The 114549-nt window shown below is 51.7% G+C and overlaps 10 protein-coding genes and 1 long non-coding RNA gene across 45 annotated transcripts; 4 read left to right on the forward strand and 7 right to left on the reverse strand.

Moving 5' to 3' along the window:
* Window positions 1–4738: 4738 nt before the first annotated feature.
* Window positions 4739–17977, reverse strand: ATF6B (activating transcription factor 6 beta). Of its 10 annotated transcripts, none has more exons than XM_063724640.1 (18): window positions 17788–17977; window positions 17126–17205; window positions 16897–16975; window positions 16558–16649; window positions 15573–15708; window positions 10749–10834; window positions 10475–10610; window positions 10257–10388; window positions 9308–9441; window positions 8441–8626; window positions 8260–8351; window positions 7346–7525; window positions 7073–7180; window positions 6808–6889; window positions 6522–6589; window positions 6189–6300; window positions 5965–6049; window positions 4739–5451 (listed from the first exon to the last, which is right to left on the reverse strand). In XM_063724640.1, exons 1-18 carry the CDS (start codon window positions 17960–17962, stop codon window positions 5222–5224), a joined length of 2193 nt encoding a protein of 730 aa, XP_063580710.1. In that variant the 5' UTR covers window positions 17963–17977; the 3' UTR covers window positions 4739–5221.
* Window positions 17978–18163: 186 nt separating this feature from the next.
* On the reverse strand, window positions 18164–19836 carry FKBPL (FKBP prolyl isomerase like). Of its 2 annotated transcripts, none has more exons than XM_009241709.3 (2): window positions 19745–19836; window positions 18164–19311 (listed from the first exon to the last, which is right to left on the reverse strand). In XM_009241709.3, the coding sequence occupies exon 2, from the start codon at window positions 19235–19237 to the stop codon at window positions 18188–18190; it is 1050 nt and encodes a 349-aa protein (XP_009239984.1). In that variant the 5' UTR covers window positions 19238–19311; window positions 19745–19836; the 3' UTR covers window positions 18164–18187. The 2 variants fall into 2 exon arrangements, with proteins under 2 accessions (XP_009239984.1, XP_002816727.1); XM_002816681.5 differs by having other exon boundaries at window positions 19552–19784.
* Window positions 19837–38021: 18185 nt separating this feature from the next.
* Window positions 38022–43747, reverse strand: PRRT1 (proline rich transmembrane protein 1). Of its 7 annotated transcripts, none has more exons than XM_054557345.2 (7): window positions 43402–43740; window positions 42636–42836; window positions 41469–41832; window positions 40027–40242; window positions 39195–39380; window positions 38375–39056; window positions 38022–38261 (listed from the first exon to the last, which is right to left on the reverse strand). In XM_054557345.2, the coding sequence occupies exons 3-7, from the start codon at window positions 41485–41487 to the stop codon at window positions 38237–38239; spliced, it is 1128 nt and encodes a 375-aa protein (XP_054413320.1). In that variant the 5' UTR covers window positions 41488–41832; window positions 42636–42836; window positions 43402–43740; the 3' UTR covers window positions 38022–38236. The 7 variants fall into 7 exon arrangements, with proteins under 7 accessions (XP_054413320.1, XP_054413322.1, XP_054413321.1 ...); XM_054557347.2 differs by lacking the exon at window positions 43402–43740 and adding an exon at window positions 43098–43201; XM_054557346.2 differs by lacking the exon at window positions 43402–43740 and having other exon boundaries at window positions 41469–41559; window positions 41752–41832; window positions 42636–43051.
* On the forward strand, window positions 43180–53777 carry PPT2 (palmitoyl-protein thioesterase 2). Of its 4 annotated transcripts, none has more exons than XM_002816689.6 (9): window positions 43180–43300; window positions 44250–44440; window positions 44693–44846; window positions 45330–45425; window positions 45513–45620; window positions 47284–47367; window positions 47487–47571; window positions 52670–52724; window positions 52909–53777. In XM_002816689.6, the coding sequence occupies exons 1-9, from the start codon at window positions 43291–43293 to the stop codon at window positions 53050–53052; spliced, it is 927 nt and encodes a 308-aa protein (XP_002816735.1). In that variant the 5' UTR covers window positions 43180–43290; the 3' UTR covers window positions 53053–53777. The 4 variants fall into 4 exon arrangements, with proteins under 4 accessions (XP_002816735.1, XP_054413326.1, XP_009239988.1 ...); XM_009241713.3 differs by lacking the exon at window positions 43180–43300 and adding an exon at window positions 43766–43909; XM_009241711.3 differs by lacking the exon at window positions 43180–43300 and adding an exon at window positions 43933–44067.
* Window positions 53778–53879: 102 nt separating this feature from the next.
* On the forward strand, window positions 53880–58339 carry EGFL8 (EGF like domain multiple 8). 2 transcript variants are annotated; one of them, XM_054557353.2, is made up of 9 exons: window positions 53880–54788; window positions 56174–56302; window positions 56532–56654; window positions 56735–56844; window positions 56944–57039; window positions 57121–57291; window positions 57385–57464; window positions 57538–57691; window positions 57945–58339. In XM_054557353.2, exons 2-9 carry the CDS (start codon window positions 56202–56204, stop codon window positions 57986–57988), a joined length of 879 nt encoding a protein of 292 aa, XP_054413328.1. In that variant the 5' UTR covers window positions 53880–54788; window positions 56174–56201; the 3' UTR covers window positions 57989–58339. The 2 variants fall into 2 exon arrangements, with proteins under 2 accessions (XP_054413328.1, XP_054413327.1); XM_054557352.2 differs by having other exon boundaries at window positions 53880–54760.
* Window positions 58248–67636, reverse strand: AGPAT1 (1-acylglycerol-3-phosphate O-acyltransferase 1). 4 transcript variants are annotated; one of them, XM_054557356.2, is made up of 7 exons: window positions 67618–67636; window positions 61331–61539; window positions 60971–61104; window positions 60457–60632; window positions 60197–60292; window positions 59998–60070; window positions 58248–59480 (listed from the first exon to the last, which is right to left on the reverse strand). In XM_054557356.2, the coding sequence occupies exons 2-7, from the start codon at window positions 61528–61530 to the stop codon at window positions 59308–59310; spliced, it is 852 nt and encodes a 283-aa protein (XP_054413331.1). In that variant the 5' UTR covers window positions 61531–61539; window positions 67618–67636; the 3' UTR covers window positions 58248–59307. The 4 variants fall into 4 exon arrangements, with proteins under 4 accessions (XP_054413331.1, XP_054413330.1, XP_054413329.1 ...); XM_054557355.2 differs by lacking the exon at window positions 67618–67636 and adding an exon at window positions 67308–67395; XM_054557354.2 differs by lacking the exon at window positions 67618–67636 and adding an exon at window positions 66584–67282.
* Window positions 67637–68143: 507 nt separating this feature from the next.
* On the forward strand, window positions 68144–70852 carry RNF5 (ring finger protein 5). 2 transcript variants are annotated; one of them, XM_002816693.5, is made up of 6 exons: window positions 68144–68724; window positions 69601–69619; window positions 69711–69823; window positions 69937–69991; window positions 70069–70186; window positions 70289–70852. In XM_002816693.5, exons 1-6 carry the CDS (start codon window positions 68585–68587, stop codon window positions 70384–70386), a joined length of 543 nt encoding a protein of 180 aa, XP_002816739.1. In that variant the 5' UTR covers window positions 68144–68584; the 3' UTR covers window positions 70387–70852. The 2 variants fall into 2 exon arrangements, with proteins under 2 accessions (XP_002816739.1, XP_054413332.1); XM_054557357.2 differs by lacking the exon at window positions 69601–69619 and having other exon boundaries at window positions 68278–68724.
* Window positions 70853–71046: 194 nt separating this feature from the next.
* On the reverse strand, window positions 71047–74650 carry AGER (advanced glycosylation end-product specific receptor). 6 transcript variants are annotated; one of them, XM_024248755.3, is made up of 11 exons: window positions 74244–74650; window positions 73954–74060; window positions 73628–73706; window positions 73397–73461; window positions 73190–73277; window positions 72917–73099; window positions 72644–72774; window positions 72323–72464; window positions 71683–71709; window positions 71428–71554; window positions 71047–71316 (listed from the first exon to the last, which is right to left on the reverse strand). In XM_024248755.3, exons 1-11 carry the CDS (start codon window positions 74395–74397, stop codon window positions 71220–71222), a joined length of 1200 nt encoding a protein of 399 aa, XP_024104523.2. In that variant the 5' UTR covers window positions 74398–74650; the 3' UTR covers window positions 71047–71219. The 6 variants fall into 6 exon arrangements, 5 of the variants coding, with proteins under 5 accessions (XP_024104523.2, XP_024104522.2, XP_024104525.1 ...); XM_024248754.3 differs by having other exon boundaries at window positions 73628–73823; XR_008526102.2 differs by having other exon boundaries at window positions 71202–71316; window positions 72323–72412; window positions 73628–73823.
* A 154-nt stretch (window positions 74651–74804) lies between these two features.
* Window positions 74805–80272, reverse strand: PBX2 (PBX homeobox 2). 2 transcript variants are annotated; one of them, XM_009241714.4, is made up of 9 exons: window positions 79759–80272; window positions 78792–78865; window positions 78323–78570; window positions 78032–78222; window positions 77715–77850; window positions 77314–77467; window positions 76871–76959; window positions 76664–76750; window positions 74805–76534 (listed from the first exon to the last, which is right to left on the reverse strand). In XM_009241714.4, exons 1-9 carry the CDS (start codon window positions 79977–79979, stop codon window positions 76442–76444), a joined length of 1293 nt encoding a protein of 430 aa, XP_009239989.2. In that variant the 5' UTR covers window positions 79980–80272; the 3' UTR covers window positions 74805–76441. The 2 variants fall into 2 exon arrangements, with proteins under 2 accessions (XP_009239989.2, XP_054413318.1); XM_054557343.2 differs by lacking the exon at window positions 76871–76959 and having other exon boundaries at window positions 76298–76534; window positions 79759–80006.
* A 565-nt stretch (window positions 80273–80837) lies between these two features.
* LOC100436768 (notch receptor 4) lies at window positions 80838–113861 on the reverse strand. 5 transcript variants are annotated; one of them, XM_024248758.3, is made up of 30 exons: window positions 113666–113861; window positions 112814–112895; window positions 112320–112615; window positions 110789–111136; window positions 110566–110688; window positions 110215–110451; window positions 109939–110094; window positions 109402–109596; window positions 107804–107917; window positions 106961–107074; window positions 106753–106875; window positions 104984–105143; window positions 103907–104052; window positions 103485–103637; window positions 102936–103053; window positions 102624–102711; window positions 102274–102427; window positions 100578–100762; window positions 94209–94461; window positions 93842–93954; window positions 92151–92674; window positions 91192–91575; window positions 90906–91081; window positions 88992–89211; window positions 88715–88796; window positions 88487–88625; window positions 87373–87668; window positions 87005–87152; window positions 86405–86502; window positions 84922–86230 (listed from the first exon to the last, which is right to left on the reverse strand). In XM_024248758.3, exons 1-30 carry the CDS (start codon window positions 113736–113738, stop codon window positions 85520–85522), a joined length of 6009 nt encoding a protein of 2002 aa, XP_024104526.2. In that variant the 5' UTR covers window positions 113739–113861; the 3' UTR covers window positions 84922–85519. The 5 variants fall into 5 exon arrangements, with proteins under 5 accessions (XP_054413314.1, XP_054413315.1, XP_002816743.2 ...); XM_054557339.2 differs by lacking the exons at window positions 84922–86230; window positions 86405–86502; window positions 87005–87152; ... (25 more) ...; window positions 112814–112895; window positions 113666–113861 and adding exons at window positions 80838–81576; window positions 81782–81981; window positions 82221–82323; window positions 82545–82589; window positions 84814–84894; XM_054557340.2 differs by lacking the exons at window positions 84922–86230; window positions 86405–86502; window positions 87005–87152; ... (25 more) ...; window positions 112814–112895; window positions 113666–113861 and adding exons at window positions 80838–81576; window positions 81782–81981; window positions 82221–82323; window positions 82545–82589; window positions 84387–84729.
* On the forward strand, window positions 87526–99803 carry LOC129059913 (uncharacterized). The gene is made up of 5 exons (XR_008526103.1): window positions 87526–87674; window positions 88474–88631; window positions 88949–89247; window positions 95132–95292; window positions 99465–99803. It is a non-coding gene; the product is annotated as an uncharacterized LOC129059913 (long non-coding RNA).
* Window positions 113862–114549: the final 688 nt, after the last annotated feature.

The raw sequence follows: 114549 nt of genomic DNA on the forward strand, positions 1-114549 counted from the left end.
ACCCCAGCTTCACAGTGACGACTGAGTCTCTCTATCCCGCTACAGACCTCACCACTGAGATGTAACCTGGCCAAGTCACAGGTGAAAGGGATGTGAAGGAGCCCGTATGTGCTTGATTCTGCCACATGGGTGGCGGCCCAGGTGTCTGCACACCAGGTCAGATCCCCATGGTGGCAGGTGTGTGGTGTTCCCGGGTCAGGACGTGCCTGCACTGCATGTGGCTGTGGCCAGATGCCTAGTAAGCTCCATGTGGCCGAGGGCAAAGGCACACATGGGCTTTCGCGTGGGCGTCCCCGTGTGTGTCCGTGTGTCTGGGTGTGTGTGGCTGTTTTTTTCCTGGCTTTGATGGGGAGGATGAAGTCAGCATCTTGGACAGAGCCAGGCTCAGCTTCCTTCCTCTGCCTTGGCCTGAAGCCCCCAGAGCCAGCAGTAGGTAGCAGCTTCCCAAGGATCTCCTGGCAGGAGGTGGGGAGCACTGCAGTGATAGGATGAGGGAGGGTCTGGAGACAGCATCACACACAGAGGGCAGAACACAGGGTATGAATTTCCTCTGACACCTTCAGATTTCTGTTCCATGGTCATATCCTTTAGTGTGTGTGCACGCGCATGTGCCTATGCCCTACGTCCTGGCTTTATTATTTAGGAAGAATGGTCAACACAAGTACATTTGGCACAGAGAGTGGCCAGGGACCCCAGAGAAGACAGCAAGGATGGTCCTGGGATGTTCTGGAAGCCCACTGTTGGGGTCTCAGACAGAAATGTGGGATTCCAGATGTACACAAGCTTATAAAGCATTTGGGGAAGCCACTAGAAGCTTAGCAGATATAGTTTCAGGTTCTGAAATTATCTTTGTTTACCATTTGATTCACCCTTTAGTTTCCAGGCTCATGGAGAAGCTCATGTCTTATATGTTCACATCTTGTAAGAAAAGCACCAAACCTTGCATAGTGTAGGTGACCAATAAATGCCAGTCAACACTGAAATGTGAAAGGACTGGGAGAGAGGACGGGGAAAGGGTAAGGAGCCCAGGCGTGAAGGCAGGGAAGCCCAGTGGTCAGAGCTGGGGTTGGCTTCACTGAGGTGTCCTGGGTGGTGGGTAGAAAGGTCAGTGTTGCCCAGAACTGTCCACAAGCTCCGGCTGTTCTCTGTAACCTCAGTCCCTGTGTCTTCAGCTCTGAGCCTCCCTCCTTGAATGATCCTCCAAGTTCCTGTCCTGACCTCAGGAGGAAAAGGGATGAAAGATAGAGAAAAGGAAAGGAAAGATAGGGAGGAGAGAAGGCAGACACAGAAGAGTAAGGGCAATTGAGGGCAAGGACCTGAAGGATGAAGACAGGGGAACAAGAGATGCCAGGGGCTGCGGTCCAAGAAAGCAGTCCCAGAGAGGGGAAAGATAGAAAACACTTGTGCCGGGCTTCCGTTTACAAAACAGTTTCCTACACAGTGCGGGCATTAATCCCACTTTGTGGCTGAGGAAATGGAGGCTCATAGACATTAAGGGTCTTGTTCAAGGGGCTAAGCCAGTAGTGGTGAAGGTGGGTCTCACCCAGGTGTTCTGATTCCTAAGCCTGTATTCGCTCTCCTCCCCAAACAACTCCAGGAAAGGAAAGGATTGAAGACTTAGGGAACAAACTAACGAAGTGGCTTCTTTGAAGCACTTGTACAAAGAAGGGTGGAGAATCCAGATTTTTGAAACTTTTCTGCATCCAGTTATTGTGTAGATTCACTTAGAAGAAACGGCATCAGATGGGGAAGGGGGTGGTCAACATTCCATTATTGAGAACTGGGGGTGGGGTGAGGATGGGGAACACAGAATGTAAAGACAGAGCCCAGGATGAAAGATGGGAGAGAACTAAGAGGCTACAGCTGAAAAGGGGGCAAGGGAGCCTCAGAAAGAAGGGTTTGGACCCTTAAAACTTCCTTTGCCTAGAGACATGGGTGTGGGGAGAAGGGAGGAGGAAGGACATTTCTATCTCGTGACAAAAGAAAGTCACACAATTGTTTTGTTCTCTGCTCTGAGGCGGGTGGGCGCCTGTATTTACCAGAGGGACCCAGGTCGCTGTGGCAACCACACATCTGGGCCCCGGAATCCAGATGTGCTGTATCCAGAAGCCATAGCAGAACGATGAGGCAAACATCAGGCTCCCCAGTGCTGGCCCCCACAGCTGGGAAGAGGACGGAGAACTGGTGTGGGAAGTAAAGGGAGTGGGGGAAGGAAGGAGGAGGAGAGGACCAAAGTGGGGGAAAAGAGAGGAAATAATGGAAAGGGGCAAGAAATGTGGACGAGGGAGCAGAATGGGAAATAGAAAGGGGGCGGCATGAAAAAGGGAGGAGACAAGCACAGGGTCAGTGGCAGCAGCAGATGCGAAGACCAAGAAAAACAAAGGAAAAAGACAGTGAATTTAAAAAAAAAAAATTTTTTTTAAATAAGGCCAGCACGGTGGCTCATGCCTGTAATCCTAGCACTTTGGGAGGCCAACATGGGAGGACTGCTTGAGGCCAGGAGTTCAAGACCAGCCTGGGCAACATAGTGAGACCCCACTTCTATTTTTAAATTAAAAAAAAAAATTTAAGACAGTGAAGCAGTGGATGGGGTGGGGAAGATACAAAAGAAAAAAACAGCGATGAATAATGAGTCAAAAAGAGGTCGTGATAACTGCTAATGAGGTAGAGAGCAAAGAAAGGCAGGAAAGAAGTCTAGAAAGAGGAAGGGAGGGATGATGAGGTCAGGGATGACAGAGAACAAAAGGTGGGATCCTGAGGAAGAAATGCAGGAGATGGTGGCACAAAGAAAGCGGAACAGAAAGACAAAGTGGGCATAGGGCAGGAGGGGCCAATGAGGTGCAGGAGTGACAGCGACCTGGCATGCTGAGTGGCCTTGGGGGTGTGGCCAGAGGAATGGAGATCCACATGGGCCTAGAAGGCAGCAACCCAGAGCCTGCCCGGCTTTCACCCTGAGTCAGGTACCCACTCCCCACTCACCGTCCTTCTCAATCCCTCCTGCCACCACAATCCCTCAGCCAAGAGAGGTCTGATGTCTCATCCACACCAAAGTGCCAGCTGTCCCTTGCCAATCAGCAGAGGAGCAGGATGTTCCACCTCAGGGCGCCCCGTGAGATGCCAGCACTTCAAGTACTTTCCCGAACTGGGGGCAGGAAGGAGGAAGATAATGGGACAACGAAACAGTGATGAACTCAAATGGGATGAAAGTGGAAGAGAGAAGGACAACAGAGATGGGGACAGAAAGCGGCAAGGGATGAGGAAAAGGTGTATCTATTATGGACCAGACACTGAGGACGTCATCTTTCATCCTGTCACCAACCCTGATTAGGAGGTAGGAACATCCCATCTTACAGATAAGCAAACTAAGACTCAGAATGTTTAAGGACAACTACTAATGAAAGGCAGGGTAGGGAATCCAGCTCAGGTGATGTGCTTCCAAAATCCTTGTTCTCACTGCACCCCCTCCAGAGATAGGGTGGATAAGGCTCAAGGACTCTGGGATAGAAAGCACAGCTGAGAAGCTGGGCTGCCCTCTGGAGGGAGGAAAGGTCTAGTTCCTAGGAGCCCTGGTTCCAGGTTGCCATAGTTACTTGGTCTGTTTTCACCCCAAACACAGTAATGGGTGAGGGCAGCGGGAGGGGTGTGGGGGTTGCCTGGCTGGACACATGAGGTTCTTCCTCCCTCCTTCAGGCCTGGGCTTATGGCCCAGGCAGCCCCTGTCCAGTCATCTGGGCATTGAGCCCAGGCCCAGCTCACACCCTCCAGCTGACCCAGGACACTCCTGCAGGGTCAGGCCTGAGGCACTGCTGGACAGGAGCAGCTGGAGGGGGATTCTTCCAGGTTGGCCTCAGACTCAACCCCTCACTTTGTCCTGCTCCCCTTCCTCCTAATTAGAATTCACAGCCTAGCCAGGCATGGTGGCTCACACCTGTAATCCCAGCACTTTGGGAGGCCGAAGTGGGCAGGTCACGAGGTCAGCCTGGCCAATATGGTGAAACCTTATCTCTACTAAAAATACAAAAATTAGCCAGGTGTGGTGGCGTGCACCTGTAGTCCCAGCTACTTGAGAGGCTGAGGCAGAAGAATCACTTGAACCCAAGAGGCAGAGGTTGCAGTGAGCCAAGATCGCGCCACTGCACTCCAGCCTGGGTGAGAGAGCGAGACTCTGTCTCAAAAAAAAAAAAAAAAAAATTAAAAACATAAGAATGTACAGTTTTTCTGCCTGCCCCACTCTTTGTCTTTCATCTGGACTCTCAAGTCTCAGTCCCCTCCAGTTTAGGGCTTAGAGGATATCCTGCCACATCCCCCTTCCCTTCCAAATATCACCCCTTCTTCACAGAGGCCCCCACTTCCTGGGCTCTAAGCCTCTGGCCCCAGCTCTCGTTGTTTGTTTGAGCTGCTCATCCTGGACAGCAAGAAGACGAGGAGAACCTGCTCGAGAGCAGGAGACCCAGAGGCTGCTCACCCTGAAGGGCGTGGGGCCTCATCTTTCCTGTTGACTCACATTCCAGGGATGCGTATCCTCTAGTCTGTCACACCATGAGACATCGTTGCTAGACACAGATATACCCCAGAGTTGCAGGGGTGGGGGCAAGGGGATGACATGCGGTCTGTGATCCCGCACCCACCCCACCTCAGAGCCAGCTATGTCTTCAGTGCTTGATTCTTTGATGCTGGCTCTGGAGAAGCCACTTTCCCCAAACTCCCCATCACGAGCCAGGAAGGCAGCCACCATTCCTTCAACTCCCTCCAAGTTGTTTATTCAATAATAATAAAAAAGAAATGCACACATATAAACCTGAACTCCCCTCCACCCCACCCTCCCTTACTCCCAGTAACTAGCTCCAAAATGCAAAAACTTCCCTTGTCCCACCTGGGGACTAAATTCCCACCTCCACTGCCATAACATTAGAGAAACAAAATAAAGAATATGCAGCAGCTCACCACCCACCTCACAACTGAACCTCATACAATCCCCTCAAACAAAGAAGCCGGGACTGGGGGTTCACAGAAATGAGAGGAGCCCTATATTCTGAAAAGGGATGAGAAGAGAGGTGAACACCCCCACCTCAAATAAGTGCTTAACCCCCACACCTGGTCTTTCCTTTACCAATTGCCCCAAGCCTGGGGATCAGGGAAATTTGAAACAGTCCCACCTGGCCACCTGGTACCCCCTCCCCCACGCCCCCCCCCGGTTCTAAGTCAGTGTGAATGGCAGAGGTCAGGGATGATTGAGGTAGAGGGGCTGGTGGGAGGCCTGGTGGGCCTGGCTGGCTGCAGAGGCTGGCAAGGGGCCACCTGTGGCATTGCCTGGTGGTGGGGATGGCTGTTTTCGGAGCGAGGGGGGCACTGTGGAGGTCTTGATGTGAATCACCCTGGTGTCCATGACCTCACACTCGATCTGCATCATCTCCTCATAGTCCCCCGGGGCCCCACGGCCTGAAAGGGTCTCTGTGAGAAGGGGAGAGTTAAGGAAGAGGAGATGGGGAGGCAAACAGGGATTGCAGGGAGAAGGGGAGGAGGTCAGAAAAGTAGAGGTGAGCAGAGAAGAAAAGAAAGGGCAATAGTGAGGAGGCAGATCCATAGCGGGAGTTAAACAGGACGGCAGGGACAGAGTTTGGTGCAGGGACAAGGAGAGGGTAGGAAAAGAAAAGGGCATTGATGAATGTGGGGTCACACAGGAGAGGACATCAAGAGAAAAAAGTAAGTGAGAGTCTAGCAAGTTCCTGGCCCCCCGCCTCTGCCCAGTCATCTACCCAAGCACCTTCACCAGGGAAGGACCCTCACCCTCGTCTCCCTCCCAAGTCTCCTGCATGGTGCTCTTCCCTCCACCCACTTCCTGCTGCTTCTCACCTGTGGGTCCAGCAGCTCTCTGATGCCCTGCTCCTCTCCCCCTTCCCCCACAGCTCCCAGGCTGGATCTCCCTGTTGGAACTGCCCCCATACCCAGCAGGGAAAGAGTTACCATTGGGGGCCATGGCAGGCATCACCAGGGACATCTTGGGCCGGGAGGTCTTGTTGTGGCTGATGGCTGGGAGCAGCAGGTGGTCCTGGGGAACAGATGGGCCAGGCCAGAAGAGTGGAGGCAAAGATGCCAACAAACTCCCCAGCCCTACTCTACATTCCCCCACTGAAGACAGACTGCTGGGAACCTGGGGTGACAGAGATGGAAGGGCAGGAGAAACTCACCCTTCGGAAAGAGACAACATAAAACGTGTCTTCCCGTCGGTCAATTGCATCCAAGAACGCTGGCTGCGAACGGTCTGGGTGGCGATACAGTTGCAGCTGGCCCACAGAATCCCTAGGCAGATAGGGAAACAGGATTTGAGGGGAACTAAGCCCAATGCTCAGTTTCTACCAGAGAAGGGGGTAGGATGAGAGAAAAAGACAGGAGACCCCCAGTGGAGGAGGGAGGTATAATCCCACTGGTGACAGTAATGACAGGCACAGGACAGCTACTGGGGGTACAGCTCTTGAGAGTGGAATTTCACTTAATAAGTAAGCACCCCACCCCACACTCACCTTTCCGGGGGTCCAGGGGGTTGGATGGGGACTGCCTTAACTGGAGGTGACTTCTTCCGTGGCTGAGACTTCTGGAAGGAGAAGTATCTAAGGACTTGGAGAGGGTGACGGGAAAAGGGAAAGAGACAAACAGCCCCTGGAAGCTGATGCCACCTCCCACTCAACCCTCCGCTTCCTTCAAATGATCCCTCCAACTTCCACAGCGAGATGCCCACTAGAAATCCCCAGACGAGGCCTTTAGCTCTTGTCTTCAAGTGACCTTCCTTGAACCAGCCACCCGCCCTACCTGTCTCTCCTGGGCCCTCTGAGGGATCTTCCGCCGGCCTCTCTGGTGGCGCTGGACCCAGCCGCTCAACTCGTCAGCAAGCCTGGGGAAGTGGAGGAGGCTCAGGACCTCCATGCCAGGCCAAGATTCCCACCCTCCTTGCCCACCCACAGGAGTGAGGAGAGGGCAGGGAGCGCTGGCACTTTAGTACACAGGCCAGCCAGGCTGACTGCAGAAGGCCTTGGGAGGCCAGGGGGGCTGGATGCCCCAGCAATGAATCCCACACCTCAGGGACTCGGTGCGGTTGAAGTGCCGGCAATCAGAGGAGAGGAAGAGCTGGTCTAGGTCTCTTAGTAGTAGCTCCTTGGTGCCCCCAGGGAAGGCTGTCAGGTTGCTGGAGTGAAGCAGGAAGGAGACAACACTTGGGGACTGCCCAGCACTCCCACAACAAAGAAGGCGATGATGGCAAGAGAAAGCTTTGGGTCCCCCTCACTGAAAGCGGGGAGAAGACCAACTCATACCCTCAAACGAGAGGGGGGCCCTCTTTCTCTCTCCTCACCTGAAACTGGGCTGGTCTGTGGGGCTGGGCTGGGGCTCCTTAGGGCCCTGGGAGGACCCCTGGAGAGGTTCAACTCCATGAACTGGCTCTTGCTCTGAGAACCCCAGCAAGTGTCTCCGGGGTTGAGGCTCCCCCTTGTTCATCCAAGGAGAGATGGGAGCTGAAGGAGGCTCACTGATGCTGTGGATAAAGGACTGAGCACAATGAAGAATTTCAGCTGTATCAAGTGTCTAGTTAAGAATAAAGACTCTGCAGATGGACTGCTTGAGTTGCAATCTGTTATACAAGCCTGAGTCTGCCTCTGTAAGATGGGAATAAGGATGGTCCCTACATACGAAAAAGAGAGTACATCACCTAGAGCCTAGAACTCAGTAAGCACTTAACAGTCACTATTTCTACCAGCATCATCACCATCATCTGCTCTCCACTGGAAAAATAATGGAGCAGGAGGCCAGGCAAGGTGGCTCAAGCCTGTAATCCTAGCACTTTGGGAGGCTGAGGTGGGTGGATTGCCTGAGCTCAGGAGTTCGAGACCAGCCTGGGCAACAACAGTGAAACCCTGTCTCTACTAAAAAAATACAAAAAATTAGCCGGGCATGGTGGCATGCGCCTGTAGTCCCAGCTACTCGGGAGGTTGAGGCAGGAGAATCACTTGAACCCAGGAAGCGGAGGTTGCAGTGAGCCGAGATCGTGCCACTGCACTCCAGCCTGGGCAACAGAACAAGGCTCCGTCTCCAAAAAAAAAAGACAAATAATGGAGCAGGAAGGGGCTGGCCAGACACATCATCGGTGCCAAGGACACCAGAACCATTTGTGTATAAGCAGAAGGAAATGGCCTGGGCCAAAGCAGGCAGCTAGGAGGCTGTAACGTGGGCTCCACCTGGAAGGTTCTAGTGAAGCAAGGAAGGTCTCACCTGACAGGTCCAAAGTTGAAGGCAATGAAGAGAAGGAAGACCATGATGCAGACCACCTTCCTGTTTCCAGATCCTAACTTGAGCTCGCTGTTCTAAGGTACAAAGAAAGAGAGAAGAAAAAGGGGAATCATTCCAAGGAGGCTGTATTCCCGTTGGTCTCCCAGGCACAGACTGGTCTTACTTCAGCCAGCAGGGCCTCCAGCCGCCGCCGGAGGGCAGCATTCTCCCGGCGGAGCTGCTGGTTGTCAGCCAGTACTGCCTGCAGCCGAGCCTCCAGTCCCTGCAGATACTCTTTCTTCTTTCTCCGGGACTGGCAGGCTGACTCCCGGTTCTTGATCATTCGCTGCTGCCGCTTCAGCAGCTTTGCCTAGGCACCCGGAAGGTCAAAAAAGAATGACAGATGAGTTGGCAGAAGGGGACTATGCTCCCAAACCCCAGGGAATGATTTACCCAAAGCTCACATGGCCACTCCCCCGCCTTCCTGACCCACCTACACAGCCAGAGAGGTTTTTCCTCTCTACTCAAACACGCTAGGGAAGGGGTCCTTCTCTCAAACATTCCCTGCTACCGCTCCTCAGAGGTGGGAGAGGTTAGAGTGCGGGAAGAACTTTCTCCATGCTGGTGGAAACTCTTTCCTTCGTAACTCTTTCTTCCTGTCAACCCACATTTGTAGGGTTCAAAGTTTAACCTTGTTATACTGCTTACACAGTTTACCTGATTTTCCCCTAGGAGGCAGCCTCCCTCCCCAGCTATGGCCACGACCGTAGTCGTATAGTACAGTATGACTTCCTTGCCTTTAACTTATGGAGATCAAACCCATTTCTCCATCTGCAGTGACAGCAAACCTAAACGACCCTCAAACTACCTGGAGTTGATATTCATATAGAAACAGGAGTCCATTCTGACCCCCAGAATGATCTAATGGGTCCGCTTCCTCACTTTTTGCTCCTAGGTCTCGACTCCCTCCTCATCCCACAGTTCTCTCCATGACAGACTTCCCTCTTCCCTTCCCATCACTCGCCCTACTTCTCTCCTCCCCAACACTTACATCCACTTCAGGCGGGCAGGAGTTTCCAGGCATAGGAGCAGGAACGATGCTCTTCCTCTCAGGCCGTGGTAGAGAGGGAGCCGGCCCTTCAGGCTGGACTCGAATAGCACCCTGGATGAGGACAACTGGGGACACTGGGGCAAGTGAGCAGAGGAGGTCAGAGGGCTGTGCGCTGGGTAGGGTCCTTGTGTCCACACCCACACCAGAGCACCCAAGGATTGGCAGCCTCAATGGCTGCGAGCTCCCTGACAGGGTCAATGCAGCCCGCCTCCTTTTCTCCTACTTTTTCTTTTTTGAGATGGAGTCTTGCTCTGTTGCCCAGGCTGGAGTGCAGTGGCGCGATCTCGGCTCACTGCAAGCTCCGCCTCCCGGGTTCACGCCATTCTCCTGCCTCAGCCTCCTCAGCAGCTGGAACTACAGACGTACACCACCACGCCTGCCTAATTTTTTTGTATTTTTAGTAGAGACGGGGTTTCACTGTGTTAGTCAGGATGGTCTCGATCTCCTGACCTTGTGATCTCCCGCCTCGGCCTCCCAAAGTGCTGGAATTACAGGTGTGAGCCACCGTGCCTGGCCTTTTTTTTTAAAATTAATTAATTTATTTTTATTTTAATTTTTTGGTTTTTCTTTTTTCTTTTTTTTTTTTTGAGACAAAGTCTCTCTTTGTCACCCAGGCTGGAGTGCAGTGGCATGATCTTGGCTCACTGCAACCTCCGCCTCCTGGGTTCAAGTGATTCTCCTGCCTCAGCCTCCCGAGGAGCTGGGATTACAGGTGCCTGCCACCACTCCGCACTAATTTTTGTATTTTTAGTAGAGACAAGGTTTCACCACGTTGGCCAGGCTGGTCTTAAACTTCTGACCTCAGGTGATCTGCCCGCCTCAGCCTCCCAAAGTGCTGGGATTACCGGCGTGAGCCACCACGCCCGGCCCTTTTCTCCTTCTTCAGTACCTGGAGGTGGCTGGACGAGGGGCTGCAGAAGGACGGTGGTACTGGGAGGCACAGCTCTGGGTGGCACTGGGACAGTGGTTAGCACCACAGGTTTGGGCTGCAGTGGCGGCTTCCGGGTGGGCAGGGCTTTCCCTGAAGGAAGGTGAGAGAAAAGAACAGGAAATGTCAGGACCACAGGCCTCTCACTAGGGATTCCAAGTGTCAGGAGACCCCATTACCTGAGGAGCCATCAGGGGATGGGCCCATGCTGATCTGGACAGCTCCAAGTGAGGGGGCTGGGACATCCCACAGGAGGCATCCTGAAGGGGACAGGGATTCTGTCTTCACTTCCAGGACCTCCTCTCCTATAAAAGCCTATGTGGGGCATTCCAGAGATACGTTAGTAAGGAGGAGTGTCGAGGAGAAGGAGCTGAAGAAGAGAAAGCTCTCATACCTCTAGGTCAGGAGGAACTCACTGGAAAACCTGCAGGAAGTAAGGAAGTTCGTGCTCACCTGGCTGGAGGAGTCGGCTGAGAGCAGGGAGGCCTCAGAGTTGATGGAAGAACATGGAGAGACAGGTTCTATCTTGGTCTGGACATCTGTGGGAGGCAGGATGAGGCAAAAGTTGGATATCATGTAAACACTGAAGGGTTAAGAGGGTTAAGATGGGAGGCTGGGCGTGGTGGCTCACGCCTGTAATCTCAGCACTTTGGGAGGCCAAGGTGGGCAGATCACCTGAGGTCAGGAGTTCAAGACCAGCCTGACCAACATGGAGAAACCCCGTCTCTACTAAAAATACAAAATTAGTCGGGCATGGTGGTGCATCCCTGTGTCCCAGAGACTCAGGAGGCTGAGGCAGGAGAATCACTTGAACCTGGGAGGCAAAGGTTGCAGTGAGCTGAGATTGCGCCATTGCACTCCAGCCTGGGCAAGAAGAGCAAAACTCTGTCTCAAAAAAATAAAAAAGAGGATTAAGATGGGGAAATGGGTCCTTTCTCTTTGAACCTGTAAATAAAACTCTTCTGGCCCTAGATTACAGGCCATCCAGGAGGGGCAGTCACAGAGCTGCTCACCTGCTGGCTCTCCGCCCCGCTTTTCGCCTAGTGCTTCCCTTTCTCCTTTAGTGGCTTGTCTAATTTTTCTCATCCCTGCTCCATGTTCCTCAAAGCTGTCTTTGCCCTTCTGCTTTTCCCTCTTTCTTGTTCACAGAACTTGTCTATTCACATAGAGTAGGCCTGAGCAGGGGAAGGGGCGGGGGGGTCTCCAGCATTCACGTGGCCAAAATTCCTATCTTGCTGGATTTCCACCTTATCCTGGCCCAATGCATCTCCATGCTGACAACCGCCAAGTGTGCATCTCCCCCTGGCTGCTCACCTGCACCAGATTCTGACTTCCAAGCTGCCTACTGGTCCCTTCCATTCTCATGCCTCACCAGTCACCCAAATCTAACTGGCCATAAATGAGGCTTCCTGATTGCCCCGTCACACAAGTTTTCCTCCCAGGCACCAAACAGCAAAGCCTCAGTCACCTCCGAGCCTTCATGGCCTCCATTAAATCTGCCTTTATGACTTGTTGATCACTCCATGAAAGAAAATGCTAGGCCCCATGTCGGTGAAATAAAACCCTTCTGAGGGCCAGATTCAGCCCACAGGTCAACAGTCCACCACTACCTCTGGTCCATACCGTCCACTTTGGTACTTAATTATATGATCACTAAGATTGCTTTTTAAAACTTCAATTTATATTTTTTAATAAATAATACAGTCATGATACAAATCCAAAGGAACAAAGGAAAATTAAGTGAAAAAAAAAAATCTTGGCGGGACGCGGTGGCTCACGCCTGTAACCCCAGCACTTTGGGAGGCCGAGGCAGGCGGATCACGAGGTCAGGAGATCAAGACCATCCTGGCTAACGTGGTGAAACCCCATCTCTACTAAAAAAATACAAAAAATTAGCTGGGTGTGGTGGCGGGTGCCTGTAGTCCCAGCAACTTGGGAGGCTGAGGGAGGAGAATGGCATGAACCCGGGAGGTGGAGCTTGCAGTGAGCCGAGATTGCGCCACTGCACTCCAGCCTGGGCAGAGCGAGACTCTGTCTCAAAAAAAAAACAAAAAACAAAAAACTTCCCTTCCCTGTCCTCCAGCCACTCAGATTCCCTACACAGAGATAACCACTATCAGAACTATTTAACCATGGTTGGGCACGGTGGCTCAAGCCTGTAATCCCAGCACTTTGGGAGGCCGACACCCAATGCAGGTGGATTGCTTGAAGCCAGGAGTTCGACACCAGCCTCAACAACATGGCAAAACCCTGTCTCTACCAAAAATACAAAAAAATAGCCAGGCATGGTGGCACGTGCCTGCAGTCCTAGCTATTAGGGGGGCTGAGGAAGGACAATAGCTTAAACCCAGGAAACGGAGGTTCAGTGAGTGGAGATCACGCCAATGCACTCTAGCCTGGGTGACAGGGCAAACTCTGTCTCCAAAAAAAAAAGGGAACTATTTAACCATGATGTATTATAACCCTCACAAAACTCTTCAAAAGCAAGAACTATGTCTCATGTCCATTAAGGGTAAAGTACAGGCCCTCAAAAAATACCTAAGTATGGAGGAGAATCTGACTCCAATAACACTATGCAATGCAAAGCCACCAATAATCCTTTTGCTGCTAATGGCAGTGGGCAATCTCGGCTCACTGCAAGCTCCGCCTCCTGGGTTCACCCCATTCTCCCGCCTCAGCCTCCCGAGTAGCTGAGACTACAGGTGCCTGCCACCACGCCTGGCTAATTTTTTGTATTTTTAGTAGAGATGGGGCTTCACTGTGTTAGCCCAAATGATCTCGATCTCCTGACCTCGTGATTCGCCTGCCTTGGCCTCCCAAAGTGCTGGGATTACAGGTGTGAGCCACTGCGCCTGGCCTGCTAATGGTATTTCAATCCTTATTTTGTGTGTCTTCTTTATAACATTTATTAATCTGCTGGATATAATCTGTTTGTCCCTCCAAATCCACTCTCCATCCCTCCCTGCTGTGCTCTGAGATCCAGGAAGCATCTGAATGGACTGCATCAGTGGACTCCCTGGTTGGAATTCAGCCAGTGAGAGATGGTGCCAGGAGATCCAGAAGGTACTTTGAAATCAACAATCAACATGTCAACTGGGGATGGTGGCTTACGCCTGTAATCCCAGCACTTTGGGAGGCCAAAGTGGGTGGATCACCTGAGGTCGGGAATTCAAGACCAGCCTAACATGGAGGAAACTCTGTCTCTACTAAAAATACAAAATTAGCCAGGCGTGGTGGAGCATGCCTGTAATCCCAGCTACTCAGGAGGCTGAGGCAGGAGAATCACTTGAACCCAGGAGGCGGAGGTTACAGTGAGCCGAGATCACACCACTATTGCACTCCAGCCTGGGCAACAAGAGTGAAGCTCCATAACAACAACAACAAAAAAATCAACATGTCCAATGCTGAATTCATCAACTTCCCTGACCAGAAAGCCCCTGCTTTTGCAGTCTCCATCCAGCGAACAGGAACATCATCCACCCACAGCCATCCTAGCCACAAACCTCTTTGACTCCTACCTCTCTCCAATGTCCAGGAGGTCACAACTCATCTATTCCACTTCATTCTTTCTCAAGTCTGCTTTCTTCACGACATCCGAATATCTTACTTGATCAACTGCATAAGCTTCTTCCTTGGTTCTCTTGCCTCCGGCCCTGCCCCTCTGCAACCCATTCTCTACTTTGCCACTAGAATCATCTTCCTAATCATATTGCTTCCCTGCTTAATTCTTCAAAGGCCCCCACCTATCCACAGGATAAAAGCTAAGAGCCCCTTAGCAGGGGCCCCACCTGGCCCTGTAGCCTCTGCAGTTCCACATCACTCCCCAAATCCTTCTTACACCCACTCTGAAGAAATGCAGGGTCCTTACACACAAGTCAATCCCCACACTGTCCTCCTGGCTAATTTCTATGTGTCCTTTAAAACTCTCAGGAAACCCTTCTTCCAGGAGCATGTCCCAGATTCAGCCCCATTGTGGATGAAATGTCCCCTCTTATGAGCTTTCATGGTGCCCTCTAGTGATTTTTTTTTTTTTCGAGACGGAGTCTTGCTCTTCTGCCCAGGATGGAGTGCAGTGGCGTGATCTCGGCTCACTGCAAGCTCCGCCTCCCGGGTTCATGCCATTCTCCTGCCTCAGCCTTCCGAGCAGCTGGGACTACAGGCTAATTTTTTGTATTTTTAGTAGACACGGGGTTTCACCGCGTTAGCCAGGATGGTCTCAATCTCCTGACCTCATGATCTGCCCGCCTCAGCTTCCCAAAGTGCTGGGATTACAGGCGTGAGCCACCACACCCGGCCCCACCTCTAGTGATTTCTATCCTAGAATGACCACACCTGTATTGACTGGTACTTGTCTTTCTCCCATTGCTAAATCACAGGGTTTGAAAGTCAGCATGTGGTCAGGTCTTGTCATCTTTGCATTCCCAGCACTCTGCTCAGTATCTGGCATGGAGTAAGTGCTTAATAAATATTTCTTTTTAAAAATTATTATACCTCAGATATGATCACATCAACAAACATTTACTAAATACACAGCTACGAGTAAATAAACTTGGGAACACTTTAAAAATAGAACAAATAATGTTAATTGTAGAATCTAGTTTAGTAGATGGTGTTCTAGCCTTTCTGTATGTTTAAAGATGTTTATGGGCTGGGCACGATGGCTCACACCTGTAATCCCAGCACTTTGGGAGGCCGAGGTAGGCGAATCATGAGGTCAGGAGTTCAAGACCAGCCTGGCCAACATGGTGAAACCCCATCTGTACTAAAAATACAAAAAATTAGCTGGGCGTGGTGGTGGGTGCCTGTAATCCCAGCTACTTGGGAGGCTGAGACAGGAGAATCGCTTGAACCTGGGAGGTGGAGGTTGCAGTGAGTGGAGATTGCATCACTGCACTTCAGCCCGGGCGACAGTGTGAGACTCTGTCTCAACAACAACAAAAATGTTTATAATAAAATGTTGGGTGGAGGGGAATCACACAGATAGGTATGCCCTAAACTGCTCACAAGTTTTTAAAAAGTTGAATGGCATGACAGAATACTAGTAACAAGAAAAAAAGAGAAAAATAATATCCATCTCCTCAGCACTGCCCTTGCTGTGATTCCCTGAAATGTTTCCTTTCCTTCCTGCCTTCCCTCCTGGTTTTTTGCCATTTCCGCTCCCCACCTTTTTCTCCCTGTCCTGCTGCATGCACTTCCCCTCCATCTACACACATACACACACACACACAACACATTCTCCCGCAGTAAAGCCAAGGACTGGGGGCAGGCTGTTATTACCTGAGGAATCATCAGAGGTGGGGACTACGTTGATCTGGACGGTTTCAAATGAGGATGTTGGGTCATCTCCCAGGAGACACAGTGGGGGTGCCAAGGACTCTGTCTTCACATGGAGCACCTCCCCTACCCCAAGAGCCTGGGTGAGAGTTGGTGTGGAGCAGGGGGGCAGAAAGAAGGGCAAAAAACAAGGGAGATGTTGACAGTAAGAGCAAGAACAAAAGCTTTAGAAGTTTAGGGCTTACAAGCCATCAATTATTTGACATTCTGGTCTGAATGGTACTGACCATCTTTCTAACCTGTTCATTCTTTCTACTTTACTTCTGGGAGAACTGATGAAGTCTCATGACTTCAAATATGGCCTTACAGTGGACAACTTGGGCAAGAACAGTTCCAGAATTCTCAGCAGTAACTCTCTTCTTCCCAGCCCCACATAACTCTTTATATTAAACAGACCCCAGATCAGGCGTGGTGGCTTATACCTGTAATCCAAGCACTTTGGGATGCCAAGGTGGGAGGATCACTTGAGCCCGTGAGTTTAAGACCACTCTGGGCAACATAGGAAGACCCCATTTTTACAAACAATAAAAAAAAATTAGCCAGACATGGTGGCATGTGTCTGTGGTCCCAGCTACTCAGGAGGCTGAGGCAGGAGGATCAACTGAGTTCAGGAGGTCAAGGCTACAGTGAGCTGTGACCCCGTCACTACACTGTAGTTTGGGTGACAGAGGGAGGCCCCATCTCAAAAAAAAAACACAAAAAACAAAAAACAAACCAAACAAAGTCTTCACTGCTAGATAACCAAAGGGGATGTGGAAAATGAGGATATTAAGGAAATGGCAAAGGTAGTGGGGAAGGCCCCCCACACCTCACACACCTCATGACTCATAGCATACAAATCATTTAAATCATTTATTTGTCACCCACGGGTGAAGGGAATGAAGCAGAGTCCCTGCCACAGAGAGGAGGAGGGATATGGCTCTCTCACCTCACTGGATGGCTCTGTGGAGAGACGTGATGACTCGGAGCTGAGGGAGGAGGAAGAGCAGGGGGAAGATGGCTCAGACTTCACCTGAAGATCTGGAGGAAAGGGAGTTAGAAATTATCAGGAAGCAGAGCTTAAGAAGAGTCCAAAAAGTACCTAAGGACATGTCAGTGGGGATTCCTGTACCACTGCAAGGGAGAAGAAACAAATATAGGTGATTGAAAGAGAGAGGATAGGCACTTATGTAGAGGCATGAGGATATAGGAAGCTGCGTAGTTTCTGGGAAACAGTGGGAAGATGAGGGTTTCTGGAAATCTGAGGGAACCACAAAGACTACCTTACCTGGGAAGATCGGCAGGAGTTCCCATGGGGGCTCAGGGGGGCTGACATCCATCCCCACGTCCAGGGAGCTGCCGTCAAACTAAGTAAGGGAGGATACAAGAGGGCAGGAGTGTGAGAAAGGGTGAGAAAGTAGGGGTGACTCCAGATGAGCTCTGGCCTGTGAATGAGTCCAGGTTCTGGACTCACTTTCCACCCACCAAGGGTTAGAGAAAGGCTGGGGACACAATACCGGGACATCCTGCTCCGGGCAACGGAAGAGCTGCGTCTGCTCCTCGGCCACTTCATCTAGGCCAGAATACAAGGTGCTGTCTGCAAGAAATGCTGAGTGTCGGGGGGTCTTTCGGTGGGCCCAGCCTACAGATCGCACACAAGCCCCCGCCCCAACCCTCATTGGCTCTGCTCGGCCAGACCCACCGCCCGCCCACTTGAAAAGTGATACAACCAGAGTGCTTCAGCCCCTCCTTCCCCGACCCCGGAACAACTCGACGTTCCAGCAAGGAGCAGAGTTCTTCCCCGACTTTTGTATCCCCTTAATACACAACGAGCCCCCGGGGCTCCGCTCTCCTTCAGATGGCGGATTCCGTATTTGCCCAGACTTCCTTTTTAGGCCCCCGCTTCTTTCCCGCGTGCCTCAGGGACACAATTTGCCACAGCCCTCTCCCCTCCTCGGTGCCTCACTCTGCAGACCCCAGTCCTCCGGGCTAAGCAGGTTGTCGGTGAAGAAACGCGTCGGGTCAGCAATCTCGCTGAGGAGCATCAGCTCCGCCATCTTTCCCCCCACCCCCCAACCATGAGACGGTTCCCAAGGCCCGCCTCTCCCCATCACCAACTAATCAGTTGACTCTTTTAAAAAAGGGGGCGTCCCGGAAGATCTACCGACCAGTAACAGACCTGGGTGCTGAGCACGTGAATCAACAGATGCGGATGACTGTGTAGGCGGGCCCAATGGGAGCACAGCAGCAGGAAGTAACTTCCAGACAGTGCCAGACCGCCAAGCGCATGCGCCAAACAGGTTCCAGTGATAAAGGGCCTGGGAGATGTAGTACCCAGTATTAAGGTCCACCATCTCCCCCAGCCACTACTAAATTTAGTTTAGACAGCTTCTATGTGTCTTCGGAGATAGATAAGCCCCTCAAAAGGGGCGCACTGGGACCACTGCTACCTCCCCTAGGAAGCCAAAAGCTGAGAATGGGATATGGGCTGAAACCTTCCCTCTGGCCCCCCACCCCCAAATCTCATAGCACAGACCACAATTCACAAGTTCCTGTCTCTTTTAAGGTTCAACTTTTAATCAACCAAACATCTTGCGCAAACCCTGAGCCAGCCCTGCGTCCTGCTTCTTCCCCTGAATGACCACCTTCCCCAGTTCCTCCTGGGCTGCCCGGTTTTTGGGATCTATCGCCAGCACCTTCTTGAGGTCAGCAGTTGCTTTTTCCAGGTTCCCAAGGGCAGCTTGGGCAACCCCCCTTCGGTATAAGGCCTTTAAATGGCCAGGCTCCCGCTCCAACACCCGGTCACAGCTCTGGGCTGCCAACTGAGGCTGCCCTAGCAACAACTGACAGGCAGCCAGATTGGCATGAAGGACAGTTCGTTCTGGAGGGCCAGGTGGGGGTAAAGTCAGGAGCAGCCGAAGAGCCCGTCCATAGCATCGGGCAGCTCCTTCAGGGTTCCCAGCTCGAAATAGTTCTGTGCCCCTTGCACGTTCTTCCCTGGCCAGGGCTTCCTTCTCGCTAGTCTCCAGCTCCCAGGAGTCCCGGCCTTGAGTGAAGGACGCCAGTGTGAGCCTGACAGGAGGTCCAGAGTGCCCAGGCAGCTGAAGCTCTGCTTCCTCACCTTGACACATGGACTCCAAGCATTTCTCTATGAGCTCCCCCCAAGTTTCCTCCCTCCATGGCCCTACGCCCATAGTTAGCTCTGTCCAGCCCTCTGGCGGCCCTGATCCGAAAGGAAACCCCAAAGCCAGTACCCGGCAGCAGGAGCCTAGTTTGGGTTTGTCCAAGCCATGGCCACGGATTATGATCTTCTTGACAAAGCTCCCATCGGGGCAGTACCAGAGATCAGAAGCTTGAAGGGCCTCTGGCATCTGACTGGTTGATCCATGAGACTTATGAGAGTCTCCTTCAAGTTCAGCAACCAGTTTTTCAGTTCCATGAGTATTCTCTAGAATTTGGCTGGCTGGATCTGGGCTTACTCCCAGCTCAAGCGTTTCGGTAGGAGGGTCTCGGGGCTGCTGCCTAATCTGAGTAACTGAATCAAGGTTCTCCCGAAGGTTCTTTTCCCACTCTTGTTGCGGCTGAGAGGTGTCCTTTTCTCCAATTGTATTGATTGGTGGCGTCTCCATATGGATGCTTAGTCCCTTCCACGGTGAGTGAACAGTTTTGGTCAGAAAGGGATGAACCAGGTTCAGGTCAGCACCTGAAAAGAAAACCAAACAATGCTAATAGCAGGGTTCTTATTTAGACTCTTTTCTCGTCCTTTCCCATTCTTCTGAGACCCATGCCCCTAGTCCTGAAAGTCCCCAGTTTTGCTTTCCTCCAAAAATCTGCTCGAGCTTCCTCGTTCCACCCACATATAATTTAGAACTATAAATTCCACAATTCCCTGCGGTTAAGGTAGCCGCGCCAACTACGGACACCCGGTCGGGTCAATAAGTACCTGCGCGGCCAAAGTGCCTCCCATGGTGGCAGGAGGAGCCAGGCCATTCGAATCACCTCTCCTTCCAAAGCTAAATGGTTACTGAATACTGCCCTCGGAGCCTTGCCCCACGCGGAGAGGGCAGCCGGAGAGGGGCGCGGGGCGGGGGGCGGAGGTGGGGGCGGAACAACTGGGAAAGATACTGACAACTAACCCTGAAGCCCGCGAGACTCCGAATCTAGTCAAATTCCTGGCAGCCAATCGGGAGAAGGGAGGAATCTGGTTAGCCCGCCTATTGAGCGTGACATCATTTCCTCCGCAACCATGAAGCTCCAGGCCTTAGCAACTGAACTAGGCCAGAGCAACCGAACTAGGCAGAATCGAACAGAATTTGGCGAGGTCGGGCTGGCCAGGCTGCTCAAGAATCAAAGTGGGCCAACATGGTGATACCCTGTCTCTACTAAAAATACAAAAATTAGTAGGTCATGGTGGCGCGCGCCTGTAATCCCAACTACTCGGAAGACTAAAACAGGAGAATCGCTTGAACCCGGGAGACAGACGTTGCAGTGAGCCGAGATCACACCATTGCACTCCAGCCTGGGCGACAGAGCGAGACTCGAGACTCCGTCTCAAAAAAAAAAAAAAAAAAAAAAAAGTAAAAGTGGGCCGGGCGCGGTGGCTCACGCCTGTAATCCCAGCACTTTGGGAGGTTGAGGTCAGGAGTTCAAGACCAGCCTGGCCAACATGATGAAACCCCGTCTCTACTAAAAATGCAAAATTAGCCGGGCGTGGTGGCGGGCGTCTATATCCCAGCTACCCAGGAGGCTGAGGCAGGAGAATGGCTTACCTGGGAGGCGGAGGTTGCAGTGAGCCGAGATCGCGCCATTGCACTCCAGCCTTGGCAACTGAGAATCTAGGAGGCTGAGGTGGGCGGATCACAAGGTCAGGTGATCGAGACCATCCTGGCAACATGGTGAAATCTCGTCTCTACTGAAAATACAAAAAATTAGCTGGGCATGGTGGCGTGTGCCTGTAATCCCAGCTACTCGGGAGGCTGAGGTGGGAGAATCCCTTGAACCAAGGAGTAGGAGGTTGCAGTGAGCCAAGATGGTGCCACTGCAATCCAGCCTGGCGACAGAGCAAGACTCCCGCCTCAAAAAAAAAAAAAAAAAAAAGGCCGGGCATCGCGCACGCCTGTAATCCCAGCAATTTGGGAGGCCGAGGGGGCGGGGCGGCGGGGGGATCACTTGAGGTCAGGGGTTCAAGACCAGCCTGGACAACATGGTGAAATCCCGTCTCTACTAAAATTGCAATATATATATATATATTAGCCGGGCGTAGCGGACGCCTGTAATCCCAGCTACTCGGAGGCTGAGGCAGGAGAATCGCTTGAACCCAGGAAGCAGAGGTTGTGGTGAGCCGAGATCGCACCACTGCACTCCAGCCTGGGCGACAGAGCGAGACTCCGTCTCAAAAAAAAAAAAAAAAGGCCCGGCGTGGTGGCTCACGCCTGTAATCCCAGCACTTTGGGAGGCCAAGGTGGGCAGATCACGAGGTCAGGAGATCCAGACCATCCTGGTTAACATGGTGAAACCCCGTCTCTACTAAAAATACAAAAAATTAGCTGGGCATGGTGGCAGGCGCCTATAATAGTCCCAGCTACCCAGGAGGCTGAGGCAGGAGAATGGCGTGAACCCGGAAGGCGGAGCTTGCAGTGAGCCAAGATCGTGCCACTGCACTCCAGCCTGGGCGACAGCGCAAGACTCCGTCTCAAACAAACAAACAAACAAAAAGTCAAAGTGTAGAGAAGTCCTGGAATGGAGACTGGGGGCCGGTGACGATAGAGTGGAGAATGGCAGAGGTCGTGGTAAATGATAGTGGCAGCAGCCTTTTATCTGGAGACTTCAGGCCCTCCTATGCTAACTATCTTTATGTTCAGAGCTCATTCAGTACAGGGTGTTCTCCAAGATAAAACCTCGGGACTCTCTCTCCAACCGGCCCTGTCCACCTGAGGCTTCTCTTTACCTTTCCTTTCACATCCATCATTGCCTTTCAAGCCCTCCTTCATCAAGAAATCTTAGTGCTTTTCAAACATAAGTGTGCATACATATCACCTAGGGAACTTGTTAAGTTGCAGATTATGATTTAGGAAGTCTGTTTTGGGGCCTGTGATTCTGCATTTCAATAAGCTGGTTAATGCAGATGCTGCTGGTTCATGAACCACATGTTTTTCTTTGTTTTTTGTTTTTTTTTAGAGAGATGGGGTTTGCTGTGTTTACCAGGCTGGTCTCAAACTCCTGGCCTCAAGCCATCATCCCATCTCAGCCTCCCAAAGCGCTGGGATTATAGGTGTGAGCCACCACACCCAGCAATGAACCAATGGGATGAGATTCTAGAATAGTCTCATCCCATTGTCTTCTCCCCTGGCTCTGTGCCCCTTTAGTTTATCCTACATTTTACATGTATAACTGGTGTGACCTGCTCCACTGGATGTTGCAGGTCCTCCTCCTAATAGAAGATGTAGAGACCTATTGTGATTCAGTCTTGCTTGTCCAGCTACCTACACAGCCTGGGCTACCACAGTTCTCCAGGAAAGAAGGATCCCACTCTGAGTACCTCACTTTGGCTCCCTCTTCAGTTTGCTCTCATCATTGTGCCTCAGACTATAAAAACCATGCCAGGACAGCCAGGAAGGGAGACAGTTTCATCATTAGCCAAAGACTTGTGTCAAAACAATTCCCTCCCTGGTTTTGTTTGTTTGTTTTTGTTTTTTGTTTTTTTTGAGACGGAGTATCACTCTGTCACCCATTCTGGAGTGCAATGGCGAGATCTCGGCTCACTACAACCTCCGCCTCCCAAGTTCAAGCGATTCTCCTGCCTCAGCCTCCCAAGTAGCGGGGATGACAGGCACCTGCCACCATGCCTGGCCAATTTTTGTATTTTTAGTGAAGATGGGGTTTCACCATGTCGGCCAGGCTGGTCTCAAACTCCCGACCAGAAGTGAGCTGCCCACCTCGGCTTCCCAAAGTGTTGGGATTACAGGCGTGAGCCACGGTGCCAAGGCAGGCGGATCACTTTAGGTCAGGAGTTTGAGACCAGCCTGGCCAACATGGTGAAACCCTGTCTCTACTAAAAATACAAAAATTAGCTGGTGTGGCGCATGCCTGTAGTCCCAGCTACTCAGGAGACTGAGGCAGGAGAATCGCTTGAACCTGGGAGGCGGAGGTTGCAGTGAGCTGAGATCGTGCCACTGCACGGAGGCCGAGGTGAGCGGATCACAAGGTCAATATGGTGAAACTCCGTCCCTATTAAAAATTCAAAAATTGGCCTGGCGTGGTGGCGCATGCCTATAGTCCCAGCTACTTGGGAGGCTGAGACAGACGAATCGCTTGAACCCAGGAGGCGGAGGTTGCAGTGAGCCAAGATCGCACCACTGCACTCCAGCCTGGGCGACAGAGCAAGACTCTGTCTCAAAAAAAAAATAAATAAATACACACAAATACAAATATAGGCATTGAAACCCCTAAAAAAAACCTAATCCAAACATCATATATGAAAATGTTTCTGTTTTTAAAAATATGGTCCATCGAGATGTAAGCACAAACTTTTAAAGTTTTAGAAGAGGTCCCCAGAGAAGATAGCCATAGACCTGTAGATTCCCCCTAGTCTTAACTTGAGAAACACAGGACTAGGAAGGGGCCAACAACCTGTGAAGATTCAGAAATAGGAAATAGTGGCCAGGCGCAGTGGCTCACGCCTGTAATCCCAGCACTTTGGGAGGCCGAGGTGGATGGATCACTCGAGGTCAGGAGTTTGAGGCCAGTCGGGTCAACATGGTGAAACCCCATCTTTACTAAAAATACAAAAATTAGCCTGGTGTGGAGGTGTGTGCCTGTAGTCTCAGCTACTTGGGAGGCTGAGGCAGGAGAATCGCTTGAACCCGGGAGGCAGAGGTTGCAGTGAGCCGAGATCACACCACTGCACTTCAGCCAGACGACAAAGTGAAAATCTGTCTCAAAATAATAATTTGTAAAAAAAGAAATAAGAAAGAGTATAGGCTCTCCCCGAAAGTGTAGATACTACATGCATGTTGACTGACTCACATTATCTCCCTTAAGTCTAATTGTGCCAGAGCTCAGCTCTTTGGAGGTAGTCATCAAGGAATCAAGATGAAAGAGAGCCACAAACCGGGAAGATTATATCCTTAAGCCTGGCTAGAGAACAAGACATTTGAGAAAGACACATAAAGAGGATGACAAGTGAAATTTGCGTATCTGTTGGGATAGATGCTTGGACTGGAAAGTGGGGAAACAGCAATGTCTCTCTCCTCTCCCTTTCCCCTAAAGATTTGAGAATGAAATGGAAGATGAGCAGGCATGAGGGGAAGAGATGAAAAGGAATCTTCTTCCCCAAGGGACTGGATCCAGTCTCTTCCTGTCACTACTAATTGTCCTCTGCTCCCTCTCTTCCTTTGGTGTTGCAGGGACCAACATCACCAATACCTCCAGAAATCGTGTGAATGCAAATGGGACATACTTACCCTGTCTTGCTACACAGAAACCTCTCGAAAAGTGAGACTCTGGGCTAAGAAGGTCAAAGAGGGCCAGGCGCAGTGGCTCACGCCTGTAATCCCAGCACTTTGGGAGGCCAAGGCGGGCAGATCACATGAGGTCAGGAGTTCGAGACCAGCCTGGCCAACATTGTAAAACCCCATCTCTACTAATAAAATATAAAAATTAGCCAGGTGTGGTAGTGGGCGCCTGTAATCCCAGCTACTTGGGAGGCTGAGGCAGGAGAATCACTTGAACCTGGGAGGCAGAAGTTGCAGTGAGCCAGGATCACGCCATTGTACTCCAACCTGGGCAATAGTGTGAAACTCCGTCTCAAAAAAAAAAAAAAAAAAAAAAGTCAAAGAGACATCTGGGAGAAAGGAAGAACTTGGGAGGAGGGCAATAATTCTGCTCTCTATGATTGCAGAATGTTAACTCCATTTTGGAACAATTCTCCACTCCTTTAAGTGAAGAAAATTGGACTGAGGGAAACCATATTTGACAAGTTTCTGGGGATTTACCTGCAAATATATTTACATCTTACCTGGAGTCACTTCCCTCCTTCCTTTTTTCTGGGTCCTCCCCTTCTAAGATGGCTCAGAGAAACTGGCCATATTCTGTTATTCTCCTTGTTCTATCCCAGAAGGGCATTGTTTGCCTTCATTCAAGATCTAACCTGAAGCCTGGGCAACATAGAGACCCTGCCTCTACAAAATAAAAATTAGCTAGGCATGGTGGTGCACCTGTAGTCCTAGCTATTCAGGAGGCTAAGGCGGAAGGATTACTTGAGCCCAGGAGTTGAGACTGCAGTGAGCTAGGATCACACCACTGTACCCCAGCCTGGGCAACAGAGTGAGACCCTGTCTTTTTTTTTTTTTTTTTTTTAAAAAAAAAAAAAGGGTTAACCTGAGGCAGAACCCAAGGAGAGGTTCAGGAGCTGGCTCGAGGTAGTTTGCCAGCTAGTGGTTGTTTCATCTTGTTCCTGCACACAGAGCATATGATGCTCGCTCTCTAAATGGATGAAGTAGAATTTTTTTCTTATTCATTCAGTAGTCCTTATTGAATACCCAGAATTTGCCAGTGAAATATGGAGACAAATACGGAGAATCCCCACCAGTAATCTAATGAGAGTGAAAAGTCAGATTAGCCAACGCTCCAGATGCAAGGGAAAAAGTGATAAGTGGCAGGGGAGTTATTTTCAACTGGGGGTGATCTGAAAATACCTCATGGACGGCTTCAGAGAGTTGAGACTTGAAAGAGGGCTGCAAATTTGATACGCAGAAATGGAAGAGACTGCCGGGCACGGTGGCTCATGCCTGTAATCCCAGCACTTTGGGAGGCTGAGGCACGTGGATCACAAGGTCAAGAGATCGAGACTATCCTGGCTAACATGGTGAAACCCCATTTCTAGTAAAAATACAAAAATTATCTGGGCGTGGTGGCATGCGCCTGTAGTCCCAGCTACTTGGGAGGTTGAGGCAGGAGAATCGCTTGAACACAGGAGGCGGAGGTTGCAGTGAGCCATGATGGCGCCGCTGCACTCCAGCATGGTGCCAGAGCGAGACTCCACCTCAAAAAAAAAAACAGAAAAAGAAAAAAAAGAAAAAGAAATGGAAAATGGAAGAGATTTATTACAGGTGGAGGAAGCAGCACAAGGCAGGAGAAGTAAGGAAAGCCACTTAACACCCAGGATTATTCCTCTCCAGTCTGTGAGTCTCAGTTTTCCCAGGCTATTCCAATACTCCTTTGTGCTGCCCTGTCACCAGGCGTTGAGCCGGTTGGAAGTTTTTACACTCTCACATCCCCCTGCGTTCTATACTCACCACATGGAACCATATGCTGCACTTACTCTCTTCCATTTATTATCTGCATGAGAGACAAAAATTCTAGCTTTCCAAAAGCTAAATAAATTTCCCCTTCTGTTTAGCTTTGGTGGTTTCTGTGGCTTTTAGTTTTGCTGGGATTTGTGTCAAAATCATTCCTCCCTCCTTTTTGGTCCCAAAGCATTTTGCTGTGCTTCCCTTATAGGCAGGGTTTTCAAGCAGGACGGAGGCAGCCTTTTTGGCAGTGAAGTGTTTAATGGTAACAGCTTCACCTTACGAAACGCTGGCCATGTATTATGACCGTAATACTCAGCATTGTTCTAAATGTCTTGTATATATTAGCTCTTTTTCTCTCACACAACTGTATGAACTACTTATTCATTCAGTCATTCAAAGAATTTTGTTTGTTTGGTTGGTTGGTTTTTGTTCTTGTTGCTGTTTTGAGATGGTGTCTCGCTCTGTCACCCAGGCTGGAGGGCAGTAGCGTGATCTTGGCTCACTGCAACCTACGCCTCCCAGGTTCAAGTGATTCTCCTGCCTCAGCCTCCTGAGTAGCTGGGACTACAGGTGTGCACCACCATGCCCGGCTAACTTTTGTATTTTTTTTAGTAGAGACGGGGTTTCACCATGTTGGTCAGGCTGGTCTCGAATTTGTGACCTCGGGATCCGCCCACCTCGGCCTCCCAAAGTGCTGGGATTACAGGCGTGAGCCACTGCGCCCAGCCAAGAAATCTTTACTGAGGGCCTCCTTTGTACCAAGCACTGTGCTACATGCTGGGAATAAGGCAGTGGAAAAAGCCTTGGATCTCTGGTAACTTACATTGAATTGAAGATGACAGACGATAAAAAAATCAATAAAATATAATACAATGTCAGGCACTAACAAGTGCTATGAACACCATGAAGCAGGGTAAGGGGTAAGGGAATGGGATAGAAAGTGCTCCCAGGTGTGCATGGTGCTATATTTATTGATTATTATTATTATTTATAGAGTCTTGCTCTGTTGCCCAAGCTGGAGTGCAGTAGTGTGATCATGGCTCACCGCAGCCTTGACCTCCTGCTCCTGGGCTTAAGTGATCCTCCCACCGCAGCCTAGTGAGTAGCTGGGACTGCAGGTTCATGCCACCATGTCTAGCTAATTTTTTTTTTTTTTTTTTAAGAGAGGAGGTTTCACGGTTTCACTATGTTGCCTGGGCTGGTCTTAATCTCCAGGCCTCAAGCAATCCTCCTGCCTCTGCCTCCCAAAGTGCTGAGATTATAGGCAAGAGCCATTGTTCCTGGCCATGGTACTATATTTAATCAAGTGATGAGGGAAAGCCCCCTTGTGGAGGTGATGTTTGTGCAGATATAAATGATATAAAGGAGCAGTCATGCAAGTATCTGAAGGGAGAGTATCCAGGAAAAGAAAAAGAGAGTGCAAAGGCCCTGAGGTAGAAAGGAATTGGATTTTTATGTTAAATTCAGAAAGGAGGTCAGAGTGAGTGGAGCAGAGTGAGCAAGGGAAAGAGTGGTAAGGGATGAAGACAGAGAGGCGGGGAGAAACAAGGCCAGGTAAGCTTCATGGGCCATGGGAACGACTTTGTATTTTGTTCCATATGTGATCAGGAGGCATCAGAGGGTTTTGAGCAGGTAAATGATATCGTCTGGTAATTTTAAAGATCACTCTGGGTTCTTCATTGAGGGTAGACCACATCAGTAAAAAATAGAAGCAGAAAATCCAATTAAGGGACAAATGAAGGGACAACGGAATCATGGGAGCTTGGATTAGGGTAGAGGAGAGGGCCAAGAATAGAGTCCAGACACTCTCTAATATTTAAGCGTCTGGAAAAGGAATAGGAGCTGTCAGTGAAGACTGAGAAGGAGCAGTAAATAAGGAACTAGGGAATGCTTGCTTTCTTTTTTGTTTTTGAGACAGCCTGTTGCCTAGGCTGGAGTGCAGTGGGGTTATCATGGCTCACTGCAGCCTGGACTTCCCAGGTTCAAGTGATCCTCCTACCTCATCCTCCCAAATAGCTGGGACCACAGGTGTGTGCCATTATGCCCAGATAATTTTTTAATTTTTTGTAGAGACAGGGACTCCTTATGTTGCCCAGGCTGGTCTCAAACTCCTGAACTCAAGTGATCCATCTGCCTCAGCCTCCCAAAGTGCTGGGATTACAGAGGTGAACCACTGCACCTGGCAGGATAATTTTTTTCTTCTTCTTTCTTTTCTTTTTTTCCCCCCACAATTTTAAATCCAAGCAGTACACCTGGTTGGTTGTTACATGATTACATTGCATCCTGGTGGGGATTGGGCTTCTAGTGGTGTACCTGTTACCCAAATAGTGAACATTGTACCTAATAGGTAAATTTTTTTTTTTTGAGACAGAGCCTTGCTCTGTTGCCCAGGCTGGAGTGCAGTGGCGCTATCTCTGCTCACTGCAACTGCCTCCTCACCCCAGGTTCAAGTGATTCTCCTGCCTCAGCCTCCTGAGTAGCTGTGATCACAGGCTCACGCCTCCACGTCAGGCTAATTTTCGTGTTTTTAGTAGAGATGGGGTTTTGCCATGTTGGCCAGGCTGGTCTCAAACTCCTGACCTCAGGTGATCTGTCTGCCTCTGCCTCCCAAAGTGCTGGGATTACAGGCATGAGCCACTGTGCCCAACTTTTTTTTTTTTTTTCCCCGTGATGGGGTCTCACTCTGTAACCCGGGCTGGAGTGCAGTGGTGTGACTCCAGCTTACTGCAACCTCTGCCTCCCTGGTTCAAGTGATCTTCCCACTTCAGATTCCCAAGTAGCTGGGACCACAGGCACATACCACCATGCGCAGCTAATTTTTTGTGTTTTTGGTAGAGACTTGTCTCGAACTGCTGAGCTCAAGTGATCCGCCTGCCTCGGCCTCCCAAAGTGCTGAGATTATAGGCATGAGCCGTCACACCCAGCCAAGTATTTGGTTTTCTATGCTTGAGTTAGTTCACTTAGAATAATGGCCTCCAGCTTCATCCACGTTGGTGCAAAGGACATGATTTCTTTTTTTTTTTTGAGATGGAGTTTTGCTCTTGTCGCTCAGGCTGGAATGCAATGGCATGATCTTGGCTCACTGCAACCTCCGCCTCCCAGGTTCAAGTGATTCTCCTACCTCAGCCTCCCGAGTAGCTGGGATTACAGGCACGTGCCACCACGCCTGGCTAATTTTTGTATTTTTAGTAGAGACGGGGTTTCACCACATTGACCAGGCTGGTCTCGAACTCCTGACCTCAGGTGATCTGCCCACCTCGGCCTCCCAAAGTGGTGGGATAACAGGCGTAAGCCACCACAACCGGCCAATTTCATTCTTTTCTATGGCTATGAAATAATTCTTTATTGTGTCCTCCAATTGCAAGGAGTTTAACAGCACGCCTGGCCACTACTCACTAGATGCTAGGAGCACCTCCTCAGTTGTGATAACTGAAACAACTCTAGACATTGCCAAATGTTCCTGGGTGTGGGATGAGAGGATGACCCACTCTTGAAAACCACTGGTCAAGATGTCCCACAGGAGATACTTGGCAAGACAATGCACAGGTCAGACCCCCATGACAAAGAACTATCTGATCCAAAATGTCAATAATCCCCGAAACTGAGAAACCCTAGTTTATACTCTAATTGAGAACTTGTTCCTGGAACCAAGCCAGGTTTGGCTGTGTTTTCTCGTGGCCCAATAACGAGAAGCAGACAAACTAGGAAAGAAGGGAATTTATTGCTGTCACCGGATACAGGGAAAGGGTCAGAGATAATTCCACCAGACCAACTCAAAGTGTTACAATTTTCTTTTTTTCTTTTTTTTGAAACGGAGTCTCGCTCTGTCGCCAGGCTAGAGTGTAGTGGCGCGATCTTGGCTCACCACAACCTCCGACTCCCGGGTTTAAATGATTCTCCTGCCTCAGGCTCCCGAGTAGCTGGGACTACAGACGCGTGCCACCACGCTCAGCTAATTTTTGTATTTTTAGTAGAGACAGGGTTTCACCATGTTGGCCAGGATGGTCTCAATCTCTTGACCTTGTGATCCACCCACCTCGGCCTCCCAAAGTGCTGGAATTACAGGTGTGAGCCACCACACCCGGCCAGTGTTACTATTTTCTTAGTGTTTATATAGGTTTAGGTTATGTGCCTACATGCAGTATGGCATTCACCAAAGTCTATCAGTAACTAATTTTGTTTCAACTAGAAGGTCAGAGGCAAAAAAATTCTTGCTAAGTCTGATTAAGCTGTGAGGGCCCCAGTACCTTCAAGGCCTGTTTACTGTGGTACCAGAGTGATTATTTCTATCTTATCTCCTTTACAGCTTGATGCGGAGAGCTGCCTTAGATTCTCCAATGAATCTATTCAAACAGCTGCCTCTGTTACCTTGACTTGTCTCAGATATCGTTGACCCGAGATGGGTCCTGGCACTAGGAATGTAAGGCTGTCTCTATTATTTTGACTTGCTCCAGCAAGGGAGAAGCCCATGCAAGGCTCTTACTGACCATGTGTTTCATTTCTAGCTTTGATGTCTGGGCACCAATTTCCCTAGGTTTAACTATTTGCTCAACGTTAAGGCAATGCTGTGGAAATCCATCTGTGTACCTGGGGTGCTATGCAGGCCTGTCTGTGTGACTGTCAGGGAGAACTGGCCTGCCACAAACTGACCCTTGACCATTGGGTTTAGAAACTTGGAGGTCATTTGTGGCTCTGACATGTGGTTTAAGTAAAGTGGTGGGGATGAGAGCCTGATTGAGGGAAATTCAAGAGTGAATGAGAGGAGAGAAAGTAGAGGCAGTGAGAAGTTTTGTTAAGTGGAGGGAGAAGTGGAACACTGAGGGAGTGAGCTGGGTCAGGGGACAGTTTTTAAATTTAAAAATAAATGCATTATTTTATACATATAAAATTATAATTTATATGCATAAATATATATGTATTACAAAGAATAATTATGTGAACATCAGGCAGCTTATGAAGTAAAATCTTCCCATCAGGGCGAGGTGGCTCACACGTGTAATCCCAGCACTTTGGGAGGCCGAGGTGGGCGGATCACCTGAGGTCAGGAGTTGGAGACCAGCCTGGCTAACATGGCGAAATCCTGTCTCTACTAAAACATTAGCCAGGTGTGGTGGTGCGTGCCTATAATCTCAGCTACTTGGGAGGCTGAGGCAGGAGAATCACTTGAACCCGGGAGGCGGAGGTTGCAGTGATCTGAGATCGTGCCATTGCACTCCAGCCTGGGTGACAGAGGGAGACTCCATCTCAAAAAAAAAAAAAAAAAAAAGAAAAGAAAAAGAAAGCAAAAACAAGAAGTAAAATCTTCCCCAGTATAGTTGAGGCTCCCTGAATTTCCCTTTACAGATTGCTTTTCTGCCAAAGGGTAAGCACCATTCTCTGAATGTTGTGCTTTTACTACCTAGGTGAGTAGCGAAAGAGTTTTTTTCCTTCTTTTCAGAGATGAAGTATAATTTTATAGCATGTTTGCTTAATGATGGGAGTGTTGCAGTACAGAGGGGTAAACTGATTAACCGAGAGAGAGAGAGATAGGGGATAATTTCAGGAGTAACATCTCTGAGCAGGTGAGAGGGAACAGGATCCCGGGGTACAGATGAGGTGGCAGGTGGGTGCAGGTCAGCTTCTCTGCGGTAGAGTTGCAGGTAGACTGGTGAATTTGGGGTGGGACCATGAGGAAGTTCCCTTCTGAAAGTTTCTGTTTTCTCACTGAAATAGGAAGAAAAGTCATCATCTTGTGAAGTTGTGGTCTCAGATTTGGGGAATGTGAACTGAGTAGGGAAAGGTGAGTTGGCATGCCACACTGAGTGCTCGCAGGAAGCAAGACCAGTCAGTATGACTGTGTTTCTCCCCAGCTGTTGAATGCAGGTGTGGAGCAGGCAGAGTGGGATTTGACTAGGGATAAAATGTGCCGGAGGAAGGGGGGCCAAGAGTACAGCGTGAGGGCTGAGAGGCGATTACCATGTTGAACCTTGGAATCTAAACTGGGTAATGAGGAAAGTGAAGAATTGAGATCAAACAATGAAAAGTAAGTTAGTGGATGGGAGGCCCAGATGAGGTTGAAGAATTTTTGGGATAGGGGTACTGGGGAGCAACATGAAAAGACTGAGGATGAGATTTTAGAAGGGCAGCAGGTATTGGTGGCAACCAAGTTGAAGATATGACATAGGGAGAGAGGGAAGCAGGGAGAAATAAATCACTGCAAGAGAAGGGCAGGGTACTAGAGAATCTGCATGAACATTGAAAACAAAAATAATAAAATGGGGCCAGGCACTGTAGCTCACGCCTATAATCCTGGCACTTTGGGAGGCTGAGGCAGGCAGATTGTGTGAATTCAAGAGTTCGAGACCGGCCTGGGCAACATAGTGTGACCTCATCTCTATTAAATATCAAAGGCCAGAGGCCAGGCGCAGTGGCTCATGCCTGTAATCCCAGCACTTTAGGAGGCCGAGGCGGGTGGATCATGAGGTCAAGAGTTTGAGACCAGCCTGACCAATATGATGAAACCCCATTTCTACTAAAAATACAAAAAATTAGCCGGGCATGGTGGCACATGCCTGTAATCCCAGCTACTCAGGAGGCTGAGGCAGGAGAATCGCTTGAACACGGGAGGCGGAGGTTGCAGTGAGCTGAGATGGCACCATTGCACTCCAGCTTGGGCAACAAGAGCAAAATTCCGTCTCAAAAAAAAACAAAAACAAACAAACAAAAAAACAGGCCAGGGGCCGTGGCTCATGCCTGTAATCCCAGCACTTTGGGAGGGTGAGGAGGGCGGATCACCAGGTCAGGAGATTGAGACCATCCTGGCTAACACGTTGAAACCCCATCTCTACTAAAAATACAAAAACAAAATTAGCTGGGCATGGTGGCGGGCACCTGTAGGTCCCAGCTACTTGGGAGGCTGAGGTGGGAGGCGGGAGAATGTCATGAACCCAGGAGGCAGAGCTTGCAGTGAGCCGAGATCGCACCACTGCACTCCAGGCTAGGCAACAGAGTGAGACTGTCTCAAAAAAAAAAACAACCAAAATTTATCCGGGTGTGGTGGCAGGCGCCTGTAATCCTAGCTACTCGGAGGCTGAGGCAGAGAATTGCTTGAATCCAGGAGGCAGAGGTTGCAGTGAGCTGAGATTGTGCCACTGCACTCCATTCTGGGCGACAGAGCCAGACTCCATCTCAAAAAAAATAAATAAATAAATAAAAATCAAAAAAATTAGCTGGGAGGATCACTTGAGCCCAGGAGATCAAAGCTCAGTGAACTATGATCCTGCTGCTGCACTTCAGCCTGGGCGACAGAGCGAGACCCTGCCTCAGAAAAAAAAGAAAAAAGAAAAAGAGGCTGGGCTCGGTGGCTCATGCATGTAATCCCAGCACTTTGGGAGGCCGAGGTAGGCAGATCACCTAAGATCAGGAGTTCAAGACCAGCCTGGCCAACATGGTGAAACCCTGTCTCTACTAAAAATACAAAAATTAGCTGGGCGTGGTGACAGGTGCCTGTAATCACACCTACTAAAGCTGAGGCAGGAGAATCTATTGAACCCAGGAGGCAGAGGTTGCAGTGAGCCGAGATTGCGCCACTGCACTCCAGCCTGGGCGACAAGAGCAAAACTCTGTCTCAAAAATAAATAAATAAATAAATAATAAAAAGAAAATGAAATGAGAGGTGGAAGTAGAGTGATCAGGTGCTGAATCTTCCATTGTTGAGGGGAAATGATTACCCAGAATCTAACCATGGGGGAATGAGAGCACCCATACAGATGTTATGGGAGGGCAGAGCCTCTCCTAGAGGGTGGAGTCTCCGTCAATAGAAGTACCAGAGCCAAGGGTGTCACCCGGGAGGTGAGTCAGATAGGAAGAGGATCACATTGTCACTTTTTTTTTTTTTTTCTGAGACAGAGTCTCACCCTGTTGCCCAGGCTGGAGTGCGGTGGCACAATCTCGGCTCACTGCAAGCTCTGCCTCCTGGATTCACGCCATTCTCTTGCCTCAGCCTCCCAAGTAGCTGGGACTACAGGCGCCCGCCACCACGCCCGGCTAATTTTTTGTATTTTTAGTGGAAATGGGGTTTCACCGTGTTAGCCAGGATGGTCTCAATCTCCTGACCTCATGATCCGCCCATCTCGGCCTCCCAAAGTGCTGGGATTACAGAAATGAGCCACCGCGCCCAGCCACACATTGTAACATTTTATTTCCTCTTGAGGGAGGAGTCTGGGTGAGGTTAAGAGATCTGAGATTAAGAAACAAACATTCCTAAGGAAAAGCAAAAGAAAGCTAAGTCATTTTTTATTCATCTCTCCCTTTGCCTAATTCCTTTCAATTCAATTGAGTTCAAAGATTGGTAGAGGAGGTTTTATCTGATGAGGATCTGAAAAACACAGATAAGCCAGATTTGACTCCTGCCTTCAAGTAGCTCACAAGGTAAACTGTGTACGTCAAGATATCAGGTGGGAAAAGATGAGAAAATATGCAGATAACATGAATCTTAGATCTAGATACTTTTCTCCTAAAGAAAATTGCCCGAGTTGAAGTCATTTTTTGGCCTCTCCATTCTCCCTGGGTGGTCCTTAAAGTGTCTGTAAACCTGTGATTCCCAACCTTGGCTGCCCTTTGGAATCACCTGGTCATGTCTTAAATACTGACGCCCGAGTTCCACCCCCAGAGATTCTTGTTTGTTTTGAGATAGGGTCTCACTCTGTTGCCCAGGCTGGAGCACGGTGTTCTGATCACTGCAGCCTCTGCCCCACAGGCCCAAGCAATCCTCCCACCTCACCCTCCCAAGTAGCTAAGACTACAGGTGACCCATTGGGCTCGCCTAATTTTTTTTTTTTTTTTTTTTTTTTTGAGACTGAGTGCCTCTCTGTTGCCCAGGCTGGAGTGCAGTGGTGCGATCTGGGCTCACTGCAAACTCTGCCTCCTAGGTTCAAGCGATTCTCCTGCCTCAGCCTCCTGAGTAGCTGGGATTACAGGCATGTGCCACCATACCCGGCTGATTTTTGCAGTTTTAGTGGAGACGGGGTTTCACCATGTTGGCCAGGCTGGTCTTGAACGCCTGACCTCAGGTGATCCACCCACCTCGGCCTCCCACAGTGCTGAGATTATATGTGTGAGCCACCGCGCTCGGCCTAGGCTAATTTTTTTTTTTTTTTTTTTTTTGAGATGGAGTCTCGCTCTGTTGCCCAGGCTGGAGTGTGTGGCACAATCTCGGCTCACTGCAAGCTCCGCCTCCCGGGTTCACGCCATTCTCTTGCCTCAGCCTCCTGAGTAGCTGGGACTACAGGCGCCCGCCACCACGCCCAGCTAGTTTTTTTGTATTTTTAGTAGAGACGGGATTTCACCATGTTAGCCAGGATGGTCTCGATCTGGCCTAGGCTAATTTTTAAACTTTTTTGTAGAGATAGGGTCTCACCATATTGCCCAGGCTAGTCTCGAACTCCTGGGCTTAAACGATCCTCCTGCCTCACTTCCCAGAGTGCTGGGATTACAGGTGTGAGCCACTGGCACTGGGCCCAGAGATTCTGATTTAATTGTTTTAGGATGCGACCTGGGCCTTCAGATTTTTCAGTGCTCCCCAGTGGATTCTAATGTGTGACCTGGGGTAAGAACCGTTGCTCCAGGGAATGCCTGAAGCTCTGTTTGGAAACCCACTGCTTTAATCTAACCCAGAGGAAAGAGAGACACCTTTTTGCTACAGTGAGGGATGAACTGATCCGAACCTTGAAAGATATTATAGATAAAATTTGACCAAGTAGAGAGGCAGATGTGAAAAGGGGGAGAACATCATGAGCAAGAGCCTAGATGTGGTCTAAAGCCTCTGAAACTTGTGACAAGCTGCAAACAATTTGGTTTATAATAGGCAGAGATTTGGGAAGGAGGTCTAAGATTTGGGAACAGCTGGGCAAATACCTGGAGGTGGGAATGATGAGCAATTCAGTATGGTTAGAAATTAGAATGAACAGAGAAGCTGGATGATTTTAAATTATGGAAGGTGTTAAAGGCCAGATTAAAATTTTGTAAATAATTGAGTAGGCAATAGGGAACCTTGAAGGGCTTTTGAGCAGTGGAGTTATGAAAGTGTGTTTAGGGAGGCTGATCTGACAATAGTGTGGAGGGAGACTTGAGGTAGGGAGAGGTAGGAAGTAGGGAGACCTGTTGGGAAAGCTGATGCAATAATCCTAATGAGGTAATTTTTCCAGCAAGGGCTGGGGAAAAATTACAGATTCAAAAGACATTGTGGTGGCAGAACTGACTAGGCTTGAGAGCACACCAAAAATAAGGCAGGAGGAAGAGGGAGGAGGCAGCAAATTTCCAGATAAGGAAGAGTGATTGGGAAAACGGTCTATTAACAGAGACAGGGAAGCAGGTTTTCTGTGGCATTTCATCAGTTTGTTTTGGAATGTGTTGATTTTAGAGGACCAGCAAGCATCTTCCACGTGGCTATGATCTGCAGGCACTGGAAAAAACGTCTGCATGTAAAATACAGGTTGGAAAAGCATTTGATTAGCTGAGTTGAGTGAATGAGCTTTTCAAAGGAAAGTCTCAGAGAAGGAAAAAAAATCAGAGACGGACACTTAGGGGAAGGGAGGAGAAAAAGCAAGGAGGGAAGGCAGAGGTGGAATGGTTAGAGGTCTGTGTGGAGGTGGTGGGGGGGTGGTGGAAGGGAGGTAGTATGTTCCTGAACCTGGGTATGTGGGGAATTCAGGGTCAAGGGACAAACATGGAAGGGTTTAGAGAGGCAGAATACTGTGAAAATGCCATTGATTTGGGATCTGGGTAATTGGTTGCCATTTGAGAGAGAGGTTTCAGGAGAATAGGGTGTGGATGCATATTTCAATAAGTCAAGAAATAGTGGGTATGAAAAAAAGACAGATACAGACATATCTCTGATAGCAATATTCTGGCCGCCCCCCCCCCCGCCCCTTTTTTTTTGAGACAGAGTTTCGCTCTTGTTGCCCAGGCTGGAGTGCAATGACTTGATCTTGGCTCACTGCAACCTCCACCTCCCAAGTTCAAGCGATTCTCCTGCCTCAGCCTTCCAAGTAGCTGGGACTGCAGGCGCCTGTCACCACGCCCGGCTAATTTTTTTATTTTTAGTACAGATGGGGTTTCACCATGTTGGCCAGGCAGGCTGGTCCCGAACTCCTGACCTCAAGTGATCCGCCTGCCTTGGCCTCCCAAACTGCTGGGATTACAGGTGTTAGCCACCGCGCCCAGCCGTGAATTCTGTTTTTCAAGAAGTTTGGTACGGTAGGCACATTAAATGCGAAACATCCAAGGGAGAACCCATGATATTCACACCTCACCCCACCCTCCTCCCACATCTCCTATCACATTTCCTATCTCAGTGCATGGCTTCCCCTCTAGACTGTAAGCTCCATGAGGTCAGGGGTCACACCTGCTGTCTGGGTGGATGTCTCACCAGCATCCAGCATGGAGTCTGCATGTTGCATAAATGCATAAATTAGGTTAGGACCCTGTCCTGTGGGTGTACAACCAAAGACCCAAGCCCACTGCTGGCACCATCCCCTAATCTCCACTCCCCTCACAAAAGAGGCCTATTGGTTGACCTCAGGATAGGAAAGGGCAACTAGTCCCAGGGAGACTTGAGAGGCCATTGACCTCCTCCCTGGGCTCCCACAGCAATCTGCTCTCTTTGCCTTTCCTATACCCCCTACAGTCCAGCATGTGGGGCTCTAATCCAAGTTGTCTGCCACCCTCCAGCCCACAGTCAGGAACAGCTATGGGCAGCTGGCATCTCTTCTTGGCCCCCATCACTCTATCCTTGACCAGCTTCTTCACCATGGTCTGCCCTCTCTGTCCTCCTGTCTTCCTGGAGTTCTGGGGATAGTAGGGAATGGAAAAGGGGTACTGGGGAAATAAAGCCTCACTGAGAAAATAAAGCCTCACTGAGAATGGACCCCAAGGTCTTCCTTGGTGGATTCCCAGGGAACTCCCCTCCCTCCCCCATATTCATGTGTCTCTCTGGCGATCTGGGAATCTGTCTCCCTCACGTTAGTCTCTGTCGGGTTTTCTTTTTTTTCCTTGGGAGAGGAGATGAAGGGAAGTGAAAGGGGGAACCAAAACGGGGGAGGGTCTTTGCGGGGCCGCAGTCTTTGGAATTGCGGGCGATAAATCAACTAAGTCTCTTTAATATTGTCTTTCAGAAGTTCACACACACTCACACACAGATCAGAACAAGGCGGGGCCGCCGAGGGGAGCGGGGAGCGGGGACTTGGGAGGTCCATAGCCTGGATTCCCTTCTGCCCGGCTGCCCAGGGGCTGGGGTGGGTGGAAGGGAGTATTTACAGAGCGTTTACAGGCAGGTTTCTTATCCCAGGGAGAAGGGTCCTACACCAGGAACTTCCCAAATGTCCTTAAAAAAACAAAAGGAAAGGTTCTGGGATTAGCAAGAAAATAGGCAGAGACCTGGGTGGAGGAGGGACAAAAATGTACTTGCAAAAAACAGGAGTGTGGGGGCCTTACTACCCTAGGGCTCTGTCCTTTTGCCGGAAGAAAGGGAGGGGTCTGTCCGTCTGTGGGTGAAGCCTGGAGCCACAAACCCAATCACTGGACTGAATCACCCCGCGGAGAAGAAAAGAAGGCGGAGCCTGCCGACCTGGAGGCGGGGTTTTGTCAGAGCTGGGGCGGAGCTTATAGAGGAGGCGGGGTTTTAGGGACCAAACCGAGGTTGCTCGGTTGGGGGCGCTACACTTTGAGGGTGAGGGGGCCTGGAGCGACTGAGGGTCCCGCGTTTGGCTGGGATCCCGGAAAGCGGCGTCCCTGGGGGTGTGGGTTTTGGAGGGGTTCCTGAGGAACTGGATTCGGAGCTTGCTCGCAAGGCGAGACGTTCCGTGGAGGCGGAGTTTACGATGTAGCCAAGTCTGACGGCCCCAGAAACGGGTGTGCAGGGCGCCCATTGGGTCCGCGGTATGACTGCAGAAAGAGCCTGGGAGATCGAGGGGCGCAGAGTGGGGCCGGACCGGGGGTGTTTTTAGGGATCCCAGTAGTTCTCGTGGTGCTGCGCGGCGATGATGATGACTACAGTGAGGATGGTACAGAGCACCATGGCCGCGATGCCCACGGCCAGGGAGATGAAGGAGAAGTTCCGGGCCTCGCGTGAAGCGATCTCGGCCGACACCATGTCTCCGCGGGCCAAGGCCGTGCGCACCTACGGAGGAGGGGTGGGGGAAGGAGGTCAAAGAACTGCGGCCTCGTTCGAACGCCTCAGCCTTTCTCTAAGATGGTCCCCAGAACGCCCAGAACTCCCTGTCCCCGCCCCCAAACCGAGTATGCCCCTGCCCCCTACCTGCACGGCCTTGAAGATAGCAATGATGCCAGTAGGCCAGAAGCAACAGATGGTGGTCAGCACCGCGATGGGCATGTAGTCGTGTGGCGGGCGCCTCGGCTCCAGTAGGGCCAGCCCTGGGCCCTGGGGCGGCGGGGGGAGAGTGGAGGTCACTCCTGTCCCCCCCGGGGTCCCGCCTGCATATGGCTGTGGAAGGAAATTTGGGGGGAAGGGGCATCACTCCGACCCTCTCCAAGCCTACCAGCGTTGGGCGGCTGGCAGAGTGGCTTTAAAAGCACAATTTTTACCTATGGCTTCTCAAAATGAAGCACCCATTACCCTTCCAGGACACCCATAAATTCCACCTAAGCCCCTCTCCTCCCTTCCTTGCTTCATTAACCACCATATTCTTGGGCTTTCTACATTCTCTCCTGCAAGGTATGGTCCCACTGGGGCTGTCCTGGCCTCACGTCAGACCTTGTTTCTTCCCTCCAGACACCTACCAGGCCTCCCCTACCCACTTAGTCCCAGGCTTCTCCCACATCCCTCTTGGTTCCCAGCTTCCATTCCCTCCCCTCCCTCGCCAGGCGGTTTCCTACTTTCAGACCTCCTCTGAACCTCTAGGCTCCGATCCCCCTCCCAGGCCCTGACTTTGGGCACCAGTAGACTCCTACTCCTGGGTCTCTCCCTAGTCCTTCCTGTCTCAGGCTCCCTTCTTTCTAGGGCTTGTCCCGGGAACACTACCTGTTCCCTGCCCTTGTTCCTCTATCCTACCAGCCCCCAGCGTATCCCCAATTTCAAGTCCTGTATCGCGCCCCACTCTTTCCCATGCCCCTGTCTGCCCGGCACTCACCGTGCCCACCGGGTAGACCGGCACGTAAGCAGTGCAGGGCTGCAGCTGCAGGGGGTATCCGGGCGCTACGTAGCCCCCCAGCGGCAGCGTGCCCACAGTCCCCGCGTGCGTGGGCACCACGAAGCCGGGGGCCTGAGCAGTCTGGGCTGGCGCTGGCGGGGGCGGGGCGGCGGCAGCGGGCGGAGGCGGGGGAAGTGGGCCCTCGAAGCGAGTCTCCTGCAGGTAAGGGTCGGGTGGCATGCGGGGCAAGGTAGCGCAGCCGGGTGGGGGTGCCCCGGCAGCAGGGCCGGGAGGGGCGTGGTGGGGGGGCCTCGGCAGCGTGGCGGAGGAGGAGGGACCGCGCTGAGCGGTGGCCGCGGAAGAGGCCAGGCCCCCTGCCCCTAAGCGCGGGAGGGTGGCGGTGCCAGACTGATGGTAGTGGTGGTGGTGGTGATGGTGTGAGGAAGGGGCTGCCTGTGGCGGTGGGGCTGGGGGTTCGGCTGGAGGCTGAGGGGCATTGTAGGGCGGTGGAGAAGTGTGAGGGACTGAGTCTGGGAGTCCTGGGGGAGGTGAGTGGAGGAGAGTATAAGACGAAAGATGACACAGTGATGAGTTGAGGAGGGGGTAAGGGGAAACACAGCCGGTCAGGGATGGAGAAAGATAATGGGAGAGACACACAGAGAGAGACGGGTGAGAAACCATCTCTAATTTGAGGGGGCAAGAGAGGGGCTGTATCTAGGCCATCTGCCCCCCTCCTTCTTCCTTCCAATCTAGTTTTGAGGTCACAACTCTGGTCTGCTTCTTTTCTGTCTTTTTCATCACCATGCACCCAGCTCTCACCTGCAGACCCAATCCCCTCTCCTTTGCTATAGCTGCCTTTGGGCTGGCCTATCGGAGCTAGTCCTGTGTGTGCGTATGCATAGACATGCAACCCTGTGTTAATATGTGCTCAATTCAACAGTTGTATAAACACATGTGGGATGACATGTGTTCCACTCTGCTGTTCCTTCAGTGGGGGGAGGAGTGCCCCAGCCTCTGTGAGAATCTCGGGACCTCTTTTAGGGCAGATTAAGAAGAGCCCTCTGGATTTTGCTCCCTTGACAACCCCCATCTGGTCATGTCTCCATATTTCCCCACAGGATGTCTCCATGCCAGCCAGTGATTGTCCATCTGTCACTCCCAATGATGCCATCCCTGCAGAACCTGGCTGTAGCTCCTTCACCTTCTCAACCTACCCCCCTGCCCATGTTGTTGGCAAGGGGCAGAGGCTGCGACTGGAAAGAGGAAAGGAAGAGAAAGGGGGAGACAGAAAGAAGAGGAGGACTGGGGGAGTGTTGAGAGCTGGAGAGAAGGGAAATGAAATAGAACCACAGCTGAGGACGGGTAAGGGAGGGGGTTGGGGCAAGGGGGACGGAGAGTCTGGAGACAGTGGAGGGAGTGGGAGGTTTTGTTATTGTTTTTACCTGACTTTTCGGATGACATGCCTGCGGTCTCGCTGGGACAGGGTCTCTGCAGCCGGAGTAGGGGTCCTTGGCCGGTGCTGGAGTCTGGGTGCTGGATGGCGCAGCCGGCAGCAGCGCAGAGATGGAGAGATGAAGGCAGCGGCGGGGGGGCGGGGGGGGGGCGGGCGGAGGGAGAGCGGGGAGGGGGGGAGCTTAAAGGGACCGAGGCGAGGGAGGGGGAGCGCTTCAGACGTTTCCCACTCGGTCTCTCTCTGCTCTCGGACCACCTCTCTCCTCCTCTCACCCCGGCATTCAAGCCCCCAGTTTGGGCTCCTTTGGAGTTGTCATGGAAACACGGAGGCTAGACCAGGCGAGGCGGGTGGGACTAAGGAAAGGAAGGAGGGAGAGAGAACTCTCTGGAGTCTCCCCCTCCAAGACTCACTTAGTGATTGTATTGTGGGAGGAAGTGAACAGGTTCTCAGTGGAGTTAATAACCCAGGTGCCTCCAGAGGCAGGTCGTCTCCCCCTCTTAGCTCCCTGCAAGTTGCCAGGGTCTTCTCCCAAATCCTTGGCCCCAGTTTCCTCCTCTTTAGAAGAGATAAATACTTGTGTGTGAGAGAGAATTGTGCAGAGTTCAGAACTGCGATGGTCTGAAAAGTTCCCAGGGTATGGTGAACCTGCCAACCTAGCAGTAAAGAGGGAGGCCCAGGTCTGTAATTCAGGGGGAGCTGGGCCTTGGAGGGAAAGGGAGAGAGAGTTTGGGCGGTGTGCATACATACCTTCTTCCTCCAGGACTAAGGAGCTGAAGCTCTTTTGGAGGGGGTAGGGGGTATGACTTAACTGCTCATTTCTGGCAGCTCTGTTGGTAATGTGTGCTTGTTCCCCCACTTTCCCTTTGCTTTTGAGGCTGCTTAGAGTCTCTGGGCCGGTCAATGTTCAGATCCATTCCCTAAACCCCCCTACTCCCACCCACCACCTCCCACCAAGACGCATCTCCACCTCCTGAGTCGACCTGCGGTACAGCGTTATTAGTCTTTTTATTTGCTTATTGCATCTTGGGAGCGCGTGGGTGGGTGAAGGGAGCGAGGATAGGAAGTCTATGGAGATTTACACCAGTTTTTTTTTTTTTTAAAACAAAAACATAGCCAGATAATCATTATTCTTCCCTTACGTCCCCCCAGCCCCCACCTGGGGCAGTCGCTCTCCCGGCTGCGTCCCTTTTCGTCCATGTCCTAGCGGAGACTACAGAGCAGTACAGAGGCTCTCGCTGAAACCAGTCCCAGGCTCCAGAGAGTCAGATCACGGTTTCACACCAGTCGTTCTGGTCACTTAGGCGTTCGCGTGAGCCCTCAACCCCTTACCGCCACGCCATCGTCACTCTGCACCATTCTGAGCGCAAAAATGGTTTGACTGAGACAAATTTAGACCAAGCAATGACCTTGTAAACAGAGAGAGGGGCTCAGACATGCTGATAAATCCTTATCTCTAGAGAAACGTTTTTAAATGCTAAGTAAAAGCCCTAACAAGTAAAAGCCCTGAGGCACTAGGGTGTCGGGTAGGGGTCACAGGCGGAGAGATGGGGCGCCTGGGGGTCTCGGTAGGGAGCCACCCACAGATAACTCAGAGAGCCAGATTCTAGGGGTCGCTCACGTTGAAAGACTGGTCGAAATTACGCGGGCATGAGTCAGCGCATCCCTACGCGCCCTCCGCCCCTTGAGGGTGGGTCGCTTATAGGGAGGGGAGTAGAGTAGGGCAGGAGAAACTGGGCCAGGCTGCACTTAGCTCAAGGGGCCTCGAGGACTCTCCGCGTCTCTGGAGACAAGGGCACTACACGCACTTCAGAATGAAGAGTTGTAAGTCGCTGACCTGGGGCGGACTGGAGGGTGGGGTGGGGGTGGGTGTTGAGGGTCACGCCTGGACTGGCATCAGCCCTCCAGGCCACCCTGCCACTCACCCAGCACACGGCAGAATGCAGAGGACTACCTTTCCCTAGTTCGCCCCCTGGCCGCCCCTTGGGGAATGAAAACTTCGTGTTCTGCTGCGGAGCCAGACGCCTGTATGGGGAAGTGGGGAGAATCAAGGCGGGGAAATCGGACCTTTGGGTCGCTGGGGGCAACGAAGCCTGGAGAGGCCTTCTTCCCATTCCCAGAATATGTTTGCTGCTTTTTCCTCTCCCCACTGGCCTAAATGGATCGCTCCGCCTATTTCCTCCCCAGCACCTAGGGCGCAATGGAATATTCCATTGCCCCTCCTGTCCTGGGTCTGTGTTGCGGGGAACGCTCGCGCGGTTGCCAGAGAAAGCCCCGGACGTGACGGATTTGTGCGACCCCAAGCAGCCCGCCCTTCCCCCTCCCATCCGTCATTCCCCTGCGCTCTCTTTCGTCACCCTTCCCCCACCCCGTGGGTTCCAGACTTGGGATAAGCAAACAGCGGGTTGAGCGAGGCCTACGGACCCAGGCCAGGTGGGAGTTTGCACTCTTCAAGGGTCCTGGGCTGCTGCTCAGGGGTATTACAGAACTCCGCGTTGTTCATGGCTGGGGCGATGCATTAGGAAGATCCTGGACCTAGGGAACAAGTCCCCCGAACGCTGAGTTGGGGGCGGGACTTCGGGTGCGCGTTGGTGCGTCAACGTGGTGGGGGGGTGTGTTTGTAGGGAGAGGGCTGGAGTAAGTTAAAAGTAGGCTGTTTTGTGACACGGACCTGGTGTGGAAGCGAGAGGAGGTGGCTTGATTGCCGGGCGTCTGTTCCGAGGGAGGAGGGTGTTGCCATCTCCCTCACAGGCCCTTATCACCCCTTTCTCAGGCGGGAGCATGCTGGGGCTCTGGAGGCAGCGGCTCCCCGCGGCGTGGGTCCTGCCCTTGTTGCCTTTCCTGCCGCTGCTGTTGCTTGCAGCCCCCGCGCCCCACCGCGCGTCCTACAAGCCGGTCATCGTGGTGCATGGGCTCTTCGACAGCTCGTACAGCTTCCGCCACCTGCTGGAATACATCAATGAGGTCTGGCAGGGGACACCTGGGTGCAGGGCGTTAGAGGCGTCTACTGTGGCAGGGGAGGGAGAGCGGGGAACTGAAAGCCACCCCTCTGGGCCTGCCCAGTTCCTCAGGGAGCTGGTGCTGGCGTGGGGGAGAGTTGGGGGACGGGATCCCTGGTTCTAGCAGGGTACAATAGACCTGTGGACGCGGGCCAGGGGGTGGCGTGTGGGAGCTTCTTAGCCTATCCCCGGTGGCTGCATTGCCCCCTTCCCACAGACACACCCCGGGACTGTGGTGACAGTGCTCGATCTCTTCGATGGGAGAGAGAGCTTGCGACCCCTGTGGGAACAGGTGCAAGGGTTCCGAGAGGCTGTGGTCCCCATCATGGCAAAGGCCCCTCAAGGGGTGCATCTCATCTGCTACTCGCAGGGTAGGCGACTCCCCTGCCCCTAACTCCTAAGCCCTATCTGAGGCTTGATCCTTATCTGAGGGACACTTCCTAATGTCCCTTTTTCTGAACCACATTGCTCCAGACACAACCCTGGTACCTGAGCCCCTCCTTTCTGACTTCCCTCAGCACCTGGGTCTCATCTCTGTCTTGAATGGGAGGGAGGCTCCCTACACTGCTGCCCCTTTGTTTCCTATTACCCATGGTTCTTGGACATAAGGGCTAATGGGGCAGGTAAAAACATCCTAGAATTAGAGGCAGGAGGCCCAGCATCTAATTTGGGCTCAGTCACTTATATGATGTGTGACCTTTTGGCACAGGGTGTGCCTTCCGTAAGCCTCAGTCTCCTTTATGTACAGTGTGTGTCTGTGTGTGTCTGTGTATGTGTGTGTGGTGGTGGGGGTAGGGGGTGCTGCTGGCTTTGCTGTCCTTAAGTGCTTGCCCAGTGTGGTGTTCTGCCTACAGGGGGCCTTGTGTGCCGGGCTCTGCTTTCTGTCATGGATGATCACAATGTGGATTCTTTCATCTCCCTCTCCTCTCCACAGATGGGACAGTATGGAGGTGAGTGGGCACTAGACTCCATAGAATGCCCTGAGTTTTGGGGGAACAGAGGTTTATGGTCACTTAGCACTGCCATTCTCTTGCCAGACACGGACTACTTGAAGTGGCTCTTCCCCACCTCCATGCGGTCTAACCTCTATCGGATCTGCTACAGCCCCTGGGGCCAGGAATTCTCCATCTGCAACTACTGGCATGGTGAGTGGGGATGCTGAACTGTGGTTTCCATGGATCAGGTCAGTTGCTTCCACCTCTGCTACAACCAATAGCAGTGATGACAATAAAGATAACTTACATTTATTGAGTTATTTGAACAGGCTCTGTTCAGAATTTTTTTTTTTTTTTGAGATGGAGTCTTGTTCTGTTGCCCAGGCTGGAGTGCAGTGCACCATCTCGGCTCACTGCAACCTCCGCCTCCCAGGTTCAAGCAATCCTCCTGCCTCAGTCCCCCTAGTAGCTGGGATTACAGGCAGGTGCCATCATGCCCGGCTAAGTTTTGTATTTTAAGTAGAGATGGAGTTTCGCCGTGTTGGCCAGGCTGGTGTCGAGCTCCTGACCTCGGGTGATCCACTCGCCTCGGCCTCCCAAAGTGCTGGGATTACAGGTGTGAACCATTGCCCCTGGCCCAGAATGTTTTAAGTGTGTCATCTTATTGCCTTAGAAGGTTTAGTCTGATGTGGGAGTTAGCAAACCTTGTCTATAAAGGGCCAGAGAGTAAATATTTTTGACCTTGTAGGACATATAGTCTGTTTCACAACTCCTCAATTCTGCTGTTGTAGTGTGAAAACAGCCGTGTACCATATGTGAATGAATGTGCCTGTGTTCCAATAAAACTTCATTTACAAAAACAAGTAGCAGGCTGGATTTGGCCCTTTGGTCACAGTTGCCAACCTCTAGACCAGACCATGGGGCCAGAATACTTGGGTTTGAATCTTGACCCTATTGGGTGCCTTTGGGCAAGTTACTTAACCATTCTGTTACTCAGTTTTCCTTATCTGTAAAGTATTATAGCATGTACTTCACCAGGTGCTTGTAAGGATTAAATAAATAAATGAATGCAATGTACTTTGAATAGTACCTGGCTCATATAGTAGATACTAGATAAAAGTACTTGCTATTGCCAGGTGTGGTGGCTCACACCTGTAATCCCAATATCTTGGGAGGTGGAGGTGGGCGTATCACCTGAGGTCGGGTTCGAGACCAGCCTGGCCAACATGGTGAAACCCCATCTCTACTAAAAATACAAAAAAAATTAGCTGAATGTGGGCACATGCTTGTAATCCCAGCTACTCGGGATGCTGAGTCAGGAGAATTGCTTGAACCCGGGAGGCAGATGTTGCAGTGAGCAGAGATCGTGCCACTGCACTTCAGCCTGGGTGACAGAGTGAGATTTCGTCTAAAAAAAAAAAAAGTACTTTACTTGTTACTATGTTTACAGTTGTTATCACTACTATTATTATTTGGAGATGGAGTCTCACTGTGTCTCCCAGGATGGAGTGCAGTGGTGCAGTCTCGGCTCACTGTAACCTCCACCTCCTGGGTTCAAGTGATTCCAGCGCCCCGAGTAGTTGGGATTACAGGCATGCACTGCCACGCCTGGCTAACTTTTGTATTTTTAGTAGAGACAGGGTTTTGCCATGTTAGCCAGGCTGGTCTCAAACTCCCGACTTCAAATGATCCACCTGCCTCGACCTCCCAAAGTGCTGGGATTACAGGCGTGAGCCACCACACCTGGCCCACATTATCACTACTATTTTATTACTATCCACCTTGACTATTGCTGCAGCTTCCTTATTGGGCTTTTCACCACCAGTCTTGCCTCCCTTTTCTGCTTCTTTTTCTAACTGCCGTTTGTACCCAGATCCCCACCATGATGACTTGTACCTCAATGCCAGCAGCTTCCTGGCCCTGATCAATGGGGAAAGAGACCATCCCAATGCCACAGGTGAGAATTCAGGCTCCTACCTGTGTTGCTTTTTCTGCTTCTTTGACTCCCTATGTCTCCCTCTCCAACCTGGCCTGACCTCTGTGGCTGACTCAGCCTCTCTTCTTCCCATCCTACAGTATGGCGGAAGAACTTTCTTCGTGTGGGCCACCTGGTGCTGATTGGGGGCCCTGATGATGGTGTTATTACTCCCTGGCAGTCCAGGTAATAAGGGATTGTGTGGCCTGAAGATTGGCTAAAGACATCCCCCAACCCCAATTGGTCTTTATCTCATGCCTAAACTGGCCTGCTCCTTCCACTGTTCAGTTAGTGCTCCTCCCCTCCATTCATCATGTCACCCAAGACCAAAACCTGGGAGTCATATCCCAACCCCTTGTATCAAGCCAGTCACTAAGTCCTGCTGACTCTTCTCCTCTCCATTCCTATCACCCCCTCCCCCACTTTATAAAAACTTTTAATTTTGAAATTCTTATAGATTCATAGGAAATTGCAAAGATAGTATAGAGACGCCCTTCACCCAGCTTCCCCCAGTGGTTGCATCCTATGTAATTATAGCACAGTATCAAAACCAGGAAATTCACATTGGCTCAATGTGTGTATGTAGTTCTATACCATTTTATCACATTTCCTACCACCTCTTTACTTACCTGGACTATTATAACAGCCTCCAGCTTTGTCCCCTCCATCCTGCTCCTTAGAAAAAAATCCATGGCTCCATGAAACTATGTGCTTGCCTGTGTTATAGGTCACCATGTGTGATCTGTAATGTCACCTGAGCTACTTGAATCACTCAACAAATATTTATTCAACATTATGGGCACAGGCTTGTTCTGGGCCCTGGGGATGCAGTGGTAAATAAAAGAGAAGTCCCTAATGTTATGTAGCTTATATTCTAGTTTGTAAGACAGTTGATACATATATACAAATATATATGTCTGGTAATGAGGCAGGAAAGGATTAGAGGATGACCGGGGCCTAGTTTCAATAGTGGCCGAAGAAGTCCTCCTGGAAAAGTCACCATTCAATTAGAGACTGAAGAAAGTGAAGGAGGGAGTTGTGCTCTGGGTGGAAGAACCCCCCAGGGAGAAGGTCTGGCACCCGCAGAGGCCCTGAGGCACGTGTGAGGAATAAGGAGGCCAGCACGGCTAGTGCACAAGGAGCTGGGGAGATGACAGGAGAGGAGCTAAAAGTGGTAGCAGGGGACCAGGCATGTCAAATCTTAGCAGGCCAAGGTAAGGCCCTTGATATTTTTTTCTTTTCTTTTTTGTGATAAAATATACATAACATAAAATTGCCATTTTAACCATTTAAAAATGTACAGTTTCGTGGCATTAAGTATACTCACATTGTTGTAAAACCATCACCCATCAGTAGCATCTATCTCCAGAACTTCTTTTTCCCCAAACTGAAACTGTATACCCATTAAAAAATAGACCGGGTGTGGTGGCTCACGCCTGTAATCCCAGCACTTTGGGAGGCCGAGGCAGTGGATCACCTGAGGTCGGGAGTTCGAGACTAGCCCAACCAACATGGAGGAACCCCGTCTGTACTAAAAATACAAAACTAGCTGGGTGTGGTGATGCATGCATGTAATCCCAGCTACTTGGGAGGCTGAGGCAGGAGAATCGCTTGAACCTGAGAGGCAGAGGTTGCGGTGAGCTGAGATTGCGCCATTGCACTCCAGCCTGGGCAACAAGAGCGAAACTCCATCTCAAAAAAAAAAAAAAAAATATATATATATATATATATATATATATATATATATATCTATCTATCTATCTATCTATATCTTCATCCCTATTTCCCAACAGTCCTGGTAACCAGGCTTTTGATTTTTTTTAAAATTCTGAGTGAGATGGGAAGGCACTGGACAGTTTTCAGTGAAGGCAGGACATCCCTTACAATATTGTAATAATATAATAGTAAGTGATGAGTTTTATATACATCATGTCATTTCACATCTACCACAACCCTATGAATGATAGTGATAGCTCATGGTTATATAACATTTTTAATGTTCCAAGTCACTGTTTCTTTCTTTTTTTTTTTTTGGAGACAGAGTTTTGCTCTTGTCGCCCAGGCTAGAGTGTAATAGCACAATCTCGGCTCACTGCAACCTCCGCCTCCTGGGTTCAAGCCATTCTCCTGCCACACCTCCCAAGTGGCTGGGACTACAGGCGCCCACCACCACGCCTGGCTAATTTTTAGTATTTCTGGTAGAGACGGGGTTTCACTGTGTTAGCCAGGATGGTCTCGATCTCCTGACCTTGTGATCCGCCTGCTTCGGCCTCCCGAAGTGTTGGGATTACAGGCGTGAGCCACCGCGCCTGGCCAATATATATATATATAGATATATATTTTTTGAGTTGGAGTCTCGCTCGGTTGCCCAGGCTGGAGTGCAGTGGCGTGATCTCAGCTCACTGCAAGCTTTGCCTCCCAGGTTCATGCCATTCTCCTGCCGCAGCCTCCTGAGTCACTGGGACTATAGGCACCCGCCACCACGCCCGACTAATTTTTTTTGTATTTTTAGTAGAGACGGGGTTTCACTGTGTTAGCCAGGATGGTTTTGATCTCCTGACCTCATGATCCACCCACCTTGGCCTCTCAAAGTGCTAGGATTATAGGCGTGAGCCCACGCGCCCGGCCTTGCCTGGTCAATATTTTTTAATTAAAAGATTTTAACTCCATCTGGCTGGGTGCGGTGGCTCACGCCTATAATCCCAGCACTTTGGGAAGCCAAGGCGGGTGGATCACCTGAGGTCAGGAGTTCGAGAACAGCTAGCTAACATGGAGAAACCCCATCTCTACTAAAAATACAAAAATTAGCCGGGCCTGGTGGCGCACGCCTGTAGTTCCAGCTACTCAGGAGACTGAGGCAGGAGAACTGCTTGAAACCAGGAGGTGGAGGTTGCAATGAGCCGACAGGGTGCCACTGCACTCCAGCCTGGGCGACAGAGCAAGGCTCTGTCTCAAAAAAAAAGAAAAAAAAAATTTTAAGACCTTTTTATTTTGAAATAATTTCATACTTAAGAAAAGTTTGCACCTGTAATCCTAGCACTTTGGGAGGCCGAGGCGTGAGCCCAGGGGTTTGAGACCAGCCTGGGCAACATGGCAAAACCCTGTCTTTACCTAAAATACAAAAATTAGCTGGGCGTGGTGGTGTGCCCTTGTAGTCCTAGCTGCTCGGGAGGCTGAGGTACGAGAATTGCTTGAGCCTAGGAGGTCAAGCCTGCAGTGAGCCGAGATCTCGCCATTGCACTCCTGCCTGGGTGACAGAGTAAGACCCTGTCTCAAGAAAAAAAAAAAAAAAGTTACCAAAATAGCAAAAAGCAGTCATTTATACTCCTCACCTAGATTTCGCAAATGTTAACATTTTGTCATGTTTACATTAATATCTTTTTTCTCTAAATATATATACATTTATTTATATATGTTAATGTTATATTTAAATATAAACATAGATTCAAATTTCCCTGAATATGCACTCACAGATTACTCAAATTTTTCCAACTGTCCTTACAGAAAAAAATATACAGTGGAAGATCCAAATCAGGATCTTGAGTTGCATGATTTTGCTATGTCTCTTTAGTATCTTTTTTTTTTTTTTTGAGGTGGAGTTTCACTCTTGTTGCCCAGGCTGGAGTGCAATGGCAAATCTCGGCCCACTGCAACCTCCGCCTGCCAGGTTCAAGTGATTCTCCTGCCTTAGCCTCCCGAGTAGCTGGGATTATAGGCGCCCGCCACCATGCCCAACTAATTTTGTATTTTTAGTAGAGACGGGCTTTCTCCATGTTGGCCAGGCTGGTCTCAAACTCCTGACCTCAGGTGATCCACCCTCCTTGGTCTCCCAAAGTGCTGGGATTACAGGCATGAGCCACCACACCTGGCCGTTTTTTTTTTTTTTTTGAGACAAAGTCTCTGTTGCCAGGCTGGAGTGCAGTGGCGTGATCTCAGCTCACTGCAACCTCTGCCTCCCAAGTTCAAGTGTGCCTCAGCCTCCCGAGTAGCTGGGATTACAGGTATATGCCACCACACCCAGCTAATTTTTATATTTTTAGTAGAGATGGGGTTTCACCATGTTGGCCAGGCTGGTCTCGAACTGCTGACCTCAGGTGATCTGCCCACCTCGGTCTCCCAAAGTGCTGGGATTACAGGCATGAGCCACTGCGCCAGCCCTCTTTAGTATCTTTTAATCTGGAATGGTTTTTAGTCTTTGTCCATGACATTGATATTTTCGAAGCATATTGTTCAGCTGTTGTGTAGAATTTCCCTCAGTGTGAGTTGGATATTTCCTCATGCTTAGATAATAATTTTTTTTTTTTTTTTTTTTTTTTTTGAGATGGAGTCTCATTCTGTTATCCAAGCAGGACGGCAGTGGCGCCATCCCGGCTCACTGCAACCTTTGCGTCCCAGAATCAAGCAATTCTCCTGCCTCTGCCTCCTGAGTAGCTGGGATTACAGGTGCCCACCACGCCCAACTAATTTTGTATTTTTAGTAGAGACAGGGTTTCTCCATGTTGGCCAGGCTGGTCTCGAATTCCTGACCTCAGGTGATCCACCCTCCTCGGCCTCCCAAAGTGCTGGGATTACAGGCTTGAGCCACCACGCCCAGCTAATTTTGTATTTTTAGTAGAGATGGGGTTTCACCATGTTGGCCAGGCTGGTCTTGAACTCCCGACCTCAGGTGATCCGCCGGCCTTGGCCTCCCAAAGTGCTGGGATTACAGGTGTGAGCCACCTCGCCCGGCCGGTAATGCATTTTTGATGGGGTTTCTACAGAAATGAGGTTGTATCTTCAGTGTATCACCTCATGAAGTACATTATATCCAGTAAAGTATTTTTGAGTGTCCTCCCTGCTACCTGTCTCTCCAGTAGGCCTTGGGTTCCTTTGGGACCTTAGCCCACCTTGATTTCTTCCTTTCCTTTTTCCTTTTCTTTTTTCTTTCTTTTTCCTTTCCTTTCCTTTCCTTTTTGAGATGGGGTCCCGCTCTATCACCCAGGCTGGAGTGCAGTGGTGCGATCTCGACTCAATGCAACCTCCACCTCCCTGGTTCAAGTAATTATCCTGCCTCAGCCTCTTGAGTAGCTGGGCTTACAGGCATCTGCCACCATGCCCAGCTAATTTTTGTATTTTTGGTAGAGATGGGGTTTCACCATTTTGGTCAGGCTGGTCTGGAACTCCTGGCCTCAGGTGATTTGCCTGCCTTGGCCTCCCAAAGTGCTGCAATTACAGGCGTGTGCCACTGCGCCCGGCCAGATTTTCTCCAGCTCTTCTGATAACCTCCCCCCAAATCTCTTTGTAGCTTCTTTGGTTTCTATGATGCAAATGAGACCGTCCTGGAGATGGAGGAGCAACTGGTGAGCCCCCTGGGATTACTTCCCCTTCTAGCCGCTGTCCCACCTTATTCCAGAGCCCTCTCTGTGACTCCTGAGCTGAAGGGTTCACCCTGTGGGGAGGAGGTCCAGGATCCCAGCAGTAACTCACTTTGTCTCTCCTTGTGTCTCTCTTCCATGTTTCCACGCCCCTTCGACCACCTTGAAGGTTTATCTGCGGGATTCTTTTGGGTTGAAGACTCTATTGGCCCGGGGGGCCATAGTGAGGTGTCCAATGGCCGGAATCTCCCACACCACCTGGCACTCCAACCGTACCCTTTATGAGACCTGCATTGAACCTTGGCTCTCCTGAGGATATATTCAGGGGTCCCCAGGAACTCCTCGGTCCAGAGACCAAGTGGTGGCCTTGGAAAGCAGATGTCAGGCTTTGGTGTGCCTGTGACCACCTCATTGCTCCCATATTATCCCCCGTTTTTAGTAGAGACGGGGTTTTAGTAGAGACTTGGCCTCCCAGAACCCCCTTCCTCTGCTCCTCCGTGAATGACAATTCCAGGTCTCCCCTACCTCATGTCCTCTCATTTGGGGGATTGCTCCGTGCTGTCCCTTTCTCTCAAGGCCGAAGTTGGGAAGTGAGAAACCATGTTTTTAACTTGTGGCTGCTTTTGCTGCTGCTGCTCCTCCGTATCTGGCTGTATGGGTGGAGAACCCACCCCCTGCCCACCACAGGGGTCTCCTTCCAGGCCACTCAGGACATTTTTAGCTTCTCTTCTCCCCATGTTCCCTTTTTTCTCTAAAGTCCCCTGTCATCAGCCCTCCCAACTCCTAAGAGGGACTACCCATGAGAGTGGGGTTCTGAGGCTCCCCTATGGGGACAGTTCCGTTCTTGAAGTGTCAGTGTTGGGGAATATCTGTGGCCTATGAGGCCCATCTCAGGTTTGGGGATCCCCCAGTCCCTATGATCAGTGTTGGAGTACCCCCCTGGGAGAGCCTAGTTTCTTTGAGGCCCCAGGCCCTCTTTTAACTACCCTTGAATAGGTGTTATCCCTGTATTTATGGAAATAAAGTTCCATTTCCTCAGTGTGACTTGGCTCATTTCCAGGTGGAGGGGACCTGGCTCCCCAAGGAGGGTGGGGACAGAGCCTGAGGCCTGGGTGCCCAGATGCCTGGTCTAGGGTGGGGACCCCCTTGGTGTTTCCGCTCTCTCTCAATGCCCATTCTTTGTGGGTTCCTGGTTCTCTGCGGGTTCTTTCCTGCTGAAGACAATTCTCTTCCTCTCCCAGTCCCCAAGACTGGGGGGTTAAGCTCAGGGCTCCAGTGGTTTGGGCCTCAGCCTCATGGGTGGAATGTGCCTGCCACCCCCAGGCTAGACGAGGGGGCAGAGGGTCAGGGTGGGCATTCGTTGTGCCGCTTTTGAGCTTTGTGGGCCAGAGCTGGGTGTAGGGCTGGACAATGAGCCTCCTCTTCCTTGAAAGAAGGAATTTTGGCTGAGACAATAGGGCCCTGTCTGCTCTGGCATGGGGGGTGGTGGCTGACTCAATTCTGTTCCCCCTAAGCCGTAACAAATGTCATCAAGAGAGGGGGGCAGTTTTCCCCTTGGTGCCCTGGGCTGCCCCCCTGCCCCTTTGTGACGACTTGCCCTTCTAGCTTTCCTCAGCTGATCTTGCTTTTTCTTCCATAACCTGAACGGCTTTGTTCCCTGCAGCTGGTTCTCTCCCTGCCCCCTAACTCTCCCCTAGTCTGTGTTGGGTTCAAGGGGGTACTGGTGGTGTTACAAGAGCTCATAGCTTCTGATTTGGGGAGTCCAGAAATAGGGGCCTCAGAGGGTTGGAAAGATACTTCTAGGGAGCCCTTTGCTGGGGTGGGGATGAGGGTAGTGGGACTTGACCCTACTGAGCTGACCCTGCTGGAGCTAAGGAGGAGACTTGTGGGAGGGGGCAGGAATGGGAGGACTCTCTGGCCCAGCCCCTCCTCTCCTTCTTAGCCTGCCAGGCCCACCCACCAGTCTGAGCTGCTTCTGCTGAGGCTGGTCTGCCTGAAGCCTCCCAGGAGAAAGAAGCCAGGTGGGAATGGAGAGAGAGAGGAAGGCAGGTGTGGAGAGAATTTCAAATGGGGAAAGAGTGGGGTTTACTCAGAGACTTAGGGTGGGCATGAGTTGAGGGGTGTTTTGTTGGAGCAAGGGATGTGCATTTAGGGCATATGTGATGGTGTGGGTATATGAGGGGAATAGCAGTGTGTGAAAGGTGTGGAGCTTCCAGGTGCTTGGTTTGTGTGTATGGTGTGAGGGTATATGGCTAGGGTTTTTTTGTTTTTGTTTTTTGTTTTTTTTTTTTTGAGACGGAGTCTTGCTCTGTTGCCCAGGCTAGAGTGCAGTGGCACGATCTTGGTTCACTGCAACCTCTGCCTCCTGGGTTCAAGTGATTCTCCTGCCTCAGCCTCCCGAGTAGCTGGGATTACAGGCGTCCACCACCGCGCCTGGCTAATTTTTTGTATCTTTAGTAGAGATGGGGTTTCACCATCTTGGCCAGGCTGGTCTTGAACTCCTGACCTCATGATCCACCCACCTCAGCCTCCCAAAGTGCTGGGATTACAGGTGTAAGCCACTGCGCCCGACCAGCTAGGGTTTTGAAGGTATGAAGTTATAAGAGGGCATGTTAAAGACAGGAGGGTTGGCTGGGCACGGTGGCTCACACCTGTAATCCCAGCACTTTGGGAGGCCAAGGCGGGTGGATCACCTGAAGTCGGGAGTTCGAGACCAGCCTGACCAACATGGAGAAACCCCGTCTCTACTAAAAATACAAAACAAAATTAGCCGGGCATGGTGGCAGGCACCTGTAGTCCCAGCTACTCGGGAGGCTGAGGCAGGAGAATGGCATGAACCCAGGAGGCGGAGCTTGCAGCAAGCCGAGATCGCACCACTGCACTCCAGCCAGGGTGACAGAGCGAGACTCCGTCTCAAAACAAACAAAACAAAACAAAATTAGCCAGGCGTGGTGGTGCATTCCTGTAATCCCAGCTATTTGGGAGGGTGAGGCAGGAGAATCACTTGAACCCGGGAGGCGGAGGTTGCGGTGAGGCAAGAACATGCCATTGCACTCCAGCCTGGGCAGTGTAAGAGCGAAACTCCTTCTCAAAAAAAAAAAAAAAAAAAAAAAAAGACAGGAGGGTCATAAGGGGAGGGTTGACTGTGTGTCCCTCCACGTTGTGCAGAGGGGATTAGAAGTAAGTAGGTTAGAGGGGAGGTGGAGGGAGTGTGCTGGGGTGTGAGCTTTTGTGATGCTGAAAGGTCATGATATGCTAAGACTAGGATAGCGTTGGGTTGTACACACAGGTGTAGGCAATCCTGGTGGCTAGTATGTAAAAGTGAATGTCCTGACTCCCTTAGAGGGTACCTGCAGAGTGCCCTTGGAGGGGCTAGTGCTGGAGAAATTAATAGGAGAGGGGACGGGCATCCATTAACCTTTTCTTGCCTGCAGCCTGTAGGGTCCAGCATCAAAGCGAATCATGGGGTCCAGGGCTGAGCTGTGCACTCTCTTAGGCGGATTCTCCTTCCTCCTGCTACTGATATCAGGCGAGGGGGCCAAGGGTGGATCCCTCAGAGAGAGGTGACAACAGAGGGGGTGGGGTCCGGGGTGAGCTCTTCTCCGGAGCCTTCTGTTGGGGGTGGGGCTTCACAGGAGGCAAAACATGACTGAAAGTTTAGAATGGGGGTGAGAGGCTGTCATCTGGAGGGAGAGCGGGGCCTCAATATCCTCTTGAGGGAAGTGGGACTCCTGGCTCCCCAGGGCCTGGCCTACTCAATCTCTCCCACCTCATCCTCTGGCATGGACGCAGTCAGGGAGTCTGCTCCAAGCAGACACTGGTGGTCCCGCTCCGCTACAACGAGTCCTACAGCCAACCAGTGTACAAGCCCTACCTGACCTTGTGCGCTGGGAGGCGCATCTGCAGCACTTACAGGTGAGGGATGGGGAGATGGGACGCCAAGAACCCCGACCAGGACCCGTACTCAGGGTCCTGAGCCAGGCGCTGTGTTCCAGGACCATGTACCGCGTTATGTGGCGGGAGGTGAGGCGGGAGGTTCAGCAGACCCATGCAGTGTGCTGCCAGGGCTGGAAGAAGCGGCACCCGGGGGCGCTCACCTGTGAAGGTGAGGCTGGGTCTTCTGGGCCTTGCGGGAGGCGCGCCCCACGGAGCTGGGGAGCTGGGTCGTTGGTTCGAATCTGAACCCCACTTCCTCTGTCCGCAGCCATCTGCGCCAAGCCTTGCCTGAACGGAGGCGTCTGTGTTAGGCCTGACCAGTGCGAGTGCGCCCCCGGCTGGGGAGGGAAGCACTGTCATGTGGGTGAGTCAGCTTGTCCTCCCCTCCTACCCAGGTGCTTGCCCCCGCCCCCTCTCTTAGCCCCTTCCTTTTTTCGGTAACTAGACGTGGATGAATGTAGGACCAGCATCACCCTCTGCTCGCACCGTTGTTTTAATACGGCAGGCAGCTTCACCTGCGGCTGCCCCCACGACCTAGTGCTAGGCCTGGACGGGCGCACCTGCATGGAGGGGTCCCCAGAGCCCCCAACCAGTGCCAGCATACTCAGCGTGGCCGGTGAGTGGGCCAGGAGTACGGGCCACCGGGGGGACTCGGGACAGGCATCCGGGCTCGGGCAGTGGTCAGGCTCTTGGTCTCCTTTGTCCCTAGTTCGAGAGGCGGAAAAAGATGAGCGCGCTCTGAAGCAGGAGATTCAGGAGCTGCGAGGGCGCCTGGAGCGGCTGGAGCAGGTGAGTCAAGCCTGCTAGGTGGGGTGAGGCCAAACTTCACTGTCAATACCCTGAGGCATCTCTTCCTTTCTAGTGGGCCGGTCAGGCTGGGGCCTGGGTCAGAGCGGTGCTGCCCATGCCGCCTGAAGAGCTGCAGCCAGAACAGGTGGCTGAGCTCTGGGGCCGGGGTGACCGGATCGAATCTCTCAGCGACCAGGTGCTGCTGCTGGAGGAGAGGCTAGGTGCCTGTGAGTCCTCACGCTCCTCCTACCTTGACTTCTATTCCCCAGCTTTCCCCAAGACCCCTCCCCATTCAGGCATTCCCTCTTTTCTCCAAGCCCCTCTCCAACATTCACTATCCTCATGTCTCTCCACTTCACCATCGTTCTCTTCTGAAATCCTGTCCCCAGCCCAATAGTTTCACTTATTGTTTGGTGAGAGTGGCAGTGTAGCCCACTCCAGGCTGACCACAGCCACTGTGTCTGCCATGTCATTAACCAGGCTCCTGTGAGGACAACAGCCTGGGCCTCGGCGTCAATCATTGATAAGAAGCCTCTACAGCACCCCTGCCCCCTAATTTATACAGAAACCGGACCCACTAATCCTCTGGGATTGGCCGACTGTGAGCTGCAGATAAAGCTATCAGCCACCAAAGAGCAATGAACAATGGAAACTTCAGAGAGCTGAAGAAAGGGGGAGGCCTGTGTTCTTGGCCCACCCCTGAGTCTTCTGGCTGGGGGCAGGTTGCCTGGGCAAGAACTGCTTCTTCAATTCCTTAACAAATGCAACCACCAAGCACCCAGATCTCTCTCTCTCTTTATTTTCAGTTTTTTGCTGTTATCCAGTAATTAATAAAAACTAACCACGCAAAACTGGGTCCCACCCTCTCCTTTTGCTCCCAGCCTACCTCCCCAGTTGTGGGAACAGGTCTGGAGTGAGAGGCAGGGAGTGGCTAATGCCACCAGGAAGAAATGAAAACTGGCTCAGAGAGGGGGAAGCCTCAACAGAAAAAGAAATAAATTAAAAGCCCTCCTATCCCCTCCAGCCAGGGTTCGTTCCTTTCCCCAACTCCCCAGGGGGCAGAAGTGAGTGCAGCACCTGATGTCTGCTTCTTCCCCTTGTGTCTGGTGAGATGGTGCAGCAGGGCTGCAGGGGGCTGGGTGGGGTCATGTCCACTGAAGAACTGTACCATGGGGACAGAAAACCAGAAATCTGGAGACTGAACTGGTATCCCAGAGAGTGCACGACCCTGGGCATCTGGGCAAGGGCAGGCATGAGACCTCTGAATTAGAAGGGTCCAGCCCCCACTGACGGGAGGCTACACTGGGAGGGAAGGTGAAGGTGCTGAGGAAAGCTCCCAGGGTGAGCCTGGGAGTGCTTCAGGTATCAACTTCCAGCCAGAGGGCGAGAAGTCCTCCTCACAAATGGATGAGTCCATTGAATCCATGGACTTTGGAGTAGGGGGAATTTGTTCCAAAGAATGGATGAGTCCACTGGCCAATGTGGGGTAAAGGGGTAGAGAAGACCACACAGGAAGACTCCACTGGGGATGGAATGTTCCCCACCCTTGTGTAGGCTGAGTCACTGGAGATGAGGGGGAGGCAACTGTCCCACAGATAAGACAGTAGGAGGTGGGGGTCAAGAGTGGAGACTGCACCGAGGCAAGAGTCCATGGATGGGGCCAAGAGGGGGCAGGAGTGGCGCTGTATCCACATTCACTTCAGAAGTTGAAGATTCCAAAGAGGAGAATAAGTGGGGAGAGGGGAGACAAGGAAGAGGGTTTGGCCCTGCTTCAGGGCCCACTGGGTGGGTAGGTGTGGGGAGGAAGATGGGGACAGATGGGAGGAGAGCTCAGAGCCAGGGTTCACCCACCCCCCCCAGGCTTCTTCAGATAGTCACCACCACCCCGGCCATCAGTGGAGATTTCCCGGAAAACAGTGAGCATGGAGTGCCGGACTCTGTCAGCCAGAGATGGGACGTCATCTGGTGTCAGCCCTTCCGTGGGCACTGGGGGCAGCACCCGCACCTGACATTGTCCTGGGGTAAGGGGAGCACCATCATGGCCTGTCCACCCAGGTCTTTGCCCACAGGTGGGGCCCAGCTTTCGAGTGATACTCTTCCTCAACCTTTCAGTTCTCTTCCCCCAACCCTGGACAACCATCCCTGGGCTTGCCAGCTGCCACTTCTGAGGCCCTTCTCCTATACAAAGCCTTCTCCAATCCCCAGTTCAGACATCTCCTCAGCACCCCTCCAGCCCCCCTCCTCTGGGTTTGGCATTTACTGCTGAATGAGTGTTATTCATTACAGCTTTGTGCACACAGGCCTTATCTTTCCTGTTAAGATTGGTAATAGCCTCTCTTGGTGGGACCAAGTGCTACCCATCTGGCAGGGTATGGTGGGTGCTTGGTAAAGACTTATTGGCTGATGTGGGGTTAGACTAGATGACTGTGTAGACATCTCATGGCTCTGACACTGAATGATCCCCCTGCCTCACAGGGATGTCCTCCCAGCCTCTCTGGACACACCCTACCCCAGAACTGCTCAAAGCCCTCACCCGAGGTGAAGCGACGCTCCTTCTTGCAGTAGAAGTCTTGGTAGGAGGACATGACTATGGGGACAATGGGAACCTGGGGAAGGGGTAAAGCAGGTCAGTCCACAGCTCTCTTCTGAGACTCCTACAATAAGCCCCTGCCCAGAGATGAGGGAATGGTGGGGGTTGGCAGCTGAGTAGCAGAACGAGGAGCAGTAGTCACCTGGGCCTGCACTGCAAGATGGAAGGCGCCACGTTTGAAGGGCAGCATGGAGCCATTGTGGTTTCTCGTTCCCTCAGGAAACACCCAGACCCTCACCTGGGGGAGAAAGAGGGTCAAGGAAGACAAATACATATGGAGGAGTCAGAGTAGGTGTGATGTTATAATGGGACCTTTGAGGCCCACTGGCCCTGCATATCAGTTTATTTACAACTGTTCTACTCTCTATCCCTCCAATCCCCCATTTCCCCAGGATGACTCACGTCCTGGGTGAGCAGGGTCTGGGCGACCTCAGACATGACACTGATGGCATCCCCCGTGCGCTTCCGGTCGATGAAGATGACTCCTGCCAGCCAGCAGGCCAGCCCGGCAGAGCCAGCCCACAGTAGCTCGCGCTTGGCAATGGGCACACAGCGGCCTGGCAGTACTTCCATCATCCCTTGGGCAGGGTGGGGGTGGGTGAGGATCGGGGTGGAGGCAGAGTGTCACAGAAGGCAACCCATCTCACCCAGATCATCACCCACTCTGCTAGGGACTGGAGGTGAAGGAGGAGACTAGGCGGTGGGGGGGGCCCCAAGTGAAGGAAAGGGTGACCAAAAGTATATGTACCCTGCTTATGAGGGCAGTTCTACCCAGGGAATGAAGGCCTGAGCAGGAGGCAAGGGGGCAATGTCCCAGAGGAAGGGGAATTGAGGATCTCTAGGAGAAGATATTCTAGGGAAGGTTCCAGGAGGGGAGGCATGGCTGGGGGAGGTGTGCCCTGTGGTGGGGTCTCACCAAGCAGATCGAGAGAGCTCTGGTGGTTGGAGACAACAACATAGGGCTGCGAGGGAGGGAAGTGGTGAGCCCCTCGCACCTCCACTCGGATCCCGTACAGGTATTTGATGTGGAGCAGCATTAGACGCAAGATCCTGTGGGGTCATGGCAAGGGGTCCCAGTGGGATCCATTGATGTCCATCTGCATGCCTCAGCTCCCCCCACCCTACTGTCTTTCTGACCACCTTTGCAGTCCTCTCCCCATTCCCTGTCTCTGGTCTCTCTCAGTCTTTTCTACACACACCATGCCCCCTTCCCCCAATCCACTACTCACTTTGTACCCCTATGTTCCCTCATTGCCCAAGACCCCTTGCCCCTCACTTCATGTTCTCGACGTTGCGTCCTCGCACGGCACACACAGGGATGGCAAGCACAGCCAGGAAGAGGATCCAGCCATTGTAGAAGGCCATCTTGAAGAAGTACTTGGCACTGGGGCTGCAGAACCACAGGGTGGGCAGCAGGAAGAGCAGCAGCAGGAAGAGCAGCAGCAGCAGCATCCATGCCCCTGGCCACAAATCCATTCTGGCCACCTGCAGGGGATGGGGCAAGGGACAATCATCCTGGTTTCTGGAGGAGAGTGGGGTAGGCAAGGCACAGAAGGCAGGGTTGGGGGCTGGTGCTATGAGGACAAGGGCTTGAGACACAAACTGGGGCAGGGTTCTCATTGAAATCTTCCCAGGAAGGCTCTCTAGGATGAGGGTGGTGGAGATAGAACTCAGGACTGCTCTCCCACCCCTCTTCCCAAAGGCTCCGGATATATTCAGACAAGAGACAGAAGACACGGACATCTACAATTCACAGATACCTGATAATAAATGACAACAAGAATAATAGCTAACACTTGTAGCTGGTAAGGGTCTTATAATGGTCTATACTTGTGCTGTCCGAGAAAGCAGCTACCACCTACATGTGGCTACTTTGAATGCAGCCAATACTAGCTACTTGAAATGCAGCTAGTCTGAACTGAGATGTGCTGGAAATGTAAAATACACATCAGATTTCAAAGACTGAATAAAAAACAAAATGTAAGATATCCATTATTAATCTTTCATGCTGACTACATTTTGAAATTATAATCTTGGGCCGGGCGCGGTGGCTCACGCCTGTAATCCCAGCAATTTGGGAAGCCGAGGTGGGCGGATCACGAGGTCAGGAGTTCAGGACCAGCCTGACCAACATGGTGAAACCCCGTCTCTACTAAAAATACAAAAATTAGCCGGGCCTGTTGGCGCATGCCTGTAATCCCAGCTACTCGGGAGGCTGAGGCAGGAGAATCGCTTGAATCCGGGAGGCGGAGGTTGCAGTGAGCCAAGATCACGCCACTGCACTCCAGCATGGGCAACAGAGTGAGACTCCGTCTCAAAAAAAAAAAAAAAAAAAAAAAAAGAAAAGAAATTATAATCTTTTGGATGTTATCAGATTCAAGAAAATATATTACTAAAATTAATTTCACTCTTTTTGCCTTGTAAAAATGTGGCTACCATAAAAAAATCACATTGTGGCTTGCATTGAATTTCTGTAGAACAGTACTGGTCTATACATTAAGTTAAACTCTTAAAATGATGCATACGATAGTCTAGAAAGTACTATTACTATTTACATTTTATAGGAAATAGGCCCAGAGAGGCTAAATAACTTACCTGAGGTCATACAGCTCCTAAACAGCAGTTTCTAGGTTAAATCTAAGCCGCCTGTGTTCCTAACCACTCTGTTACACTGACACTGGTATGTACTGCATATACATATACAAACACAGCACACAGCATATATGGTGATTGTGACAGAACACTCACAGCCATATACCCAGGGGCCAAATGGCAAGAATAAAAGTTTGTGTCACTAATGCCAACAGACACACAGTCATACAAAGACTAACATGTTCACACACAGACACAAATTTATAATTACACCCAGTGACAGATAAAAAAATGTAAATGCATAACTAGAAAAATCCCTCTCCACCCAGGCAGCTCCCCCATTCCTAGGTAAACTTATGGACATACCTGGAATAGCTACAAAAACCAATCCTACCTCCAGACAGGCAAACGAGTCCTACTACCCTTTCCCTTCCTTCTAGTGACACTTTGCGTGGGCAGGTACAGGGTGTGAGGCCTCACCAAGTGAACAAAGGAGGGAATGGAGTAAAGGTGACCTAACAGCACTTGCCCTGGGAGAAGAAAGGGCTCAAGAGGAAGAGAGGCAGGAACACAGAACCTGCGTTCTAGGTTCTTCCTCCTTCCTCCACTCTGCCCCACTGTTGGGGGCAGGGTAACAATTCACAAAAAGGGTGTTCAGGCAAATACCTGTCATTCCTACTGAGGCCACAGGCACTGTCTTCCCATGACGGGAAGGGCTATGCTCAAAGGTAAGCCTATTGCCAAGCGAGAAGGTAACAGGCAACAGAGGAAACAGGAGACCCTGCCAGTTGGAATACCGTAGGCTTTCTGAGCTGCTCCATCCCACTGCCCCTACAAGTTCAGAACAGCATCATTTCTCCCCTAAACTATGTGGAGTAGGCTCCCCGCTCCCTCCAATCCATCTTCCACGTAGCAACCACAGAGATTTTTCTGTTAGCACAAATTTTTCTGAAACACAGAGCATTTCCCTGTCTTGCCTAAAGGCTCTTCTTGACAAGTTGACTTCTGCTTACATCTTCGACCACATCCTCACAAAACTCTTTTTCTTCCAGTCAAACTGATTCACTTCAGTTCCTCAGACACCATGATCTTTCATGCTTCCACACCTTGAACATGCTGTTCCCTTTGGCTGGAATGCCCGCCTCTTCTCCTGCCTCACACAGCTCAGTGTCACCTTTTGGAGGGCTGCCTGAACCACTCCAGGCCTGTGCTTTCATTACACTTTTATCTTGATCAGTGGGTCTCGAAGTATAGAAATGCAAATTATTAGACTTCACTCCAGATCTACCGAATCAGAAATTCTGGGCATTAGGTCCAGCAATCTATTTTTCTTTTTCTCACTCTGTCACTCAGGCTGGTTTTGAACTCCTGACCTCACGCGATCCTCCTGCCTCAGCCTTCCAAACTGTTGGGATTACAGGTGTGAGCCATCGTGGCTGGCTAGCAATCTGTATTTTAACAAGCCCTCTGGTGAGTCTGATGTGCGCTTGAATTTAAGAACCACTGATCTTGACAACACACTATGTGTTAACTGGCATTTCTGTTTCCCTCCTTAGGCTGTAAGCAGCTTAAGGACAGGGACTCCGTCTTACCTCCAATGCCAGGACAATAGGAGATGGAGTAGGTGCTCAATAAACACTTGCTGAACAGATTCTAAGGCTGTATACACACCCACAGAGCCACAATTAATGACAGAGATGGCGGTTCTGATCACAAATTAGATAGTTATCCTCTTGAGTAGAACTGACTACTAAAAGAAAAGTCACTGAGAAAGTAACGAACACACCAAACCTAATGGTAACCGACTCTGAATAGATACATGCAATACATGGCCATAATGAAGGCAGAGTAACAATAATCAGGAAGAGGTCATCTCACAAGAGTAATGTACAGAATGGGATCAACACACCACAGGGAAAGATGCTGCTCTCATCAAATGTGTGCCAACAGTGCAAAGAATGGAGGATAATGTCCATAAATAAATACCAACAATGAGGTTCACAGCAGGGTTGACCCTGTGACATGCATTGAGCTCATGGACACAGACTGTACACAGCCACTGGAAAGATAATGCTTGTGTAGAGAGGTATGGGCCAGGGAGGTCACCAAGGTAAGGCATGCAGGGATGGTTCTTTGCAGACCTGGAGACCCAGTTACCTTCTTCTCTTAACACCTGATATTAAGTGACCCTCTTTGGAGAACAAAACTCCAAGGATTTAGAAATGCAATGGAGGGCCAAATTTAATGAGCATACGGCTCACAAAATATACTGATGACAAATTTATAACACACATCCTATGGTCCTGTTACATCAGTGTATCGTGCAAAGGCGCATACACATGTGTTCTGTGAACTGTGACTGGGAAAACACAGCAAACAGGCCAATTCAGTCAGACATGAGAGTGTGGGCTATTCAGCCAAGCCACGGGATCCCACACATGAAGACTACTGCAAATGGTAGGACCATGGACATGTCAGCCAAAGCAAAATAAGGTATATAACCTTCACATGCTGAAATAAACATGCCAAAACATAAAACGTGCAAGTAACATGAAACTATAGAACAGGTGCAATATATGAAAACTCACACACATGCGGTACTTGAACATGTCAAAACTGGATGTGAGACATGGACACAGGGATGGAAAATGGGCAATTCTGATAGAAAATAACACACCATTTCTACACAGCCTATGGATAGCATTGGGGCAACCTAGTTGCACACAAGCCATTAAACATGTCAAAGGCACACAGACTCAATGTAGAAAACATGGCTCCCATAAGGCATTTGTGTGTCAGTAAGGGTCTAGCAGTGTGGAAGGCCACTGAGAAACAAGAGGTACTGTGCCTAGATGGAAACAGAGGCGCCTAAGGGTATTCCTAAGAGGCAAATTCTGCTGGCCTTCTCCCCTCACGACCCTTCAAGAGTCATGTGGGGTCAAAGGGCAAGAAAAGGAATTGGGGAAGGTGTAGGGAATTCCCGCTCCAGGATTCCCTGTGCACACTCCCAGTCCCAAATTCACAAGGGTTTCCATTTCTCCTCCCTCCCGTGTCTCTTTCATCCTTCCTCCCTCTCAGGTCCCCTCTCCTATCCCCAGCAACCCTCTTCCCAGTCGGCCCCTCTCCTTTCCCCAGCAACCCTCTCCCCCAGTCGGCCCTCCCAGACCCAATCTCTCCCCTTCCCCTCATCCTAGTCGCTTTCAGCACCCTCTTCCCTCCTCCTCCCATCCCTTTCCCGCCCACACCTCAGTGGGGTAGGGGGCCTGGGGGGCTGGCCCCCTCCCCAGCCAGGCTGCGGCAGCGGTGGTGGCGGATGGCTGTGTCTCTGTCTCTGTCGGGGTGTCGGTGCCAAGGGGGCGACGGGATTTGGGGGTGTCCTAGCCCCGGCCGATGGAGGGGAGGTGGGAGTGGGAGGTTGGGCCCATAGCGGTAGGAATGGTGGGGGGCTGTCCCCCCAGCACCCTCCCTCCCTCCCTTTCTGCTGTCTCTCTGAGGGTTGGGGCTGCTGCTGCCGCTATTCCCCCGCCACCCCTCCCCAACGCCTGCTGGTTTCCGGGGCCGGCCAGGAAGTGGAGGGCGGTGATGGGCAGCCTGTTTTGCCAATCGTCTCCCAGAAACTCAGACATCTCCTCCCCACATCTACCAGTGTCCTCTTGCGAGCCCCGCCCCAGGGCTCTCCCTCGGTCTTTGCCCCCATCTCTGGCTCCAGCTGCATCTTTTTTTTCTCTCCCTTTCAGCTCTGGATCCCCTGGTGCTGTATTCCTCCTTCGGCACATTCCTTCCTTTATTCTCCATCAGCTCTCTTTTAACTGCCACTTTTACTAGGTCTCTTTTTTTCTCAACTCCGGTTATCTGCTGCTTATTCCCCCCAACTATTCTTAAGGACCCCTTTTCCCGTACCCATTCAATTCTAAACATTTATCAAGCATCTACCTACCATATGACAAGCATTAAGTTCACCTCTCTTCTTTTTCTCTCCAGGACTTCATCTCACTCCATCTCACTCTCCAGTCCTCTGGTCCGGTTTCCTTTGCCCTTTGTCCCTCACTATCTCCCAGCAGTCCAGTTCCCCCCTCCACCTGCCTTCTCTAGCCTTTAAAGAGAAGAGATCTCTTTGGCCTTATCCCTGACCCTTTCCTTTTCCATGCTCTTTTACCTCTGTACTTTTTCTTTCCTACTTCCTTCCTATCAGTCTCCTTACTTGCCCAAGCTGAGACAACCCCTTCTCACAACATACAATATGGGTACATCTTTTCTTCCAATGGAAATTTGGCTTCAGGGGTGCTTTCTAGAAAAACAAAAAGTGAGGAAGAATGCCGATTCCTCTGCAATGAGGGTGCCTCCTTAATTTGGTAGCCATGTATCTAGTTTTCCACCCCCTCTTCTCTTCCTCCACTCCCATTATCCCTTTACTAGGATCATTCCATCACTTCACTCTCCTTCATTTCCATCTTTCCCTCGCAATATCTTCCTTCCTAAACCTCAAGTTTCCTGAATCCTCATCTGCCCCAGTCCTTCTTTACGCAACTGCTAACTTCTCATCTTTCCTTACTCTTGAGTCACATGGGATCTTTTATCAATGTCCCACCTCTAGCCACACCTTTACCCTGCATGAGTTTACATGCCCTCGGGAAGAGGACTGGTAGTGGGAGGACTGTTACCTAATTCTGCTCCTTTGGTCACAGTGAGGGTCAGTGATTGTAGGAGAAGCCCAAACTCCCCGGGGTCCAACCCGGGAAGAAGACCCTATTTCTGATGGGCAAATTATAAGGAGGAAAGGGCGGGTCTAACCTCCGCGGGTCTCCTTAAAAGGGGCGGGCTTTGCCCCTTTTGCACCACTCACAAAGGGGTTGAGCCCAGAGCTTTCCTGCTCTGAAGATTTAAAACGGAGTTGAAGTCAATCCTGTTCTACTCTGTGTACAACGTTAAGAAAGGGGTGGGCCTTTAGTTCAGTTTTGCTCTGTAAATCACCTAATGCGGGGAGGGCTGAGTCGTCCAGCCGAATGAGTTGGGTTAACACCAGCGCCGCAGATCGATGTTCGCACTATCCAAACGTCGGGCTAATCCCAGTTCTGCTCCCTTAACTAAAAGGGAGGGGCAGACCCAAGTTCTGCTCTCTACGTCACCAAAGGAGGTTGGAGCCATTTTGAACCCTGCGACCCTAGTGTTTTCCCTCTTTTCCTAGCTCTTCGCCGTCTTTCCCGAGGTCGGCCAATCAGGGGAAAAGGAAAAGGCCCAATCAGCAGAAAGTCCACAGCTGAAGGACCCGGATGAAGCGAGCCTAGGACTTTGAAGTGCAAGCCTCGCCAATTGTAGAGCAGTCACCATGGCGACAAGATGGGGTGAAGAGGTGGAACAAGAGACGGTTCAACCCTCACAGGATTGGCCAACCCCCGTCCCGCCGCGTGCTGCGCAGGCGCGTTTTACCTAACCACCATTTTCCGTCAAGTTCTAGCCAATGAGTTGCTTTGGAGCCATGCGCTCCAAAGTCCAATAGCAATCCGGACATTCTCTGAAAGAGGAAGCGAAGGAAAGAAAGGGGCTTATAGTGGGCGAGGTCTATAGGTAGTCCCGAGCAAATTGCTTATGGCTTTGGTTATGACTGACAACTACTCAGACGAATAAAGCCCTCCTTGGCCAGGCGACAGGGTGTAGCGAGTTATTACCAATCCCTTGGCATTGCACATTGACTTAGACCGTATCAGCCAATAGCCATTGTGCGAAGGCAGGACTGCACTAACCTTTTCCCGCCCCTACCCTTTGGGCCAATCCTTTCTTTTGAATTCTTTGTGACTGGCAGGCATTCAGACCAATAGTGATTAGGAAACCTTGGAGCCTGCCCAACGATCGTGGGCAGGAGGTGGTTTCTGGTTTGTTGGGGCGTGTGTATGTGTATTTGGGGGTACTGAAGGGTACGTGGGGCGAAACAAAACCGACCATGGCAGCAGCGGAGGAGGAGGACGGGGGCCCCGAAGGGCCAAATCGCGAGCGGGGCGGGGCGGGCGCGACCTTCGAATGTAATATATGTTTGGAGACTGCTCGGGAAGCTGTGGTCAGTGTGTGTGGCCACCTGTACTGGTGAGAATCGAGGAGGGGGGCGGAAGGCGGTGGGTCTCGCTTATATACTGGAGAGGCTAGGAGCGAATAATCATACAGTCATACAGATAATCGGAGGGCACGTTCCCATAGGTGAAGCCCGACAGGAGACATAAGACTTTGCTGGTATGTGTGGGTGGGAGTATAACGGTCGAGATCTGTGGAAAGAAAGGTCTTAGGAATCAGGGGGCATGTGATGTGCTGAGAAGAGAAGGTGGGGCGGGGATTGGCGGGACAATGTGAGACCCGAGCCACCTTACCCCAGAGAAGTGAGGGGTCTTAGCTGTGCAGGTGGAAACAAATGAGACACAAAGGTTAAGGGAGGCACGCATCAATTGAGTCGGGGAGAACCAGGAAATATGGATCACATTCAGATGAGATCTGGGAGGGGGCAGGTATAAGGGCACTGTGGAGAGGCAGACTTGAAAAGTTAAAGGGTCGTAAAGATAGGGACATTATTGAGCTTGAAAGTGAGTAATGGGGGAATGTGCTAGTAAAGGGGTTTGGTTTGGAGTGATGGGGTTGGGGTTGAAAAGAGGAGACCCGGAAAGAGGTGGCTGAAGGGAATTAGAAATTAACTTGAAAGGCAGAAAAGAGAGGGCACGAAAATTTGTATGTGTTTGTTGGGGAGAGGAGAAAGGAGAGGGTTGAGTGTGTTGAGGATGGACAGAGCTTTAGGTGTTGGAAGATCAGACAAGCAGGAAGGCCAAATTGGCTGGCATGGTAGAGGTTGCAGAAAATCTGAAAAGCAACAGCAGGTTGCTTGGGAAGAGGGGTGAGATGGGATTCTGCGAAGTCTAGGGTCTGTGTCTCTCTTTTCTGTAGCTAGTTTGACCTTTTTTTTTCCCCCCCATCCAGTTGGCCATGTCTTCATCAGGTGCGTACTCAGGAGATGAAGAGGGAAACGGGGAGGTCTGAGGAGCTGGAAGACCCTCTTGTATACTGGAAACCACTCTTTTTCTCCCCAGTGGCTGGAGACACGGCCAGAACGGCAAGAGTGTCCAGTATGTAAAGCTGGGATCAGCAGAGAGAAGGTTGTCCCGCTTTATGGGCGAGGGAGCCAGAAGCCCCAGGATCCCAGGTGAGAGACTGGAGGTGTTGCTTAGGGAAGATTGAAGGCTTCTGCCCTTGGAAAACGGTGTGGAAGATGAGAGGAGAAAATTCCCTGTTAACTTTCTCTCTCCACTTCCTCAGATTAAAAACTCCACCCCGCCCCCAGGGCCAGAGACCAGCTCCAGAGAGCAGAGGGGTGAGTCTTCTTGTCCAGTTGTGTCCCTTCCTTGACAGATTTGCCGGCTTCCCATCTGACTTTTTCCGCCTCCCTAGGGATTCCAGCCATTTGGTGATACCGGGGGCTTCCACTTCTCATTTGGTGTTGGTGCTTTTCCCTTTGGCTTTTTCACCACCGTCTTCAATGCACATGAGCCCTTCCGCCGGGGTACAGGTAAGAGTCACACTCAGCTCCCATCAGGGAGCCCTGTGAATCCCCTCAGGGCCCCTCCCAGCCTAGGAGCATATGCTTCCACAGCTTTCCTCTCTCCCACAGGTGTGGATCTGGGACAGGGTCACCCGACCTCCAGCTGGCAGGATTCCCTCTTCCTGTTTCTCGCCATCTTCTTCTTTTTTTGGCTGCTCAGTATTTGAGCTATGTCTCCTTCCTGCCCACCTCTAGCCAGAGGAGAATCAGTATTGGGGGGTCCCTGCTGACCCTTCCTTACTCCTGGACCCCCTTGACTCCTATATTTCTGTTGGCTAAGGCCAGCCCTGGACATTCTCCAGGAAGGCCTGGGGAGGAGGAGTGAAGTCTGTGCATAGATGGGAGAGCCTTCTGCTCAGAAGCTCACTCAGTAACGTTGTAATTCTCTGCCCTGGGGAAGGAGGATGGATTGAGAGAATGTCTTTCTCCTCTCCTAAGTCTTTGCTTTCCCTGATTTCTTGATTTGATCTTGAAAGGTGGGCAAAGTTCCCTCTGACTCTTCCCCTACTCCCCATCTTATTGATTTAATTTAATTTTTCACTCCCCAGAGTCTAATATGGATTCTGACTCTTAAGTGCTTCCTCCCCCTCACTACCTCCTTTAATACAAATTCAATAAAAAAGGTGAAATATATTGATGGGATCTCTTCCCAAGTTCGCCCCCCCACCCGCCCGACAGAACCATCTTCTCCCCAGCTAGAGTAGATGTTTGGTGTAGTATGGTGAAGTGTGGGGGTGAGTCCCTTTCCTTCAGGGCCCTCAAGGGTGTAGGGGTGAGGTTGTCTCTCACACACACACACACACACACAGACACAGACACACAAGAGCAAGATGTGTCAGGTATTTAATCATCATTGTGGGGGGGTTCTGGTTGTAGAAGAAAGCTTGGCAAGGTGGGGTTATACAGGAGAGAGATTATACAGGAGAGAGTTGGTCTGAGGCCAGAACAGTTCAAGGGAAAAAAAAAGGGAGCTGATGGATGGGATCTGTCTGTGGGCCCCTCAAGGCCCTCCAGTACTACTCTCGCCTGCCTCAGGTTCCTCTGACTGATTCAGTTCTGCATGCTCCTCCTCTTCCTCCTGGTTTTCTGGGGCCTTCCTGAGGAGGAAGATTGGGGGGAATGCGGCACGTTGTCATTCCACCCCCCCACCCCTCTTCGCTTGCTGCCTGGAAGCCCTAGGTCTGAGGGGTCTGGCTTTCTCCACTCACCTCTCCTCTCCTTGGCGTCGCCGCCTTTGCCACAAGATGACCCCAATGAGCAGGGCGGCTGTCCCTAGGCCTCCCAGGATCCCCAGGGCCAGGGCTAGAGTTCCCAGCCCTGATCCTCCCACAGAGCCTGTACAGAGACAGGGAAAATTGAGAGCACAGCCCCCACCACTCACCATTCCTTTCTTGTTGACCATCCCCCCAGTCACATGTGTTGGGGGCTATCTTCTGCTTCCCTGCCTTTATCAAACCCCTCACCTGCAGTTGGCCCCTCCTCGCCTGGTTCTGGAAGACAAAGTTGGATCCAGTCAGAAAGGAAGACTTTGGGTTGAGAGAGGGTTATTTAGTGAGAGCCCCAGTGGAGTCTTTCCCTTTCTTTTTTTTTTGAGATGGAGTTTCGCTTTTGTTGCCCAGGCTGGCATGCAATGGTGCGATCTTGGCTCACCGCAATCTGCGCCTCCTGGGTTCAAGCACTTCTCCTGCCTCAGCCTCCCAAGTAGCTGGCCTCCCAAGTAGCTGGGATTACAGGCATGCGCCACCATGCCTGGCTAATTTTGTATTTTTAGTAGAAATGGGGTTTCTCCATGTTGGTCAGGCTGGTCTCGCACTCCCTACCTCAGGTGATCTGCCCACCTCAGCCTCCCAAAGTGTTGGGATTACAGGCGTGAGCCACCGTGCCCAGCCATCTTTCCCCTTTTTTAGTTCAGAGGGAAGAAAGGAGAGGCTTGGCTGCTCTCTTGGCAGAATTTGGGTGGGGCAGGGGAGGCTTGGGTGTGGGTGCACGGAGGGAGAGGTGGGGTGGCTCTTGGGGATAAGGCCAAAATTGGGCAGGAAATTAGAGCCTGTGCTGTCCTGCACCCTAGTCCCAGGGTCTGTAGGGCTTGGGGAGAGGTCTCACCGATGATGCTGATGCTGACAGCACGGCTTTCCTGGGGCCCGTGGCTGGGATGGGTGGCCACACAGCTGTAGGTTCCCTGGTCCTGAGGCCCTGTCTCAGGGAGGATCAGCACAGGGCTGGGGGGAAGGGGCAAGGGCACACCCTGGTGGGGGAAGGGGAGAGGAGACTATTTCAAAACCCTTGTCTTTTTGTCTCCACATCTTCAGATACCCTTTCTTCCTCCTCAGCTCCTAGCCTGCCTTTCCCTCGTTAGCCCTCTGCCCTCCCTGTTGCTAGTTATGGTTCACCCTAACTCCCAGCCCCTCTCTCCAGGTCACTCACATCCTTCATCCAGTGGATTTGAGGAGAGGACTGGGCAGGGACTTCACAGGTCAGGGTTACGCTTCCACCAGGAGCTACTGCTCCACCTTCTGGCTCCACCACCAATTGGACCTCCTCCAGCGGCACAGGCTCTGGGAGTTGGAAAGGTTATGAGGTGGAGAGTTACACTTGTGAGTGATCCCAGTGGCCATGGGCTTGACTCCCTCTTTCCCTAAGGGTCAGACTTCCAGAACGTGCTCACGTGAGCTTGGGACCCTCCCCACCTCTGCTCACCCCAGACACGGGGCTGGATGGGGGCTGTGTGCAAGGCCCGGTGTCGGGGAAGGCCTGGGCTGAAGCTACAGGAGAAGGTGGGACGGGAATCTCCTCCCCGGGCTGGGGTCACCATTAGCTCCGACTGCAGTGTGAAGAGCCCTGTCTCAGGGTGTCTCCTGGTCTGTTCCTTCACAGATACTCCTATGATGGGAGGATAAGACAAAGTATCCCAGGGTGGGTGTGGGAGTGAGATCAGGGAGAAGGCAGCTTGGGGGGCACCTTAGGACTCACCCTTCTCATTAGGCACCAGGGGCTTCCCATCCAAGTGCCAGCTAAGAGTCCCTGCAGGGTAGCTTCCCTCTGACACACATGTCCCCACCTGGGGAAAGAGTGGTGACCTCAGAATCCTTTGAAAATGAGAGATGCCACACACCCACACCCACACACACTCGCCTCCTGTTCACAGGACCGTTTTCTACTTCTGCTTTCTTCCACTACCTTATTGGGAACACCAGCCATGAGTTCAGAGGCAGAATCTACAATTTCTGGCTTCCCAGGAATCTCTGAAGGAGGAAAAATCCAGTCAGAGGCTTTAATTGTGAAGGTTCTCAAACTGTGTGTGTGGAAATGGGGCCAGTGGAAGTCAGAGGCCCTCATGGGCCAAGGCTGGGGTTGAAGGCTTTTTCTTAGATAAGAGGGGGGCCTTGGAGAAGACCCTGGAATTCTTACGGTAGACACGGACTCGGTAGTTGGACTTGGTCTCCTTTCCATTCCTGTTCATTGCCTGGCACCGGAAAATCCCCTCATCCTGGATCCCGACAGCGGGAAGGAAGAGGGAGCCGTTGGGAAGGACACGAGCCACACTATCCCAGGGGCCTCCTCCCTGGGGAGACAGGACCTTCCAAGCTTCTGTCCGGCCTGTGTTCTAGAAGCAGAGAAGCGGGGCCTAAACAGCGCAAGGCCTTTGGGAAAGGACTGTGAGGCAGAGTGACGGGGATCCAAATCATTGCTGGTCTCCCTGGAAGTTGGGAGCCTGCAACAGGGGCCCCGCTTACCAGTTTCCATTTCAGCCGCTGGGGTGGTTTCTTCGGGGCCCCCTTACACTTCAGCACCAGTGGCTCGCCAATCCGGGCTGTGATGTTTTGAGCACCTACTACTGCCCCTGGGAGATAACACCATGGTAGACGGGCAGGAAGGGAATGAGGGCTAACAAAATTTGGACAGGGTGGGTGAGGGACCTTGAAAAGCAGTTCCTCGGGTTCTGGGAAAAGTTCTAGGACGATTGGGGTGTGGGGTTAAAGTGCTTTCTGCAGGGAGGGTCAGTGGGGTGGGGGGAGTGGCTCACCCCACAGACTGAGGACCAGCACCCAGGTTCCAACCGCTGTTCCGGCTGCCATCCTGCTTCCTTCCAGGCTGCTGGCTCTGTCTGCCCCTCTCCCTGCTGTGGCCTCCGCCCTAGGTGGGGCCTGCACCCTCTCCAGCCCCCATCTTTCAGTCATCTTGTCACAGGGAATGCTAGGAATTCATGCCTTTGGGACAAGAGTCCTTCAGGTACTAGAGAAATAATTATCACCCCACCCCTGGGCACTACCAGCCTCAGTACAGTCACTTCCCTGGGGGATGGGTAGTGTACCCTCTAGGGTCTCATTCCCTCAGAGCCCCCGATCCTATTTATTTCATCATTCCATCAGGGCTGCCTGGTGACCCACTGGAGCCCCATCTTGACTGGGCAAGGTTGCATCAATAGGGTTCAGGCCAGACTGTTGTTTGCAAGGGTGCAATTGGGCCTGCATCGTGAAGGCAAGGCTGGGGAACAGGAGAGACACCTGTTTGGAGTTTCGTGAAAGAAAATCATTTTTTTTTTCTGGGGTTTCTCATGTATTTTGAAAAAAATTCTCAACTAAACCCAGGGAAAAAAGAAATTTCTTTATTTAAAACTGCATTTTGTTTTTTTTCTGTGAAACTACACAAGCTTACAAGTGAGGAGAGAACTGCCCCTGGCCCATGCCTCCCACCCTCCCACCCATCACACTTCTAACCTGTCCCCAGTCCTGCCCGGATCTTTAATGGGAGGGGTTCCCCACTCTGACAGTCTTGTAAAATCCTGAGAATGTCTAAGGGGATCAGATGGTAGGGTTCAGGGCTGAGGATGGGACAGTGTTGATGTTACTTTTCCCCCATATCTGGCTTTTTGCAACCTCCTCCCTCTCCCTACCCCTTGGTTTTGGTGTGACAAAAAGATACCTCATTTCTGGGGAAATTGAGGAAGATACAAATACAAGCACCCCAACCCATATTTAACATATTTGGCGATAACTCCCTTTCCATTCTTCCCCCTCCAATTTTCAAATAGTAGTTTAAAAAAAAATTAAAGACATGTCACTCACAGGGGAAGATGGCATCTTCAATTTCCTCAAAATTACTGAGTCCAGCCCTGCCCAAGGGTTGTGGGAAGAAGGGGGATAAGAGGCCAGCAGGGCAAGCCCTTCACTGCCTCCACATCAAATGCGGCAGAAACCTGCCTGCATGAACAAAGAACACCTAAGGGATTTTACAGGGCAAAGCTTGGTGCCCTGTAAAATTTACTTCCTGATGGACAGGCCTGGAGCCAGGGGGGGCCTCTTTACCAGTTCTGTTTGTCCCCCTTTCTCTTACCAGGACCCCTTTGGCTATCACCCCTAATATGGGAAAGTAAGAAATAAAAAAAAAAAGACAAGAAATCAACATATTTATAAAAAAAAAACAAGCTACTTCCCCAAACTAAATTAAAAATTAAGAACCACCACCACCACCAACAAAAACAACAACAACAACAACAAAAAACAGATGGATCCCAGGGTTTCTTTTTCTTTCTTAAAAAAAAAAAAAGTTCAACCCCAAAGCCCAGTCAATAATTCCCTAAAGTAGCAGAAACTCCCTCCGAGGTAGATATCTGAGTCAGACACTCTCGTCCACCGAACGATTCTATTGGTTTAAGATGAGCTGCGTATGAGGTAAGTAAGCCGTCTGGAGGGGCGGGGGGTGGGGATGCATGGGGGCGTGGCCCATGTCATCTGTCCAGAAGTCATGTCCCCATTTTTGGCATCTCTGATTGGGCAGGGCTGGCGTCTCCACAGATTCCAGAGCATATAAGTGGGGTGGGGAAGGGAAAGTGGGGGAGCCCAGAGAGAGAAACAGAATAGTTGCAAGTGGGAGTATGTGTGTGTGAGGTGTGGGAGAGGGAGAGAGAAAGACAGAGGAGAAAAAGGGGTCTGAGAAATAGGTTTCTGGGTATGTGTATGTTTCTGTGTAAGAAAGAAAGCGGGAGAGGAAAAAGATGGAAAAAAGGGAGAGACAGACCCCACACTCCCCTTAGAGGCCCCATTCTTCCTGCCATGTAATTAGCACCCCCAGCACAGAGAGTCTCATTAGGGAGGGGATGACCCCATTGGCCCTTCTCTGTCTTGTGCTTCTCCTGTATTGGGGTTTGTCCTCTGGAAGCCTGCGTCCTCTTCAAGAGTCGCCTTGTGAGAGCCCCCACCCCTGTGACCCTGAGGGGCAAGATCAGTTGGAGGTATCAGAGTGAACACTCCCTGGTCCCTCCGTTGGGGATGTCACTGAAGAGGGGGTCACAGCCTCCTGCCAGCTGCCATTTGCCTGAAAGGAGAGACAGAGTACAGAAAACAGAGAAGGCCCTGGGAACCCTGTGTGGGCACAACATTACTAGGGAAAATGCCCCTCTGTCCTGTGAGAACTGGACAGAGAGGGGCTTCAGGATCCACTCACCCTCATTTCCCGTGGGCTGTACATCTGGCCTCCCCCGAGGTTATCCCCATAGCCCCCTGGCCCCATCGAATGTCGGAGTGATTCCACCTGCAGGCAGCAGAGGAAGGTATGACACTGAAGAGAAGCCTCAGAGGAAAGAGATCTTGTATCCTAAAGTAGGGGAAATGGAATTGGGGAAAGCCCTACTCGAGAGGAGGGCTTTCTGACCTGGGAAGCAGAATAGGAATCTCCGTTGAGCCCAGGCATCCCCAGAAACATGTCTCCAGATCCTGAGAGATTGAAAGAGCCGCCAGAGCCTTGAGGGGGCGGAGAGGGAAGAGTGTAATAGAGCCCGTGATGGTAGAAAGAGGATGAACCACAACTCTCAGCTCTTGTGGGGACATGCTACTATACTCCAATTATCCACAAAATAACATTCCAACACACAGAAAGAGCAGGCTGTTCCTTCACCTTCCACGGCCACCCGTGGGAAGAAAGGCAGAACTAAGATCACTAGAATGGCCTCTGTCCCCTGACATCTCCAGCCTATCTCAGCTCGGTCCCTCTCACCCCAAAAGGCCCCCTCTCTGCTATGATCCTGCCTAGATAGGAAGTGGGAACAAAAGCAGGAAGTATGCAAAACAGTCAGCCGGGGTGACAGTGGGATCCACCTGCAGAGGAAGGGGGTGTCGGGGAGCTGGTGCGGCTGTGGCCCCCCTGGGTGACTGACACGGCGGTCTTGACGGCATAGATGTTTGCCTCCTCTTGGAACTTTCCGATGTTTTTCTTATAGCGAATCCTCTTGTTGCCAAACCAGTTGGAGACCTGTGGGGCAGAAAGGAGGGTCGGGTAGAAACATTTGCCTCTGAAGTCCTTCACTGAATAAGATATGAGTGAGAACATTTTTTTTTTGCTTCCTGGTCTCACTATGCTGTTGCCCAGGCTGGTCTCCAACTCAAGTGATCCTCCCACTTCAGCCTCCCTAGTAGCTGGGATTACAGGAACACACCACTGCACCTAGCTGAGATGTGTGCACTTTGCCTGACAACTCCTCCCGAAACCTCCATAATACCTGAGACACGGTGATGCCACACTTCTTGGCAAGCTCCTCCTTGGCCTCCTCACTAGGATATGGGTTACTCAGGTGGGAGTAGAAATACTCATTTAGGACCTCAGTGGCCTGTTTGCTGAAGTTACGGCGCTTTCGTCTACAGAGGAGGGAGAAGAGTGGTGAGGAGGATGTTGATGTCCTGGCAGGGCTGTCACATGGCATGACCCGAGTCACCATTGTCATGGAGTACCATGTTGTGCAGCATGGCAGCTCAGGGTCTTGGAAAGGAATGGGAAGGAGCCCAGTGCTGGGGGCCAGCCTGGGGTCCCTGGGCCCACCTGGCATCCAGGAAACGGGAGCGTAGGATCATCACAGCCTCGCAGGTGCTCTGCTTCAGCTGCATCTGGATGGCGCTGAACTTTCGATGGATGATGCTCACCATGCGTTCCATCTCTTTGGGGGCCACGGGCCTGGTGCGGCTCTGCTCTCTCAGCAGGTTCATGACATGGGTCGTGAACTCATTACATGCCTGTAGTGGGGGCCAGTGGGCCGGTGAGGAGGAGCCCTTTGGCCATGGGATTCCCCTGCAAGAGCCCCTCCCTCCACCCACCCAAGCCTCCTCTCCTTACCTGCTCATACTTCTCCAGCTCCGAGTGGTATATGTGACGGATCTGGGCAAGTTTGCTGCGATAGTCCGAGTGTTCGATGGAGTTGTCAGGGGACACGCTGCCCCCAGAGGCTGCAGCGGCTGCAGCTGCTGCTGCTGAGCCGCCCCCTTTCTCAGGCCCAGCCACACCCTCTGCCAGAAGCATGTTGTCCAAGCGCATCAGCTGTGGGTCCACCGGCTCCTCCTCCTGGGAGCTCCGAATGCTGAGGCCTAGCATGCAGGCGAGTGGACTTAGGGACCCAGAGACCCTGATACCCAGTGCTCAGTCCTCCTGGTGCTTTCTGGAGAGCCAAGTTCCCAGGCTTTGGTTCCTTCCCCAGTCCCCGTGACTCCTCCCTTTCCTCAGGGCCCCAAGTTGTCACACTCTAGCCCTATAGTGAACAGGGTTCTGTTCCCAGAGTTGAGCAATCGGGGCGGGGGGGCCCACATACCGGTTTTCTCCTTGATTTCACACAGGACACTAAAGAGAGCAGGCTTCATTCGGTGGCAGTTTAGGGCGTGTTTCCTTGGGAGGAGTGGGAGTGGGGAAAGAGAAAAGTTGAGGAGCTAGAGAAACAGAGCAGGGGGCTTGAGAACAAGGAGGGAGGAGGGTCAATCTGCGGAGGGAGGAAGCGGATTGGGGGTGGAATGGAGTTGGGGAGGGGAGTTCTTGGGAAAAGATCAACTCCCAGAGCATGGGGAAGCTGTTCGGCTTCAGGGAGACACAGGGAAGATGCAGGCAGCAGGCTAAAGGCTGGGGGCTTTGGGAGATGGTCTAGAAAGGTATGAGGAGGAATCTGGGAGTGGATGGAGAAAGGAAAGCGACTTGGTAGGTTTCAGAGGGAGAGAGACAGAGGCTGGGGTTGAGAAGAGTCAGAGTTTGAGGTGGCAGAGCGGGGCTGGGGGTGCCGAGCTAACTGGGGAGATCAGTGTAGGGTGTATGAAGGGGTCCTGGGGCTGAGCAGGTGGGAAGCTTTGATGCACCTAGTGTCTGGCTGAGCAGTGGAGAGGAGCTTTAGGGGCTCTGGAGAGGATGTGGAGGTCTCCACATCTGGAGAGAATGAGGGGGCTGGGTGGAGAGTTAGGGGAGAATATAACATAGCCCAAGAACAGTTTCTTAGTCTGGGAGCCAGAGGGGGCTCCCGGAGATGGGGCTGTTCCAGGGGAGTGCGGGGGTCAGCAAAAGGTTAGGAGTGGGGAGCGGGGCCACCGGGGGTTCCCTCTGTGAAGGTTTCAGGGCCTGGGGGTGAAGGGAGGTTTGAGAGGGATCACTTTTCTAATGAGCTCCCAAGAATAAGGAGAGAAGAGAGCTGTTGGATCCTGGAGAGGGCCCTGGAGTTGGGGGGGCTCCCAGAAGATTCACAGCATGTGAACAGGGTTTGCTGGGTCTGTGTGGGGTCCCGGGGTGGGGGCACTCACTTGGCCTGGGCCTCGTCCAGGCTCTGGTCGGTGATGGTCATTATCTGCTGCAGAATGTCCCCGATGTCTTGCTTCCCTCGGCCTCCCGGGACCCCCCCGCTACCCCCACCGGGGTCTCCGCCACCGGGAGGCTCGCCAGGGCCCCCAGGCTCCCCACTCACCAATCCCAGGCCCCCCCGGCCCCCGCCTGGAGGGGGCGGCCCCAGTAGCCGCTCGTCCATAGCTGGGGGGGGGCCCTGAGGCCCCCTCCCTGCTCCGCCCCTCCCCCCGCCTGGTTACTTCTCCCCCCAAACTCGCTGGGGCCGCTGCTCCCTCCGCCCCAACCCCCGCCCGTCTGCCCTCGGCTCCCGGCTCTCCTGGGGGTTCACCCCGGCACTGAAGGGAGACCCGGGGTACCGGCTGGGCCCCCCACAGGAGACCCCGGCCCCCGGCGGCGGAGAAAATGGAGCCGAAGAGAGAGAGGAGGCCCAAGCGGGGGTGTGTGTGAGAGAGAGGGAGGAGGGAGGAGGGAGAAGGGGGGGGAGCGAGGGAGGGAGGCTGGGGGAGGGGAGCCGGGGAGGAAGAGGAGGGGAGAAGAGAGGAGGAACAGGGAGGAGCTGGGGGCGGAGAGAGAGACACAGAAACAGAGGAACTGAGACCGAGTGGAGGAGGGGAGAGGGGAGAGGGAAGAGGGGATGAGGGGAGGAGATGGGCCATCTGAAAAATACGGGAAAGCCCCCTGGCTGGACTTCCGCGGCCTAGGAGTGGGGCCGTGTTGGCGGCTGGGGGCGTCTGCCACCTGGGTCCTGAATCAGGGATCTAAGCGATGTGGACTCAGGCCGCTGGAATGCCTGGGTTCACCGGCAGCTCAGTTCATATTTCTTGTTCTAATGACTCCCCTCCCTGTTCTACTTAATTAAAACCAGGAGACGGGGGCTGGGGGAGATAATTAGGGAGGTCTCCAGCCGCTGCTTAATGAGCCAGTAATTAACCAGCCAGGGAGGGGAGCTGGCCTCTGGCCAGGCTGGGGAGAGAGGCGGCCTCTGGCCTCACCTTCCTACCTTTCACCCCGCCTGGGCCCCCCAGACACCAGTCTGCAGTCCAGAGGGGAATTACATTTATTCACACAACGAAAACATCAGACAGACTCAGGAGCAGTGGGGACGGAGGGTGGGCAGGGCTAAAGGTCCATTCACAGCCTGTAAACCCCTCAGTCTCAGGGATGGGGGGTGCTGGTAGTGGGACTGGGAGAATAGTCTTAATCTCTCAGGTGCCCACCCACCTTCCCTTCTTACTGGGAGGAAGGGTAGAGCTGTCTCTCAGGTTATAACCTTTCAGGTGGAGGCCTGAGCCCTCAGACCCTAGTGCCTAGTAGCTTGACAATTGGTGGTGTCCCCACAAGTTAGGGAAAAGAATCCCAGCCACTCCTTGAGATGGGTGCCTGGGATCCCCCTTACTGCCTCAAGCTCCCATGGACCTGTGGGCGGGGAGTTAAATCCCCGTTCCACCTCGCCTGTTCCCAGAGTTTGAGGACTTTCACCCGGTCCAGTTCCCAGGGAAGGTGATGTGGGAGATGAATATTGAGATTTGCGCTGTGTCTTTCAGTCTCTGGTACCCCTGCCAAGCAAGAGTTGAGGGCATGCAATGGGCTGCCCAGCTTTGAGACCAGTGGCGAGGAAGGGCTGGTTGGGGGCTCAAGTCTCAGCAGGTGTGTGTGGGGGGCCGGGACCTTTGCTCCTCCATTCGACCCCCACCCTGAACTCTCAGCAGCAACTCCAGGAGCTCTTGCCCCCCTGGAGGGAGGGGAGGCTCTGACCGCTGGGCTTCCATCCGCTGGCACTGGAGGAGTGGAGGGAGAGGGAGAGCTTTGGTGAGGGTCTGAGGGGAGGAGGTTCTTGAGAGGATCAAGGGTTGGTATGGGGAAGCATATAGGAAACCTGTGAAGGTGATGGGGTGCCTAGGGAGAAACAGGAGTAGAGCCCAAAAGAGAACAGGGGCCAAGAGACCAGGAGGCCTGGGTTTGCTTCCTGGGGGGATGTCTTACCTGGTGACTGAGGATAGTGCTGTAAAGCTGTTCTCTGTCCTCGAGAGGACGGAGTGGGGCAGGGGCTAGGCTTGGGGGGTTTTGGGGGGTGTAGAAGGTGGCCCTCTGCTCCTCCAGGCGGCGGGACTGGGCTTCAGCCACCAGGTCCAGAAGGAGTTCAGTCTGCAGGGAGAGCAGGGAGGCCGAGCGGGGTCCCAGGGCTGGGGAGAGGGGTGTGGAGGGCTCAGAGACCCAGAGAGGTTGGCAGACAGGAGCCGTGGGGGAGTGTGGACAGGGTGACGTGATTAGGGACTTTGAATCAGAGGAGAGGGGGTGCAATGGGGAATCCCAAGGGGAGTCTAGAGGAGGTGGGGAGAGGGCCTACAATGAAGTGGGCCTTGGTAATGGGGTCAGGATGTGGGCACCAGGGTCGGGGCTCTCCCTGGGTGGGTAGGGGTACCTGTGTGGCGGGTCCCTGGAGGAGGAGGGGACGGAGGAGCAGATCGCCAAGGCCGAGTGGTGGAGTTTGGAGGGGGCCAGCCTTCCTCATCCTGAGGGGGGCCCTGATGCCAAAATATGTCCATTGTAGTCAAGCAGTGGTGGTTGAAGCGGGAGGAGTGGACAGGGGGCTAGGCCAGTGGCCCGTTTCCTCTCTGTGTGTCTCTGTTCCTGCCTCAGTTTGTCCAAGCCTTTCAAGGCCCCTGTGTCCCTACATTTCTGCCCCAGGTCCTGTCACCTCCCTTCTTTTCCAGTGTCAGCCTCCCCAACCCCGTGCCCAGCTCACCTGCTCACCATCCTCTTCTTCCTGGGGTCTCTCAGCCTCCATCCCCTGGAGGGGAGAAACTGGTGGGGGAGGGGTGGCTGGGATTTGGGAGGAGGGCCGGAACCTTGGGTTCCTGAGGGGAGTGGGGGCTGGAAGGGGTGGGGGTGAGCTGGGGGCTGGATGCCTGGGTACTGAGCAGGAAGCTGGGTTCCTGGTCAGCCCCCCCACGGGCCCCGCCCATCCCTGTCAACTTCCTCCATTCTCTTTTCCCACCCAAACAGCTTGTTCAGTCTCTCTCGCCTCAGGGGAGCACCAAGACTGGGAAAAACTCCTCCAGCTGCAGGAGTGGAGGGGGCTCATGGTGGGGAAGGACTCCTGGCGGTCTCATCTCCAGAGCCTCAGTAGCCCCCTAATCCCTGGCTCTGCTCCCTCCACCCCACCTCCTCTTCTGCTCTTTCTGTCAACACAGGAACTAGCTACACAGGAAGTGGTTTCACTCCTCAGAATCCCCCTCCCCCCAGCCAGGTCCCTTCCCTCCCTAAGATAGACCCTGGTGTAGGATTTGGCCCTCCCGATCTTCCCTCTTACTTACTGGGACTGGGAGGGGCATGGTTCCAGTGGGAAGTGGAGGATTCAGATCCAGGGATGTGGAGCTCTCAAATATATACATAAAACCCTAGCACTGGGTCCAACACATAGTAAGTATTCAATATATATGTATTGAATAATCATCCCTGACCTCTAGGTATTTATAATCTATTCAGGAGATGGCCGGCTGCGGTGGCTCACACCTGTAATCCTAGCACTTTGGGAGGCTGAGGCGGGTGGATTGCCTGAGCTCAGGAGTTGGAGACCAGCCTGGGGAACATGGTGAAACCCTGTCTTTACTAAAATACAAAAAATTAGCCAGGCGTGGCCACATGCGCCTGTAATCCCAGCTACTCAGGAGGTTGAGGCAGGAGAATTGCTTGAACCCGGGAGGCGGAGGTTGCAGTGAGCTGAGATTGTGCCACTGCGCTCCTGCCTAGGTGACAGAGCGAGACTCTGTCTCCAAAATAAAATAAAATAAAAAATACACTCTATTCAGGAGACAAGATGTGTACCAAATGTAAGAGTACAGGAAGGGTTCATTTTGAAAACTTATAGTTTAGTGCAGACAAGGGGCAGGGGAAAACTTATTTTGGGCATAAGAGATACAGATATGGAAAAATGAGAGGCTGAGGTGGGAAGATTGCTTGAGCCCAGGAGGTTGTGGCTGCAGTGAGCCATTTGTGCCACTGCACTCCAGGCTGGGCAACAAGCAAGACCGTGTTTCAGAAAAAGAAAGAAATGAAATGAAATTGAAAAGGGAGAGGACTACCTCTCTGGCTTGGTCTTTGATCAATGCTAATCAGGCTGGTTGGCATCAAGGAAGGAGCAGGGCAGACAATCATTTGGTACCTCTAAATGGCAACCTGTCATGTTAGGGAGTTTATAGCTGAGTGATTTGGAATGTGAAATGTGATGAAGAGATCTGGTCCTGCCGCTTATTCCTTGCAATCTTGGGCAGATCTCTGTGCCTCAATTTCTGAGTGAAATAGGGTTTTAATAGCACCTACTTCATAGAGTTGATGTATTAATAATGTAATAAAGCACTTGATGCATAGTGAATACTTAATAAACTGTAGATATTATTGGCTTCCAAAATGCCTCATGACTCCATGTTTCAAACCTAGCAACATATTGCTGCAAGGTGGACAAAGTTTCAAGACACTGTCTCCATCTACTTGACTTGTGGCCTTAGGAATCTCCTAAGTGGCCATCACTAAAAGCCCTAGGATGAGGGACAAAGTGTGTGCATCATCTAGTGCAGTGGTCTCCTACCTTTTTGGCACCAGGGAAGAGTTTCGTGGAAGACAATTATTCCATGGTCGGTGGCGACGGAGGGCTGGTTTCAGGATGAAACTGTTCCACCCCAGATCATTAGGCATTAGATTCCCATAAGAAGCGAGAAACTTAGATCCCTTGCATGCGCAGTTCACAATAGGGTTCGAGTTCCTATGAGAATTTAATGCTTATGCTGATCCGACAGGAGGTGGAGCTTGGGCAGTAATGCTCGCTCACCTCCTGCTGCGTGGCCCAGTTCCTAAGAGGCCATGGACCAGTACCAGTCTGCGGCCCAGGGGTTGGGGACCCCTGATCTAGTGTGTGTGGTTTCTCCCTTGGCTACTAGACTCTTGCTTTCAGATAATACCCTAAATTATCATAGGGCCCCTAAATATACTTATTCTCGCTTTTAAACTATACTTACATCCTCCATCCAATCCAAATGCTGAGCCGAAAGCACAAAATGCTGACACTATGCAGTCACTCCCATCTTTTTTCCCATTCTTCTCCCCAACTCCTCCAAAAAAAGGTAACACTTCAAATCAGCTTTATTATGGGTGACAGATTTAGGGTTCTTAAATAGCGACAGCAGTGGCTAGAAGAAGCGCTTCATCCCCGCAGTGTAGTTCCTTGGTTGTGAGGGGAGGGAATGCAAGGAGTCATCAGCTGGGGTGGCCCTTGGCCACTTTTCAGCACCTACACAGTGCCTGGCACATAGTAGGTGCCCAATAAATATTTGTCAGCCATTTGTGGGCAGTGGGGACAATGGATCATAGGGGCTCCCTTTGGAAACCATATATATAGGAAAGAACATCTTACATCCCATATGCCTGCAATTCTTGGTTCCAACTTAGGGGTATTTCCACTCCACTCTGCCCTCCTGTGGCCTGTCTTATTTTCTGGAGGAGGACTGGGCCTGCCTCATCCTAGCATCTTAAACCCTCTTTCCAGAGCTGCAGCTTATCCACGTGGAAGATGCCTGCTCTGGTGGGCATACATTCATTTTAGGGGAGAAACTAAACTCACAACCCTTCATTTTGGGGGCTCCATCTTAAAACCAGGAAGGCCTTCCAGCCTGCCTTTTAATGGGTGATCATTTTTGGAATTCCTCCCTACCATGTATTCTTCTATTATTTACCCTCTCCTCCTTGGTTTATGGGCATTTCTTGGTGGGCTGAGGGACCACAGTCAAGTTGAGGTGATCCCCGCTCCGGGGACGGAGTAAGGCAAGGAGGCGGGATCGGAATGTTGGAGGCAGAACCGCAAGCTCCCAGGGCCACCCAATCACAGGGCCAGTCATCCGTTGAGACCCTGCCTCCGCGCCCGGCAGCCACTCCATATCTTCCTCGCATTATCGCAGGGTTGGGCCGAGGCCCGCGCATGCCTGCAGAAAACCTACGGCCGCGAGGGGGCGGGCCTCCTCCTGCTCCTACTCCCGAGAGGCTCCGGCAATGAGAATAGGCCCCGCCCCCCCGCGCAGCCAAGTCTACGGACCAAGTCCGAGCCTGCAGACAAGCTCCGCCCCCACGAGGGCCTGCTCCGGCTGACAGCGTCCGGCAGCGCGGCAGAGCCCCGCCCCCATGCGGGGGCACGCTTACTGACGCCGTCCGTGCGCGCGGGAAGGGCCCAGCCTCGCGTCCCGGCGTGGCTTTGTGACGGGCCTCTGGTGGCCCAGCCCCTTCCAGCAGCGTCAGCAGATCCCAATGGTTACGTTGGCGAGCGACGTCCGCGGGCGCTAGCCCAGCCTGGTCCCGCAGCTCGCGGGCTGCCCCCAGCCCCAGCAGCAGCTGGGCTACTTCCACCGCTCCTTCCCGTGCTGCCAGGAACAGCGGCGTCTGCTCCTGTACAGGAAGAAAGAGCCAGGGGCGATATCAGGGAAGGCCACGCCAACAGGACTGGGCCTTTCTGCCTTCACTTACGGGACCACTGGCCCCTCTTTCTTCAGGCTTTGCGGGTTACCGCACTTTCCATCTCTCGTGCGCCTGTTTTGTGGGAAGCCCTCTGTCCCATCTAACCCTGTTGTCCTGGGCATCTTTATCGGCTCCGGCCTGGAGAAGTGAGCGGGCGGCTCGGGCGTTGTTCACGGCAGCAGCCCAGTGCAGCGCAGTTTTCCCTAGGGGACGACGTGGCAGGTTGTTACCGCAGTTGGGGGCCAGACGCCTGGGTTCCGGTTTCCCACGGGTTCTGGCCTTGGGGGAAGGGCTATTCGGGCCGGCTGGTCCCTCAAAGGCGGGAAGCGTTGCCCAGGAGACCACCGGCCTGCAGGAAGTGTTGCCCTGGTGACGTCACCAGTGCGCGGGAGGGACAATGGGGCATTGTTCTGGGGTCGGTGAGACCGGGAGACAGTCTCCCCCCACGAGATATCCCCCCCTTTCCACAGACACTGTGTTCCATGCCAGTTCCCCAGTAAGCTGGAGCGGAGGGCCAGTGTGGTGTTGAGGGTGGGAGTTGTGGGGGAAACTCACGCGGCCCGTACTTCCACCGCATCGCAGATTGACCGCCATAACAGCAGGATGAGAGGGAATGCCCCTCCGCTGCACCTATATTTTGCACGCTATCTCCCACCCCATCTGCTCAACTTCTCTATAGCATACATCACCCCTTCCTCTACATACCCCATTTATCTCTGGCCCCCACGTCTGCTTGGGCTGCAATCAGTTCTTCAACCAGGTCTTCCACCGCTAGTCTGGCAGCCAGCATCAAGGGTGTGGTCCCGTCCTCTGTGCGAGCGTCCACTGCAGTTTGTCTGCTACGGAGCAGAAGCTGGGGAGACAGGGGGCCAGTGACCCCTGGGGTACTTCGGACTGCCAACTCGAGTTCTTACACTTTTAACCCCACTCGCAATCCATATTCAGCCGTCCTCCGCAGTTTCCCTGTCAGGTTCCCAATCATACCAATTTCCTCCTTGTCAAACTCTAGGGGATGCTTCTGTCCAGCTTGTAAGCTTGCCCCATTCCCTGTAGGGACCTCAGTGTGTGCTAACCTGGCAGACCTCCCGAGCATCAGCAGCCACAGCAGCATGAAGGGGTGTGCGCCCTGCCCGGTCTGGTTGGTTGGGGTTGGCTCCAGCCTCAAGGAGGCGGCGGGCAGCGGTTGGCCGGGAGAATCGGGCAGCCAGGTGCAGGGGGGTCTCCCCAGTGCCCACGGTGTGAGCCTGGGGACAGGCCCCTCCATCCAGCAGAGGTTCCCAGGGCTCAGGACATCCCAACCATGCCTCTTGGAAGGTCCTGGACTCTACTTCCCCACAGCAAACTGCTGACATCAGGGGTGTCACCCCATCTGTTGGTAAGACATGAGTAATGGGTCAATCTAAAGGACACAACAAGGGGGAAGGGACAACATGTAAGCTCACGGAGAATCAAAACCTGAGGTGTTGGGAAGCTAAGTTCCGGCTCTGTGTGGCTTTAGCCAAGTGACTTTTCTACTTTTCTCTAACTTCAGTTTCTTCCTCTGTAAAAGGAACCTGCAGCTTAATTCTCTGACATTCCAGGGCAGTGGTTTTGTGTTTTTTTTTTTTGGAGACGGAGTCTTGCCCTGTCGCCCGGGCTGGAGTGCAGTGGCGCGATCTCCGCTCACTGCAAGCTCCGCCTCCCGGGTTCATGCCATTCTCCTGCCTCAGCCTCCAGAGCAGCTGGGACTACAGGCGTCTGCCACCGCGCCCGGCTAATTTTTTGTATTTTTAGTAGAGACGGGGTTTCACTGTGTTAGCCAGGATGGTCTCGATCTCCTGACCTTGTGATCCACCCGCCTCGGCCTCCCGAAGTGCTGGGATTACAGGCGTGAGCCACCGCACCTGGCCTAGCAGTGGTTTTCTCAAACGAGTCTGGATCAGATTCACCTGAAGGGCTTATTAAAACAGATTGCCTAACATTTTAAATTCCTGAGTCAGTAGCTCTGTAGTGGAGCCCAATAATTTGCATTTTTAACAAATTCCCAGGTGATGCTGATTTTGCTATCTGAGGACCACACTTTGGGAATCATTGTTCTAAGGCACTCAGTCTAAAATTAGTTCCTCTAGTTCTGATATTAAAGGACTCTCTGATTCTAAAAGGGTCAAAGGACTTTTTTGTTTTCTTGGTTTGAGTTGACTCACATACCAGGTCCACGGGTGTCCAGGTCAGGGGCTTCCATCTCGGATTCCTGGGGAGGAGTTAGCATGGCTGCCTGAGGGAGCGCCCCACAGCCACCACTCAGAGACCAGAGCTGGCACTTGGAGGGTGGGCCTGTTTCTTCAGCCTTTGGGTAAGAGCAAGGATCAGTGAAGGTTGATTTGCCCTTTCATCCCTTCCATCACCTCCAGACCATTCTTGCCCCAGCCCTTTGACCTGGTCCACCTCCTCTCCCTCCTCAGGGCCTGAGCACATCACAACTCCATCCTCATCAACTTCTGCCTCTGGCTTCAGTGCCCTGGAAGGGAATGGGTGGGTAGAGGTTACACAGAATTATGACCATCAGGGTCTCCAGAATTTCCAGCAGGCTTCCCACCCCTCTCTCCTTCCCCTATCTTTGACTTCCGCAATAGTATTTCTTATCTTTTCTGATTGTAAATATCGCCATAGGAGAGACGCCCCTTCCTGAGCCTGGGTTTCTCCTCATTCTCACTTGAGACCAATGCTGTCCTCGCCCAGTGGGGGCCGGCGTCGGTGGGGAGCTGACTGAGTCCGAGGCCGTCGAGTGAAACCAGGGGGCAGCCAGAGAGCTCCATGCTCTCGGCGTCGACGCCGGATGAGCTGGAGGACGAGAAGAGCCCCTAGGGCCAGGAGAATCACCCCGGCCACTGGGGAGCACAGCACAGGCCAGGGAAGCTGGTTGGCAGGGGGTGCTGGTGGGAGAGACAGAGTCACAAAGGCCACTCCTGGTGAGACTGATTACTATTGGGAGACCTTTGGACAAGTTTAGTAGCCTGTCTTTGCCTCAGTTTCCTTATCTGCAAAATGGGGATGATAATATAGGTTGAGTTCGGGCACAGTGGCTCATGCCTGTAATCCCAGCACTTTGGGAGGCTGAGGCAGGTGGATCATATGAGGCCAGGTGTTCGAGACCAGCCTGGCCAACATGGCAAAACTCCCTCTCTACTAAAAATATAAAAATTAGTGGCTGAGTGTAGTGGCTCACGCCTGTAATCTCAGCACTTTGGGAGGCTGAGGCGGGTGGATCACGAGGTCAGGAGATCGAGACCATCCTGGCTAACACGGTGAAACCTCGTCTCTACTAAAAATACAAAAAATTAGCCAGGTGTGGTGGCAGGCGCCTGTAGTTCCAGCTACTTGGGAGGCTGAGGCAGGAGAATGGCGTGAACTCGGGAGGTGGAGCTTGCAGTGAGCCGAGATCACGCCACTGCACTCCAGCCTGGGCGACAAGGCGAGACTCTGTCTCAAACAAAACAAAACAAAACAAAAAACGAAAAAAAAAATTAGCAGGGCATGGTGGCATGCCATTGTAATTCCAGCTACTCAGGAGTCTGAGGCAAGAGAATTGCTTAAACCCGGGAGGCGGAGGTTGCAGTGAGCTGAGATGGCGTCACTGTACTCCAGTATGGGTGACAGAGTGAGACTGTCTCAGAAAACAAAAACACACAAAAAGGCTGAGTATCCATAATCCCAATCCCAAATCTGAAATGTTCCAAAGCCTGAAACTTTTAGAGTACCAACATAACGCTCAAAGGAAATGCTCATTGTAGCATTTGGATGTTGTATTAGGGATGCTGAACCAGTAAGTATAATGCAAACATTCCAAAATAAAAAATCCAAAATCTGAAACGCTTGTTCCCAAGCATTTCAGATAAGGGATACTCAACCAGTAGTACATGCCTCATGGGGTTGTGGGGGAGGATTAAATGAGGTAACAATGTAAAATGCTTAGAGTAAGGCACAAAGTACGATATAGCAGTTATTATTATTATTATTATTTTTTGAGATGGAGTCTCGCTCTGTCGCCCAGGCTGGAGTGCAGTGGTGCGATCTTGGCTCACTGCAAGCTCCACCTCCTGGGTTCACGCCATTCTTCTGCCTCAGCCTCCTGAGTAGCTGGGACTACAGGCGCCCGCCACCACACCCGGCTAATTTTTTGTATTTTTAGTAGAGGCGGGGTTTCACCGCGTTAGCCAGGATGGTCTCAATCTCCTGACCTCGTGGTCCGCCTGCCTTGGTCTCCCAATGTGCTGGGATTATAGGCATGAGCCACTGCGCCTGGCCTATTATTCTTTCACGTACTATGAGTTGTCTGATACAAAGACGATTAGATATTCTCAGTCTGGTAGAGAAGATAGACCATCCCTTTGTTGGAGGGCTATGACAGAGGTTAGGATAATGTGCTTAGGGAAATAAGGAAGGAGACTGTAGAACAAATGGGCCAGTGGGAGATTCAGTTAGAGAAAGCGAGGTTAGGGAAAGTAAGTCCCCACAAAGAACATTTTCAGTCTCAGCTGTCCTGTTTGATTCAGCCTCCATTGCTTGTTGCTAGCATGAGAGCTGGCCTGGGAACAGAGGTCAGAGAAAGTGGCAAGGGGTCACCTACCGGTCCCTGCATGAGGGTGGACAGCCAGCAGTGGTCCAGGCAGCAGGGGCTCCAGGGCTCCCACTGCAGCCATCGCAGCAAGGAAGCGGAGTAGAAGCCCAGGGTCCCAGGGACAGCGGGATGCCGGGTGGTCAGGGCCACAGCGGGACAAATCCACACCCATTACCACCACAAACCTGTAGAGGAGGCACCTCAGAGACCTCTGTGTTGGTCCCTGGCTCCCTTTCCTCCCTCTGCCCTCTTAAAAAAACTGGTGTCTGGCCCTTCCCTCCACCTAGCTTCTTACCCAGCACTGAGGGAGTCGGTCTCCTTGCCCAGGGGCTGCGTTTGAGGGGCTGCTCTCTCCTGATAGGTGGGGTCCCGAGTTCCTCCTAGCTTTTCTTCAGCCCGGGCCCCAGGATAGGGGTACACCATGTCCCTGCCGTCACGATCCTTCCTTACCCAGAGTCCTACCCTCAGAGTCAGGGACAGCACCCGGGCCAGGGCAAACAGCTGCTGGTCTAGGGCTGGGGGGCTCAGTACCACCAGTAGGGCCAGGGAGGGCCCCCACTCTGGGTCCCCATCTTCAGGCCTGCAGTCACCTCCATCCCAGCCACACTCTGCAGTGTTGCAGCCTTTCTCACAGTGCCCGTTGTGGAAGTGATCGTGGCAGTACTGGTCATAGGCTGGACTGTGGGGTAAGGAGAGGGGGACTCAGGACCTCCCTAAAACCTGACTCTTTTCTTCACCCTAGAGAGAATTCCCCATATTTTGTGCCCTCTAGGGCTTTGGTTGCTAAGTGGGGGCAGCTGTGGAGCAATGAGCTTAGTCAAGTCCTGGATGGTAGTCCAGACGCCCCAATGTCTGCTAACACCCCTGTCTCCCTAGACTGTCCCCTCTCTGTACCCTCCCAAGCTCTCCTCTGTTTCTGAAGGAGAGTCCAGGGCCCTTTTCCCTCTGTGAGGTGCTGACCGCTAGGGGAAATACTCCATGGCAGCAAGGCTTAGGGAAGGAGGCTTGAGGCCTGAGTTCCTACAACTCTCAGAGAGGAGCCCAAAGGCCACGCCCCATGTTAAATATTGATGCCACCTCATTAGCCTAGGTTGGAGTCCAGAGTCTTCGACCCCTGTTTAGTGATGGTTATTAGGGTGGAAACTCCCCGGAGCCCGAGGCTGTGGCCACACTGTAACCCAGAGCCATCTACATCCTTCCTCCTCCTCTTACCCACCCCTCTCCTTCCCCGGATCCAGTGGATTTCAGGCTCACGTGCAGGCTGGAGGGGTCTCACAGTCGTAGCCATCAAACAGACACTCTTCAGAGTCACACTGCGGGTGGCACTGCCCGTCCCGGAAGAGAAGCCAGCACCGAGAGTGGGAGGGGCAGCCCTTCCAGGGGTCTGGGACTCCCAGAGAGCAGTCCCCTCCATCCCAGTTTCCTTCTGGGCCACTGCAGCCAGCATCACAGGCCCCATCTCCACTTCTGCCCTCACACCCCTTGGCTCCGGGTTTCTGACACCGGGGCCCTGGAGAGCTGTGAGGGCACGAGCATCGAAAGCCTGGGCCCCCCAAGCCTGTGGTCTCTGAGCAGCTGCCATTGTATAGGCATGGGGAGGGAGGGCCACAGCCTTTAGGAGCTGGTGGGGTCAGGCAGTCAGGACCCCCATAGCCACTGAGGCAGGCACAGCGTGGTGGGAAGCCTGGCTTAGGGGAGGGCAGACACAGGCCTCCGTGGTGGCAGTGATGGAGGCCGCAGGAAGGGGCCCTGTGGCTGCAGGTGGGGCCTTCAAAACCCTGTGGAGGGGAGGGGAGATATTGGAGATGGAACTTGCATTATTCTTCCCACTCCCCATCAAGCAAACTCTTGGGTTAAGACGGTGCAGAGGGTCCTAGATTCTCATATCTAAAAGGCGCCTCAGAGAGCATCAAGTTAATCATTTTGTGGATGTTGAAACCATGTCCTATGGTAATTTCACACAATGACATATTACATTCTGTTGAAAATGGATGAAGCACAGCTGTGTGCAACAACCTGATGGACTGTGGCATTACAGTGCAAGTCCTAGAAGACTAAACAGTTAATAGAATTCTATTATATTATTATTATTATTTTTTTTTGAGACAGAGTTTCGCTCTTGTTGTCCAGGCTGGAGTGCAATGGTGCAATCTCGGCTCATTGCAACCTCTGCCTCCCGGGTTCAAGCAATTCTTCTGCCTCAACCTCCCCAATAGCTGGGATTACAGCCATGCACCACCACGCCCAGCTAATTTGTATTTTTAGTAGAGACAGGGTTTCTCCATGTTTGTCAGGCTGGTCTCGAATGCCCGACCTCAGGTGATCCGGCTGCCTCGGCCTCCCAAAGTGCTGGGATTACAGGCGTGAGCCACTGTGCCTGGCCGGCTATTATATTATTATCTTACTCCTTAGAAATAGGATTATATGTCTTCCTCTGGAGAGGGAATAGGATACAGGAGGAGGACTTAAGTAGTTGTAAGTTATTATTAATATTGAAATTCTTGGGTTAGGTTCATGGGTGTTACATTGTTAGAATAATAAAATAAAAGAAGACCAGGCATAAACCAATGTCAGTATATCAGGAACCAAAGCTTAAGATTAGTCTAATTCCATGCATCTGAGGTCCATAAATACATACACAAACACACACAGAGTTAAAATAACCTATCTGAGGCCACCCACCACACAGCTTGACCTTGGGGAGCTCCTGACCTTCCCTTAGGCAACGCCTGTGATTTTTGAAAATTCCATTCACGCTATCAACTGATCCTGCCTTTCCTTTGACTGCTTCTGAGAGACACTTGCCACTGTGAACTTGGCATGGCTTTTTCCAATAATTTCCACATCAGTGCTCACCCACAGCCCCTTCTGGGATTCCAATTGAGGTATTCTTGCCTTTTGTCAGCATAGGGAGCAACAGAGAAGGCAGATTTGTGGTCACTTGCCTTGGGGCAGTGGCAGATGAAACCCAGGGGTGATCCTGCTGTGGCCTCACAGGTCCCTCCATGAAAGCAGGGTTGGCTGTGGCAGGGGTCTATCTCCACCTCACACCATTGGCCTGTAATTGTGGGGGAGATTAGACGTCACACACTGCATCAGTCACTGCCTCCGTCCTAGCTCATTCCTGGATGTTGGCCCAGTGCTGGATGTGCAGGTGAAGGGATCCTGGGGCATCTTTTCTGGGCGGGGGTGGGCGTGGAGGCAGGGGATGGACCAGGTGACGGCTGCTGCATGGGTGGAGACTATCTGGCTCTCCATGGTCTGCTTGGCTGTGCTCCAGACACACTTGTGCCCCTTTACTTGGGGCCTCACCTGTGTGTCCAGGCAGACACTGGCAGTAGAAGGCATTGGCCAGAGAGTGGCAGGCTGCAGTGCCTGTGGGGTGGCAGGGCTGGTCTAGACACTCGTCCACGTCTCCCTCACAGCGTAGCCCCACAAAGCCTGGAGGGCAGGCACAGTGGAAGCCTCCAGGTTTGGGAGTACAGGTGCCATGGTTGTGACAGGGTTGGGACTGACAAGCATCGAGTTCCTTTGAGCAGTTCTGTCCATCGTAGCCTGGGGCACACTGCAGACAAAGAGGGTTAGACAGGAAACCAGTGGATGAGCCCAACCCAGCACTACAAGGGACCCAGCTCAAGATAGTGTGTCCAGTCCTCCACCTTCCAGCTGAACAGCATCACTCAACTCACCATCCATCATGGCCATGTGTCACAACCCTTCTATCTCAACTCCCCATGAGACACAATTGTTCAGCGACACACAACTCAACCTTCCCCAGTCCCAAACAATCTCTATGACACACTGCCACCAAACACAGCACCATTTTTGGTAAAACCTTCCTCCCCTGCTAAATACCCACCAGGCTCTCTCATACTTTATTGATTCATAACCATCTATTGAATGCCTACTTTGTGTCAGGCACCGTTTTAGGCACTAGGAATACAAAGAAAGTCAGAACCCATTCCTATTTCCCGGAAGCTCTCAGTCAACCAGAGGAAAGAAATGGCTAGCATTTATTGCATGATTTATATACATAACCTAAAAATCCCCCTAATGACATTTTATTTGGGTTATCTCATTCGATTTTTACTTTGCACGTAAGGAAGCTGAGTCTCTGAAAGGTTAGTGACTTGTGCAAGTCAAATAGCTATAGGTGGCAGAGCTGGGAATCAATGAAGGTCTGTGACTCCATAACCAATGCTCTTAACCATTTTCTGCTTCTTCATGCCACTCAGCTAGTGAGAGAAGGGTAATTGGCAAGATCTGTACCACGTGCTGGCTTCTTGCAAGAGGAAGGAGAGTGTGCAAGAGTAGAGTACCAGGAAGACAGGCTTCAAAGAGAGAAAAGGGAATTCACAAAGAATCCAAGGAGTGGTCAGAGAGCTGGAAGGAACAGGTGATGGGGGTGTTTTGGAGGAGGGAGCTTCATAAAAGAAGAAGTAAAGCTGAGTAATGGGTGCCCAGAGGTTTACTACTGATTAGTATACTGCTTTCGTTTATGTTTGAAAATGTTCATAATAAAAGGTTAAAAAATAAAATAAAAAAGTGAAAAAAGAGGGTAGATTAGGGGATCTGTCTTGAGCCTTCTATCAAAAGTTGTGGTTCTGGCCGGGCACGGTGGCTCACGCCTATAATCCCAGCAGTTTGGGAGGTCAAGGCGGGTGGATCACTTGAGGTCAGGAGTTTGAGACCAGGCTGGCCAACATGGTAAAACCCCATCTCTACTAAAAATACAAAAAAAAAAAAAAAATTAGCTAGGTGTGGTGGCAGGCACCTGTAATCCCAGCTACTGAGGAGGCTGAGGCAGGTGAATTGCTTGAGCCTGGGAGGTAGAGGTTGCAGTGAGCTGAGATTGCACCACTACACTCCAGCCTGAGTGACACAGCAAGACTCTGTCTCAAACAAACAAACAAACAAACAAAAAAAACAAAAAAACAACAAAACAGTTGTGGTTCTATATCTCAAAATAATAAAGGCCATATATGACAAACCCACAGCCAACATCATATTGAATGGGGAAAATTTGAAGGCCTTTCCTCTAAGATCTGGAACAAGACAAGGATGCTCACTTTCACTATTTTTATTCAAGGTAATACTGGAAGTCCTGGCCAGAGCAATTAGGCAGGAGAAAGAAATAAAGGTTATCCAAATTGCAAAGGAAGAAATCAAATTATCTATGTTCACAGATGACATAGTCCTGTATTTGGAAAAACCCAAAGGAAACATTGGTTATAAACAAATTCAGTAAAGCTGTAGGATACAAAATCAGTGTAGAAAAAGTAGTAGCATTTCTATACACTAACAGCAAATAATCTGAAAAAGAAATCAAGAAAGCAATCCCATTTATAATAGTTACAAAAAATAAAAACAAACAAATTTAACCAAAGAAGTGAAAGAGTACTGCAATGACAGCTATAAAACATTGATGAAATAAATTGAAGGGGACACAAAAAAATGGAAAGATACCCTGTGTTCATGGATTGGAAGAATGAATACTGTTAAAATGTCTGTGCTTACCAAAGTAGTCTACAGAGTCATGCAACCCCTATGAAAAGACCAATGATATTCTTTACAGAAATAGGAAAAACAACCCTAAAATTTATCTGAACTGTAAAAGACCCAAATAGCCAAAGCAGTCCTGAGCAAAAAGAACAAAACTAGAGGCACCACACTACCTAACTTCAAAATATACTATAAAGCTATAGTAACCAAAACAGCATGGTGCTGGCATAAAAAACAGACACATAGACCAATGGAATGGAATAGAGAGCCCAGAAAAACAAGTCCAAACATTTGCAGCCAACTTACTTTCTTTTTTCTTTTCTTTTCTTTCTTTTTCTTTTTTTTTTTTTTTTTTGAGATGGAGTCTTGCTCTGTTGCCCAGGCTGGAGTGCAATGGCACAATCTGGCTTACTGCAACCTCCACCTCCTGGGTTCAAGCGATTCTCCTGCCTCAGCCTCCTGAGTAGCTGGGATTACAGGTGCACGCCACCAAGCCTGGCTAATTTTTGTATTTTTAGTAGAGATGGGGGTTTCACTATGTTGGTCAGGCTGGTTTCAAACTCCTGACCTTGTGATCTGCCCACCTTGGCCTCCCAAAGTGCTGGGATTACAGGCATGAGCCACCACTCCCGGCCAGCCAACTTACTTTCAACAAAGGCACCAAGTACACACATTGGGGAAAGGACACTCTCTTCAATAAATGGTGCTGGGAAAACTGGATATCCATATGCAGAAGAAACTAAACCTAGGCCGGGTGTGGTGGCTCACGCCTGTAATCCCAGCACTTTGGGAGGCAGAGGCGGGTGGATCACCTGAGGTCAGGAGTTTGAGACCAGCCTGACCAATATGGTGAAACCCCACCTCTACTAAAATTACAAAAATTAGCCGGGTGTAGTGGCGTGCACCTGTAGTTCCAGCTACTCAGGAGGCTGAGGCAGGAGAATCACTTGAACCTGAGAGGCGGAGGTTGCAGTGAGCTGAGATCATACCACTGCACTCCAGACTGGGCAACTGGGCAACAGAGCGAGACTCCATCTCAAAAAAAAAAGAAACTAAACCTCTATCCGTCATCATATACAAAATAGATTAAAGCCTTACATGTACAACTGGAAACTATGAAGCCACTAAAAAAAAAAATTGGCAAGGCACAGTGGGTCATGCCTGTAATCCTCAAACACAAGGTCAGGAGTTTGAGACCAGCCTGGCCAACATGGTGAAACCCTGTCTCTACTAAAAATACAAAAAAATAGCTGGGCGTGGTGGTGGGCGCCTATAATTCTAGCTACTTGGGAGGCTAAGGCAGGAGAATCGCTGGAACCCGGGAGGCAGAGGTTGCAGTGAGCCAAATTTGCGCCACTGCACTCCAGCCCAGGCGAAGGTGCGAGACTCCGTCTCAAAAAAAAAAAAAATCATTTGGGAAATGCTTCAAGACATTGGTCTGGGCAAAAGTTTTTTGGGTAAGACCTCAACAGCACAGGCAACAAGAGCAACAATAGACAAATGTGATTACATCAAGCTAAAAAGTGTCTGTGCAGCAAAGGAAACAATTAACAGAGTGAAGAGGCAACCTACAGAATAGAAGAAAATATTTGCAAACTATCTATCTGACAAGGGATTAATGATCAGAATGTATAAGGAACTCAACAGCAAACACCACCACTACCACCACCGACAAATAATGTGGTTTAAAAAATGGGCAAATGATCTGAACAGACATTTCTCAAAAGAAGACATACAAATGGCCAACAGGTATATGGATGCAAATCAGGGAAATGTAAATCAAAACCATAATGAGATATCATCTCACACCAGTTAAAGTGGCTATTATTGAAAAGACAAGGGCCAAGTGTGGTGGCTCATGCCTGTAATCCCAGCACTTTCAGAGGTTGAGGCGGGAAGATCACTTGAGGTCAGGAGTTGGAGACCATCCTGACCAACATGGTGAAACCCCATCTCTACTAAAAATACAAAAAATTAGCCAAGCATGGTGGTCCACGCCTGTGATCCCAGCTACTTGGGAGGCTGAAGCACAAGAATCGCTTGAATCTGGGAGGCAGAGGTTGCAGTGAGCTGAGATCAAGTCACTGTGATCCAGCCTGGGCAACAGAGCTGGATCAAAAAAGGAAAAAAAAAATACAAAAAATAGCAGATGCTGGCAAGGATGCAGAGAAAAGGGAAGCCTCATACACTGTTGGTGGGAATGTAAACTAACACAGCCAGTACGGAGAAAAGCATGGAAGTTTCTCAAAAATTAAAAATAGATCTACTGTTGTTCAATAGTTCACTGTATGATCAATAGTTCTACTGTATGATCAATCTGCTGTTGATTACATATCCAAAGGGAATCAGTATCTTGAAGAGATATCTGCATCTCCATATTTATTGCAGCACTGTTCACAATAGCTAACATATAGAATTAACTGAAGTGCCATCAACAAATGAATGGAAAAAAGAAACTGTGGCATATATACACAATGGAATATTATTCAGCCAGAAAAAGAATGAAATCCTATCATTTTCAGCAACATGGATGAAACTGAAGGACATTATGTTAAGTGAAATAAGCCAGGCACGGAAAGGCAAATATTGCATGTCTCTCACCTTCACCTTTGTGCCACTGCCTTAGTTAGTCCTGACCTTTCTTGCATTCCAGGTAGATACTTGCATCAGCCTCCTATTGCATGTCTAATATTGCTCCTCACTCATATGTGGGAGCTAAAAACTTAGTCTCATGGAAGTAGAGTAGAATGATGGTTACTAGAGGTTAGAAAGGGTAGCAGGGAGGGGGAGATGAAGAGAGGTTGGTTAATGGATACGAAATTATGGTCATATAGAAGGAATAAGTTCTAGTGTTGGATAGCAGAGAAGGATGATGATAGTTAACAATTTGTATTTCAAAATAACTAGAAGATTTGAAATGTTCCCAACACAAAGAAATGATAAATGTTTGAGATGATAGATATCCCAATTACCCTGATTTGATCATGATACATTGTATGCATGTATCAAAATATCACATGTGGCCAGGTGCGGTGGCTTATACCTGTAATCTTATCACTTTGGCAGGCTGAGCGGGTGGATCACCTGAGGTCAGGAGTTCTGAGACCAGCCTGCCCAACATGATGAAACCCCATCTCTACTAAAAATACAAAAATTAGCCAGGCATGGTGGCGCGTGCCTGTAATACCAGCTACTCAGGAGGCTGAGACATGAGGACTGCTTGAACCTGGGAGGCGGGGGTTTTGGTGAGCCAAGATCGTGCCACTGCACTTCAGCCTGGGGGATAGAGCGACTCTGTCTCCAAAAACGAAAAAAAAAAAACCAAAAAACTCACATGTACCCCGTAGATATGTACGACTACCGTTTGTCAATAACAAAAGAAAATAAAATGGCAACCACACACACAAAAAAGTTGTGGTTCTGAGCATATTAATAGGCTGCTTAGACTTGAATGCCAGCTTTGCCTCTCCTGGCTTAGTGACCTGGACCACGAAGAAGAGGCCCTAATCCAGCCTGGGGAGAAGTTAGGGACATCTTCCTGAGGAAGGTGCCTCCTGAACACCAGCCCGTGGAAGAGGGGTTGGGAAGGCCATTCCAGGTAGTGTCAATAGCAGGGATAAAGGCTGAGAGGCAAGAATCAGTATGGGGTACGTGGCAAAGTCAGCAGCAGTTTTGTGTTGCAGGAGCAGAGAGTAGAAGGGTGGGATGGGGAGAGCTGAGGCCTGAGAGGCAGGCAGGGCTGGGTCATGCAGGCCTTGGACTTTATTCTGAATGAGGCGGGCAGGCGCTGAAGGTTCAGCAGGGGAGACAGGTCAACTGGCCATTTTCAGTAGAGCACTGTGGCCACGGGGTAAAGGCTGAACCTATAGAAGGACAAGTGTGGAGGCAGGGACTATAGTTAGGAGGCTGATGCTTGCATCAAAGGTGAGTTCTGACCTTTGTTACCTGGAACACAACAAAGGTCAGGACTCAGGCAGTGGGACAAAGGGCGAAGGTAAAAGCACAGACTTGAAAAGACTTCAGGAGATAAAGTGGCATGACTTCGTGGTTAGTTGGGTGTGTGGAGTTAAAAAAAAAGGAACGAGAAATGGATACATTAGGTCTTCCCTCAATCACTACTATCTCTCCCATCCAGCCCACCCTTGTCTTTCCTCCCCCTTCTCCTGCAGACCCTCTCACCTGGCAGAGATACCCACTGGGCTGGGCCATGCAGGTGGCCCCGTTCTGGCAAGGCCTGGACTCACATGGGTTCACATGATCCTGGCACAGGCTGCCTTGGAATCCAGGGGGGCAGTGGCAGAAATAGGAGGGGCCGCTGTCGACACAGAGGCCTCCATTGTGGCAAAGCGAAGAGACGTCTATGCCTGGGGAGAGAGACAAACAGGGATATACAAAGATAAGTGTGGGGCCGGGCGCCGTGGCTCACACCTGTAATCCCAGCACTTTGGGAGGCCGAGGCAGGTAGATCACCAGGTCAGGAGTTTGAGACCAGCCTGGCAAACATGGTGAAACCCCGTCTCTACTAAAAATACAAAAAATTGGTCGGGCATTGTGGCAGGCGCCTGTAATCCCAGCTACTTGGGAGGCTGAGGCAGGAGAATCACTTGAACCTGGGCGGCACAGGTTGTAGTGAGCCGAAATCATGCCATTACACTCCAGCCTGGGCTACAGGGCAAGACTCCATCTGAAACAAACAAACAAACAAACAGACAAAAACGGTAAGTGGGGATGTGGCCGAGCACGGTGGCTTACACCTGTGATCCCAGCACTTTGGGAGGCAGAGGTGGGTGGATCACTGAGGTTAGGAGTTCGAGACCAGTCTGGCCAACATGATGAAACCCCATCTCTACTAAAAATACAAAAAAAAAAAAAAAAAAAAATTAGCTGGGCATGGGGGCACACGAATCCCAGCTACTTGGGAAGCTGAGGCAGGAGAATCACTTGAACCTAGGAGGTGGCGGTTGCAGTGAGCCGAGATTGTGCCACTGCACTCCACCCTGGGTGACAGACTGGGACTCCATCTCAAAAAAAAAAAAAAAAAAATAAGGTAAGTAGGGAGGAGGAAGGGTATATTCAGGGCCCAATCTCTGGGTGTAGAGGCCTTTACCTTGGGGACCATTAACATTCCTGGGTAGAGACTGGTCTGGGCCCAAGGAGTTAATAACTCCTGGCACTGAAGAAATTAGAACATCGGGTTTTACCTCTCTCCTCACCCTTTCTGCCAGAATATTGGAGACATACCTCTAAAGCTTATCATAATGTTAAAGCAACTGTTTTCTTAGCTTAAAACAAGGCTTGAGCAAGAAATAATTCAAGGTATGCCTCAGGTGAGGACATGTGGCTTAAGTCTGTCCCCTGAGTTCTGCATTCCTTTAATGTTCTCTCCCTGTAATTCCCATCAGCTATCCCTTAACTCCATCATAATCTCTTTCCCGAGCTCTTCTCATATCAAACCTTATTTTAGTGTTCTTTTACAAAGAGCGTGGCGTGACATTGAAGTGAGTGGGGTGGGGTGAAATGCGTTGAGTGTAGCTGGATTAAGTGTGCTCCACTCTGCCTGGGTTATGATGATCAGGACAGAGTTGAGTTGCTCCACGTTGAGTCATGTCCCTCATGGTTGGGTTAAACTGGAATCCTGTGGAATGGGCTGATTGGTGTTGCTTGAATTGTGTTAAATGAGGTAATAGGAATTGTGTTAGGCTTCTCTGATTGCACAGTTCAACACCTGTGCAATCAAGAACTGATTTGTCTGTGTGGTTTTGATTCTCAGGTGGTTGTTTTGGCCAAAGGCTGTGTGGAAGCCCGCAGGAACGGGGCAGGTGAGAACACCCATATTTTCTTCATTTGCTCTCCAGTCAGCGCTGGCGTTGGTTACCTTGGCTCAGCGCAGCCTTCTGGCAGGAGGACAGTGGAAGGTTGCAGAGAGGCCCGGTCCATCCCTGGAGGCACAAGCAGTGGAAGGAGGGCCCAGTCTGGAGGCAGTGGGAATTGCGTGGGCAGGGCTTCTGGGCACATAAGTCCATCAGAGTCTGAGGGGTGGGAGGGAGTGTGAGGCAGGACACAGCATCAGATTTCCAGCCCAGAGATGGTCCTCTGCCCACTCCAACTCCTCAAAATCCCTTACTTCAAAAACCCTCTCCTGAATGGTCTGGGACCAGGTGACCCTCCCTGGTTTCCCTCCCAGCCACTTCCCTCCTCAGCACGCCTGGCTTCAATGGCCCTCACCTGGCAGCTGCCTCCGGTGTAGCCAGTGGGGCAGAGGCAGCGGGGACCCTGGGGGCTGTCCTGGCAGGTTGCCGTATTCCTACAGGGGCTGAACAAGACAGAGACAGGGCATGATAGGAAGAAGTTCGGGAAACAAGGGGAAGGTAGTGTGTGATGTTGTCGGGAGGCAACCACAGGGAGGTGGCAAGCCAGGAGGGAAGGTGGAACGAGGGGTGTGGGGTGGGAGGCAGCCTGGAGCCCAAGGGGAGATGAGAGGAGGGGTGGGAAGGCTGAGGGCTTTCTCCCTTCTAGGGGTCTTTGGGCCCTGCTCACCTGTCTGCACAGCTGGGGCGGATCTTTCCCTCACAGCGCGGGCCCTGGAAGCCCGTGGCACAGAGGCAGGAGAAGGTGCCAGGCCTGTTCACACAGGTACCCCCATTGAAGCACGGGGCTGGAGAGAAGAGGCTGTGAGGGTTTAGGTTCCTTGCCTGTAACCTGGCCTGTGACCTCAGTCACACTGTACATAGGACATACACCCCCCACCATCAAAACGACAGCTCACTGCCATCCAATTAATTTTTATTTATATGATTTTTATTTTATTTTAGATACGGTCTTGCTCTGTTACCCAGGCAGTGGTGCCATCACAGCTCACTGCAGCCTCAACCTTCTGGGCTCAAGTCATCCTCCCACCTCAGCCTCCCGATTATCTGAGACTACAGGCCTTAGCCACTGTGTGCCCAGCTAATTTAGAGATGGAGTTTCATTATGTTTCCCAGGCTGGTCTGTCCACTTAAGTTTAAAAAAAATGACACAAGCATACCCTCCCCAGTTCCTCCATTCTCCTGTAGCTCCCAGCCCCATGGCACGGTGGGCACTCACCAGACCCACAGTAGTCAGTGCTGGTTTGGCACTGGGGCCCTGTGTGGCTTGGAGGGCAGGTGCAGTAGTAGCCTCCAGGGCTAGGGTTGCAGGAGCCGCCATTGAGACATGGCCCTGAGTGACAAGCTGTCGTCTCCTCACTACAGGTGGGCCCTGAAGGAAACAGGTGGGGGCTGAGAAAGGGTGTCCTCCTTCCCTCCCTCCACTATCCTCCTCTTTCCTTTTCCTTCCCTTCCTCATCCCCAACCCTATTATTCTCTCCCATCAACCTCCTTTCTCACTACCTCCCACACATCACCCGTGTCCCCTGCAGCCCAGTTCTCCTTAGTGGTGACTGAAACTCAGGACCCGTGGTCACCTGCCTTACCCTTGACTTAGGGGGTGACCAGCACAGGGTGTATATGGTTTAGGGAGGGTCTCACCTGTGTAGCCTGTAGGGCAGGTACAGTTGTAGCCAGAGGGCTGGGGGTAGCAGGTCCCCCCATGGGCACAGGGTGCAGAGATGCAGCTCCCTAGCTCTGCCTCACACTCTGGCCCCGTCCAACCCACATCACACACACATGAGGATCTGGTTGTAAAGAGAAAGGGGAGGGTTTTTCTCTTCTCCTACTGCGTCTGTTCCCCTCCCTGCTGCCTGGACCCCTTTGACTTCCTCTTCTTTTGGCCGAGATTCTGGCCTCTTTCTTCAGTGACTTTGCTCTCAGCACTGCTCCCATGCTCCCCAACACCTGCTCATTTTCTCCAACTAGATATATGCATGTATATATATATATTCTTTCTGTGACTTGCTTATTTTCTGTCTTTCTTTAGAATGAAAGCTCCATGAGAGTAGTTGGTTTATCTCTTTTGCTTTGTGTTTCCCCCAGGGCCTGGAACAGTAGCCACACAAAGTAGGTGCTCAGCAGATTTTTTTTTTTTTGAGACGGATTCTTGCTCTGTCACTCAGGCTGGAGTGCAGTGGCATGATCTTGGCTCACTGCAACCTCCGCCTCTTGGGTTCAAGCGATCCTTCGGCTTCAGCCTCCCAAGTAGCTGGGATTACAGGGGTGCCACCATGCCCAGCTAATTTTTGTACTTTTAGTAGCTACAGGGTTTCACCGTGTTGGCCAGGCTGGTGTTGAACTGCTGATCTCAGGTGATCCGCCCACCTCGGCCTCCCAAAGTGCTGGGATTACCGGCATGAGACTGTAATCAGCACTGCGGCTGGCCTCAGCAGATATTTTTCTAATGAATGATTAATTCGCCCTGGGATTTAATGCTCTTCTTTCTGCTCTGACCCCCTGGTCCTCTGTTTCCCCCAGTTTTTGTGGACTCTCTTCTCCTTGGATAACACTTACCAGTTGAGCCCTCCCACTGCCTTGCCCTAAGAACTTTGCCATCTCCTTCCTTTTCCCCATTGGTCATTTCTCACAGACCTACATCTCACTGGCTGTCTTCTCCTATCCTAGTGAAGGGAGCCCAAAGGAGGGGGCAGATGGGGAGGGCCTGGAAGATGTTACCTCTGGCAGTGCCCATGGTGGCAGGTGCAATTGTCCTCAGGTGGGGCACAGCCAGGGCTTCCATCAGGACAGAGGCAGTTGGCCTTGTCTTTCTGGTCCTTACATATCTGCTTGGGCTGGCACAGGTTGGGAGCACACAGGGGAACCTCACAGAGCTGGCCTGGGGTGGGAAGATGGGTCAAAAAGAAAACAGCTCCTCCACGTCCTTCATTGGGCCAAAAGCCACTTCTTATGCTTGCCTTACTCACTCCCCATGAACCCATGAACCTGTCCTTCAATGAGTCCCTATTGCCTTTAAGATATTGTTTAACTTTCTCAGAATGATACGCAGAGTCCTGCAGGACATGACATTTGTACAACAGCTGCGTTTCTCATCTTTGCCTTGCTGTACCCTTAACTCTGGCTTTCTTATAGTTCCTTAAATGGGGTGGGCTTTTCTTCCATCTGTGTCTTTGCACATGCAGTTATCTCCAGCTAAAACACGCTATCTGGCACTCTATTTAGACAAACTCCTGCCCATCCATCTTTCTTTCTTTCTCTTTTTCCTTATTTCCTTCTTTCCTTCTTTCCTTCCTTTCCTTCCCTTCCTTCCCTTCCTTCCCTTCCTTCCCTTCCTTCCCTTCCTTCGCTTCCTTCCCTTCCTTCCCCCTTCCTTCCCTTCCTTCCTTCCTTCTTCTTCTTTTTTTTTTTTTTTGAGATGGAATCTTGCTCTGTCACCCAGGCTGGAGTGCAGTGGAGTGATCTCGGCTCACTACAACCACTGCTTCCTGGGTTCAAGCGATTCTCCTGCCTCAGCCTCCCCAGTAGCTGGGATTACAGGTGCCCGCCACCACGCCTGGCTAATTTTTGTATATATATATATATATTTTGAGATGGAGTCTTGCTCTGTCACCCAGGCTGGAGTGCAGTGGCGCGATCTCGGCTCACTGCAAGCTCCGCCTCCCAGGTTCACGCCATTCTCCTGCCTCAGCCTCCGGAGTAGCTGGGACTATAGGCGCCCACCACCACGCCCAGTTAATTTTTTGTATTTTTAGTTGAGACGGGGTTTCACCATGTTAGCCAGGATAGTCTCGATCTCCTGACCTCATGATCCACCCGCCTTGGCCTCCCAAAGTGTAATTTTTGTATTTTTAATAGAGACGAGGTTTCACCATGTTGGCCAGGCTGGTCTCGAACTCCTAATCTTGGGTGATCCACCCGCCTCAGCTTCCCAAAGTTCTGGGACTACAGGCGTGAGCCACCACGCCCAGCCTCTGCTTATCTTTCAAGACTCATCTCAGCCTTTACCTCCTCCATTTTTAGTCTGGGTTGGCTGATCCTCTGTGCTCTTGTAACATCCTGCACATTTTTCTCTCAGCACCTCTGTAGGCTATAATCAACAGGAGACATTTTGGTCTCTCTGTATTAGACTTGAAGTCACATGAGGATGGCAACCGTCTTACTCAGGTTTGCCTCTGTATCTGGCATAGTAGGCACTTAGTAAGTGCTTGCTAAATAAGCAAGTGAATGCCTTTTCTTTGAGTCCCATCCTCTGCTCCCAAGCCGCAATCACACCATTTACATTGGGCCCATGTTACCCTACTGTGGTAACCCCTGCCCTTGTCCCCATGGTTGTACAATTGTGCAGGTTTTACACTAAATAACTTTAAAGGATACCATTCTCATTCTATTCTCACATCCCAACCATCAAACACCCACCAATGAACTCTGCCCCAACCCAAATGGAATAAAATATTCCGCCAGTTCTTTCCAATGCCTCCCCTGCTAACCTGTGAAACCAGAGGGGCAGAGGCAAAAGAAGGCTCCTGGAAGATCAATGCAGCTGGCTCCAACGGGACATGGGTCACTCAGGCACTCATCCACCTCTGTTTGACAGCGTGTACCTTCAAAGCCTGTGGCACAGCAGGAAGGTCAGGGACCTGCACAGACGTCTGCCTCCTGCCCCCGCTGTCCCCCACAGTGTGTGCCCCAGTTTACCTGGGAGACACTCGCAGTGGAAGGCTCCAGGCTGGTCCTGGCACTGCCCACCATTGGCACAGGGAGAGTTTCTGCACTCGTCGATATCCTCCTCACATCGGGTGCCGGCGAATCCTGGTGGGGCGGAAGTGGGTGGGGAGAGGAGGCCAAGGTCATCGAGGGAGGCACAGCATGGCGCCTTCCTTTGCCAGGAAAGGTGAACTTGCAGAGCTTCCCAGAGAAGACACCTGGGGCAGGTGAGTGTGGGGTGACAGGAGAGTGACGCAGAAAAGGTGAAGCTCAGCCACCTGCCAGCTGTGTGACTTTGGGCAAGCTGGTCAACCCTCTAGGCCCCAGTTTCCTGTTCTGTGTAAAAGGGGAATAATAATAGAACCTACCTCATGGTACTGTTAAAAAGATTAAATGACATAATGCCTGAAAAGTACTCAGCCAAATGGCTAGCCTGGAGTAAGTGGTGAATAAATGTAGTTATTATAACAGCAGGGGACAGAGGGGTGTCCGGTGAGGCTGGAGAAGAAAGGCTTGGGGCAGCTTTCGCTGGGTTTATGATGAGAATGCCAAGACCAGCCTGGGACCTCAACATGCATACACAGAGGCTGTGCAGGAGGGCTGTGCAGGAGGGATCTTTGGGTGATTTGGCAGGACAGAGATGAGAATGGGCAAGTAAGCAAGGGAAGATTTGGGGATGTAACAGTAGAGATTTTGGGGAGCAAAGACAGATTTGGAGGACTCCTTGGCTTGGCTAGAGAGAGCTTCAAGAGGCCTTGGGTGATTGCTGGGCCTGAACTCTGCAGGTTCAGAGGCTTGGGGTCTGAGGGTGGCCAGATAGGCATCTGTACTCACCAGGCAGGCAGATGCACTGGAAGCCGTTGAGCAGGTCATGGCAATCCGCGTGGTTCAGGCAGGGAGCTGAGGCACACTCGTTGGTCTCCACCTCACAGAGTTGCCCTTCTAAGCCTGGAGACATGGGGGTCATGAGGGCTGTGGCTCAGCCAGGTCTGTCTGGGAGACCTGTGTTCTAGAATTGGCTCTGCTCCTGACTTGCCCCGCTCAGGCGGTCCTCCCCCGAGGTGCTGTCTGCATGGGGTTGAACAAGATGAACCCTGAGGCCCTGCTGCTTCGCAGTGTGTGGCCCTGCTCCTTGAGGTGTGAAAGGCCAGGGAACAGGGTGCTTGCTGGGGACCTGCGGGAGGACTGCAAGGCTTTTTTGTGGTCATTCCTGTGTATACAGACGGCGGGGCTCACCAGGGCAGGCTGATCAGCCTGGAGGACCTCAAGGTACAAATAGGAACAAATTGGCTTGGAGAATGAGTCCCGCCTCTTGTTCTGCCTGGGCGGGCCTCCATGCCAGGGAGAACAGAGATCCCAAAGTGGAGGAATTTGAAGTGCATCTGGGAAGTTTGTTGCTCCTATATTTGTCCCGTTGCTTTGGGTTCATCCTGGTCTCCACTGTTTCATCCTGAATTGAGGTGGGATCAACCTCTGGACCTTGGCTTCCTTTCTTTTCTTGCTTGAGGAGTCTGCTTCTGAAGCTCCTTGATATCTACAATGTTGTCCCTTGGGTTACCGAGACGTTTTCTCTTATTTCTCTATGATTGTCTGCGGGGTGACCTGAGCCAGTATCTTTGGGTGCTGCTCAGTTTAGAAAGTCAACATGGGGTAGTGGTTATAATTGTTGAAGCCCTTGGTTTGAATCTCAGCTCTGCCACTTGCTAGCTGGGTGACCTTGGACAAGTCACTTAAACTCTCTGTGCCTCAGTTTCTTCAGTTATAAAATGGGCAGTGCTGACCTCATAGGGTTATTGTAATAAGTAGATGAGACAATGCCTGTAAGATGCTCAGACAGTACCTGGCATAAAGTTGGCGATTATCTTTCTGATTTCATTCAACTCCTTGATGTTGGCTCTGTTGCTCTCTCCCTGGGGCGACTTTTCCCCCTTAAAACTAGCCTGGAGGTGGGTGCTGTCTTGCAGCAATTTTTTTCTTGTTGTACCAAATTTTCCTGTTGTATCACAGGGCTTTTGGGATTTTAAGGGATTACCTTGAATCTCTACATGGGAGAGTTTCTATGATTAGAGGGAGCATTCTGGGTTGACCTGAGCAAAGCCTGCGGCACGGAAAGTTTACGAACTGCTCTTCTACCCTCTCTTGCTGGGCTGCTGTGTACAGTGGACCAGGTTGTGCAGCCTCTATGATGACTATGAAATGAATGGCAGCTTCCCCCCGAGTTGAGGAATGCATAAACCTCACTACCATCTGTCGTAACCCTTCTCCTAGGGGTCATGGGTGTCCCTGAGTTTTCATCTGGGGGTAGAGAGAGAAGCATCTGTGGTAACTTACGTCAATTGGCCTGAGGCTGTCCTTACTCTGGAGGGGGCATTCCTAGTGGGTTCAGGACTAGTTCCTTGTTTTCCCCACCCAAGGCCCCATCCAGCTGATACCTGGTGGGCAGAGGCAGTGGAAGGTGGCAAGTAGGTCCAGACAGGTGCTCCCTGGGTGGCAGGGCTGGGAGAGGCACTCATTGTGATCGGCCTCACAACGGGAGCCTGTGTAGCCAGGTGGACAGAGGCAGTTGAAGGAGCCAGGAGTGTTGAGGCAGGAACCGCCATGTTCACAGGGACTTGGGCCTTGCTGGGCTGGGAGGAGAGAAGAGCTGGGAGTCCACAGGGGTCAGGGCGGGAAGGGCAAGGAGGTCAGACTGTCAGGGAAGGTGTGGGGGCCTGCATGTGGCAGACGAGACCAAATTGGGGAAGGGGCTTGTGTCTTTAAGATGGAGAGGAAATAAGGGACCAAATTCATGGGGACTGAGGGGCTGAGCATTGGGGAGAGGGTCATGTAGGCAAGAGATGCCAAATCTGGGCAAATTCAAGGAAAAAGATGTTTGGTTTTTTAATTGGAAAAGCAATCCGCCCTTTTCTGTCTTCAGTGCAGAGGCCTGTCTGAGGCTCAGAGAGGCTCTGAAGTGGGAGTGGCCTCACCCATCAGACACTCGTCCAGGTCCTGGTGGCAGGTGGGCCCTGAATAGCCGGGCTGACACAGGCAGAGTGTGGAGCCTGTGAGGGGGTTGGTGCTGCACTGGGCATCCCCATGGCACGGCTGGCTCAGACACATGTCTTCCAAGTGGCACAGGAGTCCTGGAGGGGTAAGAGGGGGTGAGGCTCTCAGAGGCCACTTGAAGCTCCTAGCAGTCCTCCTGGTGCTTCTCTCACCCTCCTTCTCTACCTCCCACCTCCTGATACCCTCTACCCCCATACCTGTGCGTCCAGGTGGGCAGAGGCAGGAGAAAGAGCCCACTCGGTCAATGCAGGTGGATCCCGGGGCACAGGTGGCAGCAATACAGTCATCCAGGTTCTCCTCACAGCTTGTGCCCCCCCAGCCACTCACACACACGCAGTGAAAGCTACCAGCAGAGTTCTGGCAGGTGCCCCCGTTTCTGCAGTGAGGGGGACCCTGGGTCTCACACTCATCCACATCTTCGGAGCAATCCCAGCCTGCAGGGGGTTGGGGAGGGGACAAGGGCTAAGGCTGGGAGCCCTATGAGTAGGGGAGGCCAGGGGCCAACTCTCTGGGCCATGGGTGTCATGGATGTGGCTTAAACAACTCACCTGTCCAGGTTTCTGGGCAGAGGCAGGTGTAGGTGTCCAGCCCATCCTGGCAAGTGCCCCCATTCTGACATTGGTGGCTGACACAGTTGTCTGGATTCACCTCACAGTCCGGGCCTATGAAACCTGACAGGGTCATGGGATCAGCTGGGGGAGGGGGCTCCAAGGGAGACATCCTGCCCTGCCCAGAGAGAGGGGTGGCCGGAGAGCCCCTGTGAGGACACACCTGGGGGACAGAGGCAGAGGTGAAAGGTGGAGTCTTTCCCTGGCATCAGCTGGCAGGTGCCCCCATTTGAACAGCCCCTAGGAGGGCAGGGTCCTGCCCGCAGCTCACAACGTGGACCCTCCCGCCCCACAGGGCAGAGGCACTGGAAGGAGCCCAGGGTGTTATGGCAGGAGGTGCCTTTGGGGCAGGGTCCTGGGTCCTGGAAGCACTCGTTGACATCACGTTCACAGGCATGGCCCTCGAAGCCCGGTGGGCAGTGGCACTGGATCTGGGGGTACGTGGCCAGACACACCCCTCCATTAACACATGGGTTGGCTGAGCAGAAGTCCCGAAGCTGGCACTGCTCACCTGAGGCAGAGGACAGAGGGAGCCGTTTCTAGCATTGAACGAATTCTAGCCCATTTGAGGTTACTCAGTGCTCACTCTGGATTATCTCTGGGTCTCATTTTCATATTTCCCTCCCTTTATTACCATACTCTCTTTGCTCTGTTCCATCACCCCTGCTCTCAGCGATGTCATGGCTTGGGAGGGTTTATCTGGAATGACCATATCTTCTAAAGTGATGATGAGAGTATTGCAAATTGGCCTTGCCTGAGAAAATCTGGGACGTGGGTGATCTTGGGGGAGGTGAAAAGCACCCCACGTCTGCAGGCAGGAGACTCAGGTGGCACCTTGCTGTGCCACAACTGGTTGTATACCCTTGGGTGAGCCACTTTGCCTTTCTGATCCTGATTTCCTAATCTTTAAGTGGGTTTAGGCACCTGGAGACTCACTTCACAGTCCATGTGCACCAGTGGTAATGGCGGCAGCAGTGGAGGTGCCAGGTGCTGAGCTGAGCAAGCACTTCCTGAGCATCAGCCCCTTGTGTCCTCTCAGCAACCTTATGAAGTGTGACCATTACTCTCCCTGTTTGTCAGCTGACAACTGAACACCAGAAAGCTAAAATATCTTATATGAGGTCATGTAGCTGGTCAGTGGCAGAGCTGGCATTTGGATCCAGGGGCTGGCGCAGAGCCCCTAGTCTGAAGCACTAAGCTTGCCCCAGGGTTACATCCCTCCTCCTGGGGCGGCCCCCACTCCACTCTCTGGGTCACATTCCTCCCTTCCCGGTGCCCCTCCCACCACTGCAGTCTTCCCAGGTGATATAATGGCTCCCTCCACTCAGAATGGGAGTCATTCAGATGTTCAGAATGCAAAAGCCTGGAGGACCCCTGGTATGCAGAGCAATGACCCTCTAGCTGCTAGGCAAGGGGGGAGATTAAGGGGGCTAGGATAGGCATCAGGATGGTGCACAAAGGGGGCTCATGGCACCCTTAATTTGGAAATATTTTAACATCTTAGCAATCAGTACAGCCATGCTGGTGAATGTTGGTCGTGGGTAAGTGGATTGCCAAGAATTGGCGTATTGATTCTCATGGCTTCTGTCTTCAAAGGGCTTGCAGTTTCTCAGGCTCCAGTTCCATCTTCCCCACCCACAGCCTAGCCTATTGCTCCTGTCTGTCCCCTCCTGGCCGCCCCCAGCAGCGCTTACCTGTCCATCCAGGCATGCAAGAGCACTGTGGGCGGCCCGAGGCCTGGATGTGGCAGCGGCCCCTTTTGGAACAGAAGGAGGTAGGACAAGGGTCTTCAAGCTGGGCCTGGCATCTCTCGCCAGTGAAGCCAGGGAGGCAAGTGCACAAGAAGCTGGGTGTCAATGGAGAGGGAGAGCTGGGGAGCCCCAGGGGAGCGGGAAGCAGGGCTTGGCAGCTGCCTCCATTTTGGCAGAGCTGGGCGTTCTGGCAGGGGTCAGGAAACTGGCACGTCTCACCCAGGAAGCCAGGGGCACACCTGGGCAGGGGAGGAGAGGGAAACTCACATCACTGGTCCCTCTTCCTATTCTTGCCCACTCCCTCCTCTGTCTTCATTTGTTTCCCTTCATCTCCTTCACTTCCTCCCTTTCTTCTTTGGTCTCACTTCCTCACCTCTCCCCCTCTGCTCTCCCTCCCCTTTTCTCTCCAATCTCCCACTCCTGCAAGGCACACTCACTGGCAGGTCCCTTGTCCCAGAGACAGGCTCAGGCAGGTGCCTCCATTGGCACAGGGTTCTGGGAAACTCCCACACAGCAGCCCTGAGGGTGGAGAGGCAGGCGCGATGGAAGCCCTGGGTGCTGTGCCTCCACCTTTCCTCTTCTGTGTGCTCCTGAGAGACCTGCCCACAGCAGCTCCCACAGGTGCTCTAAACCACCTCTTCTTCACACCTGTCCCCACTCTCCACGTGGTACCCAGTCCCAGCCCCAATGCCCTCCATCCCAGTTACTAATCCCTACCCCCCTTTCCTGTTTATTCTCTGGCCTCCCAAGTCCAGCCTCGGACTCCATCTCTCGGAAGCAAGACAACAGGGGTCAGAAGGGGGGCGGAGGTGGCTCCCGGGAGGTGAATGGCTGAGACTTCGAAGAGATTTCCTCCCGGAAAGGCCCAGCATTGAGCCATCCGGGGGGTGGCGACAGCTGGACTAAGAAAGGGACTTAGTAGGCCTGACCTTTCATGTCCCCGTCTCCTGCTTCCCTCTCATCTCTTCCCCAAGCAGGTGGTCAGTGTGTTCCCTCTTCCCCTCTTCCCTATGGCTGTAAGAGTCCTCCAGTGCCAGTGCTGACGAGGTTCTTCCTGGAGGTGGGCACCCTCTCACCCATCCCCCAGCAGTCATCACCCCTGGCACGAGGCCCGAAGCAGCTCCATGGGCAGAGCTGTCTTTCCCTGGAGGCCGTCTCTATTTGGGCAGTGAGAATCTCCTCCATCCAGCGTCCCTCACACAGCGTGGGACTTGGCCCTCTTCCCTCACCCCACTGGACATCCTCCTAAGGGAGATGGGTCCCCCCACCTCACCCACACCATGCCTCACCTCTGGTTATGACCACTGAGACACATAGCAGCAGCAGCAGCAGCAGCAGCAGCAGCAGTGAAGGGGGCTGCATTCCACAGCCCCTTTTCCAAGCCTCGGTCCCTGTCCCTCTTCAGACAGGGACCCTCAGAGCTCTCACTGGGGCAGGAGCCACCTCCTCTGCTCCCACTGCCCCTCTTCCTCCTCCTCGGCCTGCTGCAAGCCTCACGTCTGAGCTGTTTCCTGAGTCACACAATGTCCTGGACACCCTAGTAATGGGGGGCGGGGGAAGAGTGGAGGAACACTAGGGGGGATGAAGGAGGGGCCTTCTGTCCCTGACAACCCCTGGGGAAGTAGAGGGAAGTAGGACGGTGTGCCTGGAGGGTAGGTGATAGGAGGGGAGAAGGACTCTCAGAACCCCCTGGGCAGTCCCAGCCCTGCTGTTTGTTGATCTGGTCTCTCCTTTCTAGGGATGAGAATTGCAAGGTGGCTGCCCCTGTGCCTCAGGAGGGGCAGGACCTGGAAACAGGTATTGGGTGGTTACAGAGTTCCGTATTCCTCCTCCCAGGAGAGGACGCTTAATTTGCCAGGTTATTACAGATGCTTCTCAGAGAACCTGCAACTTGTTATAATTTGAAACCACTTACCTTGGCAAAAGGAACCCAGGGGGCTTCTGGGCCTTATTTTGGCTCTTGCCAGGACTTATTTTTCTCCTTCTGGGGAATGGGCAAGATGCTGGCCGGTTTTGGAGAAATCTTGGTCTTCCTGTTGTAGGGGAATGTTAAGACTGTCATTATCAGTGATAAATGAACATAGTCTACCCTAAATTTTGCAGTCTGAATTATCTGTAACAAACACTGAATTTGGGTAGTTTTCACTTCCTCCATCTCTGCCCCCCTCTGCTG

The sequence above is a fragment of the Pongo abelii genome, chromosome 5 (assembly GCF_028885655.2).
Source record: "Pongo abelii isolate AG06213 chromosome 5, NHGRI_mPonAbe1-v2.0_pri, whole genome shotgun sequence".
In the NCBI taxonomy this organism is placed as follows: Eukaryota; Metazoa; Chordata; class Mammalia; order Primates; family Hominidae; genus Pongo; species Pongo abelii.

Excerpts from the sequence above, each read along its gene's own strand:
- ATF6B (XM_063724639.1), bottom strand. The coding sequence starts at position 17,962 with ATGGTGGACCTTAATACTGGGTACTACATCTCCCAGGCCCTTTATCAC. Across the intron at positions 15,709-16,557 it reads CCACAGAGCCATCCAGTGAG|GCTCTTGGGGTAGGGGAGGT; the intron begins GTGAGAGAGCCA and ends ACTCTCACCCAG. Across the intron at positions 8,627-9,307 it reads CCTGCCCGCCTGAAGTGGAT|GCAAAGCTGCTGAAGCGGCA; the intron begins GTAAGTGTTGGG and ends CCGGGTGCCTAG.
- FKBPL (XM_009241709.3), bottom strand. The coding sequence starts at position 19,237 with ATGGAGACGCCACCAATCAATACAATTGGAGAAAAGGACACCTCTCAG.
- PRRT1 (XM_054557345.2), bottom strand. Across the intron at positions 39,057-39,194 it reads CTATCTTCAAGGCCGTGCAG|GTGCGCACGGCCTTGGCCCG; the intron begins GTAGGGGGCAGG and ends CCTCCTCCGTAG. Across the intron at positions 38,262-38,374 it reads CAAAAGGACAGAGCCCTAGG|GACATTTGGGAAGTTCCTGG; the intron begins GTAGTAAGGCCC and ends TGTTTTTTTAAG.
- PPT2 (XM_002816689.6), top strand. Across the intron at positions 44,441-44,692 it reads TGCTGGAATACATCAATGAG|ACACACCCCGGGACTGTGGT; the intron begins GTCTGGCAGGGG and ends CCCTTCCCACAG. Across the intron at positions 52,725-52,908 it reads TGGAGATGGAGGAGCAACTG|GTTTATCTGCGGGATTCTTT; the intron begins GTGAGCCCCCTG and ends ACCACCTTGAAG.
- EGFL8 (XM_054557353.2), top strand. The coding sequence starts at position 56,202 with ATGGGGTCCAGGGCTGAGCTGTGCACTCTCTTAGGCGGATTCTCCTTC. Across the intron at positions 56,655-56,734 it reads CGCATCTGCAGCACTTACAG|GACCATGTACCGCGTTATGT; the intron begins GTGAGGGATGGG and ends GCTGTGTTCCAG. Across the intron at positions 57,465-57,537 it reads GCCTGGAGCGGCTGGAGCAG|TGGGCCGGTCAGGCTGGGGC; the intron begins GTGAGTCAAGCC and ends CTTCCTTTCTAG.
- AGPAT1 (XM_054557354.2), bottom strand. Across the intron at positions 60,633-60,970 it reads GAGCTCTCTCGATCTGCTTG|GGATGATGGAAGTACTGCCA; the intron begins GTGAGACCCCAC and ends ACCCTGCCCAAG. Across the intron at positions 59,481-59,997 it reads GGAGCGTCGCTTCACCTCGG|GACAATGTCAGGTGCGGGTG; the intron begins GTGAGGGCTTTG and ends CCCTTACCCCAG.
- RNF5 (XM_002816693.5), top strand. The coding sequence starts at position 68,585 with ATGGCAGCAGCGGAGGAGGAGGACGGGGGCCCCGAAGGGCCAAATCGC. Across the intron at positions 69,992-70,068 it reads CAGCTCCAGAGAGCAGAGGG|GGATTCCAGCCATTTGGTGA; the intron begins GTGAGTCTTCTT and ends CCGCCTCCCTAG. Across the intron at positions 70,187-70,288 it reads GCCCTTCCGCCGGGGTACAG|GTGTGGATCTGGGACAGGGT; the intron begins GTAAGAGTCACA and ends TCTCTCCCACAG.
- AGER (XM_024248754.3), bottom strand. The coding sequence starts at position 74,397 with ATGACTGAAAGATGGGGGCTGGAGAGGGTGCAGGCCCCACCTAGGGCG. Across the intron at positions 73,462-73,627 it reads CTACCGAGTCCGTGTCTACC|AGATTCCTGGGAAGCCAGAA; the intron begins GTAAGAATTCCA and ends TTCCTCCTTCAG. Across the intron at positions 71,555-71,682 it reads CGAGGAGGGGCCAACTGCAG|GCTCTGTGGGAGGATCAGGG; the intron begins GTGAGGGGTTTG and ends GTCTCTGTACAG.
- PBX2 (XM_009241714.4), bottom strand. The coding sequence starts at position 79,979 with ATGGACGAGCGGCTACTGGGGCCGCCCCCTCCAGGCGGGGGCCGGGGG. Across the intron at positions 77,851-78,031 it reads TCCCGTTTCCTGGATGCCAG|ACGAAAGCGCCGTAACTTCA; the intron begins GTGGGCCCAGGG and ends CCTCCTCTGTAG. Across the intron at positions 76,751-76,870 it reads ATTCCTATTCTGCTTCCCAG|GTGGAATCACTCCGACATTC; the intron begins GTCAGAAAGCCC and ends TGCTGCCTGCAG.
- LOC100436768 (XM_024248758.3), bottom strand. The coding sequence starts at position 113,738 with ATGCAGCCCCCTTCACTGCTGCTGCTGCTGCTGCTGCTGCTGCTGCTA. Across the intron at positions 94,462-100,577 it reads CCAGTGGGTATCTCTGCCAG|TGTGCCCCAGGCTACGATGG; the intron begins GTGAGAGGGTCT and ends CTTTGTCTGCAG. Across the intron at positions 86,503-87,004 it reads GGGGGCCAGAGATAAATGGG|GGAAAACTGCGCTGCACTGG; the intron begins GTATGTAGAGGA and ends GTCGTCCCCTAG.